Here is a 144,179-nt window from a genome sequence, read left to right as displayed (position 1 = left end):
AAAGAAAAAGAACCTCATACGCTCATAAATGTCACCCAGGAAATCTCTCTGCAGGCAGCTTCACGCCGGAACAACGCCCTCTAACGATGTCCTTCACAGACAAAAGTACACAGAAATGTATTTCCATTCATGACTAGTTGGGGATACCTGGTAAAATTCTTCTCGTCCCCCTCTTCTCCTTTTCTCCTCCATCTTTCCTCGCTGATCATTTTTATTTGTATTTCCACTGCCACAGCTCCCTCCTCTTCCTCTCCCCCTCCACCCTGCATCCTCCCCCATCAACACACACACTGGCTCAAACAGAGCCACAGTTCCCTTACACACACACTCCAATGTATTTCCTTCCACTATACTCAGTAGAGAATAATAGGTGACACTGCAAAAGCTTTTCTCAAACCTACCATGTGTGAAAGTTTATCATAATTACTATCAGGAATGGTCTCACACATTTTGTTAAACTGACTGGAGGGGAAGGAATAAAGGGGGCAGGGAGGATGGTGTTTCTCTATTTGCATCTGAAACTGGATCAGAGTTTCAATGTCATAGTGAAGCTCCATCTACAAGAGACCACGGGGATCTGAAGAGAAACTATGTTAAAATAGCTGGGATGGGCAAGAGTGAGCACATGTGGTTGATGATGACAACATGATTGCCCTGCTGTTACCCTGTGTCCTTTTCAGGCCTCACTCCTCACTTAAGCACCAGCCACCTGGCTGTCAATCACCGCACTCCTCAGTACAAGGAAACTCTCTGTGTGAAGCGTTAGTTATGAACATTACACATAATTAGAAATTTTATAAGTCAGACAAAATAACATCCCAGGGGCTAGCATTATACTAAGCTGTTTCATCTGCCTTCCAATCGACGATGACTTCTAATTCTTCAATATTGTTTGTCTGCTTCCTTATCTCCACTGCTAAATATTTGCTAATATGCATGCAAACCGTTACTAATACTGTAGCAATAATACTAATACAATACTAATACAATACTAATACAATAATACTAATATCTTGACCTGTAGCAAATCCATCAAATATATTATTTTTTATATCTTTCAGCGTCTAACTTGGAAGCACTCATTCGGCCTCGCAACACTTTGCAAAGTAGGCGTTAGTAACCAAAACTCACAAATAACAAAACCAAGTCATGGAGCTACTAGTTCAATGAATTCTTAGTTCATACAACTAGTAAGCACTGGAATGTAAGATTCTCATAAAGCTGTCTATCAATTTGTTTCAATACACCACACTGCCTTCCACAAATAAAAAGAAACCTGGTAATGGGACTAAGCAATTACCATTTTAATGTAAAGGCTCTGAGGTGCACATTTTCATATAACTAATAGTTATAATGCCCTGCAGAGCACTTCCCAATTCCTTAAAACACTCTCATAAATGGTATGTCCATCCTCAAAGCATCGCAGAAGAGAAGCAGCACAGGCATTGATCACATTTTACAGACAAGGAAAGTGGGTTTAAGAGAAAAAGAGGTTTGCCCGAGGCTACGTGGTCATTAAGCAGTGGAAACACAATGAGTCTGCAGGTCTCCCCAGCTTACTTTCCCCACTGTGTTTAAAGCAGCTGTGAGCTGAATTAAGTTTCAAATTCTGTCTGATTTGTCCTGATATGATACAGTATGATATGACGTGATGATATGTAATACAGAAGAACACTTAGAGAGTACTGAAGAGCGTGGGAGAGAAAACTGATGCATACACGCTGATTCTTCTGGTGGGGGTGTGAGCATCCTTAGGGGCTAGCAGGTAGGTGAAGGTGAAAGAGTCAAGGTGCTCTCCAGGGGCCATGTTCTAGTTCATTCTTCCTGCAAGCAGCTGGTGAACCTTAACTCATTAAGGAGGGAAAGAAGGCAAGTTCTAAATCAGTCTGATTGGCATCCTTGCCAGAGTTTGTGACATTTATTAGTTTGATGGAACAAACAAATCCCACGAGGGATAATGTCCCAACACAAAAGGAAGTTATATTTTGCTCAAGTAAATTCCACTTGCGTATTTTTGATGGAGGGACAGCGGTCCCCCAAGCATGATCCAAAGAGACCCACGTACTTGTCATGTATGGTTCTGCCGTACTTTGCAGGTGGCTTTCCAAGGTTCCCGTGCTTGCCTTCAGTTCAAGGGAAGGAAAAAGAATGTGGAGGCTATCTCATGAGTAGGTTTACAGAAGCCATATCCCACTCGTTTTCCATTGGCTGAATTCAATCACGGGAGAGTGGGATGTATTACCTTCCTGTGCACCAAGGAGAGGAGAAACTAGATTTGGTGAATAACTAACACACTTTCCCCGAACTCTACCAAAATTTGCCTGTGTGTGTTTCTTTCGAATTGAATCCACACCTAATGAAATTTTCCTAACAGGCTCATCAGGAAAAGTCATCCTTATTTTTACCCTTGTGACGGAAGTCCTGAAACACTGTTATTAAGGCCCATAAAGAATAGAAACCATCCAATTCCACTTCAGAAATGACAGTTGCTGTGGTTCTTTCATAAATAGCTATATTCACCTGCTAGATCAGACTTTAGTTCCGCATGGAAACAGAAATAAGCATAGCCTTGGGCTCAAGAGGATGGACTTAGGAAACGGAAAGTTCCAGATCTGAATCTTGTCCTTTTTTTTTTTTTTTTTTTTTTTGCGGTACGCCGGCCTCTCACCGCTGCGGCCCCTCCCACTGCGGAGCGCAGGCTCCTGACGCGCAGGCTCAGCGGCCATGGCTCACGTGCCCAGCCGCTCCGCGGCATGTGGGATCTTCCCGGACCGGGGCACGAACGCGTGTCCGTTGCATCGGCAGGCGGACTCTCAACCACTGCGCCACCAGGGAAGCCCCTCACTGTGTCTTTTATGGGTAAGAGCTAATGTTTAATAAGTGCTAAGGACCAAGCCAGTTCTTCGCACTTCACATGTATAATCACAGTAACTTTCACAACAACAATTTCAATATCGATCTTACGGATGCTGAAACAAGTTTAGGGCCTGCTTCTCTTGCCCAAGGACACAATCGAATACAGAACTGGGCTCAGACCAAGAGCCTGAGACTCCAGTCCTCTGCTCCTCTCGCCCTTACTGCACCTCTCTGAACGCTGGCTACTTCACTTGTAAAACAGGACTAAAACCACACCTACTTCACAGGTTTCTTGCAAACAGTAAATGAGCAGGTATGTAACACAATGCCAGGCACATAATGAAAGGCTTGATTTGTTAGTTATTATTAAGCACAGTAAATAACTGCTCTTTCAGCATGAGCTCCAATCTACCGTAGTTTACTTTGTTCACCTTCAAAAAAATATATCTGAGAAGAATCTAATAAAAATATTCTTTATGACACATCCATTCGGCACACAGAGATCTCCAGAAATTTACCAAGGGGCAGCTTTTCTAGTAGTTAATAAGGGTTCACACGGCCTCTGCAGGGACAGGACATGACACAAAACAAATATGATCTTTAAAACGTCTATGGAAGAAAAGAAGATGAAATATATCGGTAAATTCATAATGAAACAGTCAGCATTGCCTGATCCCTCAATCTATAAGCTGGCAGGCCAGACAAGAAAGATAAATACTCTCATTATGATTTCAGCACGCCCCACTTCATTCTGTATGAAACCTACGGTACACATTTTCCCCACCACTTAGATGCTCCCTTGTCAGTTTCGACACAAGAACATTTCCCAGCTTTAGAAGTTCTGCTCTGCTGGCAATATTTTGTAGGCAGCAGTGTGGCAGAGCAGTTAGCATCCCTGGTTGACTGGCAAGGAGCTAAGGGCAGGAAGGATTCATATATTTATTTCTTTAGGATGCTCGGTGCCCACGACAGGGATGGACAGAGAATAGAGGGTCGGAAACTAGTGATGGCGTGATTTCCCACTGACTCTCTGTATCCACAGTCATTCCCCCTCCTAAGCTGACTCCTCTGCTCCCAGAGAGAACAGAAAATGAAACCATCCTGGGAGATGCCAAATTTCCCCATTTTTGGCTCAGCAAGTAAAATGTATGGATGTTTTTGAGCAAAGTCAAGGAGAACAGAGTGTGATGTTCATGGCACTGGGAGGAAACCAGTCTGACTAGGGCAAAGGTCACTTTTTAGAATGTGCGCTACAGAGCTGAATTCATGTGAGTATCAGGTAATGACAGAACTTGAAAGTCAAATACAAAGCCAGACACTCTGCTGTTCATTATCTCACTTAACTTTATTTCATCTTCACAACTTTCCTGTGAAGCAGATGATCTTGTCCGCATTTCATGGATGAGCGCTCAGAGAAGTTAAATGATTTGCCCAAGATCACAGGCTTCACAGGCATCCAAGCACAACTCATTTTTATTCTGAACCCAGTCTCCTGAGGCAGTAGGCACTGGAGTATACTGGAAGGTTTTTGAACTTGCCAACTCAATGCCTTATAATTACACGATCCACGGTACTGAAAGTAGCCCAGAACACCATATACTTCCTCAGAGTTACAGAATGTACCTACATTTTAAATCATACCACCATTTCCTGACCGCACAGTTATCAGATCGTGGGGCTGTAGGTTAAGGGCAGGGGAGGCACACCTGGGCCTTTCATTCTGCGATACCTGTTATACGAATGTTGCCCTTCCGACCCATACACCATGTAGTTGGATCTCCCAGGAACCTCTCGTCTCCTTAGTCCTCTCACATCTTTCCTGAACACTTCACACAATAAATCATTTAACTGCCATCAGCTCAAGGTTCTACCAACAGACCAAATGTAACAGCGAGCCAAGAACAGCTGGCTCTGATAAAAACTGATGGCCAACAATGAGAAAGGTCAATAAACTGAAAACAAAGAAGATAGAAAGGCTTTGGTAAATCATCACTTCCCAGTGAGATCACATCCACGCCATCCATAAACATCTGCCACAAGTAAGGATCGTAACGGAAGAGCTAGAAGGTGGCTACGCTTACAGAGCAGCAGCCTGTAGTCTTTGAACCACTAGAATTAGATACTTCCGTTGATGTGATGGGCTGCTGACTGCGCCCAACCGAGGACATGGAAGAATCAATGGAAAATGAGTGGGATATGGCTTCTGTAAACCTACTCATGAGATAGCCTCCACATTCTTTTTCCTTCCCTTGAACTGAAGGCAAGCACGGGAACCTTGGAAGCCACCTGCAAAGTACCGCAGAGCCATACATGACAAGTACGTAGGTCTCTTTGGATCATGCTTGGGGGACTGCTGTCCCTCCATCAAAAATACGCAAGTGGAATTTACTTGAGCAAAATATAACTTCTTTTGGTGTTAGGACATTATCGCTCTTGGGATTTGTTTGTTCCATCAAACTAATAAATGTCTCACAAACTCTGGCAAGGATGCCAATCAGACTGAGTTCGAACTTGCCTTCTTTCCCTCCTTAATGAGTTAAGGTTCACCAGCTGCTTGCAGGAAGAATGAACTAGCACATAGCCCCAGCAGAGCACCTTGACTCTCTTTCACGCAGGTCTCTGGGTACGAGCTACCTGTGGCGCATTCAGCCAAAGGCATCACTTAAACTCGAGGAAACAGCTTTACTCAGAGCTGACACCCCAGCAGTCTTTAGAAAGCTAAAGGAAAAATCACAAATCATGCATACTTCTGTCTCTAGGAGGCAAAAAAAAAAAAGAGAAATAATTCCTACATTGATTGATGATAATTAACCCTTAATCAATGCAGAGGTTAATCCACGTATAATTTATAGTCTGTCCTCCACATCCACAGTTCCTCCACATCAGAGGATTCAGCCAACCACAGACCAAGTAATACCAGAGTATTTACTACTGAAAAATATCCACAGAGAAGTGGACCCACAGATTTAAACGCCACATTTTGCAAGGACCAACTATATAGACATATACCAACTTGCCACATTTGAATGGAATTAGAAAGTAGAAGGGTCTTAACTTTACCTGAAGGGAATGAACTGAAAGAGCGATTCTCAAAGAGCTGTCCGGGACCAGCAGCATCCACCTCAACCGAAAACTTGTTGAGAAGTCAAGTTCCTGACCCCAGGCCAGATCTCCTTAAATAGAAGCCCTGTGGGCGGAGCCTGGCACTTCGTGGTTCAAGGAGCCCTCCAGGTGCTCCCAATCATGCTCTATTTGATAACTATTGAACTAAGACAACCTACATGCACCTTTCGACCTTAGCTACAGTAAAATCAGAGCCAAAAGTACACACAGAAGAAAGGAAAAGGAGATTTATTACCTAGGGTACAAGAGTAAATGATTAAGTCCTTTCTACCAGTTTTGCACCCTTCCAGAACTTACATATTTTTCATTTCTTTCTTCAGTTTCCTCATCTCTAAAACGGGAAGAATAATGTCATTTAGTCCACCAGGAAACTGTGAGGATTAAACCAAATAATGTTTGGATTCATAAAATGTGCCTGACACAATTGTGAGCATTCAAACATATTAGCTATTATTAAAGTTCAAATTAACGCTAAAACCAAAACATCCAAACCTCAAGAAAATGTCCACAAGGCTAATCAAATTTATGCAAACCAAACATAAATGAGAAAATTTACAAATCAGGAGGAAAAACCCACCAAATACAAATGAGGAAGAATAGTACACCAACTATAAATGAAAAACTGTACAAACTGGGGGAAAAAAAGAGCAAGTTTCCCAATTGTGAAGTGAGTAACAGCTGGAGAGGTAGTTAATGAGATCTGATAAGCACTCCATTAGTCCAGCTTCAATTTGGAGGAGGAAAAAGTGGAGGAGGAAAAAGTTATTCCTTCCTTGGAATAACTCATTCTGGGGGTAACTCAGCTCTCTTAACCTGGAAAATCAAGACTGGGGAGCAGAAGATGAGATAAAATATTCCACAGCAAAAATGGCCACCAAGTCCATTTAAAAAGCAAGAATTTTTGACAAAAGAAAACTTTCCAAACAGCAAGCTTTATTGCCAGTGAAAAACATAAGACCTAAACAGAATTTTAAAAAAAAAACAAAAAAAAACTCTGCCTATCCAAAATCAAGTTTCAGAGGAAACTTTGTAACCTGAAACCCAACTGAGTTTTATTTAAGTTCACGAGGAAATTTCAAGAAATGATTCAAGATTCAAAATTCAAATTATGGCAGAAGTGAGAGTCGATTTCAGTGAAGCAAAACGCTCTTAAAAATACTTGAGCGTTATTTCAAAAATCAATCGTCTAACTGGCTGAAGGCTGGGAAAAGCAGAAAGAAGCCCTTTTCAAGGACTTCCAACTCATTGACTTCATTCATCCAGAACCTGCCCTGATTGATCTGTCATCTTCCGCCCAGGGCAATAGAAATAATTTTCACTTCATCCTTTCGTCCCTGTGGTGTTCTATTCTTTAGTGCATTGTGAGCATGTCAACTGCAGAGGTAGAGATCAACCTGTACAGTTCATGTCTAATTCAACCTTTGCAGGCACATGAAGGCAGAAGTATACGTATATGTGTGGATTGACCTTGGCAGTCACGCAAAGAGAAAAACGGTCATCTTGATCCCACCATTTTCCCCCTTGTGCTGTGTTTTCCAGAGCCCGCTCCTCCCAGACCTTGTCAAAGCATAGAAACAGTTCATGCATTTAAAAGAATAAAGTGGGCTTCCCTGGTGGTGCAGTGGTTGAGAATCTGCCTGCTAATGCAGGGGACACGGGTTCGAGCCCTGGTCTGGGAGGATCCCACATGCCGCGGAGCAACTAGGCCCGTGAGCCACAACTACTGAGCCTGAGCGTCTGGAGCCTGTGCTCCGCAACAAGAGAGGCCGCGATAGTGAGAGGCCCGCGCACCGCGATGAAGAGTGGCCCCCGCTTGCCACAACTAGAGAAAGCCCTCGCACAGAAACGAAGACCCAACACAGCAAAAATAAATAAATAAAATAATAATTACATCTGCAAACATCTTTTAAAAAAAAAAGAATAAAGTGTGTATTAGAGGGCAGAGATAAGCGTGTTACAGAGTTACTCAGAAGAACAGGTGGTACAGGAAGTTAATATCTGTAGCCAACTATGTTGAGTTATCCACAAAGAAAGGTGTTTCCGAAGACGAGCCAGGGTGAGGGACAGGAGAGTTGAGTTCCGGTTTCAGCTCTGCCCATTTGCTTTGCTACCTAAAACAAGTTAATCCTGCCTCAGGGCCTATTTCTGCATCTTTAAGGACAAAAGAGTAAACTATATCAGTGGTTTCCAAATCTGGATACTCACCAGAAGCCTTTAACTGTATTTCTGGGCACCACCCCAGATCTTCTTCATCAGAATCACAAGAAATAAGGCCCAGGATATCTATTTTCCAAAAAATTCAGCTCTGTAATGGTTCGATTAGATGATCACTAAGGACCATTTTTGTTTTATATGTTGTATGCCCGGCATTGATTTGTACTCCAAGTAAAGAACAGAGAAGAAATGCCTTTTACCATCAAAAAACTTTAAATATAAATGGGAAGCAGTACTCCCAAGTTGTTCCGGTTTCCTACTGCTGAGTAGCAAATCACCCAAAACTTAACGGCTTAAGATGATGGCATTAATTTTCCTCGTGAAGCTGGAATTTTGCCAGAGCTTGGTGGAGACAGCTCACCTCTCCTCCACCTGGAACTCTTACACATGGTCTCTTCATGTGATGCTCAGTTTCTTCCCAGCAAGGTGTTCGGGCTCTAAAGGTGAGCATCCTGAGAGGAACATCAGCAGCAGCGGGAGGCCTTGTCGCTTTTACACCCTAAGGTCACAAAGCAGCTGGCACTCCCACCTCATTCTCTTCGTAAGGAAGACATAAAGTCCCACCCAGGTTCAAAGGGATGGAAAATAGACTCCGCTTCTTGGGAGAGTAGCAAGTTTCTGGAAGAGCATGTAGGACCAGAAATATTCTGGGAAAATATAACCTGCCATACCAATGAATGAAGCAGAAGACGTGTGGCAGAGAATAGGGGAGGATGGTAAGAAATTGGACTGGAAAGGCACAGTATACCAGAGTATATATAAAAGAACTTGAAAATCAGGAAGAAGAGTTTAGACATGCTTAGGTAGGAACTTGAGCCACTGAAGGGTTTTGAGCAAAGATTTCTTTGAGCAAAGGATTCTTATGGAATTCCACCCTCAAAAGAGATCCATATAGGAAATAAAGGTGAGCTTTGCAAAGCGCACTAGGGAGTGTGTTATAGGCCTAGAGAACTGAGCTCTGTTTCTTCTCTGTGACCTCTCTCCGTTTCTACAGCTATAAATTAAAAAAAAGGGGAACAGTGGGAACACTTTGGGTATCTACCACATGACAGACAGTTTGAAAGTATTGTCTTGTTTAAACATCACAAGAACAATCAGACTTTAATATTATTATCCCCACTTTCCAGATGAGGAGACTGAAGCTCAGAAATGTTAAATAACTTGCCCAAAGTCAAAGAGCTTAGAATCCACACAGCACGATTAAAACGCAAGTCTGACTACGTACTGTGGACTTTCTCACTATGTCATGCCAGATGGCCTCATCATTTTGAAGGTGGAAATTATAAAACATTGTGTGTGTCATGCAAAAATATAAACGATGTAGTAGTTTCTCTCTATGTATGTTTTACTGTCAGGCAATGGAAACTGAAAGCAACAGAAAGACTCAAATAATAGTTTCTGCTTTGGGCTTGGAATAAGAACTTTTCTGAGAGAAAACTGAAAGGCAGGAGCTAAATTCCAAGTTACCATGATCTGTAAGATGTATATCCTCTCCCTCACCACGCACAGAGATGCACCTCAATGATTCAGAAAGGCATATCCTCTGAAGAATCCAAAGAAAACTTCAATAAAGCGGAGGGAATCTGTAGGGATTGCATGGTCCTTCATTTTTCCCCTTCTACTAAAAACAGTGTTGACGTCTCTTTTTTTTTCCCCTTTTGAAATCGCATTATTTTTCTTATTCTGAGATTCAATCTGGAACCTTGACCACACCATACCCCTGTGACCAGGGACAAATCAGAAGGTTGACAATGCTTGTTTTTAGAACTTTTAGAGCAACTATTCACCCCTAAGCACTTAAAATGTCCTCTATTGATTGAAAAAAAAGTTTGTAATATTATTCTTGCCAGTGGAATTTATATTATAATAAGAGACTCATGGGTACAAAGAACAAATCTCATAGCACAATTGAAGGCTTAGTAAAAGGCTGAGCATTATTTAAGTTTCCAAACAACATGGGGAAGTATGATTAGCATTATCTCACAGATGAGAAAACGGAGACAGCAGGAGCTGTTTAAGATCACGTTCAAGAATGCTACAGCCTTTCTTCAAGGAGGGCTATAGCAGACAGGGGAACCAGAAGATCTTGCCCTCCGTAGCAGCCTAATGTCATATGGGTGTCTCTCCCAGACAGTCTGGGCCCCTGCAAAACTTGCAGAGGGCTATGCTGTTGATTCTCCTCTGCAATGGAGAGCATGAAGAACTTCCCACAGCTAGGCCCCAACAAGAGGAAATGGTGCCCATAGGATCGTGAGGCTGAGAGGAGTTGCAAAGATAGACCCCAACAAACCACTTGCCAACGGTTTCCACTAGGGCATCGGAGAGGATTCCAACCTTCTGTTCCCATAGCAACATGGGGGTCTGGATGAGCACCACCATCTCAGAGGTAAGAGTTAAACTACGAGGTGTGGCGACATTCTGGTGCGTGAACAGATGAACGAGGAGCTGAATGTACCACCAAGGAAGTTACGAGAACTCTAGCATGGTGACCAAAACAAGTGCAGGGATAGATTCTCTACCGTACAGAATGGGCGGTGCCTTACAAAACATACCCCAAAACTCCCTTGGAAGCATATGAATGGTGACCAGCAGAAGCAGAAACGGGCTCTGCTTTATTCCTCAACGCCCAGGGCCTTGGACTCCTAGCCAACTGTTCATGTTGGTTCCCTTTGCTGTGGCCAAATCTGGGTACACTGGCTGTCTTGACATTTCATGGCGCAGTGTGATAAGCGGCTGATTTATGTGGAGGAGAAAAGCCAGGTTTTCTCATTTGCGTCTTTTACCTTATGGAGCTTTCCTTTCGATCTCGTACCTCTCCCTGGGCTGGCATTTGGGTCATTTCCTTCTCCAGTTGGCTTTCTCAAACAGCAGCCAACGGCCTGGGCGTTCAGCCACAGCAGAGGGCCAGGCAATGCTTGACTGAGATAAAGTGCATTGACTTGGCAGGTGTGCCCAAGGCCCCTGAGGGCAGTGGGAGGTGCGCTTTATCTAACTATTCACAGCCGTGCTGCTGGGGGAGAATGGGGCATTGGCCCAAGGATAGAGAGAGGCCTTTCTCATTTTAGCACCGGCCTACCTTGGAGAAGGCAGACTTAGGTTTAGAATGCCTCCGAACCTGGCAACTTGCACACGAGAGAATCTGACTGAACAGTCAGGAAGGTGAAAACAATATACTCAGAAATCTTCCCCAGACACCTGCAGATACCTTGGATCAAGGACTTGCTGCACCTCACTCAGTGACCTTGGAGAAGCCACATGGCCTTGCTCTGCCTCCAATTCAACATGACATGCATGCCTTCCTACAGAGCTGCTCACCAAGAACTTAGCAGACTAAGAAAAACAACCTTTGGAGTGAGAATTTTTTGGATGAAATGTGCTATGTCATTCTGATAGTAAAATGTATACTTACCCATTTTTTTTGACATTCATGGCTAGGAGGAATTTTTTAAAGAGGGGTCATATTGGGCTTCCCTGGTGGCGCAGTGGTTGAGAGTCCGCCTGCCGATGCAGGGGACACGGGTTCATGCCCTGGTCCGGGAAGATCCCACATGCCGCGGAGCGGCTGGGCCCGTGAGCCATGGCCACTGAGCCTGCATGTCCGGAGCCTGTGCTCCACAACAGGAAAGCCCACAGCAGTGAGAGGCCCGCGTACCGCAAAAAAAAAAAAAAAAGAGGGGTCATATTTCCAGAGTTTCTAAATGAAATCTATAGTTTGACAAAAGCACGGGAACTTTTGTGTAAAGCTGAAGATCAAATATCCACCTAGGTGAGCTCACTGAGGACAAAGACAGTGTTTGTCTCCTCCACCTCTGTATCTTGAGTGCCTGGCATGTAAGTGCACTGATTAATATTGGTTGAAATGAATGATGGAGAGGACCAACTTGAACTATAGGGATATGCCTACTCCCATACTTAAAACAAAGTAGGCCCTCAAGTATTTTTATTTTTTTTCTTTTTTCCTTTTTTCCTCCCTTCCTTTTCTTCCAATGTTGCTAAAAATACAAAGCTGTTTCTAGGTAGGCAGCCAACATTAAATATCTTTCAATGATCTTGAGTTCCTGAGAATGTTTTTCTAATGTTTTCTTCATCTGGCTCTCTAACCTTTATTTTAAGACTAATTTGTTTGGGTTCCATCTTTTTTTGAAGGGCATTTTGTATACTTGGGGAAAAAAAAAAAAAATCAAACCAGGCAGTCAATATCAAAACACTGTCCAGTAAAACTATGGGGCATTTTAAAAAGAAAAGGGAGGAGATTCAGGCAAACAGACTAAGTCACTTATAAGGGTAAAAAAAAAAAAAACAACAGATTGACATTACACTTTACAACAGCAATGGTTTACCAGAAGACAATTGAGTAATATATCTAAGTTGCTCGAGGAAAGCAAATGTAAGCTAAATATCTTCTGTCCATTCAAACTGACCTTTAAGTATAAGCGCCACAAAAAAGAAAGAAAACTGTCATGAACATGTAAGACTAGGATAAATATTATTCCATTAGCACTTCCTGAGAACTCTTCTGGAAAATGTGCTTTTCTAGAATCCAGAGAGGCACTGGCAAAAAGAATGTTGTTGCGTGTTGAATATATATTTACCTGTAGAACTGCTTTTTGTTTAATTTTTGTATGATAATTTCATAAATTGCTACTTTACTAAATTCTTTTTGTTTAGAGCAGTTTTTCCATTGATTCTTTTGGGAATCAAGCAAATAGAGATATTTTTACTTCTTCGTTTCAATTCTTGTGCCTCTGTGTTTGAGTTCCATCCTTGGAGGGGGAGGAGGGTGGACAAATGAGAGAATGGCAGGATAGGTCTAACGTAGCCCTACACTGGGACACAAAACCAAAAACGTGACTAGTAGAGGGTCAGCCGTGTACAGAAAAAGATATATTTTTGAATGACTTCCATAGACTTCTATACTGTATATGAGAGGAGAGAGAAGTGTTAAGTAGATAGACCTCTAGAATTCCAGAAATATTTTTCAACCTTGAATTTAGGGTGGAAAACAAAATGTGCAAGTAAGAGAATACTGGAGAGACCATTCAGCTCAACCCTTTGGTTCTATACACTGGAAAACTAAAGCTCAGAGACTCCCCAGGGCCACATAACTCATCAGAGTCCAGCCATGGCCTTCATCACATTTGTTTCACCTTCTAAGCCAAGATGAATCCCTAGCCTGGTGCATGTGCTAAGGCCAGATTTCACAGGGCTTATATCACTTTACTCAAAAGGAATACTGGACAGAGAGCCAGTAGTACTTTTAGTGATTCTTGGGTAAAGCAGACCATTTGGAATCAGCTTCTTTGAATAACAGGGTTGGCAAACATCACACAACTTTGGCCTGACAAAAACTGGAAGGAGACAAGTGTCTCAGACGGGCTTCAGATTCTAGTGTCAACTCTGCATTGATTTTGTAGATCAAGTACAGCAAAGACCACCAACTCATTTCCATGGAGACAACATGCTCAGAGGACCTTTGAAGTCATAAACTGAGCTCTAGTCTTGGCTCTGATTTCAAGTGATTTAATAATGCAGACGAGACCACTCATGGCTTCAGGTCCTCAGAGGAACTGCAAGAGACATTTTGTGAGTCCACTTCCACATGTAAGTGTCCATGATTCCATTACACATCCCACTACCCTGAGAAAAATTTCAGCAGACACCCTTGAGCCATGTGGTAAAAAGTTAGCTGCCAAAAATAATAATAATAATAAAAAATTAAAAAAAAATAAAAGAAAAAGTTAGCTGCCACATCAGCTTAATTAATTTTCACTCCACTCAACAAAACAATGTTTTATCCATAAAATGTGCTCTCCTTTACAGTTTCTAAACCCTCACTAATAGGTCTCAAAACAGAAATGACAATGGACCCTCTAATATCTTAGGGGTCAAAAAGGATTTTAAAGCCATTATTTCAGGAGAAAATTGACAGGGGATTTTTTTTTCTTTTTTCTTTTTCGATCATATTTTCTATGAGCTCATTTTATTTCCTAAAAAGGCTTTTACATGGGCAATCGTGATATTTAATATCTTTCATCTTCTACATAAATCAAAGCCTCTTTCTCCTTATAGGTTCGGTGTGTTCTTGAGCTCCCACTCATTTGTCTACACCTTAGGTACTGAAGAGGTTTAGCCTCAATTACATTCAACAGAGTCCAGGTATAATCTCAGCAGAAGTACACAAACAGATAAATGAAAACCTCAGGCAGACTCTGTTGGAATATCTTGGTACCATCAGCTCTGGTTGCCATGTCTACTCAACCCATTTCCTGCTTCGGCAGCCCACCCTGGCAGACATCCTAAATGGCTCATTCTCTGTGCAGTTTTAAAATATCAACACGGTGAGGGTAACTACCATCGACCGTTTTTATTAATGGTTTCTTCAAGACCATATCGCAGTCCGATGAACATGGAGTTGTTCGCTGTGGTTGTTCTAAAAGCAGCTAATAGGATGTAATTGGAAGCAGCTTCGGCTCACTTACAAAACGCTTGCTCTGTTCATTGTGATTTCACAGCCCACTAAGCAGCGCAGCCCGGAGCTCACGTTTCTGCAAGGAACAGTCAGCATTCTGTTAGCCCGCCCTCTCCCCTGTTGTTTTGCCTGTCACCCTGTGGTTCACTTCACCTTTTTCAAAAGCTCAGTAGACAGAAGTAGTTGCCTTCCTCAAGACAACATCCTTTTTCTTTTTCCCTACCTGGCAGCAGACAGCCTGTGGACACATCTATTATTTTCCTTTTTGCTTTTGTCTTAACCTTTCACTTGTTCACCATTGTTCTCAGAGCAACAGCATGTGGCCAATACACACCTTATGTTTCCTACAGCTAGCTGCCATCCATCCTTGCGGCTTAACAATGGAAGACCTCTTTGTCTGCCTTGGCTTACCCGGCTAGTATCCCTCACTCTTTCTTTAACAAACTGTCCCCTCAGGAAGGCACAGCATTGTCTAATGGGAGGAAAATCTCAGTAGGAATTCCAAATCATTTGTGGGAAAGTAACAGGTCTCTATGTAGAAGAAGAAAATATACCGGAAGAATCCAGCAGTGCGTTACATCCACAGAAATAGGCACCACATGCGGACTAGATTTCATCCAGGGCAAGAGCCCTTAACTAAGTGTTCAGTCAAGATCCTAAAATAGGGATCTCCTTACCCCATGGGATTCAGATTCTTCATATGAAAAATTGAGAAGATGAAGGGTCAATGTGGACTATTTCTAAGGCTTTCCTATTGAAACATCTTATCATCTACAAATACTCACACATATTAAAAACAAGAACACGAATAGTGATGCCAAGGATAGTGGCTATTTGGAGGAAGGGGCAGTGGAGCTAGTACATTAAGAGGGATGAGACTTCCCTGGTGGTCCAGTGGTAAAGTATCCACCATCCAGTGCAGGGCACGCGGGTTCGATCCCCCTCAGGGAACTAAGATCCCACATGCCGCGGGGCAACTAAGCCCACGTGCCACAACTACTGAGCTTGCACGCCTCAACTGGAGAGCCTGTGTGCCACAAACTACAGAGCCCACATGCCCTGGAGCCCACGAGCCACAGCTAGAGAGAGAAAACCCACACGCCACAACTAGAGAGAAGCCTGGCGCCGCAACAAAGAGCCCACGTGCCACAACGAAAGCTCCCGCATGCCTCAATGAAGATCCCACGTGCGGCAACTAAGACCCGACACGGCCAAAAACATAAAGAAAATAAATAAATAAAATATTTTTTAAAAAGAGGTATACGGTGAAATTTTTCATGGAATTAGGCTACTGTCCTGTTCACTGATTGTCACAGAATCCACTCAAAACCCCATAAAGAACCCTTATCTCCTTTTGACTCACCCAGGTCAAAGATACCTTCATTGTTCTTGACTCTCAACTGTCAAGCCTTCACAGCTCAAAAAATGCATCCCAGGGGAGTATTAGAGGGCAACTTTGTTTCGATCAACATGGAAACAGCATTGAACACACTCAGATGCTAAGGTTCTAGTGAGGGATTTCATATAAAGTCCACGCAACATCAGTAATATTTAAGGAAATCCATATGCTCATTCTTTGTGCAGTTTTAACTAAAGGTGCTATCTCTCGTCAATAAACTCAGAGCTCAGTTTCTAATTCTTACTACACTACAAGTTTCCGACCTAATGAAGAAATAAAGTTTTTGAACAAAATCTGCTTTCCCTGGGTATTCAGTTTTCCTCTGGGTGTCATGTGACATACCATCGTTTGGGTAGCATCTGTGTGTCCCACCGCAGGCCTTATAAAGTGGCGGCCCTCCCACTGTGAAATGGGTCACTGGCAAGCTGTGGAGGGGATGCTTGGCTAGTTCAGCATCTACAGCACTGGGATAATTTTGCAGGAATTGCAGACAGGAATTGCAGTTCAGGGCTTTTGAAATTCCCCAAGGTTATTACTCGATGTGTTCGCTAAACAGTAAGGTAGAAATGGCTTGTGCTAAGCCACAAGTTAAAGAAACATCTGGACAGTGGATGGACTAGGCTCCAAAGATGGCCATGGTGAGAAGGCTAGTGGGTGCCAGGTGTAGAAACAAATTCATGTTCAAAGGTCCCCTCCCTAGTTAGGATCATCTCCAAGAGTCACGGCCTAGAGGAAAGGGTCTCCTGAAACTAAACTAGAACCCGTACAGACTTGAGACAAAATATTTTGAGGCAATAATACTTTAGGAATCTAAGTGAAGCAAACACAAATGAATTCAAAGAAAGAGAAGCACAAGAAAGACACTCAAGCCACTTGAAGGTGTCTTACAGTTCACGCTCTTCTTATCTGTTCCCTGGGATATTTGGACACAATTCTCAAAGGCAGGGAGTAATAAAAGGAAGGCCAAAGAACTGGGAATCAGACAGATCTGTTCTACTGCTCAGTGACCGAGGAGCCCTGAACAAGAGGTGCTGAAGTCTGCCCCTAAACCAGCCTTATTCATCTATTTACAACAGAAATCTCGGGAAGAGTAAATGAGCACAACTTACAAATAAGCTCAAAAAAATGTTAACTACATTTTCCATTCAGGAATGAGGATCTAGTGAAAAAGAAAACTGCGATTTACTGTAAAGTGTGAAAGAAACGAGAAAATAGTCATTTATAGCCAACAAATCATTCTGGCGCACCTGCTACGTGTTGCCTGGCAACACATCATCCATCGCTAGAAGAGACCATACTAACCTACACAGATCTGCTAGCTCTCCTAAGTTTAGCTACGATAACTGGTTTATTCAAAGCTTGCCAGGAAGAGTGTCCAACAGTTTACTTTATGACCAATAGCAGGCTTCTGCAATACAGACTATGACCAAACATGTGACACAAGTTCTGTCTAGAATGCAACTGGGACACATCAAACGATGGAAACTTCGCTAAGTGCCATGCGCTAACCAACTGAATTAACTTGTCCAGACTAGAAAATTATGCTGAGCTAAAAATGCCAACAGAAAGCATCACATGTTATGTTGGTGTTTCCTAGGAGCTAAAGAAAATGGTCTGTAAAAGAGAAAAGAAGTGAATGGGTAAAGTGATTGAAACTGGTGATGCTAACACTAAACTTAGACGTCTGACAGGAGATGTCTGAATCTGTTCAGGTGACCACAGGTAAAGAATACAAGTCTAGAGCAATATGTTGAATAGACTGAAGTGGAGAGAAGAGAGGTGTGTGAAGTCCAACTAGAAGGCAGCTGCGGCAGTCAGAAACAAAGATCAATAGAAGGTTGATGTCATCTAACAGTAGCAACAGAGAAAAGAAAGCCAAGTTTGGAGCTAGTGTGATCAAAACAGCAATCAGGATTTGGTGAAGGCTTGAGCATAGAGAAAATAATGGGTACCTAAAAGATGGGATGAGAAGGATAATTAAAATCAACTTTCCATACAATTATTTGTGACCTTTTTAAATATGAAAGCTCATGGTAACCAAAAACATGGAGCATAAGGAAGATAACAGAAGCAAATGCCTGGAGATATATTCTCAGGACTGCTACTTACTCACATTTTGATCTTGGGCCATGAATTGGTCCCTGTGGGCATCAGTTTTGCACTTGTCCAAAATGGCACCAGGCATCACAGAAGGCAGGATGGTCAGACTCAAAGATTAACTGCCTGTGGAAAAGGCAGTGGTACCTGCAGTCCTTGGAACTCCGCCAGGTGATTTGCCCATCGTACCTTGAAATGGTAATCTATCACAACCTGTGTGGGAGAAGCAAACGATTATGGCAATGAGGGCAGGAGTCTTTGGGTCCTCATCAGGTTTGGCACTTTGGAGTGCTCTGCCAAAATCCATTTGGTTTACATTCCAAATTTAGCTTTTGATGGTTATCATGGTCTCAAGAAACCGTATTTTTACTGTACTTAGCCAGGATGCTGTCCCACTCATCCTCGTAGCCTCAGAACCTACCAGAGGGCCTAGCATGTAATACATACAGTAAGTGATTTATTTTAAAATGTTAAACAGAATTTATTGAACACTGGAACATCAGAAAACCAAAGATTAGTTCCCTTTGCTTTTCAGAACTCAAACTATGAAAGCCTCAGTTGCCTCACTTCACAATGCGCCTCAAGTTCAGCTCCTCTCACTGGAGCTCGCTGTTCACCTTTCTGGTTCCGTCCAGCCTGAGCTGTAAAATTGCACGTACCGGGCTTCCCCGGTGGCGCAGTGGTTGAGAGTCCGCCTGCCAATGCTGGGGACACGGGTTCTTGCCCCAGTCTGGGAGGATCCCACATGCCGCGGAGCGGCTGGGCCTGTGAGCCATGGCTGCTGAGCCTGCGCGTCCGGAGCCTGTGCTCCGCAACGGAAGAGGAGGCCACAACAGTGAGAGGCCCGCGTACCGCAAAAAAAAAAAAAAAAATTGCAGGTACCGACTGTCAGATTGCTTATGACTGGTGTATGTGTCAATTACACTCCGATTCCTGGTTTTTGCTTAAATGCAGGAAGGAAAACAAAGTGCCCGGCTTCCTATTATAATGAGAAGGTGGACTCTCTCTGCATCGCCCACACTCACTCTCGATAAAGTAAGTCACCTCATTTTCCACCAGGGCCTCTCACCAGGCATTAAGGGATTCTCTCATCAGGGCTGGTGTTGTCAAAAAGCCCACAGCTGTAAGTTTATGTCAGTACCCCTGTGGCCAATTTATCATAAAATCATTTTAGAAAATGAGCAGCCGCGTTCCCCATTCTTAGTCACTTTAGCCTTGCTTTCTCTTTTTAAATTTTCACTGAAGTGTAATATACATACACGTCATCCGTCCTAATTGTGTATCCATCATAATGCCGCAGCTTGATGAATTTTAACAAGCTGAACACTCCCCGTGAAACAAGAACCCAGATCAATAAACAGAAAGTTACCAGCACTCAAGAAGCACTCTCATGCTTCTTCCAGTCATTAACTTCCCACATCCCCAAGAGTGAAATCCATCCTCATTCCCAAGAGTGAAATCCATCCTCACTTCCAACACCAAGCTAGATGACTTTAGCTTGGTTTTGGCTTTTATATAAGCAGATTCATACAATATGCACTCTTTTGCGTCTGGCCATCCCTTTATTGCCTGGGGAAATGGGTCTTCATGTAACAACAGAGCACCAAAATTTCATGCTGGTAACTTGGGCAGTATACAAGGAAAGCAAAGGAAACCCTGAGGCTGTGTTATAGGAAGACTTTGGGTTAAACTTGGTCTTTTTTTTTTTTTTTTTTTTGCGGTACGCGGCCTCTCACTGTTGTGGCCTCTCCCGTTGCGGAGCACAGGCTCTGGACGCGCAGGCTCAGCGGCCATGGCTCACGGGCCCAGCCGCTCCGCGGCATGTGGGATCTTCCCGGACCGGGGCACGAACCCGTGTCCCCTGCATCGGCAGGCGGACTCCCAACCACTGTGCCACCAGGGAAGCCCTTGGTCTTTTTTTTAAAACAGAGATTAAGGTTGTTAGAACCAGTTTAAAAGTTCAAGCTACCCAAGAGACACGTGAGTCCAGCTAGTTGAAAACCTATGACTCGAGCTACAGCTGTGTGTTAGCAGCTCCCCGTATTTGGATGTAGACTAAGACAGAGGGATCAATTCTCCCTGAAAGCCAGGCAGGGACTGGCTACGGGGGCAGAAGGCAGTGCAGACTTGTTGGCACAGGCAGAGTAGTTGCTGTGGAATTTAAAGACACCGTTAGTACAGCCACAAGGTCCCAAACCCTCTGTAGCTGAGGCCCCTAATGCTTGTGGGATCATGAAAATTAAGACAGTCTTGCTGGCAGAATCTTAGTAACTATCTGCTCTTGGCATATGAGTCAGTTAACGTCCTAGTCCGGATTGACCCAGAGTAAAAGGTTCCCGGCACCTCCCAATAAAACTCAATATGACAGGAGAGAATCAAGGGAGCGGGGATGAAAACAGGTTTTTCGGAAGAAGCAGAATAAACCAATTGGCTGTGAGCACCCTGCGTCTTTTTCTTAGGTGGTCACTTTCCATCTTCTGCAGGCATTTTCTGGTCCTTAGCACACATAAACACTGAACAATCTAGAATTCACTGGACATCTTAGAAGTTAGGGCCCACCTTGCATCACTCAGGCAGCCAGCAATTCCCCAAGGTGACAATTCTCCTTAACATCAGCCAGGAGAAAGACAGGATGCCTGAGGATCAGTACTAGGTGGTCTGTTCACTACAGGAGGAAATAGACTAGGTAGTTAAAGGTATCCAGTCCTGGATCAACCGTAGCTTTGAACTAGAGGTGGTTACGTGGAGAGTCCAGAATACCTCCCAAATTCACTGGAGCCGTTGACAAATTATCCTCACTACTATCATTCTAATAGTAGCTAACAATTATTGAGCTAATGTTACATGTTAATTATTTCATTTAGTCCTAAAAACAGCCCCACGAGATAGGTGCTAATTTTGTCTCCATTTTACACATGTGAAAAACGAGGCAGAGAGTGGGCCATATGCTAAGGCCAGGAAGTAGATTCTGACATTTGCTTGACGACAGAGCCCACATTGTAAAACAGTGGCTTTCAAGCCTTTTCTTTTTTTTTACCATGACCCAGAAAGAAATTATTTTACACTGTAATCCAGAACATACACGCATACACACATAAATACACATGAAAAAAGTTTTAGAAAATCATATTCACCCTTACTCCATGCCTTAGATCATTGTTTTGATATGTACTAATATATTTTAAACTTTTCTATTTCCTTTTAAGATGCTCATTACAACTCACTCACATATTTCATGACACATGAATAGCTTGTAATCTGCAGTTAGAAAAACACTGTCTAAAGCATTATGCGGTACTGCTTTCCCAGGCTCTTCTTATTTAATTCTCTAGGAATGGACTTTACAACCGCATGGTTAAATTTACCACCAGTGGTGTGCTGCTAAATGTTTAACAACTAGATCTTTGGGACTTGTGAAGGGACTGGTTATTAACGTTTGCTGATTTCTGCACCGTAAATACTCCCACCGTGGCCAATTTGAAGCTATCAACATGACATTCCTGAACACGGACTGGGGAAGAAATATAGATGAGTGGCTCGTGAGAGCTCATACCAACCAACTAAAGCACACCAATACACTTCCCCAAAATTTCCAGCAAGAACTGAGAAAATAGGTTTTAAAGTCATGTCAGTGACTGGAAGGGTTGGAGATGATTTGTCAATGATAATTAATCGCCTATTTCATGGCATTTAGTCTAAGCCCACAACCCCACAGTGTCTAATATATATATCCAAGTTGTTTCTATTTGAGCATGGGGTTCTTAGCTGTTATAACTTGAAGAATATTAATCAGGCCCTGATACTTCATTGTCTGTACACTGAGGTATCTAAAATTCCATGATTAAAAATGTTTCTCTTTTTTTAAGCCAATGTTTTGGCCCATTTAAAACTCTGACCATTCCTAAATAGGTAACAAAGTAACTTGCATTAATGTGCTAAAAACTGATGGCTTAATATATCAGATGACTTCATTTGTGATAAGTAAGAGAATTGAGAAAATGGGAATTCTGATAAGATTATGAAGGAATGGATGGCTTTGGAGTAGTTGCATTTCTAGGAAAACCCATCATAAATAGGGTAACACAATGGAAACCATCACAAACCCTGGTACCATCTGAGATGCAGGACAGCATCAGGCATCTGTGGAAGGGCATAACTGAGTAGGAGGAAAGTTACAGGATTAAATAAAATAATCTATTTAGAACATTATAGTTTCTGGCACAGAGTAGCTGCTCAATAAATTTTAGTATCTTTAAGGGAGGTTCTATTCAGGAATCATTTAATGAAAAGTGACATAGAACAGATGCCAAACTGACATAAGCAAAGAGGAATTTATCGCACATAACTGGGAAATCTTAGCTGGATTAAACAGCATGTACAATACTGTCAGGTCTCACTATTTCTCCATCTCTTGGCTCTGCATCTCAGACAGGCTCTTGCCTCATGGTGGTAAGGTGGCTGCCAGCCGCTCCAGGCTTACATCCATTCCTCTACGTCACTCTGACAGAAAGAGGATGCTTTTCTCCTGGTGGTTCTAGAAAATGTTCTCACATTAACCCTGGTTAGCAATGATTTGGTCACAGGCTCATTCTGGAAGGAACTGTTGTGGTCAGGTACCTATCACACTCTGGTTAGTCATGTGTGTCACAAGCCACCTAGCAAGCCAGGAATGGATTCACCTTGCTTTATGAACGTAAGTGTTGGTTCCCAAAGGAAAACCGTGGTATGGTTTCCAGAAAAATTGGAAATGGATGCTGATCCATCAGACTACAAGGACAAATCCAGTTTTGTTCAAGCTGCTAAGAATTCTGTTTAAAACGGAAACAGTCCCCAAATTTCCAACACCTTATTCAGCAAGTCAATTCAGGGGTGATACGCAAAAAGTTTAACAACTGACATCAAGTTAAGAAAATGAACAGCAACCACACCTCTTGGAGCTGGAACCTAAAGACCCGACTCTGCCAGCATTGAACACTTTTCTAGCTGGGCCATGAAGGAATTGAGGGAGGCAGTGGGGGAGTGAAAGTAGTCAGGGAAGCGGAGGAATATTCAAAGGGCTTGGTATCTTGACTATGCACCACCTGGATGAAAGTACTTCAATATTTTAACAACTAGAACAACTATACCAGTGTGTACCACCAGGGCTTCAGCCTTGACTGAATCTATTTGCAGCTATATCATAAAGAAGAACGTGCTGTCAGCTATGACCCATCTTACATTCAGAAGCATCGCCTTTGAATTAAGAGATTGTTCTTTTAGCAGAACTCCAGAAGGGGCAAAAAGGTTTTCCACTAACAAGATCTAGGATGACTACTGGGCATATATCCTGAGAAAACCATACTTCAAAGAGACATGTACCACAATGTTCACTGCAGCTCTATTTACAATAGTCAGGACATAGAAGCAACCTAAGTGTCCATCGGCAGATGAACGGATGAAGAAGATGTGGCACATATATACAGTGGAATATTACTCAGCCATAAAAAGAAACGAAATTGAGTTATTTGTAGTGAGGTGGATGGACCTAGAGTCTGTCCTACAGAGTGAAGTAAGTCAGAAAGAGAAAAACAAATACCATATGCTAACATATATATATGGAATCTAAAATAAAATGGTTCTGAAGACCCTAGGGGCAGGACGGGAATAAAGACACAGACGTAGAGAATGGACTTGAGGACACAGGGAGGGGGAAGGGTAAGCTGGGACAAAGTGAGAGAGTGGCATGGACTTATACACACTACCAAATGTAAAATAGATAGCTAGTGGGAAGCAGCCGCATAGCACAGGAAGATCAGCTCAGTGCTTTGTGACCACCTAGAGGGGTGGGATAGGGAGGGTGGGAGGGAAACACAAGAGGGGGGGAGATATGGGGATATATGTATATATATAGCTGATTCACTTTGTTATAAAGCAGAAACTAACACACCACTGTAAAGCAATTATACTCCAATAAAGATGTTAAAAAAAAAAAGATCGAGGATAAATGCAAACATATACACACAGGGAGAAGTAAAATCAGACTATAAGATAAACCAAATAATATTGGAATTCATCTTTTCTTACCATTTTTTAATTTGTGACAAATATAATTTTCATGAACTCATCGTGACAACACTTCATAGTTAGACTTATTCTACATTAAACCACATATTTACCATTTCTGGTGCTCTTCATTCTTTCCTGTTGATTTGATTTTCCATCTGGTACCATTTCCTCTTCCTTTGAAGTAATCCCTTTAGCATTTCTCTTCTGTAAGTCTGCCGGCAGTGAAATCTCTCAGTTTTAGTTGCCTGGAAAAAAGTTTTTGTTTTACCTTCATTCTTGAAGTATATTTGAACTAGAAGTAGAATTCTGGGATACTTAACCAGCTTTTTCCCAGAACTTTAAAGATTCCATTGCATCATGGCCACCATTGTTTCTGATGAAAGTGATCCCTCATTCATATTGTTACCCACTAATTGGGCTGTTCCACGACGTTTTCAAAGTTTTCGCTTTATTTTTGGTTTTATCAATTTGGCAATGATTTGCCTACGTGGGTTTTATTTGTATTTATCCTGCTTAGGGTTTGCTGAGCTTATTGGTTTTATAATCTTACGTTTGTTACCAAATTGGGGGAATTTTCAGCCATTATCTCCTCAAGTATTTTTTTCTTCTTCTTCCTCCTCTACTTATGAAACTCAGATTATACCTGTGTTAGACCACTTACTATTCAAAAGAACCCTGAAGCTTTAGTTAAATTTTTTTCAGTGTTTTTTCTATTAGGTCAGATTAGATAATTACTTATCATCGATCTTCAAGCTTACTGACTATTTTGCTATCTCCAATCTGTTGTGCTCCCCTACATACACCCAATGAAGTTTTTATTTTAGATATTTACTAGATAATTAAATATTTATTTTGGATATTTACTTTTGTGTTCTAAACTTTCTGCAGCTTTTTTTCATACTTTCAATTCTCTGCTGAGATTCCTCATCTACTCATTCATTTTTTTTTAAGTCTTTGAACAAATTTATCTTTATAATAGATTATTTAAAGTCCTTATCTGCTAAGTTTTGGGACCTTTTTCTAATGAAGGATTTCTCTCTTTACTTCAGGTCCCATTTTCCTGTTTTCTTACATGTCAAGTGATTTTTGGCTGTATACTGTGGAATTATATTGCAGGCAGGCTCAAGTATGTCAACTTCCTTTAAGAGTTTTCAGTTTTGCCTTAGCAGGTACTTAAATAACTGTGGATCATTTTAGCTGTGTTAAGTTTAGTTTTATTCTTTGTTAAGGCAGGTATATTTTGGATGTAGTCCTAGGGCATGCCCCTTATTCCAGAGCTTGATTCTTACTCATGGAAGGTAAACTTTCTGGGAATTTTATTGAAAGTGCAATAATGCCCAGTGTGTTGTCTCTACTCCATCTGGGCTGGAACTCCAATACCTCTCTGTATACATGACCTCTGATATAGATATTTCCCTCTCAACCCTGTTGCAGGAAAATGATCTCTGCCAGGCCTCACTGAGTCTCACTCCGTGTATCACCAGCCTAACCCTTGCACAACAGACCTTAGGCTCACCATTTCCATGTGGCTCTCTGCCCCACAAATTGCAACCACTTCAAAAGCCAAGAACTCTAGTCTCTGCCTCTGGAGGCCGATGAGGCTGCCACTGCACCATGGCAGAAAAGCACTCTCACGCAGCATGTTGGGGAATAGGGTAATCACGGCACTTGCCTTGTGTGATTCTTTTTCTCAAAGATCATAGTTTGCCTTGTATGTTTTGTCCAGCTTTATAGCTATTTTCAGCAGGAGGGCAAATCTAATACCAGATATTATGACACGGCCAGATGCAGAAGCTGGCTACAGATACTCTAAAGAGTTCATTTAGCACCAGGCAAAGATAGTGCTGTTTCAAACATTTTACCATTTACGTACTGAGGACAATTTGATAGATGGGGGTGAGATTTTTGCGGAAACATGTGTGATATGCATTCTCTTTTGTAAGACCTTCTTGGAAAATAATTATTAAAGTCTTCTTAAATCCTAATTCTGTATTTACTTTTCACTACTATCTAGAGTAATTTGCCCTACTTTCTCTCTCTCTCTACTCAGGAAGCAATACGAGCTAATTCATTGTGCAAAACACTTTGACATTATTCAAGAGGAAGGACAGTATACACACAGGACATGACTAATAATGTCCACTTGACGGATCATATTGTTAATAGGTAAAAATGTTCTCCTGTGAATAATATTCCTCCATTTCTTCCCCTTCACTATTTTGTCCAGAGCTAGAAGGAAAGCTTTTGACAAACTCAGTTTCTGCACTCTCTGTTCACACTGACAAACCTGTAACTTCTAGTAGACCTGGCAGCTTCTAAGAGGAAAAGAACAAAGGTGCACTGCAGGGGCTTTGGGGAGGCTCCAATTCCAAGGCTGGTAATGGGGTTAGGAAACTTGAGGATGAAAAAACAACTGAAATAGCAACACACACACACACAGACACACACACACAGACACACACACACACACACACACACACACACATGCACGCACACACACAGGAAGATAATCCACTCTTTGATATTTACAAAAATAAAGATTGACTTTGAAGGGAAATAAATGAATCTTTAATATAATATATATTGAATGACCAACCCAAGTTAATATTATTGTTTAAGTAAATTACCAGCAATTACCCTAAGGACCAAAGTTTAGCATAACTGTCAACGTTTTCCTACCTCATAAAGACACTTCCCTCTAAATTCAGAAGATAAAGGAAACTGGAGACCTGATGTTTTGTGAGGTGGGGAGGGTTGTCCAAGGCCATTTAGTGAAGTGGGCATGTCTCCTTTTGGCAGCATCAGCATCGCTTTCTGGCTCCATCATCCCAGTTGGTAGTGTCCCCCTCTTCACTGTAGTCACATAGGGTTCCTGGGCTTCTTTTATCTTCTCTATGAATAAAACAGGCTCACAGGAAAGGGTCTGATCAATTTGTTCCCAGTTCTCAACTTAAGTTTTTGGTTATTTGAAATCTTTTATTTATGGTGGGATTTCAAGCTTCCTCAAACTAGAGAAACTTGAGAGAAAGCAGAACTATCCTCCCTAACTTCAAATCTTAATACATAGGCCTGGCCTCCACTCTTCCGCCTTGTCATTCATACTTTCATGGAACATAACCTGTTGGTTGGTGTGCTCTTTTCCATTCCTCCTAATCTCTCTCAGAGGGACAATGCATTTCCTAATCTTTCTAATTTCTCCAAGTGCTCTCAACTTTTCCAATTTTACTTTATCTTTTCCTAAAAAATCAGCAATTTAAAGGAAAGACCAGAGCTATTGAGGCCAAATTTCTCTAGTGCCAAAGTTGAATCTTGACCTATGATAGCATCATTTTGAACCAAAATAAAACGGATCTTTTCAGCTATCTTCTTTATTCTCTGAATGGAATTTCCAAATCATTTTGCCAGTCTTCTTATCAATCTCTCAAAAACTTAGACGCTATTTAGAATTTATCATTTGGCAATAATGTACGTTAGTTGCTGTGGAAAATACAACATTGTCTAAGGCATTGACCTTGGTATCCAGTAGCTTACAATCTACTGAGGAAAGAAGAACAAATTCCAATTGTTAGATTTCAATTTTAAATAACTATGTAAATAAATAGAAAATAAAATATGATCAGCATAATAAACATAGCACAAACTATAAGGAAATTAAGCAAATGGAATTAGGCCACCTTACAGCTGAAGTAATACAGAAGGCTTACAAGGAATAGAAATTTTAAGCTAGATCTGCTAAGAATGATTGCATATTAAGTAGTCAGTTTCTCATAATAATTTCTTAAACGAAGTAGAATGGTTCAGCGATACATCCTGCTATTAAAAACACCAGTATGGCTACAGCCTCTGTTTACCCATTTGAAAATGGTAGTCTAAGAACTAAGGCCATGTCTCTTGTTGCCTACAATTCTGGCAGCTGAAAACTCTATAATCAAATGTATAGCCAAATTGTACATGCCAGCACTAACCCTAAATTTTCTCCAGATCAGTTGGGTGTGCAGGCTTTGAGCACACTCAGAAGCCTTTCAGCAACTCAAGGGCTTATTTCTAGGAAAGAGTAAGAGTGGTTCTGGCATTAGATCACCCCTGGATAAACTACTTATTCATTGAGTCAAACTGGAGTGCATTTCCCACACTAAATGTGGGCGAAGTCAAGAGAGGAAGGAAAATATGTATTAGCAAATGCAGAATTCAGAAATGCTTCCTGCCCACATCTTTCAGGGGTTATATTCACAGCAAACCCCTAAGATTCTATTAATGCGCCAATTAATAAAACACTAGTGAGCAGGTTGCCTACAGAGTGGGCTACACATGCTTGTTTATGGTGAACACATCACTCATCGTCCCTGAATGGAGAACTTTCAAGTGCAGAGCTGCCACTCTCTGGCTGCGTATGAAGGTGGCTGCAGTAGGGAGTCTGTTTATCTGGGGAATGTGCTGCTGGCTGATTTATAATGAAAGGAACCTGAAAAGAAGTAGTGGATGCCCTTTCCCACAATCCGATAAACTGTTACACAGAGATAAACAGTTGCCTTGAATTAAGCGTGTTTGTCTATTTTTCAATGTTAAGTTTTAATTTCCTGTTCGTTCAATTTCTTAGGGCTTCATTTTAAATAACACTAAGTAATTTTAAATTATGCATGCCCCTACAGTCTTAATCATTTCAAATTCTGCTTTAAGGAAAAGGTAAATAAGAAAATATTAAGACTGTATTTAAACATTACTGTAACTGATTTTTAATTGGTAATTCTCTAAAACTGCGTTAAGTGCTACTTAAAGACGCCCTGTCAGAGAACTTAAGGAAAACTATTTTACATGACGTTGTTAGTCAACTTGTTTTTAAGTTCTGTATATCTAATTTTTAAACGTACATAATATATGTAATATGTCATGAATTGCTTTTTGAATCAAGCACTTAACAATTACCATGTTAAAGGTAATTGTAAACTTACTGTGAAGATTTTCACACATGGTGGAGATAGTTGGAAGAAACAGAGATGAGTACGTTTCCATCACTCTCTGTATAAAAATATCCAAACGTTTAAATTATTTGACAGCAGGCATAATGTTCATTTGTTTACAATTAAAGTTTCTATCCTAGGTATCCAGCTCATGGCCCAGCACACACAAAGTAGGTGTTCAATAAATATTTGATGAGTGAATGCGTGTCTGAAGCTCTGAAATAGGAAAATAGGCATGTTCCTTATTTAGTGTTCTCCCGACCGAAAACTGAAGTAAATGTAGGTCAACTTGAGGCCACATTTTTCTTCGCTTCTTACAGACCCGCCTCAGCTACAACTTTCAAATTCAAAGGCAGCATTCTCTCCTGCATGTATAAAAAGTACTACCTGCTGGCAGTCCTACCATCAAAGAGCATAATAGGGGAAGATCATTTGTGATGACTGGCGGGTAATAAAATAAAACAACTGATTTCTGTACTTTAATTCCCACTTGCTATGCCACAAATAAAATAGTAAAGAGTCATTTGCAAACAGCATTATCATGGACCTGTGGATTCCTTCAAGAAATATTTATTGAATATCTTCTGGATTGCAGATACTATGCCAGGCCCTGGATACACAAAGATAAATAAAACACAGCCTCTACTTGTGAAACAGATAGACTGACACATACTACTACTTTCAGCATAATGGGATGTTTCATTTGAAGTCTTCTTTGGCTAAGAGCATCCTCTTAAGCGAGAATTAAGCTTTCCATAGACTACACGGTCATCTTCACTCTTTGTGTAGTCAAACTTCCTTCATATTCAAGAGATAGCTACATTTTTTATAGATAGATGGTTAAGACTATGTTGATGACCTTCTTTGAATTAACTATTCTCTTTTATTAGGCACATAAAACAATTATTTTATGAGGCAATTTCAGCTTCTTTGTCATTAGTGATAATGATCGCAGTGTCTTTTACCTTCCATGGCAGTTTTGCTTCAAAGGGAATTGCACATAAAAATCAGAGAGAGACCAGAAACTGATATGAAACAAAAAAATTCTACTACAGTATCAACCTCTTTAAAAATTATTATTATTAGATTTTCTGGTGCCCTGTGGCAGATATCCCAGAGAGGTTCTAGGTTAACACCGAGCATTCCAATCACTGCCTCTCCGAGTGCTGAGGTTCACACCTAAATAAACAAAACCAAACCCGATGACTTGTGTGTGTCAAGAAAACAGCCCTTCACTTGCCCCATGAAAAAGGAACAGAAAGCATGTGGAAAGCCAGGTTTGAAAGGGCACTGCTAACAGAAGGGAGAAATGTCAAAAATGTTGAAGTAAACACTGAACTAGCTCCTGTCTGTATATTTTTGCTGAGTTTTGTTTTTTCCTTCAAACCTTACAAATCCTAAAAGTTGTGCCATTTCATTTATCCCTAATGAGCAGACAAGGAAACAAATAGCAACTGTAATCACAAAACATTTCTTGAATTCGCTACAGCAGGAATATTAAGCAGGAAGTAAACAATTTGACTGGGGAAGGGAGATAGGAAAAAACTCTTGGCCTTTCCCGGTACTGACTGTAAGGTCTTAGATGCTAAGTGGGCGCTTACCAGACAAATGGTGTAGAAGGGCATTCCCAGGAAGTCGATGGGCACGGTGAACAGAAAAACTGGAGAGCTTGCCAGGTTCAAGATCACGGAGCATGCCAAGACCAAGCCCATCCTTCAACCTAGAGGCAAGGGGAAGTCAGTATAGATTTACAGGAGATGAGCACTGTGAACAGCAATTAAGATTATACATCAGATAGAGCACTTCCTCCAATGGAGCACCATTCAGATCGCTAACTAGGCTGCTCCTAGTACACCTGAGAGCACACCAGTGGTGTGCCTTTCAGGCATCCTGATTGAGCCGGGGAGCAGCCAGGAGAGACCCCCCCCCCTCCATAACACCTCACCAATACACAGTCATGCACAGAAGTGGGAGAGCAGACAGGCACACATGACCACACACACGAGAGCATGCAACTGTGCCCTGTCAGGAGACCGCTCCAGGAGTCCCTGCGCTACCGTCTCTCACCTGACTCTGAATGGAATAAGCTTACATCACCTAGGGGCCAAGGGGGTGGTCAAAGAGAGTGACTGTGCTGACCGATGTCTGCTCTACTGCCAGGGAGCCGGGTGTCAAGAGTACAACACTAGGTCCGTTGGTTCCTGTGCGCATGCGACCAGACAGCTCCGCACCAGCATTTTAGAAAGTTCCCTGGAAAGACCCCAGGGGAAAAAACACGATCCCCCCGGAGGGCTTTGCCTGACTCCTAAAAGATGCACATGTTCGAGCCTATCATGTAAAAAGAAGCTTGATTTATGAAACTGTCCTGAGCTCCAACGTCCTGTGCAAACCCCAGAACTCATGCTTACCATGCTCCCTGAAATGTGAGGCCCATGTCAGGAGCTGCCTAACCCCAGCTGGAAGGGACAGCCCCCAGGCACCGCACCTTCTCCATCACTGATGTTACAACTATGTTACAGGTTATGCAGTAACAAATTTTAGAATTTTGCACTCGAGGAAGGTTATCTTTCCCTAACTCACAAAACGGTGCTTTGGGGGCTGGCATCAGCTCCCTAGGAATCTATTGCTATGGTCCTGCTAGAGATAACGAGAGCCTGGCTTCGTGGGTAAAAAAAAAAAACAAAAAAGAAGGTGGTATTGAAAGATGTTCAGCAGGTACACTCTACAGAACTTTGTGGATGATGGGAAGAAAATAGGAAAGGTGGAAATGGGAAGGGCTCTTCTGTGCAGGTTTCTGGCTCGAGAGCCTGGGTACAGAGAAGAACCATTCACAGAGATAAGGGGGAGTTTATAACAGGTAGACCCTGAGGGGTCAGAGGGATGTGTCCCTTGAGCTGTTTAGCAGGCAATTAACCTAGGAATCAGTTAAGTGGTCGTTGAAACTGTGAACGCTAATTAAGGTAGCCCAGGACTGCGGTGGGGCGGGGAATCTGAGATGTAGTCAGACATGCAGCATGAGAACAGAAGCCTAGGAAGTCGGAACACGGAGAGAAGAGTTAAGATTTCAATTAAGGTCAAGTCAAATGAGGATTACAAAGGGTTAAAGGAATTAGAAACTAGGAGATCAGTAGTCGCTTTCTCCAAAACCATTTTGTTAGAACAGTGGGGGCAGAACCTTGGCTGCGGTGACTGAGAGCATCTGGGGTGACAGCAAGTGGGGACAATACTGCGGACAATCCTTGTGAAGACGTCAGCTATGAAGGGAGGACAGGGCTGTGGCAGCAGAGATGCAGACAGAGGGACAGAGTTACCATTGTGTTCTGTTTTATTTCCAAATGGAAAGGGAAGAGTGGGTAAGAAGGAGTTGTTTACAGTTGAAAGACAAGGAATAAAGACTCATAACCAAGTTGCTGCCCTACCAATAGCAAAGTAAATGACTCAGAAGAGGGAGTGAAGTGAACTTAGCATTAGAAAACCCAGGGTCTGAACACTAACTCCCTTCTAAGTACACATTGTCAGGTCACGTTATCTCATTAGTCCTCAGTGCCCATTTCTGGGAGGTGGGACCACTAAGAGCTACATCACAGTGTGTTGTAAGGACTGGGCGAGAACACTTGCTGGGAGCGTGCCTGGTGCAATGGTCCATATGTGTTTAGCAAATGGTAATTTGAGTCATTATCCCACCAAAGGTCTGAATGGAGACCATCAATGTAATCACTGTTGCTTTCTTTACCGTTGTTGTTCATTTAATTTTTATCATCTCTTTAGGAACTTGCTGACAGCCTCTGCTAGCCTGTTCCTCGCTTATATGAAGGACAGAACAGAGATCCAGTTTGGAAATGAGAGAGGAGGACTAACGCGCAGCATTGGTTCCATCCACTGATATCTCCCAGAGGTACAGATACGGGATTCATGAAGATGTTGACAAGACTCCAAGTTCTTACCTTAGCTTTGTTTTCAAAGGGACTTTTCCTTTCTTTAGGGGACCATAACTTTCTGAGGAGGGAGATTAAAATAGAAGGTGACCTCGTTTTAGGGGGCCTATTTCCTATTAAAGAAAAAGGCACTGGAACTGAAGAATGTGGGCGAATCAATGAAGATCGAGGGATCCAACGCCTGGAAGCCATGTTGTTTGCTATTGATGAAATTAACAAAGACAATTACTTGCTCCCAGGAGTGAAGCTGGGGGTTCACATTTTGGATACATGCTCGAGGGATACCTACGCATTAGAGCAATCACTGGAATTTGTCAGGGCTTCTTTGACTAAAGTGGATGAAGCCGAGTATATGTGTCCTGATGGATCCTATGCCATTCAAGAAAATATCCCACTGTTCATTGCAGGGGTCATTGGCGGCTCTTACAGCAGTGTTTCCATACAGGTAAGATTGGCAGTGCTGCTGGTAAAACACTGTACCTCTTCGGCTTTATGTCTTGGGAGAACAAGAGGAGAATATCCTAAGAGCTTCATCAATGGATGATATCAGCCATGCAATTGTTCATTGCTATGGGTCTCTGATAATATAGGTTTGCAGACAGAACAGTACTTTAGCAATGAAAATTGTTTAGAGATATATCAGGTAGCTACTGTAGCATAAAAAGCTACCCCCAAATTCAGGGACTTAAAACAACAATTACTGCTTATTATAGTTTATAAGTCTGAAGACTGGCTGGAGTGAGATGATGAAGGCTAATAGGTTCAGCTGCAGGTGGCTCTGCTCCCAGTTTGTCCCTTATCCTCCACCTGGAATCAGTGAGCTAGCCCGGGCATGTTTTTCTCAGAGTGATGACAGAGATGCAAGAGAATGCAAATTTAACTGTACGGTACAGGCCCCTCCCAAGCTTCTGCATGCCTCACAGCTGTGAACATCTCTCCAGGCAGAGCAACTCACAAGGCTCTGCCCAGAATCAAGGAGCAGGGAAATATGTGCTTACCCACAATACACGTGCCGCTAAGTTACATCACAAAGGTTGTGGATACACGGCAGAGTCATGACTGGAAGTCATCAATACAATCAAACACAGGAAAGTACAAAATCACTGAGCTTTATATTTTTCCACACTAATTTTTCCCCAAGCATTGTTTTAGTCAGAGATAAATTATAAACAATTTCTCATGGTATAAACCGGAAAATGTATGCACAGAAGCCAGATAATTACTACCAAAGGAGAAAAAAACAGGGAACAATTTAGCACATAACTTAAACTAGATAAAAAGTTGCTAACTGGTTCTCATCATTTTGTTAGGGAAAGAAGGAACATCTTAGTCAAACTCTTGCAATGCTCACAGGGTCACAGAATTAGAGGTGGAAAACTTCCCAAGACCCAGCAATATTGGTTTCAGGAAAACTCCCATTGGTAGGTAGCACATGAATTAGAACTCAGATAGATCTTTTGTGCCTTTGGGCTCTTTCAACTGTCCTATGTGATTTCTATATGTCACTTCAATATTTTCCTGGTGAATGTGGCAGTAATAAAAGTCCATAAGATAAGAGTCACATATTGAATACTTTGCCTCCTACCAAATGACTATAATCAAAGCCCCAAGCGCTAAAGGAAGTCATAATACACACACGTTGTCTGTTTCTGTCGTCAACCACTTAAATTGATTCTATCTGCACTGGAGTAACCTTATTTCTATATCAGAGGTTCATGGCATTTAAAATTATACCTGCAATTCTGTGCTGTTCTAAATGACTACTGCAAATTTCTTTCCTTCTACGGTGTACACACTCGTATTATGAGTAATTAGGATAATTGGGTTTTCATAAACACCCTTTGACTTCATTAGATGGATAGAAAATACTGCACATCTCAAAGCATATCACGTTAATTTTGCCACTGTTTCTGTACTTGGATCAGGTAAGATGGAACTTGCTATGTAAGAAGAGAGAACTAAAATAATGCATATCTGTCATACTTCAATAATACTTTCACCAGATGAGGGCCAAACATTTTATAAATATTTATAGTATACTCAATATTACCACTAGTAAAGAATTACAAGTATGTTTGTCTGACCTTAGTTTCTCCCAATGCAGTAAATAGCACTCCACAGCAGATGTGTAAATATCTATTTATCCAAAATAATTAACAAACTATGCTAATATAGTTTTAATCTAATTTTACTTTTTTATTACCTATAAACTCCTCAAAAGAGGTCAGGTTATCTTAAAAAAAAATGTAGGTTGTTAAAACCCTGCACTTGTTCACAAGGGAAAAAGCCACTTCTTAATCATCACAGGACCTGGCTTATTATTTCACTTATCTGGTCCATATCACTATAAAGTCACAAATGCTGATATGGTTTTTGTCTCCACAATATAAATAAAGAAACAAAAACTATCATGCTATACGGAAAAGGTTTTGGCATCAGCAAGACTGGGGTTTGAATTCCAGCCCCGGCACTTACTAGCTTACCTGTAAAATAAGGAAAAACCATCCACTTTAAGAAGTTGTCGAAAGGATACACTGAGAGAATCCGTGGGAAATGCCTTACCAAAAAACTAACAGATTCGATAAACAGTAACTATTATGGCCCTAAAATCACAGGAAAAAGCAGCGGAAGAGCCACATCTAACAACAGCTCCGTGGCCAAGCAGCCCCATGAAATCGTTGCTGGTTCCCCATGGGCTTCATCCATCAGTTAATCTGTATAAAGCTCCTTGTGTATGTATGTCCTGCCCTGTTGCAGAGGTTAGAGAGACCCCTGAAGTCATAGAGAACACAGCCTTGACCTCGAGGAATGTGAATTCTGGCTGTGGGTACAGTACTATCATGAAATAACAGTGACTACTATTCACAATACATTCATGGGGTTCACAAAGTAAGAAACGACCTTTAGGAAGGTTTTGAGGATGACTGAGAGAATGAAAGTTGCACTAGAGGAAAGCTAATTGAACCACAGTGTGAATGAAAGGCTGGATCTGAGGAAACCCATCAGAAAGATATGGCAGATGTCTGTGTGCAAGGGGACAAAGACCTTGACAGGAGTAAGGGGATGAGCTAGAGAAGAAAGGAGAGAGAGGGCTTCACTCCCCGCTCCATTGTCCTCAGGCGCTCAGGCTCTGATTAGACCTCACGCTGGTCCCCTCGGCCAAAGTAAGCAGGGAGGTGGAGCCATCTGTCTACACACTGATCTCCAGGCAGCCTTCCAAGGAACCCTTCGCCACAGGGCCTTGCTTCCAGCTAAGCACCATGAACGAAGGGGTCTTAGGGGCTCTTATATAGCTGAGAATTTGAGTGTTATCCTTGTGAAACACATGTCTTTTAAAAAGAATCCTAAAAAAAAAAGAATAGTCAACCACAATCCAAAGCAATAGATTCCTAACGGTGATTTTAAGACACTCTTGTACACAAGTGAGAGATATTTTCAAAGAGAGGATTTTTCTGGGGGCCCCTCACACTCACGTACTTTTGTTCCTGGACTGATTCTGATCCTCTGCCCTGGTGTCTGGTAACCGTGGTGACAGTGTACAGCTGGTAGCCGCAAAGATCCACGCCCATCGGTCACCTCTGCCATCCATTTTCAACTGCTCTGGACTTCCTAAATATTTACTGGAAAACGCCTGTGCTTGAACTAAACTGGGGGAAGAAAAGAGGGTTAAACTGTAGAAAAAATCTACTAGTACGAAATCCACCACACAATTTCAAAGATTCCGCTCATCTAATTGTCGCATCAAGTCCCAAAGCACAGCACAGAGTTTTCAGTCACAAAATTGTCTCTTGAGAGACAGAATGATCAAGAATGATCAAATCTGTGCATCTTCTCTTTTGTGGTTGGCTCAGTTTAGACGTTATCATCTCCCCATTGGGCCCGAATAGCTTTATTGGTGGGAATGCTTCAGCAGGCACTTTTCTCTCCCGTTTCTGCTTCTCTCATTGTCTTCCTACTAAAGAAGAATGCTCCTAGAAGTCAGCAGAGGAGATATCCTCTGCTGTATTAGTTCATACAACAGGCAGTTTGCAGAAAGCGAAAACTGCGTGAAAGGAGAAATGCTTAATGATTCGCTGAGTTAACCTCTATCACCATCGATGAAAACCGGGACATTTTCCCAACACTCTTATTAAGTAAGACAAACCACTCTGTGGTGGTCCCTTGTCTAAAGCAACGGGACTGATTTTTAAATTTGGTAATCAATAAAAACTAGCAACAAAATCCTTCTTTATTAGCAAATATACGTGGGGTCTATTCATCCCCTCTGGTGAATAAGCTTCTTTTCAAAGCATTTTTAAGACTGTATTCTGCTCTCTTCTATAAGCCTGCAATCCACCCACTTGGGGGAAAGTAGTATTTATTCAGGAAGAGAATCAGGCTGGTTGCCTTTAGTGACGCAGTTGTCTACATGGTACTATTTTGAAGCAGTGTTTATGCTTGTGTTCTTGCAAATAGACTGCAGTTAGAGCTCCTAAGCTGTTCAGTCAAAACAAAAAAAAAATGTCTCTTGAGAGGTTCCCCCAAATGTTCCTCACTCCTTTCAGAGGATGTATATTTCCTCAGTCTTTCTTGCCTTACCAAAGCAAAGTTCAGCTGCAACAAGAGGACAGGCATTAATTGACCCAGTTATTGTTGCGTCCCTGAGCGTTAAAGTGACCTCGGCGACAAAAGGGCATTTGGGTTAGATAGCTCATAAAAAGGGCAGAAGAGAGCCTGGAAAGGATCTTACTACCTCTTTCGCATGCTTGGGAAACAGACCCTTTTTCAGAATTTTTAGCGATAGCCACATCCCAGGAACTCCTGACCCTGGGAGGTGGCCATTATGTCATTTATCATGACATGGATTTGGACATGCCACGCATGGCTCACATCACGTCTCTGAGAAGAATAACTCAAACTAAATCCCTTGCAGTAAGTTTCCCAGATTTTATCTACATGGGGTACAAAGAACGGCCCCAAAAGACACTCACCACTCTATTATTCCTCCTCCACCTAATTCCACAGTGTGAAAGTGGACCTGTACTGGTCAATTTGTATTAAACGTCACCCTCCCTCAATGATTCATTCCTCCTTTACATTCAAAGGCTGTGGGGAAGAGTCACACGTGAATTGTTGTTCTTATTATAGGAGCGTCAGAAAAAGAGTTGAAGGATTTGGGGTTACAAAAGGCTTCATACGGTTAGCTGTGTCCGCGTATCAGAGAGACTACAGAGGGCAAAAAAATGGTTCCTCTGTGGATACATAAATTTAACCTAGAGCAGAGTGTCTCAACTTTATCACTACTGGGCTGGACACTCCTGTTGCGTGGAGCTGCCCTGTGCATCGCAGGACGTTTAGCAGCCTTGCTGGTCCCTCCCCACTGGACTACATGCCAACAGCACCCTGAATTGTGACATCCCATCATGTTCCTACACACTGCCAAATTACAAAGTTATCCCCCTTTCCCTCTGACAATCACTGATTTAGAGCAGGGCATATTCAGGGCCAACATAAGGAAGAGTTATAAGAAACGATAGTCCTGAAGGACGAGGATGTAAGGAAATGAGTCCTCGGTCACTGGAGTTTATTCAAACAAAAGCTGGCCTGTGACTGAGGAGACCGAAGCAACATATTAGTACCTGAACTATGTTGCATTTAAGGGCATTTCTTAATTTTATAATTATACGTCGCTCGAGCAAAAGACTCTACTAGGATGAGTGATTATAAAGGCAGTGTCCAAAACACGAAGCAAAATAAATTACAGACTCTCTTCCAGCAGGATTAATTTGAAGAAGTCCAATCAATTGTTACTTCAGTTGATTATGGTAGCATTTGTGTGAATTTGGTGAATCAAGCATCTCGATTGTGTACTAATTACAACTAGGGCACTCATAAAATCATTTTTCATCAGAAAATAAGCATTTATTAAGCTTATATATTTTAGGTTCAGCAAGAACACTATACGTAGACACTAGGTAATGTGAAGCAGAGAGCATGCAAAATAAAATGTATAAATATTATTACAAAACAGGAAACAAGCTTAGGATTACAAAGGGGAAAGGGGGGCAGGGATACATTAGGAGTTTGGGATTAACAGAGACACACTACTATACATAAAATAGATAAACAGCAAGGATCTACTGTATAGCACAGGGAACTATATTAATATCTTGTAATAGCCTACAAGGGACAAGAATCTGAAAAAGAATATCACTTTGCTGTACACCTGAAACATTGTAAATCAACTATACTCCAATAAAAAAAATTTATAAATAGTAGACATCTTATAAGCCCCTGAGGCATCTATAAGCAAATGAGGAAATATCAAATCCATACATAAAACAGGTACAAGTGTAAGACCGGAGAATCAGCTGACGACGTAAGTCCTAGGAGACCAGAGAGAATGATAGAATGAGCAGAAAGGAACGGAGGTGAAGAGGAAAAAGTCTCTTAGATCCGTGCGAACAGAAAGCCTGCCTTTGAAGTGTCCCTGGAAAGCTGCTTTCTCGTCTACCGATGTATACTACCTGCTCATTCTTTCCTAAAAAGGAGACCAGTGTTTCTTCCACCTGGAATGCACTGTCCCTCAGCTGTCCGTAGGCCTTGCCAAACCCTCCTCTCCTTCAGTTCTCAGCTCAAACCCTATCCCTTTTGAGAAACGTTGCCCAAGCGCCCACGACCTAAGCACACACTTCCATTACTAGCTTATTACTAACCAGAATTATTCCTTTGCACATCTATTTTCCCACCTAACTAGAAGCTACTTGAGTTTGGGAACCACATCTTTTGTCTTTGTGTTGAGGGCACCGAAGACAGTGCCTCTACCACGTTGAGAGTAAACGCTTTTTGAACAAATTGAAAGAACTAACAGAATGATATCCTGCTGCATGACCAGAAGGCATCCCTAAATGAATCTTTAGGGATGGGTGTTGCAGATCACACGTGTTGCAGATCACACGTGGGTTGCAGATCACAACCACGACCTACCTATTCTAGATCAGTCTGGAAGACCGTAAATGAAAAATCAGCATTTTCCTACAACAGAAAACTGTGTTTGATACAAAAGCCAGACGATGTAGCAAAGTGAGCTTGTGGGACAAAAGTCCCCCCACCCTCCCCACCTCCACTGCCTACGCGCGTGCCACAAAAGGTGCTTTGATCTGAGAGTAGCAAGCGTTCCACTCCACTTGTCCTTAGACTGACAATTCCCAGAGACAACTACCCGAGACTCAGCATAGCTGGGCAGCCAGGGCCATTCCAGATTAGGTTAGAGCCCCATCCTTACTCTAATCAAGCTCTCTGCAGTCTCTCCACATAAAGAATGTGCAGAGTGTCGACTAGGCCAGATAACACGCTTGGAGCTAACACAAAAGAGAAGGAAACATGATCCTGTACTTAAGAAAAGCAGAGTGACAGCATTAGAAATCCATTTACCAATCTATCTTTAGTGTCTCTATCACTAGAAAAGTAAAACTGAGAGCTGCCTTTAATGAGTTTAATATTGCAAATACAACAATCACAGCACGGATACAACTACACGTTTTTACCGTGCCTTTTTAGAAAAGTTCAGCTCAGTGATTACAACTCCGGATGCAGACTACCTCAGATTTATTTTATCCTTCATTACCTCTCTCCTCATGTCTAAGACTGAGATATGAATAGTACCTCTTTCACTGGGCTATTGCATGAATTAAATGAGAAAATACACGAAAAACAGTAAAAAAATAAATAAATAAATAGTGGTCCACACATAATGAGAATTAAACATTTTAGTAGATAGTATCTATTAGCTTTTTTAACTTTTAACATCTGCAGTGCAAGAGGAGTAGTTCCAAGAGGAATTGAGGTTCATGAAGGTCAAACACCAAGTTCAAGCTTCTACCACTTTACAACATTAAAATCCGGATAGCTTGCCTCCGACACTGCCTCACCCCCTCACGTAGTCTAAGCTTCAGAAAAACCCGAATCAACAGTTATCTCTGATAGAATCTTTTATTTTCTTCCCAGACTTTTCACGCAAAAGCAATCTCACCAAGCTGATGTTTTGAAAACTCTTTCCATTGCTCCTGCTCTCCTCCTCCAAAAAAGGGCAATGCTGTTCAAGGACTTTATCACAGAGAGAGAGGCAACAGCAAGAGCAATTCAAAAATGCTTTTGTTCAGCTGCATAGCACAGGGAGATCAGCTCTGTGCTTTGCGACCACCTACGGTGGTGGGATAGGGAGGGTGGGAGGGAGATGCAAGAGGGAGGGGATATGGGGATGCATGTATACGTGTAGCTGTTCACTTTGTTATACAGCAGAAACTGACACAACACTGTAGAGCAATTACACTCCAATAAAGACGTTAAAAAAAAATTAAATTCAAAAATTAAAAATACAATAGCTAAGGGGAAAAAAATGTTTCTGTTAACACTTTCATTGTAGAAATTTCTCGCCAGATGTAATTATCTAAGATGCACTATTTCTTCTCCTTTGCTTTGGAGTTAATTTATTCCTTAATTAATTCTCCTTCTGTCATGTGTTTATTTGGAAACTACTCGTGAAAAACAAGAGGTTATTCTCAGGACTACTGTCCACAGGGCAATAGAATGGCCCATGGCTGAGAACCAGCTTCTGTGGTGGTCACACATCTGTGATGGAGGTCATGAGATAAAAACCAAGGGACACAGGCATTCCTGAAAGATCAGCAAGTGTTTTATCATATGATTACAGATTAATCAGTAAGCTCATCAATGTAGGACTGCTGACACGTTCAGTTAAAACAAAGTCGTGATTTTGCTTTAACAATACAAAGTTCTCTTTCCGAATCACCATTAAATATGTGTCTTTTTAATGGAGCAATATGTACCAGGCTCAGTATTTCAATATGCAAAGAGTCAACGCTTAGCAGTTTATAATAATTAAAGTCCATTGATTTAATGTAATAGAAGTGCTTTTACTGGTCTGAGAAAAATGCAGTTGAAAACTTACAGAGTATTTTTCCAATGAGTGGACTTGGAAAATCTAAGAATATGTCCCAAAAACACCTGCAGTAAACTCTTAAACGTTGCTACCCCAGGCGGGATAGTAGTGGGACTTTGAACACTAAAATTGTGCTGTCGCTATTTTTGACATCACCACCTGGTATATTATGGAAATCCCTCTGTTACTAGTGACAAAGTCTTGATTCACGCCAGCTCCTTGACTTTACATTCCCGCAGAGGGAACTGTAACACAGGGGAAAATACAATAGGCAGAACACCTTCAAAAATTACCTTCCAAACACCGACCAGATTTCCTTCCAAGCGGTCAGAATGGCAAAGCGTCTTGAGACACTCGCCATCACTTCATAGGGTCGAATTTGCAGGGCACACATCCCAGGGGCTAGCCGGCCCCTCCCAAGCACTGTGCGTCCAATTTGGGTAGCTGCCATTAGGTTCACAATGAGCCCTCAGAGAATACAAACCATGCAGTGAAGCTTTCCCAGTGTGGAAAACAGATGTGATGGAACACGTAATCTACAATTTGTTCAGAATTTTTCTACAAAAAAGTAACTTTCCATCGAAATAAAACCACCATGTGCATTAAGCACATATTACCTATGTTGACACGGTCGTTTTAAGGAATATTGTTTATACAAGATTTAAAGAAATATGACAATAAAGACAGGTTGGTACCATGCAGTGAATTTCAACTGTTATCAAAGTTTACTTATCTGGCTCTCACTTTTTGTTTCCACCTTGAAGAAAGGCTTCAAGCTCTTTTTTCTGAGATGCTTCCAGGAATTTAAAAGTTCCTTAGCCTTTTTATAGTCTCCAAGGATGAAAATTATTTATGACCTTCTTCTTTCCAAGAAGAATTCAAGGTGACCTGTAATGACACAAACAGGAGAACAAATTAAGACATGAGTACTTGAGTAATTACCACCAACCAAATAAATGGTTTTGAGTGGACTCAAATTTTATTTAAACCTCTGCTCTTGTCCTTTCTATTATTAACTGACTCACTGTTATTGGGATTACAAGGTCCCTGGCCTTCAAGAACTCCCAGCCTGAGTCAGAATGAATATGTCGTCCATCTGATTACCCTGCCCTGACTCTTTCTTTTCAAGTTGGATGTCATCCACTGTGGCCTTTTTAGAACATAATTGTGGTCATGTCATTCCCTTAATTAAAACTTTTAATGTCTTTTTTATCTCTTAAAGAAGAAAAATTCAAACTCTTTAGCATAGCATATAAAAAACTTAGCAGTGCAGCCACAGTCCTTCTATTTTTCCTCACCCTGCTAATCCCTACAGGGCACTGGGTACCCTGATAATATTGAACCATTTGCTGCTCTTAAAGCAAAAGTGCATTTGCCCATCTCTGTCTTTGTGCTCTTTTCTCTGCCTGAAAACTTCCTCTCCCTTCCTCTGCCTGATAACTGTTCACTTTCTCTTCAAGATCAAGTCTAAACGTTACTTCTACATGGGAGCCTGCCATGACTCACCTGAATGTGCTCCTTCACCTGTGTTTTAGTATAAGTACGTGTACACTTATCTCAAAATTTTATCCTTGTTATGTTTCTTTGTCCCCAAGAGACTACAACTTCCTAGGAGAGAGTGGGGATACATTACTCAGCTTAGGACAACCTAAATTTGAGAATAGCACCTTGTATAACGAGCACTGATTGAAGTTTGCTGAATGAATGATTGCTGGCTTAGCCATTCTCATGACCTCCAACACTTTTTGAACATTAACTATGTGCTAGCCAGTGAGTTAAGTGCTTCACATATGTTATCACTTAATCCTTAAATAAATTCATAAACCAGAGACTACTTAATCCCTTTTTACAGATGAGAAAACTGAAGCTTAAGGAATTAAAATAACTTGCCTAAATTCATGCCGCTAGTGAGAGAAGGGGCCAGTTTGATTCCAGTCCTATGTACTGAATGCTTATACCACTTGCTTTTGTACCTGCCAGTTCTGTTGAAGTAATGAACAGTTAACAGGAAAACCATGAATGACATAGTTCTATTTGCTACAAATAATATGGTATATAGCCCTCTGCCCTAAATTATCGCAAAGGACCACAGAAATAAATACTAATCATTTTTTTTTAAATTAAGCTACAGCCCTTAGCTCTTCCCACGCTTACCCAACAGCTTTTGGACCTTGGTTAACAGTCAAAAAGGATAGGAGTGCTTTTTTATTGATAGGACTAAATTTATCATATTATGTTATACAAGGGGCTTCAGGGCCACAGAAAAATAGGGATTAGTTAACTGTGGCTCTGTTAAATCCTCAAGAGGCATTGTCAAAAATCAATATCCAAGGCACTAAAGGATGCGTTTTTAACAGGTCTGTTGGTGTCAAGTTATCCCTGGAGTCATTGTTTCTCAGGTGTCACTGGCAACCACTAATGCACACTGGACCAGGTATGCCACAGACCTGATCTTACTGTCAGAGACTGCAATTCAAGCCAGTTCAGTTCCATGATTTCTCTTGAAAGTTAATTCATGGGGGGAAAAGGAGTGAAGAGCAGATACAGGCTGATTCAGTGGGCAAAATACCATCTCGTTCCTATTCTAAGTACCTGCTAAGTCTAGCTGGAAGCAAAGTCATTCCTGAGATGGAAGACAGACCCTTGTCGAACGTGCGTTTCTTACGATGAGAAACCTGACATGTCTGATGATGCCAGTCTCCCGGAAAAACGTGATCCAAGGGCTCCTACGTGGTCTGCATAGCAGTTCAGCCTCAGTGATAAGCGATGAGAACACCAAAATGGCTAACCTTGCTATTCATAAAGTCCTTTGTCACAAAGGAAGAAAATGAAAGTGTCTGCCTATCTGAGTTGCAGACCACAGGTGTTGAGTGCAAATATTTCAGGAAAGGGAGGGATAGAAATCAGGGTTACTGAAAGCCATTTATGAAGGTTTCTGCCATGACTAAGGAGTCCTTTGTCTGGAATGTCCCTGCAAAATCATCAGGACTGAGTCATACCATTAATGGGAATGGCAGTATAAATCTTTGACCAGAGCATTTTTTGTGCTCATGGCATGTAAGAATCAGTGGCTTCTGCAGATTAAACTGAGAAAACTGGCGTTTGCTACCCTCCATTACATGATTTCCTAAATCCAGATTAATCTCTGACCTTCAAACATGGGCTCCAGTCAACTCTTTTCATGTAAAATATTCCCAGATGTGCTGTAGGCAGTGTGGTCCAAAAAATAAGTGACTAATCCTTTCTGCAATAACAATACGATTGGCATCCTTTATGGGCAGATAACTCATGTGATGGGAACAGCTTGAATTCCTCAGGCAGTTTCTCAACAACACATCACCTCCAGTTTCAGTTTAAAATCCAAGCCAATCTGGGATTTGGTACAGCTAACAGTGCCGCTTGATCAATCTGAACAGGAGGGTCACTGAGGTCTCTTCCCATCACAACTTTTAGAACTGGCTTTAGGTAATAATGTGGGTTCTAAGGTAGCAGATGGTTTAAAGTACAGTCGAATTTGTACAGCACTCTTCCGGGCTTATAAATAATCACTTAATTAAAAGAATGAAACAAAGCAATCAGCACTGCATGTGTGATAAAACTATTAAAGGCGTAGGCTTATTCTTAGAAAACAGCCCCAAAGCGATATGGGAATAGCGTCGAATGCAAAGGCAAACCCATGGAGCTTATTATCAAGTCTCCTAATTCCCAAGACAGCAGCAACGGCTTATTTTTCAAATGTATACAGTTCAGCTTTGCAGATAGCATGTTTCTTGGACGATCACCTTAGTGGGAAACTTGTTTCTACTGGACACTAGACGTACATACGCCTTTTTGTCTTCTGCTGAAAAAAAAAATGTTTGGCACTGTGTCACCACAGAAGGCATGACGTTTAAAATGGATACATCATGGATAACCTGAACGGGAAGAGTGACCCCAGGATGTGGGAGTTCACAGGTGACTCTGAATTTTCCAATTCACATTCCCTTTTTCCACAACCTCAAAGAATAGACTACCCGAGCTCTTTCCCATAGTTTACATTCTTTTTTTTCCCCATGATCAAAGCATCACTGAAATGAAGCATGACACCTGGAATTCTAAAGAGTCCCTGTGACTTGCTAAAAAATGTCGGGAGAAGTAAATCTCCCCAATAAAGTGGTCTTTAACTCAAAATTCCCAACGATGAATAAGGATGGTTTGGATGCCTACAGTAGCATCACTTCACAGCTGACTACTGATTACGGGAAAGACATTCCCAAGAAAGAATAAGAACTGAGCAACTGATGTGAGCGCTGAGTGAGTCTGGTTGCTTATGTATCTTGTACATAACGCATTTGTCTCCAGAAAAACCTTACCTTATCAGCAGGGCTAGTAAGCGTTCATCTGATGAAGCCTTCCCTTAGGTTTATATGATTCCTACTTTAGGTTTATGTGGTTTGAGGACTAAGGCTCCATGGTAAGACCTTAGTTTGTCTTCCTTAAGACAAAAAGGCACCTTTGTAGCTCAAAGGAAATTGGTGCAATGGCCAGATCCCGTTGGGGTGATATTGACTTCCTTTTGTATATTCCTAGTTAGTTACGCAGAGATAATTTGGAGAAATTGGTTTTAATGGTATGAAAACCTTTGCTTCAGCTACCTCAAGATCTAAGCCAATTGTCTATGTGTCCTCTCATTTTGGTAACTTGACAAGGATTAATGAAGAATCCACACTGCACAGAATATTGTTTATAGGTAGTGTTTGAGAGGAGCTTTACACTGCTTGCTGGTGGGTAGCTAGTTTGGGGGCGGGGGATTTCCCACAGAAGTTATCCTTGCAATTAGGAAAGGTCACATGAAAGAGCAGGAAGCTATCAACTCATTTATTTAACAAACAATATGGAGCCTCTCTCTGCAAGGCATCTAGGAAACAGAGACTAACAATGTTCATTCCCTGTTTTTCAGAGTTTTCACTCCAGTAGAGCAATTAGTGAATGATCTAGAAGTAACCACACACTTTGATTAGTGCCATGAGGGAAATACATAAAGGAGTGACAGAGTCTCAGAAGATGGGCACACAACTTGTCCTGAAATGACAAATCAAGGCAGGTTTCTCAGAGAAGGGGCCCTTGAATGGATTCACTGAACAGACAAGTGGTAAAGGTCATTCTAAGCACAAGGAACAACACATGCAAAGGCGCATAGATTTGAGGACATAACTATATAGAGAAACTATATAGAGTTGAGTTCATTTGGAGGGGAAAATAATGGGAAAATGGTAGCAGAAGTTCAACAGCGTGTACCATGGGTTTGGTGGACAACTCTTGCTGGTGAAAGCCATCTTAAATAACTCCAGCTTAAAACCGTGAAAATGGGACAAAGACAAATACACTCATTTCAGACCATAGCATCTACTGGAAAATGGAATAGTAGCCGGCCAAGCCTAGCACCTTAAGCATTTCTCCTCGAGTCAAAAAAAAAGTAATACATTTGTGACTTGAGAGGTTACAGTGAAAACATCGCACAACATAGTCTGGAATAAATTCAAACCACCCAGAAAGTGGATACCCCAAGGTGTTTGAACATAAAACTATAGTACACGCTACATGCAGAAAGGGTGTCTGCAAAGCTTGTGTGTGGCCTCTCAGGCCGTAGGAAACAACAGGCTCTGCCATAAGGTCTTGGTGTTTCTCACATAAATCATAAAGCCAAACCTGATCATGATATTTATAGCTCGAAGCTTTCAAACTCCCAGCTGAAATGTCCCCTGGTTTCTTAGATAACTGTTCTTACCTCTCTAGATGGTCAGTCAGTAAACAAACGTCTATGGAACCATCTCAAAGTATAGACTGACAAATGAAAAAGTATACTTTTTTTTTTTTTCTGTACGCGGGCCTCTCACTGTTGTGGCCTCTCCCATTGCGGAGCACAGGCTCCGGACGCGCAGGCTCAGCGGCCATGGCTCACGGGCCCAGCCGCTCCGCAGCACGTGGGATCCTCCCGGACCGGGGCACGAACCCGTGTCCCCTGCATCGGCAGGCGGACTCTCAACCACTGTGCCACAAACGAAGCCCGAAAAAGTATAATTTTGATAACAAGGAATGATTGCTCATGGTCCTCCAATCAAGGAGTTAGTGCCTTGAGAAGTGAGAAAAGACAGACATACTATAACTTGAAATATATCGTTGCTATATTGTAATGAGAGGAATCCCATACAGCAGAGGCTAAGAGCTTGAATTACGGAATGGATCGAATAAGTGTGGGAAGTGGAGCATACTGTCAGATGCCTGGGATCAGATCCTGTCTCTATCACCTAGGGGCTCTTCAGCAGGATCCCTAGGTGCTCTGTGCCTCAGTCCCTCAATCTGTAAAATGGGATAATGGTAGTATCAGCCTCATAAGATTGTTATGAGGATTAAAAAAGATATATCTACAACAGTAGATCTAAATTTTTTTGGTGGACTTTTGCAACATTCAACTTTGCATGTGTATCCTCATTTTTTCCCCTAGTTTTCTTAGCCTTTCTTCACTTGTGTAATTTTAACTTAAATCCACAAATATACATCTCTCCCTATGTAATACCACCTTATTGCCAGAGAAGGAGACTAGACTTTTGGAAAAATCAAGAGACTGGGCTCTAATCTTAACTTTTTGCTTATTGGTTGTGTAAATTTTGGAAATTCACTTCACTCTGTGAGCTTCAGTTTCCTCACCTATAAAGCAAAAGGCTTAGATTATCTTCATGGCTTCTTCTAACTCTAAAACGTAATGATCTTATAGCTTATTTATATCTTTTTCCAAAGTCATTGATAAAAATTTAATCTCACTTGACCACCTCATACAGACTTTCTTCCAAGCTGTTCTCTTTTAGTATATTTAACTTTTTCATCCAATTCCTATCATTTTCCCTTTTTCACAAGAGTCCAAGTAATGTCACCAATACCTGTTGAAGTCACAGGCCATGGCTACAACTCCTCCCTAAATGGTTCAACTAATGTTGAAAAGACTCTAGTGAAGGGCTTCCCTGGTGGCGCAGTGGTTGAGACTCCACCTGCCGATGCAGGGTTCACAAGTTCGTACCCCGGTCCGGGAAGATCCCACATGCCGCGGAGCGGCTGGGCCCGTGAGCCACGGCCGCTGAGCCCGCGCATCCAGAGCCTGTGCTCTGCAACGGGAGAGGCCACAACAGTGAGAGGCCCGCATACGGCAAAAAAAAAAAAAAAAAAAAGACTCTAGTGAAACTGATTCTTAGTGAATCCATGCTGATTCCTTGTAACTGTCTTGTTCATTTCTAGTGAAACTGATTCTTAGTGAATCCATGCTGATTCCCTGTAACTGTCTTGTTCATTTCTAAGTGCCTGCTTGCTCTCTACTGGAAAGTCTATTTTAGAAAATTACCAAACTGTATCATGGTTATTGATTTATATTTATTCCTGATTTATACTTGCTGAATTTGCCCTTACTCCTCCATTTTTATCCTCTGACAGTCCTCCCGTTATTGGTTTCTCAGAAATTGTTAATAATGATTATCTAATTTAATCTGCAGTATCTTCCAGAACTCAGGACTGGAGGCAAACTTAATTGATTATGGGCTTCTCTTTTGGTCTTCTCTCCTACTTGGGTGTGAGAGAACTTTTTCATATATTTGCTTCACCATTTCCAGGTTAGGAAACATTCTCACTTAAGAGCAAGAAAGACACTGGGCAGTGTCTTTCTTTCACTCTTGTGGAACCAGCTCTCTCATCCAGCGATTCTATCTCTTCTCACCACACCTTCTCCTAAAATGTAATTAAAAAAAAATAACAACAAAAATCACTCCATTTTCACATTCTGTGCTTTAGTCTTCCAAATCCTCACAGGTTCCTGCCAATCTTTTACGTAGTCCACAAGGCTGCCCAAGGACCTAACACACCTACAGGTTTCATCCTCTCACTAGTCCTTTCAACATTCAAATGCCCCATTGGAACCTAGCAACCCAGTGACTTCTTTGGAGGTCTTGTCTCTTCTGTCTTATTGAGACTATTATGTCTTGTCTGAATTATTTTCTAAGTCTTCATATTGCTCTTAAGCTAGATACCTTTTTATTAGAGTTTCTAACCATGAGAAGTATATCTCAACTTTTCAAGTGGTTTTTTCCTAAAGGATATAACTAGATCTTTTTTCCTTCCTCCACTCCTAGTAAAACTATAATTGGGTAACTTTCTGCCAAACGTCCACATTATTTCCCCATCCTAAAACAATCTTTTATTTTTAAAATGATGTCCAATGTAGGAGTCCCCTTATTTCTTCATGGTTTCACAGAAGAAACCATATGGCCAGTAAAGTAAGTCAGGAACATTTCAGACACCCAGTTTTTAGGCAAATGACACAGGAAACACCCAGCTGACAATTATCTGGCTATCCCCCAACCCTAGTTTTAAGTTTTATGTTAAAAACGAAGCTCCTAATAGAATTAGGTGATCCATGGAGTAAACCCCAACACTGCTTCGGTTCCTGCCTCCTGTCTTTCTGTGTTTCAGACCTCAGATTCGAAGTCACACAGAAGGCAGCAGACAGGAGGTTATGAGAGGACAATCAGGGTCCTTAAGGTCAAAAGACCTGCTTCTGAATCTTGATTTTGCCCTCACTTTCTAATCCTATCGTTATGAACAAGCTTCTTCATCTAGCAGAACTCAGTTTGTGCATCTCTAAAATGGAGAAAACAATATTCATCATAAAAGGCAGTTGTGAATATCAAAGGAGAAAATATACACATAAATACCCAGTACATTAGCAACTGGTTTTACAACAGTATAAACATTTTGAAAATGCACAAACCAAACAAAGAACTTTATTCTTCTCTAGAAATCAGGTTGGGGTGGGTGAGGGAGGGAAAGGAAGGGAGATTTATAATCTGCTGATTTCTGTAGTATTTACTTTTTACATTAAGCATTTTTACTCTTGTAATCTAAGGAAACTAGTTTTAAAATGAACAGTTCACCATGACAAAAGGACTTCAACACTTTGTTCTATCATTCATTTGCAGCACATGTATTTCTAATGTAACTCTGAACATCATAATTTTGACTATACGGTTGCTCCATGCTATTTAATATAGGTAATACAATTGAGATTATACTTACTTATGAGTGTTCCATTCTCATGTTTAGCTCACTAAATATGCCTCCTTTTTCTAAAGTAGGCTGTAGTTTCCTCATTAAACACACACACATATAACTATTCTTTTAATTATTGAAGTAGAGTTGATTTATAAAGTTGTGTTAGTTTCAGATGTGTAGCAAAGTGATTCAGATATATATGTGTATATATATTCTTCTTCAGATTCTTTCCCATGATAGGTTATTACAAGATATTGAATATAGTTCCCTGCGCTATACAGTAGGTCCGTATTATCTATTTTATATACAGTAGTGTGTATATCAGATAACTACTCTTAAAATGATGGCAATAGTTGCAGTTTTACTCTAACCCACCATCTTCCCGCCCATGCTGCAGCTCACTGTGCTCCTTCGCAGCCCAGAGAATTTTCTCCACATTTCCATCATTCTACGGTTACTTCACTGTCTTGTACAGTCTGCCTTGTTTGTAAATTGTTCTCAGATATCCTGGAGGGGTAGAATGACGCCACAGGACCCTATCCGTCAAAAGACAAGAACTTTTTTCTTCAGCAGCTTTTCATTACTCATATCCCTCCGGGAGAAAAAAGTTTCAGCAGTTTAGGACCCTTTCACTGTGTTTCCTAGATGCCAGAAAATGATGTCTCTGGGCATTTTTCAGGGGCTTTCATTCTCTGCCTCCCTGAGGGGTTCAGGTCCTGATGAATAGAACCTGAAGATTAGAAAACTGTAGCATCCAGAAGAGATGGCCTCTCCAGTGTCACCCAAAAACTGCAGAATCAAGCCAAGAGCATGCACAGACAGGGCTCTTATCACCCGTCTGCCACAGTGGCACTTGCATCCGAAAGAAGCCAGGTACTCAGTACAGAAGTGCTGACAGTGCTGGCTCAGCACCATCTCAATCAGGCTAAGTAAACAAGCAACACCCCCCTGTTCAAATGAACCAATAGAGGTCATTTTGTTCAGGGTGTCTAGGCGTGAGAAGAGAAAAAGTAAATGGCATACTAGCCTTCATCCATCCACTCACCTCCATTCCCCCAAATTCACTCACATCCTAGGATATATATTAAAAAAGAGTCTTTACCAAATGCAAAAAGTATCTGGATCCTAAATTTGCATTATATTGTGTGCTAGGGCGCCAGATTTTCTTGCTGTTCTCTTTGTAGTTACGTGAGAGGTACCAGGATTTGAAAAGATATGGAAAACATTTCTGATAGCTCTAGGCTACATTAAGGGTTGGTTTTAATAGCAGGCCCGATCTCTAAGAACATGCCACGTGGCTGTGTATGAATTTGGCTGCTGGTTTCTGTTGCCAGATGAAATGATGATTAATCAGGACTCAGCTGTGAGTTGTTTGATAGTACTTGTGCTCTTTGCTAACAGCTGCTTATTTCAAGCTGTGCTTCCTACACGTCAAATATAAACCTGAAACCACAATTTCCAGAAGGGGAATTTCAAAGTACGCATAGAGTATATTGGAACATTCAACGTTGTTTCCAATTAAAGTCCACTTAGTATATTATGTAACTAAAGTCAGTGAAAAGATAGAAATGTTCAGAATACATGAGGTAGGTAGCCAGGAAAAACAAAAACAAACTTGTTATTAGATTTACATATAATCTGTGTATATATTTTAAAATGTATACCTTTCACAAATACTCTAAGTATAAAATGCTCCTTGATACGCTAGTGCCACTATCCTTTTTTATTCTGTAATAAATAAAAACAGTGAAATATTATTGACAGGTAAATAACAATTTTACATTCTTTATTCGAAATAAGTAAACATTTTAAAGTAAATGGTTCTTTTTTTGACCAGGTCCTCGACACTTCCTTATTTGCCTTTTAATCAAAAATATCATAAGAATAGCATTTGTATCCTTGGACTACGTATACTCCAAACAGAAACAAAATGTTGAAAAGGCAAAGAAAATGTTGGTCAAGCCCGTCAGAAGTTTAGAAAGGTATATGCCTAAAATTTGGCATGCACCAAAAAAAACGGATATTTTTTTTGTTTTGTCTTAACCTAGATAATAAATGTCTAATGTGGACTGTCCATGTGGCATACAGTTCCCAAATTAAACTCTTTCAGAGACTGCTGTTTTTAGCAAAAGAGGGGGAAGTGAGAATTAGACAACACCCAGCCTCTTTCTATACAACCGCAGCCAAGTTGTCTCAAAACCTAATTGGGCCAATTCACTGTAGTTCATTGTTAGACTGAGTTATAAGAGGACCCCAGAAACTTAAAACAACCTCACTGGGATACCTGAACAGGATTGATCCTGGTCCAGCGTCTATTATAAAGTCTAGGAGAGAAAGAGGAGTGCCCTTCCCATTTCTCTGTCTTTTCCCCACCCTTGAATTACCTGTTTGGGACCTACTCCCTAATACTCCAAATACAGAATCCAGGGAAGTATCTGGCAAAGCGTCCAGAAAAGCTTAGCGATCTAGAGGTGAAAAGGGAGCTGGGTAAAGGCCTGCTATCCTTTATCTTTCATGTGCAGTCAGTTCCCTCCGGGTTTCTAAAAATGGTACTTCCCCTGTCTCCCTCCCCCAGGTGGCCAACCTGCTGAGGCTGTTCCAGATCCCGCAGATAAGCTACGCGTCCACCAGCGCCAAGCTCAGCGACAAGTCGCGCTATGATTATTTTGCCAGGACCGTGCCCCCCGACTTCTACCAGGCCAAAGCCATGGCCGAGATCTTGCGTTTCTTCAACTGGACCTACGTGTCCACTGTGGCCTCCGAGGGCGATTACGGGGAGACAGGGATCGAGGCGTTCGAGCAGGAAGCCCGCCTGCGCAACATCTGCATCGCCACGGCGGAGAAGGTGGGGCGCTCCAACATCCGCAAGTCCTACGACAGCGTGATCCGCGAGCTCCTGCAGAAGCCCAACGCGCGCGTCGTGGTCCTCTTCATGCGCAGCGACGACTCGCGCGAGCTCATCGCCGCCGCCAGCCGCGCCAACGCCTCCTTCACCTGGGTGGCGAGCGACGGCTGGGGCGCGCAGGAGAGCATCGTCAAGGGCAGCGAGCACGTGGCCGACGGCGCCATCACCCTGGAGCTAGCCTCCCAGCGCATCCGCCAGTTCGACCGCTACTTCCAGAGCCTCAGCCCCTACAGCAACCACCGCAACCCCTGGTTCCGGGACTTCTGGGAGCAGAAGTTCCAGTGTAGCCTCCAGAACAAGCACAACCACCGGCGCCCTTGCGACAAGCACCTGGCCATCGACAGCAGCAACTACGAACAAGAATCCAAGATCATGTTCGTGGTGAACGCGGTGTACGCCATGGCCCACGCCCTGCACAAAATGCAGCGCACCCTCTGTCCCAACACCACCAAGCTCTGCGACGCCATGAGGATCCTGGACGGGAAGAAGTTGTACAAGGATTACTTGCTGAAAATCAACTTCACAGGTAAGCGAGGAGCCTTTAATCATCTTCTGTGGTGCGAACAGTGAATCAAAGAGGAATCAAATACCTCTAACCCCCGACTCAGAAATCTTTTTTTTCAGACCTACACAAGGGGCTCAAACTGTGAAATATTCCAAGATGATATACAATGGCTTTTTGATGTTCTTACTTATTTTTGAGTGAATATCTTGGCTGGTACACCACATGAAATTGAAAGGCCCCCTAGGCTGCACTGATATGTGGTAGCTGCCTAGACGCGGGCCATGCTACATTTTATTCTCTTTCTTGTGATTAGCTGTAGGATATGACACGTGTGATATAGGCATTTAATCTTCTTTAGCAGAATTGACAACTCTCTAAGGAACATGAACTTCCAAGCTTTCCTTCTGGGTGATTTGACCAAAATAGTCTAATAACTTTCTCAGTGGGGGAGAGAAAAAAGTCACTCTTTTCCCAGAGCCTAATTAGGGAGGGAGAGGGAAAGATACTCAGAGCATGGTGATTCCAGGCATTTGAGCTTATGTCTTCTGCTGTACAGCAACATTTCCATGTCAGTATTAAGGGCTGTGGATTTTCTCAAATGACGTTATGAAATGAAACTGTTTTCCTGGGAGCTTGACTTTAAGCAAACTGAAGACTGATGGAAGTCATTCTGATACAGACGTGAAATTCCAAAGGTGTATTCAAAGTGGCTATTGCTGCAACTTCATTTCTTTATAAATATGGTCTAAACATTTCTCAATATAGCACTGTGTTTTGATGCACTACTAATATATAAAAAGCAAGAAATCTTTAGAACTGCATTCTCTTCTAAGGTACATGTGATATCAGTGCATTAAGGTACTAGTTTGGGGGATTTTAGCTTAATCCTAAATCCTAAAATGGTAAATAATATTATTGGGCACAAAAGATTTTGATGCCAAAAATATTACAATGATAAAATGCTTTCATTCTAGTCTGCAGAGTCTGTTTCAATTGATTTATCATCCAAGACATGAAAGTTTGTATGCTCAAATCATACTATCATTGGAGCAAGTGGCAGTTCTCACATCTCCCTTACAGATTTGACTCAGAAGTCAAATGGCCTGAAAAATCACTGGTAGTACTGAGAAAAGACCTCATGACAATTGGCTCCTATTCTAGAACTCTAACCCCTAAACTAGCCTTGAAAATAAGCACAAAAATTACCAGACTGCATTTTTGCACATCCTTTCTTCATTCCACCCAGAGGGAGCCAAAAGTAGCGGAGATCAATTATGTCAGTGTTCCCTGCTATTCATCTGATGGATACCATCTTTATCATTAGAATGACCACTGTAAATGTTAAGATTAACACTTTCCTGTGCCCTGTACTCCCACAGGTATATTCCATATAGGAGTGTGTGTGTGTGTGTGTGTGTGTGTGTGTGTGTTCCATATATTTATTTATTTATTCAGGATTTATCTCAAAATCCCAGATCATTTCACACTGACATCTCCAGAATATAAGATTGCACCACAGTGTCAGTAAAAAAGAATATCTTTACTCTAAATATAAATGAACTCTCAGGTATCTATAAATAGCATCTACAATGCACTTAATTCTTAAAGATGAATAAGATTAGCACCGTTCTCCCCTTTCAGACTAACCTTGGGGTAACCATTTATCTTCATGCACCACAAGTATTAATTAACTCTGTTATTGTAGTTCATTACTCCTTAGGATGCAAATATACAAATACATCCACTCATCAACAGCTAATAAAAAGAAACCTCTTGGATTTCAGAGAGCCTTTACAAGGTGTTTTCTGTAAGCAAAATATTCTCCTTCATTTCACTGACTGAGTCTTAAATGGCAAAGAAAAGTGAAGAAATAAGGCCATTATTTGGATAAATAAAACAACAGGATCTTCTTTCTTTTTTTATTTTTGAATTTTATTATATTTATTTTTTTATACAGCAGGTTCTTATTAGACATCAGTTTTATACACATCAGCATATACATGTCAATCCCAATCGCCCAATTCATCACACCACCACCACCACCCCCACCACCACTTTCCCAGCTTGGTGTCAATACGTTTGTTCTCTACATCTGTCTCTCAAATTCTGCCCTGCAAACCGGTGCATCTGTACCATTTTTCTAGGTTCCACATACAAGCATTAATATACGATATTTGTTTTTCCCTTTCTGACTTACTTCACTCTGTATGACAGTCTCTAGATCCATCCACGTCTCAACAAATGACACAATTTCATTCCTTTTTATGGCTGAGTAATATTCAGCCATTGTATATATGTACCACATCTTCTTTATCCATTCATCTGTCAATGGGCATTTAGGTTGCTTCCATGACCTGGCTATTGTAAATAGTGCTGCAATGAACATTGGGGTGCGTGTGTCTTTTTGAATTATGGTTTTCTCAGGGTATATGGTACACTATATGTCTGGTAGTGGGATTGCTGGATCATATGGTAATTCTATTTTTAGTTTTTTAAGGAACCTCTATACTGTTCTCCATACTGGCTGTATCAATTTACATTCCCACCAACAGTGCAAGAGGGTTCCCTTTTCTCCACACCCTCTCCAGCATTTGTTATTTGTAGATTTTTTGATGATGCCCATTCTAACTGGTGTGAGGTGGTACCTCATTGTACTTTTGATTTGCATTTCTCTAATAATTAGTGATGTTGAGCAGCTTTTCATGTGCTTCTTGGTCATCTGTATGTCTTCTTTGGAGAAATGTCTATTTAGGTCTTCTGCCCATTTTTGGATGGGGTTGTTCGTTTTTTTAATTTTAAGCTGCATGAGCTGTTTATATATTTGGGAGATTAATTCTTTGTCCGTTGATTCGTTTGCAAATATTTTCTCCCATTCTGAGGGTTGTCTTTTTCTCTTGCTTATGGTTTCCTTTGCTGTGCAAAAGCTTTGAAGTTTCATTAGGTCCCACTTGTTTATTTTTGTTTTTATTTCCATTTCTCTAGGAGGTGGGTCAAAAAGGATCTTGCAGTGATTTATGTCATAGAGTGTTCTGCCTATGTTTTCCTCTAAGAGTTTTATAATGTCTGGTCTTACATTTAGGTCTCTAATCCATTTTGAGTTTATTTTTGTGTATGGTGTTAGGGAGTGGCCTAATTTCATTCTTTCACATGTAACTGTCCAGTTTTCCCAGCACCACTTATTGAAGAAACTATCTTTTCTCCATTGTATATCCTTGCCTCCTTTGTCATAGATTAGTTGACCATAGGTGCATGGGTTTATCTCTGGGATTTCTATCTTGTTCCATTGATCTATGTTTTTGTTTTTGTGCCAGTACCATATTGTCTTGATTACTGTAGCTTTGTAGTATAGGCTGAAGTCAGGGAGTCTGATTCCTCCAGCTCTGCTTTTTTCCTACAAGACTGCTTTGGCTATTCAGGGTCTTTTAGGTCTCCTTACAAATTTTAGGATTTTTTGTTCTAGTTCCGTAAAATATGCCATTGGTAATTTGATAGAGATTGCATTGAATCTGTAGATTGCTTTGGGTAGTATAGTCATTTTCACAATATTGATTCTTCCAATCCAAGAACATGGTATATCTCTCCATCTGTTGGTATCATCTTTAATTTCTTTCATCAGTGTCTTATAGTATTCTGCATACAAGTCTTTTGTCTCCCTAGGTAGGTTTATTCCTAGGTATTTTATTCTTTTTGTTGCAATAGTAAATGGGAGTGTTTCCTTAATTTCTCTTTCAGATTTTTCATCATTAGTGTATAGGAATGCAAGAGATTTCTGTGCATCAATTTTGTATCCTGCTACTTCACTGAATTCATTGATTAGCTCTAGTAGTTTTCTGCTGGCATCTTTAGGATTCTCTATGTATAGTATCATGTCACCTGCAAACAGTGACACTTTTACTTCTTCTTTTCAAATTTGTGTTCCTTTTATTTCTTTTTCTCCTCTGATTGCTGTGGCTAGGTCTTCCAAAACTATGTTGAATAACAGTGGTGAGAGTGGACATCCTTGTCTTGTTCCTGATCTTAGAGGAAATGCTTTCAGTTTTTCACCATTGAGAATGATGTTTGCTGTGGGTTTGTCGTATATGGCCTTTATTATGTTGAGGTAGGTTCCCTCTATGCCCACTTTCTGGAGAGTTTTTGATCATAAATTGGTGTTGAATTTTGTCAAAAGCTTTTTCTGCATCTATTGAGAGGATCATATGGTTTTTATTCTTCAGTTTGTTAATATGGTGTATCACATTGATTGATTTGCGTATATTGAAGAATCCTTGCATTGCTGGGATAAATCCAACTTAATCATGGAGTGTGATCCTTTTAATGTGTTGTTGGATTCTGTTTGCTAGCATTTTGTTGAGGATTTTTGCATCTATATTTATCAGTGATATTAGTGTGTAATTTTCTTTTCTTGTAGTATCTTTGTCTGGTTTTGGTATCAGGGTGATGGTGGCCTCATAGAATGTGTTTGGGAGTGTTCCTTCCTCTGCAATTTTTTGGAAGAGTTTAAGAAGGATGGGTGTTAGGTCTTCTCTAAATGTTTGATAGAATTCACCTGTGAAGACATCTGGTCCTGGACTTTTGTTTGTTGGAAGATTTTTTTTTTTTTTTTTTTTTTTTTGCCTATGCGGGCCTCTCACAGTTGTGGCCTCTCCAGTTGCGGAGCACAGGCTCCGGACGTGCAGGCTCAGCGGCCATGGCTTATGGGCCCAGCTGCTTCACGGTATGTGGGATCCTCCTGGACCGGGGCACGAACCTGTGTCCCCTGCATCGGCAGGTGGACTCTCAACCACTGCACCACCAGGGAAGCCCTCTTGGAAGATTTTTCATCACAGTTTCAATTTCACTACTTGTGATTGGTCTGTTCATATTTTCTATTTCTTCCTGGTTCAGTCTTGGAAGATTATACCTTTCTAAGAATTTGTCCATTTCATCCAGGTTGCCCATTTTATTGGCATAGAGTTGCTTGTAGTAGTCTCTTAAGATGCTTTGTATTTCTGCGGTGTCTGCTGTAACATCTCCTTATCCATTTCTAATTTTATTGATTTGAGTCCTCTCCCTCTTTTTCTTGATGAGTCTGACTAATGATTTATCAATTTTGTTTATCTTCTCAAAGAACCAACTTTTAGTTTTATTGACCTTTGCTATTGTTTTCTTTGTTTCTATTTCATTTATTTCTGCTCTGATCTTTATGATTTCTCTCCTGCTAACTTTGGGTTTTGTTTGTCCTTCTTTCTCTAGTTCCTTTAGATGTAAACGTAGATTGTTTATTTGAGATTTTTCTTCTTTCTTGAGGTAGGCTTGTATAGCTATGAACTTCCCTCTTAGAACTGCTTTTGCTGCCTCCCATAGGTTTTGGATCGTCATGTTTTCATTGTCATTTGTCTCTAGGTACTTTTTGATTTCCTCTTTGATTTCTTCAGTGATCTCTTGGTTATTTAGTAACGTATTGTTTACTCTCCATGTGTTTGTGTTTTTTACGGTTTTTTCCCCTGTAATTGATTTCTAATCTCATAGCGTTGTGGTCAGAAAAGATGCTTGACATGATTTCAAATTTCTTAAATTTACTGAAGCTTGATTTGTGACCCAAGATGGGATCTATCCTGGAGAATGTTCCGTGCGCACTGGAGAAGAAAGTGTATTCTGCAGTTTTTGGATGGAATGTTCTATAAATATCAATTAAATCTATCTGGTTTATTGTGTCATTTATAGCTTGTGTTTCCTTATTAATTTTCTGTTTGGATGATCTGTCCATTGGTGTAAGTGAGGTGTTAAAGTCCCCCACTATTATTGTGCTACTGTCAGTTTCCTCTTTTATAGCTGTTAGCAGTTGCCTTATGTATTGAGGTGCTCCTATGTTGGGTGAATATATATTTATAATTGTTATATCTTCTTCTTGGATTGATCCCTTGATCATTATGTAGTGTCCTTCCTTGTCTCTTGTAACATTCTTTATTTTAAAGTCTATTTGATCTGATATGAGTATTGCTATTCCAGCTTTTTGTTTTGTTTTGTTTTTTGTGGTACGTGGGCCTCTCACTATTGTGGCCTCTCCCGTTGTGAAGCACAGGCTCCGGACGCACAGGCTCAGTGGCCATGGCTCACAGGCCCAGCCGCTCTGCAGCATGTGGGATCTTCCCAGACCGGGGCACAAACCTGTGTCCCCTGCATCGGCAGGCAGACTCTCAACCACTGTGCCACCAGGGAAGCCCAACTCCAGCCTTCTTTTGATTTCCATTTGCATGGAATATCTTTTTCCATCCCCTCACTTTCAGTCTGTAAGTGTCCCTAGGTCTGAAGTGGGTCTCCTGTAGACAGCATATAGATGGGTCTTGCTTTTGTATCCATTCAGCAAGCCTGTGTCCTTTGGTTGGAACATTTAATCCATTCACATTTAAAGTAATTATCGATATGTATGTTCCTATGACCATTTTCTTAATTGTTTTGGGTTTGTTTTTGTGGGTCCTTTTCTCCTCTTGTGTTTCCCACTTAGAGAAGTTCCTTTAGCATTTGTTGTAGAGCTGGTTTGGTAGTGCTGAATTCTTTTCGCTTTTGCTTGTCTGTAAAGCTTTTGATTTCTGCATCGAATCTGAATGAGATCCTTGCTGGGTAGAGTAATCTTGGTTGTAGGTTCTTCCTTTTCATCACTTTAAATATATCATTCCACTCCCTTCTGGCTTGTAGAGTTTCTGCTGAGATATCAGCTGTTAACCTTTGGGAGTTCCCTTGTATGGTATTTGTCATTTTTCCCTTGATGCTTTCAATAATTTTTCTTTGTCTTTAATTTTTGCCCATTTGATTACTATGTGTCTCGGCGTGTTTCTCCTTGGGTTTATCCTGTATGGGACTCTCTGTGCTTCCTGGACTTGGGTGGCTATTTCCTTTCCCATGTTAGGGAAGTTTTCGACTATAATCTCTTCAGATATTTTCTTGGGTCCTTTCTCTCTCTCTTCTCCTTCTGGGATCCCTATAATGTGAATGTTGTTGCATTTAATGTTGTCCCAGAGGTCTCTTAGGCTGTCTTCATTTCTTTTCATTCTTTTTTCTTTATTCTGTTCCAAAGCAGTGAATTCCACCATTCTGTCTTCCAGATCACTTATCCGTTCTTCTGCCTCAGTTATTCTGCTACTGATTCCTTCTAGTGTAGTTTTCATTTCAGTTATTGTATTGTTCATCTCTGTTTGTTTGTTCTTTAGTTCTTCTAGGTCTTTGTTAAACATTTCTTGCATCTTCTCGAACTTTGCCTCCATTCTTTTTCCGAGGTCCTGGATCATCTTCACTATCATTATTCTGAATTCTTTTTCTGGAAGGTTGCCTATCTCCACTTCATTGAATAGTTGTTTTTCTGGGGTTTTATCTTGTTCCTTCATCTGGTACATAGCCCTCTACCTTTTCATCTTGTCTATCTTTCTGTGAATGTGGTTTTTGTTCCACAGGCTGCAGGATTGCAGTTTTTCTTGCTTCTGCTGTCTTCCCTCTGGTGGATGAGGCTATCTAAGAGGCTTGTGCAAGTTTCCTGATGGGAGGGACTGGTCGTGGGTAGAGCTGACTGTTGCTCTGGTGGGCAGAGCTTAGTAAAACTTTAAACCACCTGACTGCTGATGGGTGGTGCTGGGTACCCTCCCTGTTGGTTGTTTGGCCTGAGGCAACCCAACACTGGAGCCTACCTGGGCTCTTTGGTGGGGCTAATGGCAGACTCTGGGAGGGCTCACGCCAAGGAGTATTTCCCAGAACTTCTGTTGCCAGTGTCCTTGTCCCCATGGTGAGGCACAGCCACCCCTCGCCTCTGTAGCAGGCCCTCCAACACTAGCAGGTAGGTCTGGTTCAGTCTCCTATGGGGTCACTGCTCCTTCCCCTGGGTCCTGATGCGCACACTACTTTGCGTGTGCCCTCCAAGAGTGTAGTCTCTGTTTCCCCCAGTCCTGTTGAAGTCCTGCAATCAAATCCCACTAGTCTTCAAAGTCTGATTCTCTAGGAATTCCTCCTCCTGTTGCCAGACCCCCAGGTTGGGAAGCCTGATGTGGTGCTCAGAACCTTCACTCCACTGGGTGGACTTCTGTGGTATAAGTGTTCTCCAGTCTGTGAGTCACCAACCCAGCAGTTATGGGATTTGATTTTACTGTGATTGCACCCCTCCTACCATCTCATTGTGGCTTCTCCTTTGTCTTTGGATGTGGGGTATCTTTTTTGGTGAGTTCTAGTGTCTTCCTGTCATTGACTGTCCAGCAGCTAGTTGTGATTCTGGTGTTCTTGCAGAGGGAGTGAGAGTATGTCCTTCTACTCTGTCATCTTGTTTCAGGCCGAGAGCATCACCCAACAGGATCTTCTTTTTGTCTCCTTGTTCAGTTACTGACTTTGATTCTACAATTTAGTTTGGCTGTGCAGACCTGACCACAAAGTGCTATTTTCACCTTCTCAATTTGCTCAAAATTGCCAATCATTCTCCATCTCTGAAGAGAATAGAAGGGTGAAAAAACAGACTCCAACTACAGAAAAGAGGGAATTTAGACCAGCCACCAGGTACATATGCATAGCAGTGAGACTTGGACTAGAAAATGCCTTACTACTGGAGGATACTGGGATGATGAATTAGCTGAATATGTATATTAAATAATGAGGCTAACCTAGTCAGCTATTGAAAAGCATGTCTGTTTTACATTTTTTTTCTGAAGTAGTATCTCTGATTTTCTAACTTGAATATTGAGGTAGTGAACTAGGCACAATAGTGAACGCTTAGCAAACACTACACAATCTTTGCTCAGATCAGAAAAGTCCTCTTCCAGCCAGCTGCCTGTAGTCCATGCATTTACTCCAGGATTCTTCGGACAGACAGTTGTAGCCAATGCCCTTAGAGCTCTAGCCCTCTCAGGATGGAAGAGCTAAGCCTCCTGAGAATACTCCTCTGTCCCTTGGTATATCCCTACTAGCAAGTTCCAGCAATGGCCACCACGAGTATTCCTTGAAGTTAACCCAATATGAATATTCCTTTTGCAAAAGAGATTTGGCAGAAGTATGCTTTGCTAAAGATTCTTCTGAACAGTAAATTCTCCTGGCGTAAGATCTAACGACCTCTCTAGCCTCATCTCCTGCCACACACCCAGCATTCACCATTCCTTCCATTAAGGAACTACTTGTAGTTCGCCAAGCACGCGCCCTTATTTTTGCCTTTGTGCCCTCTGTCTATGCTGTTTCCTCCACCTAGAACACTCTCACCCCAGCCCCTTCTGCCCTATCTAGCACCTTCACTTATTCCATCTCAACTGCTACTACCCTGGTCCAAGCCAGCAACACCTCAACACTGCATCCCTAGAATAGTCTCCAAATTGATTTACTCTTAGCCACCTCCAACACAGCCACAACACAACAGCCAGGATGCCCTTTTATAGTGTAAGCCAGAGCGAGTCACTCCTCTGCTCAAAACCTCTTAGGGAGTTCCCCCATGTCACTCACAGTCAAAGTCAAAGTCCTTACAGTGTTCTACAAGGTCCTGCCTGATCTGCCCTCCCCCCACAATCCCTTGCTGCTCCTCTTTCATCACCTTTTACTCTCCCTCTTGCTCACTTCACTCCAGCCACCTTTGTTTCCAAACTTAGGGCTTTCCCACCCCCAGTTCCCTCTGATTGTAATGCCCTTTCCCCAGACATCTTACTTCCGTCAAGCTTTACTTAAACCCCAGCCTCTTATTGAGATCCACCTGGCAATCCTTCTTAAGACTGCAACTCACTGCCTCCAACCCCACCACATGTGCCCTATTTCCCTTTAACCTGCTCTACTTTTATTTACTCCATGATTTTTTCACCTTCTCTCATACCACATGAACATTTTCATGTTTATTCTTTATTGTTTGATCTTCACACTTGAATATAAACTCCATGAAAACAGAAATTATTGTCGGTTTTATTCACTGATGTAGCCCAAGCATAACAGATATTCAGGAAATATTTGTTGATTATAAATAGCTCTTAACACCCAAATTCGTATTTCCTTCTCTATCTCCATTACTAGATTGTGAGCTTTTTTCAAGGCAGAGAACATATGTTTCATCTTTGATCTCAAATACCCAACACATTTTCGGGTACAGAGTTGCACATTATATCAGTGTTTACTGAAGGAATACAGAATGAGAAAAACAGTCGATAGATTTATAATGTGATTCTTTTTGTGAAAATTAAATGTGTATTTTTTTCATTAACAAATTAATTTCAAGAAAGAAAAGTATATGCCTTCTAGAATGGCTGGCTTTTTTTTTAACCTAAGCACCGTCCATTAGTTATGTTCTGTCTTCGTATTTGAGGCAAAATTAAAACCAAAGAGCATTAGCAGTGGATCTCTTGTATGTCCCTGTTTTATAGATGAAGCCCCAAAAGTGAAGGTGATTTGCCCAAGATCATCATCTGGTTAGTGGCAGGGAACAAGGTTGAAATCCAAGTCACCAGATCCAGTGCTGCTTTTATACGTAACCCAAGAACTCTGGGAAGTTGAGGACTTTGATCCCAAACACCTAACACAGTTTCTGACATACTCTCACTATTAATGGAATGTTTATTAAAGGAATGAAAGACGATCAGTAAATAAGTTCAAAATGGGTTTCTTCTGTGCTCCTTTTCATTATCCCTTTAATGCTCCTGGGACACTTTCTCAATTATTTGGAACTAAGGTGATTCATAAAACACCCAAACTTTGGAAGGTGAGCCTCAGACCCTACACCTTAGGATATTAAAAAAAAAAAAGCTTCAAAGCATTTTTTATTAGTAAAATTTCTCCATCTGAAAGAGCCACGTCATCTTGAATTCTAAAATAAATATTTAAATGAGAATTATGTTTCGTGGCACGAGACTTTTCCAAATTATTTTGAATAAAATTCCATGCACTTATCATGTAAAAGGAAAGCTTAAACTACCCAAGGCAGTTCCAGACAGAGGAAACAGAGAGGGCTATTAAACTTTTAAAGAAATGCAATGTCACTGTCATTTTATGTGTTCACAGTACAATATAACCTCTCTCACTTTTTATTCTGAGACGAGTTCCAGAAAATGGAATAGACTAAAATCATAGAGTTACAAAAGGCCTTCCTGAAAGATGAACGTGCTTCTACTCCTCACTTGACAGAGGTGGAAATTCAGGATGTCAGCATTAAGATCTTCACTTACTGAAGCACATAAAAGTGAACTCAACTGTCAGGTGACGTGGTAACCAGAGTGCACCCAAATGAAAAGAAATAAGAAAGCACTCCCACTTACTGTGCATACTGCCAGAGGTGCTCCAAGACACAGCCGGCGTCGAGGATGCATTATCTTAGGAATAACACTCATAACGTTCCTTTGCGTGATTTGCAGGCCTGGGTTAAAATGTTTGAGAATGGAAAAACTGAGAATTTTACACAACAGGAAATTTATCCAAGATCACATAGTAAATAGGTGACAGAGCAAACCATAAGGTCCTGAATGTAGCCAGTGATTCCAAAGATAAGTTTAGACTTTATGCTGGGACCTGGGGACCCAACAGTTAACAAGACAGACGGGGTCCCAGCTTCATGGAGCTTATACCAGCAGCCAGTCCACAGAACAGTCTCAAAGTATAGAAGCAGAATTAGTGGGGCTGCATGAAAAAGAATGAAATAATGCCATTTGCAGCAAGGTGGATGGACCTAGAGATTTTCATACTAAGTGAAGCAAGTCAGACAAAGAAAGACAAATATCATATGATATCACTTACATGTGGAATCTAAAAAAATGATAGAAATGTACTTATTTACAAAACAGAAACAGACTTACAGACTTAGGAAACAAACTTACGGTTACCAGAGAGGAAAAGTGGGGGGGGGGTGCGGATAAATTAGGAGGTTGGAATTAACATATACACACTACTATATACAAAATAGATAATCAACAGGACCTACTGTATAACACAGGGAACTATACTCAATATTCTGTATAACCGATATGGTGAAAGAATCTGAAAAAGAATGGATATATGTATAGGTGTGACTTTGCTGTACACCTGAAACTAACACAACATTGTAAATCCATGATACTCCAATATAAAATAAAAATTTAAAAAAGAATTAGTGGGGCTGCAATAGTAGGGTCTTGCCTTAAATTTTGTGTTCTATTTTGGTTTTGAGTTTTGCTTTGGATTGGAAAATCATTGTGTATCTTATTTCCAGAATAAATCTAAATTCACTGAACAAATCTTAATTCAAGCCTTATTCCCAAGGCTTGAATTGTAAGTGAAGAGGGCATCTCCTTGTTACTGCTGGACCTGGTAGTCATAATGGGCTGGATAGTAGGACACAGCTGTGACAGGATTTTTGCTCATTCGTTTGTTAGTTGCTTTTCTTTCTCTATTTCTTTCTTTCTTTCTTTTTTTTTTTTTTGTGTGTGTGGCACACTTATCTCCTGGTACCAGCAAAGAGACAGACTACTGAGATCAGAGGCCCAGAGCCTCACGGAGATTGTCTAGTTTTGTTCTTATGTTTACAATTGTCCGTATCTGAAAGAGGGGCAGAGGCAGAAAATGAGTAGTCCAGCCTTGCTGCCCCATTCACCTCTGCGACTGACTCATTCCCGTCGGTAGAAAATTCACTCCTGGTTGGAGGGGTAATCACAGAGCACAGGCTGGGAAGGGCAGATTTTCTGGGACACTGCACTCTAAGGAATATGTGTGAGCTGGCCCCAACCCAGCAAGGCTCTCCTCTTGAAAAGTCCGGGGCCATCCAAGGCACAGCGAGGAAGCCAAAATGGTAATGGCCACATCTTCAGATGAATGGGCTTTGAAGTTCCTGAAAGAGCAAACTGCTCTTGATCTCGCTTCCTCCCCTGGAACATTTGTAGTTCCCACAAAAGCACAGAAACTTGTTCCAGCTCTGCTGATCAAAAGCATTTTCAAAAACGTAAAGATAAATATCCTGTACTTTTTTTTTTTGCCCCTTTCTCTCTGGTCAGCTTCCCGGGGTCACCAGAATAAGATCTAAACCCCCAGAGGACACCACTCATGTGATTACTTATTTGTTTATGCATCACGCATCTGTGCTTTGGTAGCCTAGAGGCTTGAGAAATGATTCTCATTGTAAGGTCACACAATGGAGAACAGGAGCCTCTGGAAAGCCTAATTTTCCACTTCGGCCTGAGCTTTCTGCTACTGCTGCTTGTTATTATGATCATATGGTTCTTACTGTTATTACTATGATTATTATTTCATAATCCTTAATTTTCCTTGATCCATTTGAAAAGCCATCCTGTCTGTGAAGAAGAAAAACATAACCATCCTCAATAAAGTATGAAAGAAACAGATTCTACCCCCTTGCTAATTGGAAAAAAAAAGTACAGTGAATATGCTGTTTCCTCTGTGTGTCCAGACTTAGGGACACAGTAGTATATTTACAAGGACATCACCAGTAAAGGTGTCTGGAGGCTGAAGAAAATATTCAGAGCATTTTTTTTTTTAATATAACTAACCATCTTCAAAAACAAGTTTAGCCTACATTTGTGACCTTTGGGACACACAGTATTATCCCACAATAACCTAGTCTTCTAAATGCTTCTAATCACTAGAAATATTATCACTTGAGTTGAAAATACATGTTTTTCCACTTTCATATATTTTTCTGCTAATATTCATCCTCAACACAACACTGGAACGCCAACACAGAGAAAGGAAGTATTTTCAGTGGGTTCAGAAAAAAATTCCTGACTAGGGTGGCAATCATATACTGAAATAGAAGGCTGTTCTCTAAGGAATTTTAAAAGATTAGACTGTCATCTAATGGAGCAACTGATTATGGGAAGTCTCCCAGAGTTGGGTTTAGTAAACGGTCCTAGGAACCTAGCAAAAGTCTCATAATGCCTGAGCAGGGAGCAGAGGTTCCAAAGGTTAAGGAAACCGATGTTATATGCTGAGGTAGGCACTGAGGAGATGGCTAAGCAACTCAAGGACAGGTCACTCTTCTGACCTCCCTCTATTTTCTTTTAACTCTTTATTTTATATTGGAATATAGTTGATTAACAATGTTGTGATAGTTTCAGGCGTACAGCAAAGTGATTCAGTTATACATATACATGTATCTATTCTTTCTCAAATTCTTTTCCCACATCGGTTGTTACATAATATTGAGCAGAGCTCCCTGTGCTATACAGTAGGTCCTTGTTGGTTATCCATTTTAAATACAGCGGTGTGTACATGTCAATCCCTAACTCCCTAACCATCCCTTCCCCTCACCCTTCCCCCCTGGTATCCATAAGTTCATTCTCTAAGTCTGTGAGTCTGTTTCTCTTTTGTAAATAAGTTCATTTGTATTATTTCGTTTTAGATTCCACATATAAGCGATATCATACGATATTTCTCTTTCACTGTCTGACTTACTTCACTTAGTATGACAATCTCTAGGTCCATCCATGTTGCTGCAAATGGCATTATTTCATTCTGTTAAATGACTGAGTAATATTCCATTGCATATATGTACCACATCTTTCTCTCTTCCTCTGTCGATGGACATTTAGGTTGCTTCCTTGTCTTGGCTATTGTAAACAGCACTGCAATGAACACTGGGGTGCCTGTATCCTTTTAGACCATGTTTTTCTCCGGATATATGCCCAGTAGTGGGATTACTGGGTCATATGGTCGCTCTATTTTTAGTTTTTTAAGGAACCTCCATACTGTTCTCCATAGTGGCTATACCAATCTACATTCCCACCAACAGTGTAGGAGGGTGACCTCCCTCTTACTTTAAACATTTAACAAATGTCCGCAGTATCTTTAGTCACTATACGTGACATCACCAGGCAAGAGTCATCCTTCATCCTTGGCATTTTTTCCCCAAACACCTAGCATTGTTCCTGAGGTAACAAAGACACTCGACTTAGGTGTGTTTCATTCCAAAACTATGATAGTTAAAGGATTCTTTTCACTGTCTAAGATAAATTAGAATTTGATAAGGTGGCAGAGTCCCCAGAAGTTATAGTACTAAATAACATTTCAGAATATTCAAATATTTAATTCCATCCAAAAACTATAAACAATTTTACTAGCACAGAGTTCACCCTATATTAAATTTGCAAAATAACATCTCAAATACAAATTTATGTTCATCCACAAACTAAGCCACTGACCCAAGTATGATTAGATGTTCTAAGACTGGCCATTAATATTTTTCTTTATTATTTAAAAAAACATTTTCAGCTTATTGCGATATAATTGACATACAACATTTTGTAAGTGTAAAGTGTGCAACATGTTGATTTGACATACATATATATTACAAAGTGATTACCATCATAGCCTTAGCTAACACCTCCAGCCCATCACAGAATTACCATTACTTTTTCTGTGGTGAGAACATTTAAGAACTATTCTCTTTGCAACTTTCAAGTATACAATACAGTATTATTGGCTATAATCACCCTGCTGTATGGATACATTAGATTCCCCCCAAACTTATTCATCTTATAACTGGAAGTTTGTGCTCTTTGACAAACATAATTGCTGCATTAAAAATAGTATAATTTTGAAACTTTTCAGAGAACCTTTGGTTTTCAGGGTGAATTAGTGTCAGGTACAGCAAAGGATGCAAAAAATGAGTAAGTCCTTTCTGCACTCAAGCAGCTTCATGACTAGTAAAGGCAGTAAGAGAATATGACTTACACCATACAGCATTTTATCTTTGGCATTTTAAGAGAGGAACAACTAGAATAGTGTGTAGGTACAAAGGAGAAATCAGCAGTGAGCAGGGGTTTAGAAAAGGCTTCCTAAAAGACATAACACTGGATGTGACTAAGATTTCATTAGAAGTGGAGAGGGACAAGAAGATTTTCCAGGTGAAGCAATCGTTCCACACCAGCATCTCAATAACTTTTTAAATGTGTCATTTCTGTTTAACTTGCATTAAATTCAGACCTCTTTTGGAAACTAAAATTAAATAGTCAAGTATTGATCTGATTTTTTAGATTAAATCTGAAATGTGCCTTTTCAATCTCTTTCTATAAAAATGCATAAAATGTTCCCAAATCACATTGTTTGTGATCACCATCCTATTATCTTAACCCTGAACTTCAGCTAAAACCAGTAAAGTGTTAATCTGAAGAAGGGATGAAAAGAAAAAGAAACCAGAAATTATCGATTGCTACCTGCCTGACAATAGCCATTTTATATTTCATTCATTAATTCTCACCGAAATCCTGTCAGCTAAGTAGATATTATTTCCCCAGGTTTAAAGATTTAAATGAGAACCAAAGGAATTAAATCACTTTCTCAAATTTGCAAAGCTAAGTAGCCTCCAAAGCGAACCTAAGACTGTTTCCTAATCTCACACAATTTTCCACTGTTGCTTACGAAGGAGAAAAAAGTAAGTTTGTACCGAGAAAAAGGAGGCAGCCCCATTGTCACTCGGCTCAGCTTACTGTGTGCAGCTGCAGTTATAATAAAAAATTGCTCCAAAATGTTCATTATCCCCAAATGAATTTGTTAACTCTTTCATTAATTGCCATAATGGTGTCATCAATAAAGAATGACTCTTAGCTGAAGCCTCCGATTATATACTTCGCTCCTTCCTCTGAGCACATCAGATTGCACTAGATCAATATTCATGATATCACACTGTTATTTCCGAGGATCAATAGTAAATTGCCAAAAAAGAGTAATCAGCCTATAGATCACTGTGTCTTAAATGCTCTTTAAGACTGCATTTTTCTTTCCTGTCACCCCATTGTCTCATTCTCATTATAAACCTTAATACTTAATTAAAAGTAAATTGATAAAAGAAACTGGGAGAATACTGGGTCTGAAACCCTTCCAGAATTTCCATCCCAGACCATAATAATTTTGTGGGTTGATTTGTTTCATGTATTTGCATGTTTTTCCTGTTGTGTTCTTATTGTTGGGTAGTGGTGGTGGTTTTGTAGCACACACCACAAGTCAGGTTTTCTTTCTAAAAAGTTTTAATATACCTTTGGTACTTTCAGAAATTACAACTTTTTATTTTTAAGAATTTTTCTGTCACAAAATTTGTTTATAGGTTATCTGATCACTGATGATCACATGGTAGCACTATACCAGCTTCTTGGGGTACTTAAAAAATCTTCTCTGTCCCTAAAATATTATAGTCTAATAAAACCTTAATCTTTGATGATCTCAATTTTAATAAAAATAGAAAACAAAGAAAATTTATCATGTCTCAATCATCAATAAACAAGCTTTTGGATAATGAGGTTGTTTATATCCTCTTCATTTTTATTCATTAAGAACTCTGTGTCAACTCCAGAAATATTTTAAACAAAACAAAACAAAAAAGCCATATATATATACACACACACACACACACACACACACACACACACACGTATATACACACACATATATAAAATGTTTCTAAAAGGAAAGCAAGAGTGCCAACTTCCAGAGATGAGTTCCTTCACTGCTTTTGCCTACCTAAATTCTCCTCTAAGTATATCCTATGGATAATCCCTCCTCCATTCAATTCCTCCCTTTTCAGTGCAGAAATTTATTAAGTTCTTTTTCTGTCCTTTTTCTTGCAAGGGTCTTTTACTGTTGAATTAATCCAGTAGCTAAACAGTGTAAAAAAAAATGTAATGGAAAGTCTACTTTGTTTTATTTTTCTTTAGAACATTATATCATAATTTTATTTAAAATGCTGCAGCAATTTTTAGGATTCTGACAGACACTTTTAGAAGTGCAGTAAGATCAATTCATTTGAAAACAGAAGTAAGAAAACAAGAGGTGGATATCCCAGGAGTAGATATCCACTCCTTTTTGCTGGTCTCTTCAGTTTAAATTTAGTCATCCAAGCTATTAGACCAGGGATTGAATGAATTAATACAATTCCAGGAGTGCACAGGCTCATCCCTTTTTACCATGTCTCAAGCCACAGTGTGGCAAGGAGTTTAGTTTCTTGTCCCTCATGTTTGATGGCCCATCACAAGAGCTCACTCAGTCAAGAAGCTAAAAATGAAGACTTTGCCAAAAATTCAGAACCCTAAAATCCTAATAATAGTTGTGAAGATGTATGTCATTTAACACTATTATTTTTAAAACACTTTTAAACACACTATAACTAGATCCTATGAACTAGGTTGAGTAGATGTTATTATTTATCATTTTATAGGTGGGGAGAGGTGAAGTCTCTCACCCAAGGTCAAAGAAAAAGAACCCCTCCTGGATTAGAATTCATGTCCTTTGATCATTGTTCAGTGGTATGTCCCCTCCACTTCCAAGGTAAAGGCAATATAACAAAGCGGAAAAAAAATGTGACTGGAGGCAAAACCAGCCTGTTTATGTTCGTTGTTGGAGAATCTCTAGAGATTATGAGCACTAACCCGAGCAAGAGACTCTAAATCCACCGAGTTCATATTCATTCTGGATGTACCACTGCATGGCTCTGTGACTCGAGGCAAATCCCATAGCCACTCCAGGACTCATCTGTTAATATTTTAGAAACACTACAGATGTGTTAAATGCCAAACAGAACTAGCAGATATATGGCATTTTTATCCTTGACCTTTCATATGAGTAAGGTGTTCCTGCATCTGGGAGGATTAAAAGTTGGGGTTGTAGTTAAAGAGGATGGCAATCCACATTCCACTCACACTGGGAAGACTTCCTGAAGGAAGTGGACTTCAAAACACCAGGTCAGTTTCATGTAGTCATTCAATATTAATTGCTGACCTTCTGTACATCAGTCCCAGCTCTAGATGCTAGGAGTCAAGCAATGAAACCTAACAAAAGCCCTACCCTTGTAGAGCTGATGTTCCATAAATAAGCTAGCAAATAGACAGCATGTCACACGGAGGAAAATCAAGCAAGGCTAGGGGACTGTGGAATCCCAGTTGTGTGAGGGGGTAGTTGCTGTTTTATATAAGGTGGTCAGGGGAAACTTCATGTAGGACCTGGAAGCAAGGGAGCAAGCCATGTGGACACACGGGGGAGAGCATTCCCAGGAAGCAAATAAAGCCTGAGGCGAGAGTCTGCTTGAAGTATTCAAAGAAGGCAAGGAAGCCGGGGTGGCTATGGGTGGAGTTAGCACAGAAGAGGTAGAGGAGGTGAGGTCAGAGAGGCAGTGGGGTCCAGATTCTGGAGGACCTTTTAAGGATTTTGGCTTTTACTCTGAGTTAGATTAGAAGCCATCAGGAGGCTCTCAGAGAGGTGACAGGAGCCACAGAGAAGATTTAGAAGAGAGCACATTTTAAAAGTATGATTACCCATCCGAAAAGCTAATAAAGAAACTTAAAGAGGCCTGTCAAGGTTGGCATCCTAATACCTATCTTCTATAAATTCGGAAGATTCTAAGACATTTTAATTTCACAAGAGTAAACCTCTTGTTAAAATCTTCAAAGTACTCAACTAGAACCAGAATCCATTCTATTGTACACTACCAACAAAGCACAGATGAATTTACTTTTCATATTAAGTTGTGATTTTTATACTCCAGACTCAAAACTGGACAAAAGTACTTACCCAAATAACAATGTGGTTCTACAGAAATTTGTGCTGTCTCCAACCAGACTTCCTACCATGCAACTGTTGATCATATCTACAAAAAGAAAAAGATCACAGAGCAATGCTTGCTTAGCCTTGAATGTCATGGTGATAAGAGGATATTCTCTTCTTCGCAAACCTGTCTTCCCCACAGCACAAGGCCCCCACTCCAATTGTGTGACTTGAGTCAATCCTCAAATTGTTCTGGCCTCTTGCACTTCCTGTGCATAATAGTGATAGTAAGGTGGCCTACTTCTGTCCCCATAATATTTATTATTAATGATAGGACCATCATAAAATGTTATGGGCTTCATTGATCAAAGTATTAAGTCATTTCTACTACAATTATTGAAGCATCTTTCTTATGTCAGACACTGGAAAGGGGACAAATAAAAAGATGTGATTACTACCCTTGAACAACCACTAATCAGCTGCAAGAGGCAAGCATATATCTTGAAACATAACGTGAAGGCAGGATGCAGTAAAGGCTATAAGTATTAAGGCAATAAATACTTTGGTACTTTACATTTAAAAAACATACTTGTACATATAGTATCTCATTTGAGTTTTATACCATTTGCAAATGAACTGTGCTTATTAAACACAGTGGAAGGTAATGCAAATTTCAACTGGGGATTGAGAAAAGAGGATTAGCTCAAGAAAGCCCTCTCAGGAGGAACTTGAAGAGTAAGACATTTTAAAATTGGGTAAATATTTGCACAAGTGTAATATGTAAGACACCTTAAAAATCCCCAAGCTAAAGCCATTGCCTTCTCACCCAAGGATGGAATCTCTTGCTCTTTGGTTTGTGATGACCTTGGATTTTCTATTCTGGGGAAAACTGCATGGATTATGGCCTGTGATGGTTTATTCAGTCTCACTCCTTGTCAAAAGGTCAAGATACTAGAAACTTCTGCTCAATGTTTCTTAAGAAAAAAAACCTGAAACTCATTATATGACTGTGGTCATCATCAACATTCAGGGACCTAGCAAGCACACACTTTGCTTTCAAGAGCAACATTGGTATAAAGTGAAATTTCAAAAATGACATTCTGCTAGAAATTGATAAATACTGCTTTTATCATGAAGAAAAACATTGTTGATGTATCTTGTGTCATCAAGAGTTTCATATTCTGGTTCTGCTTCACTGATAATGACAAGGTAATCTTGCTTGGTTCCTCCAAATTGGAAACCACTTCACATAATGTGTTGACTGAAAATATTCCCTCTGTAAGTTTGGAAATGTCTTCTTTCCCGAAGCCAATTTTTTCTTAATAACTTTGTCTAGAAGGTAACCCTAATTGAAGGTTAACTGCACATAATCAAGTGTTGTGATATAAATGAAATACACTGAACAGAGAATCAGGAGATGTGAGGTCTGCCCCAAGTTGTGACATTAACCAGCCCTGAGGTCTTGAAGCAAGTTATCCAAGCTCTCTGGTCCTCAGTTATGTCATATATCAAATAAAAGAATCTTTCTTGAAAAGAACCTTCTTTTTTCAAAAGAAAATTTTAATTAAAACCCTCATTTCTCTCTCTCTCTCTCTCTCTCTCTCTCTCTCTCTCTCTCTCACACACACACACACACACACACACACACACATACATCACACACACATACATCCATTGGAATAAGTTCTCATCTTTTTTTCACAAAATCACCACAGAATAGTTCTACTTTATCTTTTAGTACCACTGAAACAATGGATCATTTTCCCCACTTCATCAAAATTTCATCGAGTCAATACTGTTTCTCATCCTGTGGGAGCATCTTTAATCGACCCTGGCCAGTACGTCATTTTTCCTGTTTGTTTGGAGTTCAAAATAAAATTGCCCAGAATATCCATTTTCGTGTGAATTTCACCATAAGGGAAACAGCAGGTAAGAAGTAGAGAAGGCAGACCAGGAATTGACAGCAACTCATTTCAACCATAAATTTTTGTTTATAGCACGTGAGGTGCCATCTGATTGCTTTATAAGCCATCATTAGAGTAAACGTTCATGGTCAGGGGCAACAGTGAATTTACTGAAAAGCTGGAAAAAAAAAACATGTAGCTTTATGTCTTCAATTTTTTTTCAGATTGCTAAAATAAAGAATCAACTTTTGAACTTTAAGACATTTTTAGCTTGTCCTAAAAGAACAAATAAAAGCAACTAAATCATTCTATGAACCATTTTTTGTTTCTCTAGCCTAGGTATTTGATTTTCCCTTCCTGCATGGTCCCCACTTTCCAGGAAGTGTCATCTCCAGGGACTGCTGAAGGTAGATTAGTGAGAGAGATTCAGTGGTTTAGATGATACTCTCCTACCTACCTGATGCCCCCATGGCAAATAGGAGGCAAAATAGGCAAAAACTCTGAAGGATGTTCTTGATGCTAGCTCACATCCATCTGATCCCACATGCTGAGAGGCTTCCAGAGAACTCGCATTGAGCAGATTCTTTTAGCAAAATGGGATGGAACCTTCGAGATTACTCAAAGTTTTCAAGGTCTTTTAAAAAATTCACCTATTTCTTAAACAGTATTATACTAAGAAATACAATATTGAAGACAGATAAAAGTGGAGTCACTTTGATTGAATTCAGAAAGCACTAGGAACCCTGACACCCATCTGATAGCCTGCTTCCTGTCTCTTCCTTCTCCTCAGTTCATTGTACTCATTTGCTAGACGAGGAAATCAGAGACATATTTCAATCAATAATAGAAAGTTTGTATAATAAATATATATTCCATTGATACATTATATAATATAGGACATATATAATAGAAGCTTCCCTACTTACAGATTTTAAACGTCTTAATTTTTACTCAGATTAGCAAAGTTATGATCTGGAATAAAAATTCTACCCACTCTACCACCATCAAATGAGGGCATGAGCAATTGCATGTGGCCATCATGTCCACAACCACTGTACTTTGTTACTTTGAAGTGTTTTTATGAAAAGCGTTTACCCCATTTTGAAAGGTTAAAAGTAGCAAGAATGTTAACAGCTAGTAAGGAGATACGTTTGTAAGAGAAAAGAGATGTGAGATCGTTTTTTTAAGTGTTGAGAAAAGTGACCAATTTTGCAACGCACATACGAGATCAAGCATCGCTGATCAAGTTCTGCTGATCCTCACAGACAGCATGACTCAGAACGTGGGGAAGCCCACGTCCTTGTGCTGATGCAGTTGTGCATCGAGAGACAAGGAGAAGCAACCGACCAAAGAGGGGAAACTTTGGAGTGCGGGGCTACAGAATTGGTAATTTATCTCTGATGCCTATTAACCTTGTGACGATTCGTAAAAAAGATGTTAAGATTCCGATCAAGAACTGAAAACTGACTCTTCATAAAAGCATTGCTGTTGAAACTTCTGTCCCAAGCCACAGGTGGTTCATTGGTTTCAAAGCCCATGTGAATCTAAACAGAATCAAAGTGAGCATTCAAGTTGTGAGGGAGAATATAGCTGCTGAGAAGATCCCCAGAGCATTCGCAGGGAACATCAAGGGTAATCCCATCCCAGCAGATTTCTGGTGCAGAAAAATCGGTCGATTTGGGAAGACAATAATATGCCCCTGTTACCACTTCATATGTTTAGTAAAAATGATAGGACTGTAGGTATAAACTCCCCTCAGTCACATTGGACTTAGGAACAAAGGATTTATGGACAGCTTTGGGGAGTCTAGTTATATTACAGAGAATATAATATTCATATATTTTCATATTATAGAGAACTAGTTTGCTCTATACAGTGAAAAAATAAATTTCTGAGTAACACTAAAACCCCCTTATCTTGAATGATTTGGTCTATCTGAAGGGCACTAAAATTTTTATTTTCCTTTGGAGAGACAATTTGGTTGACAGAATGAAGTCTAATCACAGTGGCCCTCATTATTATCAGAACTTCTTGAGTTATTTCCAAGTTCTGAGATTATTTTCATTTTTTCCCCTAATTTAAAAATACAACATAAAAATAAATTGTATTGTGTTTCAAGTCATAAAAATTTCTACTCATCTGCTAAATGTGCAAAATTCTCCCCATAAAGCTAATTAACTAGATAAAAGGTCCATATCAGGCTTGAAGCAGTTCCTGTCTCTAAGGGCCTAACTCAGTAATTAATTATGTTTCTGAGAGTCTCTGAAAACACTTTTCCAGCTTCCTGGGTCTTTAGAAATGAAACATCTTGGGATTCATCCAAAATATCTTAATCTCTCAATCTGCTTAGAGTCCGGCAAGTTCCTACAAGGAAACAGAGCTAAATGTGAGTCCTTTATATCCTCATCATTTAACCAGTTATTTACCTCAGGGTTCAGATAACACCAACTGAATTTTTAGTCAACCTCATTTTTCAAGCCTTGTTAACATTCAAGTGGCCATTCATTTGGGGTCAGCTTAGCACATGGGCTTGGTTGAAATCAAAGACATTAATAAAGCGTGAGTTAAGCACTGAAAGTGCAGAACAAATAAACAGATGTGCTGTTATTTAGTAGGCCACACCTTGGTCCCTACTAAAGTTCCAAATGTTAGGTAGGATGTGGATGGACATGTCCTACTGGCCAAGACTGGCAGCACCGCCTGCCATACCATCATGTTAACTTCATTCCTCTATTGAGGAAAATACTTTGGCAACTGAAGACCTCCCAAGAGATACGGCATTTTATCAGCTAGAACCCTATTTGTGTGTGAGCTGCTGAGGGCAAGATCCTGAAGGAATGTACATGGAGAGGGGATCTAAAGGAATTGGTACCCAGGAGGGAGGAGAAAGGCGAGGATTACCTTCCCCACTGAATCATTTTGCCTAGCCCTCTACTTTGGGCTTCCCCTCAAATCCAGACCAGATGGCTTTTTAAAGCTCCTCAGGGGAAAGTAGACTATAAACCATCTAAGCATAATCAAAAGATGCGCACAAATGACAGTGATTTTTTATAAAGCCCATGCATGCCTAGGTGTTAGCACCTCAAATTACATGGCTGCGTCACTGTCACAGTCTGAATGTACTCGTCCCCTCTATATTGTCTCCAGATTTGAAAAGCTTTCAAGTTATTCTTAAAGAAACGAGAGTAATAGAAACTTCAAAAAACAACTAGTAGAGGATGGGGTAGATAATATCAAGATATACACCTTCTTGAAGATATAAAGCTACCCTCCAAGGACTACTTGAAATGAAATGTTCTTCCCTTTCCCTTGGAATTTCATAGTGTCACCCTAACAAAGCTGAAGAGAGTTGGAATTTTTAATTACAGGCTCCCCTGCTATGTTTACCAAACAGCAAGTAGCCCTGAGGGTGGAGTTAGGCTGTTTAAAGTCATGTTTTAATCTCCTTTGTAATTGCAATTCGATCGCTGGTGTAAATTACCTAGTAGGCTTGCCACCTTCGGTGCCAGCCATTTCCCAGAGTGCATAATTTTGAATTGAAAGGCTGATATCCATCCAAAAGCTTCCCAGAATGTTTCATGGGCTCAGTGAATTATGCATTAAACAGAATTCTTTAAAAAGAAGGCAAGAGGTTCCTTTGATGTCAGCTAGGCTTTTTCATCATATTATGGACTATTAATTTCTAGAGTCTCTTAGAGGTCGTTTCTTGAAATCTATGTTCAATTTAGGACTTATTACTGATCTTTCTCTAACCTTTATATTTTATTTTAACAGCATCATACATCACCCTGAATATGGCAGGTTCTGGCAGAAACCTGGTGGTTCATTTCCTTGCGGGGGGCGGGTGGGGAGGAGGGAGAAAATGACAATTTGCTGCAAACACACCATCTGCTGGACAAAACGTGTATATCCTTTTAGGAACTTGCCTGCAGTTAGGAAAATGCTTCAAAAGCCTTATATAGGATAAGACCAATTAGGGAGATGACATGTATATGGGGGATCATCTGTGGGGCATCTCTCAGTTGTATTCAAGTGCCAACGGCCTCCTTTGAGGATTGTTTTAACACCCCGTAAGAGACAACCATTGGTTGGTATGTTTGAATTTGAGCTATATTCCCTATTCAAATGTAACATTACAGGTTGTAATAAGCAAAATTGACCCTAAGAAAATAAACAGGACCTCCCTTATGCAAAAGGATATAAGGACAGTCAAGTTTCCACCATCACGTGCAAATGCAGATTCTGGGGAAATTATTTATGTTTTACAGAATTCCATATTACTATTCTCCTTTTTTTCCGTACACGAAGCACTTTGAAATTTGTCAAGAGCTGTGCTTTTCTACACCCTTATAAGTTGGGTGAATATACACTTTATCGTTCAACACAGACACTTCTGAGAGTGAAAGAGAGCACTGTGAATAATTACAGCAGAGCAACGTGCATAAACTGGGACTGTCCTGGGCTAATTCAGAATAAAATGTCTCTCTAGTCAGAGGTGACCCGATCTCCTCACAAACAGAAACCAACTCTCAGTCTCTATCTACTGCCAACTTATGTTAGAGAAGAACAAAAATTAAAAGTTGAAATGATCCAGCACAGTGAAAAGGTTCCAGACTGAGGCAGTGAGGAGAAAAACTTGCGTTTTCATCACAAGTAGGTTCAGCATTGAAATTTTTCGATTCTGTTTTTCATGCATTAATTCATCCATGGCTAAATACCATGGGAAAGGCCAGATAAAGTTTCATGAGAACCTAGAAGGGATTTAAGTCCCTTCTAGCTGAATAGATACACTACCTCATGGAGGATGCAGAATTTTGAAGTGAGCTTTGAAAGACAAGCAGGATGTGGGGAGTGGGCACTCCAGGAAAGACAGCAGCTTTCAGTAAGTAATGGGGCAAATCAAGAAAAGTACAGTGCTTCCCCATCACATCATTAATACTGCTTTTTCACAAACATTCCTTGAAGCTTACTAAGTATCAAACACTCTTGGACACACTGATGGATAAAACAGACATCGATTCTTACCTTCAAGAATACACAGGCTAGGGCTTCCCTGGTGGCGCAGTGGTTGAGAGTCCGCCTGCCGATGCAGGGGATGCGGGTTCGTGCCCCGGTCCGGGAGGATCCCACATGCCGCGGAGCGGCTGGGCCCATGAGCCATGGCCGCTGAGCCTGCGCATCCGGAGCCTGTACTCCCCAACGGGAGAGGCCACAACAGTGAGAGGCCCACTTACCGCAAAAAAAAAAAAAAAAAAAAAAAAAAATACACAGGCTGGTAAGCAGTAGGATTTGAACGTATCTATTTCAGAGGTCATTTCTGAATTAGAGACAAATTTGGGAATCATCGGCATATTTAAACTGACAGGAAACAGATAAGACGGCTTAGGGAAAATAATGTAGAGGAAAGAGGAAAAGGCACAGAAGCAGACCTGACTTACTCTAATACTGAGAAATAGGATGAAGAAATTCTTGAAGGAAAAACAAAAACAAAAAGTTAGCTGGTATGGTAACAATTTTTAAAAAATTGAGTAAAAGGATCATACACCATGATCAAGTGGGGTTTATCCAGGGATTCTGCAAGGATTCTTCAATATACATAAATCAATCAATGTGATAAACCATATTAACAAACTGAAGGAGAAAAACCATATGATCATCTCAATACATAAGCTTTTGACAAAATTCAACACCCATTCATGATAAAAACCCTCCAGAACGTAGGCACAGAGAGAACTTACCTCAACATAATAAAGGCCATATATGACAAACCCACAGCCAACATTGTTCTCAATGGTGAAAAACTGAAACCATTTCCTCTAAGATCAGGAAAAAGACAAGGTTGCCCACTCTCACCACTATTATTCAACATAGTTTTGGAAGTTTTAGCCACAGCAATCAGAGAAGAAAAAGAAATAAAAGGAATCCAAATCAGCAAAGAAGAAGTAAAGCTGTCACTGTTTGCAGATGACATGGTACTATACATAGAGAATCCTAAAGATGCTACCAGAAAACTACTAGAGCTGATCAATGAATTTGGTAAAGTAGCAGGATACAAAATTAATGCACAGAAATCTCTTGCATTCCTATACACTAATGATGAAAAATCTGAAAAAGAAATTAAGGAAACACTCCCATTTACCATTGCAACAAAAAGAATAAAATACCTAGGAATAAACCTACCTAAGGAGACAAAAGACCTGTATGCAGGAAACTATAAGACACTGATGAAAGAAATTAAAGATGATACCAACAGATGGAGAGATATACCATGTTCTTGGATTGGAAGAGTCAACATTGTGAAAACGACTCTACTACCCAAAGCAATCTACAGATTCAACGCAATCCCTATCAAACTACCAATGGCATTTTTCACAGAACTAGAACAAAAAATTTCACAATTTGTATGGAAACACAAAAGACCCCGAATAGCCAAATCAATCTTGAGAAAGAAAAATGGAGCTAGAGGAATCAGGCTCCCTGACTTCAGACTATACTACAAAGCTACAGTAATCAAGACAGTATGGTACTCGCACAAAAACAGAAAGATAGATCAGTGGAACAGGATAGAAAGCCCAGAGATAAACCCACACACATATGATCACCTTATTTTTGATAAAGGAGGCAAGAATACACAATGGAGAAAAGACAGCCTCTTCAATAAGTGGTGCTGGGAAGACTGGACAGCTACATGTAAAAGAATGAAATTAGAACACTCCCTAACACCATACACAATGATAAACTGAAAATGGAATAAAGACCTAAATGTAAAGCCAGACACTATAAAACTCTTAGAGGAAAACACAGGCAGAACACTCTATGACATAAATCAGAGCAATATCCTTTTTGACCCACCTCCTAGAGAAATGGAAATAAAAACAAATATAAAGAAATGGGACCTAATGAAACTTCAAAGCTTTTGCACAGCAAAGGAAACCATAAACAAGATGAAAAAATAACCCTCAGAATGGGAGAAAATATTTGCAAACGAAGCAACTGACAAAGGATTAATCTCCAAAATATACAGTCAGCTCATGCAGCTCAATATCAAAAAAACAAACAACCCAATCCAAAAATGGGCAGAAAATCTAAATAGACATTTCTCCAAAGAAGATATACAGATTGCCAACAAACACATGAAAGGATGCTCAACATCACCAATCATTAGAGAAATGCAAATCAAAACTTCAATGAGGTATCACCTCACACCAGTCAGAATGGGCATCATCAGAAAATCTACAAACAACAAATGCTGGAGAGGGTGTGGAGAAAAGGGAACCCTCTTGCACTGTTGGTGGGAATGTAAATTGATACAGCCACTATGGAGAACAATATGGAGGTTCCTTAAAAAACTAAAAACAGAAGTACCATATGACCCAGCAATCCCACTACTGGGCATAACCCTGAGAAAACCATAATTCAAAAAGACTCATGTGCCACAATGTTCATTGCAGCTCTATTTACAATAGCCAGGATATGGAAGCAACCTAAGTGTCCATCGACAGATGAATGGATGAAGAAGATGTGGCACATATATACAATGGAATATTACTCAGCCATAAAAAGAAACGAAATTGAGTTATTTGTAGTGAGGTGGATGGACCTAGAGTCTGTCATACAGAGTGAAGTAAGTCAGAAAGAGAAAAACAAATACTGTATGCTAACACATATATATGGAATCTAAAAAAAAAAAAAAAAAAGGTTATGAAGAACCTAGGGGCAGGACAGGAATAAAGACGCAGATGTAGAGAATGGACTTGAGCACACAGGGAGGTGGAAGGGTAAGCGGGAACGAAGTGAGAGAGTGGCATGGACTTACATATACTACCAAATGTAAAACAGCTAGTAGGAAGCAACCGCATAGCACAGGGAGATCAGCTCGGTGCTTTGTATCCACCTAGAGGGGTGGGATAGGGAGGGTGGGAAGGAGATGCAAGAAGGAGGGGATATGGGGATATATGTATATGTAGAGCTGATTCACTTTGTTATAAAGCAGAAACTAACACACCATTGCAAAGCAATTATACTCCAATAAAGATGTTAAAAAACAAACAAACAAAAAACAAAAAGAAAAAATATCTCATTCTTCTCTCCAATTTGGAAACGTAGGTAGAGCTCAGAAGAAATGAAGCTTGTCAAGGTGTACATCAGATGTAGCTTTAAGTTTTCTCCTTACCCAATAATTATCACAATAATTTTAAACTTACGAATACCTTTCTCCAAGGAACCCTAAGTGCTCTGTGTGTCCCCTCTAATGTATTTCCCTAGGACTGTTATTAAATTATAAAATGATACGTTATTGAAAATTAAGCAAAAACACTATTACCATCTATGCTATATTCAGTTTTAGATTTCCCGTGGGGAAATACTCAGTTCCACCTTTTCACTTTCAGTGAGGCAAATCAAAGCAGAGCTACAATTCCAATCTTATTTATGAATATAAAATTACCTCGAAATATAGCTCAGTCATTCTCCCCAACTCCCTCCTGTATGGTATAACCTGTCATGCTGTCCATCATTTTTTAATGAATCTTATTCAATGAGCTGTTTGCGGCCTGCTTCTGATTTCTCTTTATGTTAACCTTTACAGAAAATTTAAAGTATAACTTGGGCTGGAGGTCAGTGCAAGGAATAGCAGATATTTCTCAGATTTCCTGAGCCTAGTCAGAGTTCAGCTGTTGTCTTGTTAGGCTTTGGTTCATTTGTCCACTCAGTAAATATTTAATAAGCATCCAGTTAGGCCCGGTACCTACACATTGCGGCTAGAAAGGTGTCAGTGTCTACCCTCAAGAAAGAATCTTTTGGAGAACACACACGAGTAAAGAGGTGACTACAGTACAGTGTGATGAATCTACCCTACTTTGGACACAATTAACCTTTCACTTCCTTATTCAGTCCTCTTGAGGCTTCTATGGCTTCTGTTTCTTTTCACAACACTATGCTTCGATGACTTCCATGATTCCATCCCTGCTTTGTCTTCTCCTTCCTCTTTGGCCCTTCTCTCTCAGTCTCCTTGGCAGGCTTCCTTTCCTCATCCTGTGTCCAGACTCTAATTGGGACGCCCAGAAGCCCCATCCTACCAATCCTCTCTGTAGAGTTATCTCATCAAATCCCTAACATTGAACACCATCCATGTAATGATGATTCACAAATGAATTTTCTCCATCCGTGACCTTCCTGCTGGCATATGGAATTGCATATTTAATGACTTCTTTGACATCTCATCTTGGATAGCCAAAAAATATCTCAAGTTTGGCATATACAACTCAAAGGTCTTTATTTTCACCTCTCCTGCCTGCACCAACACACACACACACACACACGCACAACCACTCCTTTACCAATTTCAGTTAATGGTACCATCATCTGTTTATTTAAATAAAATTTTATAGCCAATCCAAGATTGACTCTCTTTTCCTCATTCCCAGTGTTCAGTTCATGATGCCACTTCAAAAGATATTTCCTAAATCTGACCACTTCTTACTGTCTGTACTCCTCTTCCAAGCCATCCATCTTCATCTCTTGCTTTGATCCCTGAAACTGGAGCTTAATGGTTTTCTTTGTCTCCGTTCTTATGCTCTTAGAGTTCATTCTCCACGTAGTAGCCAGAGTGAGCTGTTAAAAATGTAACTCTAATCAGAATATCCTCTGAACACTTTTCATTGATGATAGAATAAAATCTAAATACATTACCGGGGTCCATAAGCCCCTATAGGATCCAGTCCCATGCCTGCCATGCCAACTTCATATCTTGCACCACTTTCTTTTTATTCTCTATGCATGAACCACACTGGCTTTCTTTTGTCCATCAAACACTCCAAGTGTGTTCCAACCTTAGAAACTGTATTTTCGGCTCCTTCAATCTACAATATTCTTCCTCCAGAGCCTCGAAGGTCTAACTCCTTCCTGTCTTCAAGCTCAACTCAGATATTACTTCCCTGAAGAATCCTCCCAACCATCATGACCCGTCATTCTCTACTCCATTACCTTGCTTGACTTTTTGTCATAACACTTACTGATCACAATTTGAAGTTAGAGTGTGTGTTTGGTTGTTTGTTTGTAACCCACTAGGATAATCTCCATGGAGGCAAGGATCGTAGGCATGTTGTTCATACATTTAGCCTTAGCATCTGCTGGGTGCTAGACAAATACATGAATCAATTCAAGTTAGAATCACATACTACGAGGATATAAAGGAGTGTCACATATCCTAATTTGGGGGGGGGTCGCAAAAAATAATACATGTCTTGAGACATAAATAAGGATTAGTAAGAGGGAGTCAGGTTAAGGAAATTACATGTGCAAAGGAAAAAAGGCAAGAATGTGGAACTTTCAGGGAGTGGAAAATGATTCGGTACTCACAGAGCACAGAGCTTGAGAAGGATGGTCTGGGACAGAAGTAGTGGGGACACACGGGGAAGAGGAAAGAGGGGGAGGGAACCGTTAAGCATCTGTTAGAGAAGTAAAAGGATTGCATTGTCAAAGGCATCGAGTCTCTTGTTGAGGAGTTCGAACTATTTTTCATGAAGGCAAAATCCCACTGAAAGGTTTTGATCAAGAGGGGACCTAGCAAATATGGTTTTAGGAAGATTGTTCTTGCCACAGTGTGGAGAATGGATTGGGGTGGTGAAGGGATGGAGGTGGTCTCAACTAAAGTGTGGAAAGTCACTTACTAGGCTGAAAAGGCTCCTTCCCTGGAAGTCCATAAATGTAGTCTTTCTGAGCTGCTTTAGTAAATGGAATAGTAATGGAACCCGCCTCACGGGTTGCTCCTAGTAGTCAAAGAATTAATGCATGTGAATCAGGGAAGATGGAGAGAATTCAGGGTCTTTTTTTTTTTTTTTTTTTTTTTGCGGTACACGGGCCTCTCACTGTTGTGGCCTGTCCCGTTGCGGAGCACAGGCTCCAGACACGCAGGCTTAGCGGCCATGGCTCACGGGCCCAGCCGCTCTGCGGCATGTGGGATCTTCCCGGACCGGGGCACGAACCCGTGTCCCCTGCATCGGCAGGCGGACTCTCAACCACTGCACCACCAGGGAAGCCCGAATTCAGGGCCTTTTAAAGTTTCTCAACCTCTCCCTTCACCCTAATTAAAAAGATGCAATTTTTAATTGCTCACAATTAAAACTCACAAATATGGTCTCAGAAGTTATTAATCAATGAGAAGCTCAAAGCAGTAACACTAAATCTATCCAGAGACATTTATACCACAAAAGCAACTATCTGGTATGCAGCCTTCAGCCAGAAAGGGAATTTGGATCTACTGACGTAGACCATGCACCACACACACACACACACACACACACACACACACACACACACACACACACAACACACAGCTGTCTCCTTAGACATTCTCTCATATTGCAGACCGCGGTATTTCTAGTCTGGATCACTGCTTTCCATGGTGACAGGAGAAAAATGAATTCCTTCTCAAATGTCCCATTTATAGAAATTTTCAAATCACACTCTGAAGGTGTTTGCTTATTTTGCCTAAAAGCCCTGGTTGCCATTCCTAATCATTCATTTAACAATTATCGAAATGCTCACTCTGTGTCTCTTACTGTGCTAAATAGTAAGGATGAATGAGACATGGGTTCTGCCTTCAAGACAACTAAATCAGCATGTGAAAATCACGGCAGATGAACTCAATGTTTATGGAAGCACCGTGAACAAATATGTAAGCTGGACTGCGGAGCCAAGATAGCATAGACCATAGTCACAACACAGGTGCTGGAGTCATACAGACCAGGGTTTGGTTCTCAGTCATTCACATACTAGTCTCATGACTCAACCTCTTTCATGCTCACTTCCCTCATCTGTAAATATCAATAAGGACCCGCTTTATTGGGTTAAATTAAATGAGATGATGTATGGAAAGCACAAGAGTGGATACCTAGCACAACTCCCATAGATGCATACGCAGCAGTAATCATAAATATAATGTATGATTCCTTCCTTACGTGAGTATAAGAAGGAACTGCTGAGAAGGTACTAGAACAAGGGCATTTATCATTCAGTAAAAGAAGATGCATGTCTGCCAAATGCCTCAATGTCCAGAAGAAGCCTGCAGCCGTAGTCACTTCCCAGCAGCACCTACAATCCAGAAACTAGACACAACAATTAGCAATAAAAGAGGAAGGTCTGACCCAGCAATGCCGCACGATGTGGTCAGCTTCCTGGACATGCAGATGTATGTTTTTGACCGTGAGCTTCTCTTCCTGGCACCAAATTGCTATCTCGTTGACCAGACCTCTGATGGGTACTGGGCAAAGACGCCATAGGGGATCCCCCAGCCATCACACAGTGACCCCAAAACATCTGTCTCCAACTTCATTGCTGTAAGATGTATCTGCCTGCAAAATGTATCCCGGCTGCCGAGCCTGCTCCAGTAACTCCAACTACTCCACTAGAAAGAAGACTTCACTTTCTGTGGCAATCATCACAGCCAGAGACGCTTGATGAATTCATAGGATGAAAATGAAAAAGAGAGTAATAGCTGTCAGTGTTTGTATGTCTTTATGCATGTGTGGGAAGCAGTAAATCTCAGGAAAAAAATAGTCTTCCATCTTTCCCCTTTATTCCTGCAACAAAGTTTTTGCAAATTTCTTCTCTCTCAAATCATACATTATCAAGGGAAGCTTTGGGGGGGAAAAAAAGGACTTTACATTCATTCCAATTGCTACCTTGAAAATGCTATTGCTTATTGCTTGCGCTTCAAATGAGTTACCATATAGTACATTTAAGGACAATCATACACCCGAAAGCCAGCAAAAGAAATACTCCAAGGACAATTTTGAACCTGTTTGAAGAAAAGTATTGAAAACTGACCACTGTAGCAGCAGCAATCAGAGATGGAGGGGCTGAGGTGAAGCTGATACCAGGCTGCCCAGCAGGCCCAGGGCTACAAACACATCACAATGGCTATAAGCAACCGAACAATGAACTCGCCTCCAAACTGCAATTTCTGCCGTGCAATTACTCAGAGGCCTTTGATCAAAGGTGTATAGTGTTCTAGCCCGTGAATGCCAAAATCACAAGTCATCGCCACCTCCTTCCAAAGCTGTCTGCCATTAACTCTGCAGTGGAAAGCACTCACTATAGTGAAAATAGTCAAAACCGAAAGAGAGTAAAAGACAACGCAAACAAAAAACAAAGCAAACCCACATACACACACACACAAATCCCTTTCCACTCCACGCTCCGCAGAAGGTACTCTGAAATCAAAGTAAAGTGGGATCTGCCAAACTCTAGGTAAACCTGGAGATAAGAAAGAGTCCCCACTGCCCGTGAATTTATTCTTCCCACGCTTCCAAAAATTATGTTCCCAGATGACCATATTCAATCCCATTAACTAGAACAAAGCCTTCATCTTCTACAATATGATTGCAGACTTTTACAAAATGAACATATGATCGAACTCTTACAGTGATTTCCATTTATACTCCAGTCTCTATAACCAATAATCACACCCTTTCTGGGGGGAAGTTTTGATGTGGAGAAGGTTTCTGGCTCATAACACATGGAAAGGGTATAAATGTTGTGGGAAAGAAAACTAGGTAGTCACAATTCAATGGACATTCAATGCCAATGCCTGATATAGCTATGAGTGTGGCTAGTCCTGGTGGGAATAGACCAGACCTGCATTTAGGGCGTGGCCAAGGGCTCTCCGATTTCCATCTGGATCTCAGCCTTGGTCTTGTATGGAGAGGCGAGGAGGTGTTACCGTATCTCTAAGTCATTATCTTAAAATAGATAACGGAAATGAATGAAAACCTTAAATTGGGTTTTTGCAAATAAATTCATTAGGTAATACATATTAAGTACCTTATTCAAGCAGATAATCTACTTCATTTCCAAACATTTTTCAGTATTCAGAGGAAAGCTTTGAAGCGTTAACCCTAATGTACAAAGTTTCTTCAGAGTGTTGCGACCATATTTGTAGCACGATAATAATATACTGTAATAATATATACTATTGCCATATATGTTTATAAGAATTTTATCAACTTATCCGCTGATGTTTGGGGAGGTCCCTTGCTTTCTGCCTCATATTATTCATTCTTTCTTTCTTTTTCTGGTTCCTTTATCCATTCCTCTGGAACAGATTTTTAAGTGCTAGGTACAAAGGTTTTAACAATTAATAAGACAAAAATCCCTGCTATCAAAAATTTTATAGGTTCTCTGAAAGAAAAGGACAGGTAGGAAGCGGAACCAGAACAAACTCTCCAAAGCAAATGCTTCAAGCCTCCCAGGCTCTTTCTTCTTCAACATCCCCAAGGCCCACCTTCTAGCAAAAAGTCTACAGAGGTGCAGAGGGACAAAGTCACGGGTTCTTTCTTCCTCATTTCCACAGCGAAAATTATGTCCTGCAGATGAGGTCCAACATCTCTTCACTACTTCTAGCTTTGTGGGGGGCGGGGGGGCGTGTGTGAGTGTGTGTGTGTGTGTGTGTGTGTGTGTGTGTGGGTGTATGTGGGTGTGTGTGGGGGGGGGGTGTGTGTGTTGACACCCAGTTCTAACAGAGATAGGTAAGGTTTCGGGGGGTAGGGTGGGATTCAGCTAATTCATAAGCAATCTGCAAAGTTGGAAAGGAGGACGATATCACAGATATTCAGATATATTCAGCCTGGTATCAGGCTGAATAAAGAGCAAAGGGTTTTTTAACTAGAAAGAAACAGATTATGCTATAAACACGTAGGTGGTTTTAGTCTCATTTAGGTCAATGCAGTCTGCAATCTAAAGAAGTATGGTTCTTAGATTAGCTATGGTTCCTATCATAATTACTGGAACAGACCTAAGCCATCCACCACGGCTCAGAGAACCAGCTGGCTGACAACAGTGGCTATACGATGGCGGACACTGATTCACTCACTCATTCATTCATTCATTCGTTCATTTAACAAACATTTGTTGACTACCTACCAGAGGGCAGACACTCTAATAAACAAGCCTAGAGTTATGGAGCCTGTCTATACACTAGACACTGTCCTAAGTACTATCAATAATGCTCCCAGGAATCCCGTGGGTCACTGAAACACGAGTAAGTGAAGTAACCAGTAAGTGATGAAACCAAGATTCCAATGTAGGCAGGCAGGCTCCAGGGGAAAATGGTGCATGACACAGCCCCAGTTCACGTGGGGCTCTCAGTATAGACGGGGGCCCCAGAGCAAATAAACAGCTTATTGACTGTGAATCATTCTCTGCTAGAGGTGTACCCATGGGCTCTGGAATCCCAGAAGAGAGTTCACATATGGTCAAGCATCACCTGTTTACTTGCATTCTCCACCCACATAGTTCCTTCATTTACTCCCTCTCTCCTCACTTTGAAAAGAAAATCAAATTTGAAAATCTAAAATTTTCTTTCTAACTTAATAGGACTTTCTCCCTTTCCCTTGATAGGTGTTGAGGTAATTACACCTGGCTTAAAACAACTGTTTTTCAAGAACCTATTCTGTATTAGGCATTGTTTGAGGGGTGGAAGTTCAAATACTTCAAGTATGTATTTGAACTGCAACTCCCGCCAACCATAGCTGTTTTCTCATTAAGGCCCAGGGTTGCCTGGTCTTTCTCTGTTTCAAGAGATGAAAAAAATCTAAACTTTTCTCTCAATATTTTAATAAAGGATGCTAATTCAGGTGTTTTGAAAATACAGTGAAAGAAATACAATGTATTTCTCAGGCTGATCTTAGCCTATACATCTCAGGTTACAATTCCTGTTTGAAAGTTACTAAAGTTTGGTTTCTGCCCTTGAGGAGCTCAGAACTTAGTGATAAGATAGTAATGGAAGAGAGAGACAGAAAAAAAATTTATATGTGAGAGAAAGATGATAAGTTCCAAAGAAAAGGAACATTATACGTCACAGAGAGGAATTACACTTTCGGCTACGATCCAGCAAAGGGCAGCTGATGCAATATTTGTGCTGGCCTTGAAGGGTGTGAGCAATTTTACAGGCACTTACGGGTAACAAAGGGCATATGAAGCACAGGGACGGGTGAGTTAAGCTGCACAGGTGGAAAAATGCAGGCTGCATCATGGCAAAGAGGAAGAGGGCTGTTAGGATTTCTTCCGGGTTGTGAAGGGACAAAGTGAAAGATACAAACGGTGAGGCAGACTGGATTCTGCAGGACTGTGCAATTCATTGTGATACTTTATTCTGTAGGGTACAGTTCCAAGATACACCAATACACAAGATGTTAGGCATCCTTCAATAAAGTAAATAAAATAGAGTTTGGAAGTCCAAAACTTGGGGAAAGGCTATATACCATATCAATCTCTGGATGATTCTTGAAACAGATTCACAAGTTAGATGCTCTAAGAACTGACCCCTGCATCTAGTAATGAAATCTCTTTAGCTATGTTAACCTGGCTTATTATTTGATCACAGAACTTTTTTTTTCTTAGAACATTCGTTTTTACCCCAAAAGGAACAAAATAAAATTCCATCAATGTTGCTGGATGCAACAGGAAAGCCATTTAGGCCTTCATGCCATGGAGTGATGGGTTACTGGTGGTTGTGATGCCTTAAAGACCTTGTAAGAGGAGTGTGAACCAGGAAAAAGGGGAGAGACCAGTATGGAAAATCAACTAGGAGGCGATTACAATAGTCCATAGTAACAATAACGGTTTTCTATCATGTAGCGCTCCCTGTGTGCGCCAGCTATCACACGAGGTGCTGTTCATCTTGTACATATTGTAATGAGAGCCAGAATTAAGGTAAAAACAGTGGTCACTATCCAGTTTCAGGGAAAAAATAGATCAACCAGTATTCATCACCTCCCTTCCCATTGTCTCAGCTTCCTCTATAATGTTTCCCTGTCTTTTTTCCCCTAGCACAGGTGCATGTGCCCTGTAACTTCATTTGAAAGAAAACAAACATTTAACATTTGAACGCCGCCATTAAACCATTTTTCCAATAATTGAGATTCATTCCCCTCTCTTCATTGCTCTCTGCCCTTTCTTTAAGATACGTCATAAGCTAAATACTAACAGGGAAAATGGGTCATTAACTGTGCCAAATCCTATTTTCTCCTTTTCTTCTCCTGGGTTCTAACACATAAGGATCAAGAGGAAACAAACTTCCATTTTTGTTAATAAGTGAGCAAGTGCTTGATCTCCTTCCCACACCCCTCTCCCTACAAGACTGCTCTGATATTATAGCTAGAATACTAGGCAGAGGCCAGAAGCAGAAAAAAGGCTTTGGTTTCCCACAACCCCTCTCTAAATAGCCGGATCTTTAGAGCAGATTCCAAGCCTACTTATCCAAACATCCATTTGCATGAGGAGTAACTATCAGGACTTCCTCCGCCCTCCCCCACCCCACCCCCCCACCCCACCCCTCCCTGCCCCATACAGGGGGAACAGAGAGTTTGGAGAAGGGTCAGAGCTGCTAGGAAAGGCCACCGTGTCTGCATAGCCTGGAGACCAGAAGTACAAACATGGGCATGAAGATGGCCCAGGCCTGCCATGAGAGGTTGGTCCCTCCATCATTTGGCCATGGGAGGGAGAAGAGTACCTTCCTGTCTCTCTTCATCACTGCGATTCTGCCAATTAGGGAAAGACAATCCATGAATGTCGGACTTTGCCAATCACATCCGCAGATTCTCTCTTGTGGAGGAGAAAGATAAGATGGAAAAGGTTGTAAACTAAGGAGCAGAAATTCCCCTTTCTTAGGGCTGAGGGTAAAACATGATCTGGGAACAAAAGCATTCCTTTTTCCCCAAAGGATATTATTTTAGGAAAGACGGACAAAGCTTCTGCACAAAATTCTTTATCCACTGAGATATCCAATTCCATCATCAATAATGTATCCATGATGGCCTTTCATTGTCCTCTGACTATGATCTCTTTCAATATGAATAGCCCTGAAAGGCGTAACCTAAACAGAATCTAGTACAATACTTTGATGGGAATTGGTTTTGCCTAGGGCTACATGGGAAGCTGGGGTACTGGGAAAAAGTAGGCATGCTCAGAAAAAAAAGAGGAAGAAAAAAAAGGAAATGGAAGAGCCCCAAGGACACTTGTGTCTCCTTCATAATTACACACCTGCCTGGATACTGATATGCAAATACTATCATGTTCTCCATCGATTTCAAGGATGACTTTGGGTAAAGTCCTGGATGGTAACAATGCTCCAACCCCTGGTTTTTCAGTAAAAATACCATCTGGGAAATGTGGGAATTTATGCAAGAAAATTTTATATATATATATATATATATATATATATATATATATATATATATATATATATATATATATGATTCTGTAATAGATAAAATTAACTTGGTGATAGAATCCTAACATATCACTTAAGCATAACAATTATACATTATATATAAGTATATATTAATATGTTATATAATAAATGCTATTGATACTGTATGTCTATATTGTCTAATTATATCATTGATAATTACATCTCAATATATTATATAATTATAATATAAGGGATATGTTAGAGTTCTATTAGCAAGTTACTTTAATCTACCTTATTACTTTTAACACAACTGGAGGAAGAGTGGAAGACATCTGAATTCAAATGATTTCTGAGGTTGATTAATTTCTAGGAATATTTTCTAAAAAGGAACAAAATAACAGATTTATGATACCCTTTGCAGCCTTATTTTTAGAATAATTCAGAATAGAAATTACGGCACAAATTGGGGTGAAAACGTAAAGCAATTACTTTCCATTTTGTCACCTTAATTATTTCCAGCGGAACAGAAACCCTTTCAGGGAGATGTGGGTTTGGAATTTTTAACAGTGTGTGAAAGTGCTTGATGCCCTGACAAGGTCACTTAAAATATGGGAGTTCAATGATGCAGCCCTCTCAGTGAAGACGAAGACCCGGCTACCCTACGGTGGCTGAGGAAAAACATGACAACGTAACAATAGACCCACCTGCTGGGAGGAGAAGTAATTGATTTTCCCTGTATTCTCTTTGCAGGATACCACACAAAGAGTCAAATGCATGTCCAGACATGCATAAGGCAAGAGACTAGAAATTAATTTGCTGCCCCCATAGAACTTGCAGCTCCTGCATGCTAAGCTGCTGTGCTTATCTTTGGAAGTTCATCCTCGAAGGCTGAATAAAATTTCTGCTGTTCAGCTTTTTATATGAAGTAGTGTACTGTTTGCTTAAAAATGGAAAGCTCGTTTTATCAAGTATTCTTGTGACCGCGATCATGTTCTTCAGAATATTAGCTCTGCAACTATTTTTCAAATGAGTTTTTTTTTTATAGTTTGCACTGCTGACTTACTATCACCTCTCTGGAAGGGATTTTCTCAGCCGTTTTCACCTTCCGTCCATATCACGTTTCACTCTCCTGCAGGATTTAGAACTAGAGTCCAGCAGGCGAAGTGATTTAAGGGCAGGACAATGGGAAATGGGTGCCTTCTTTTTTTACAAAGTCATGGTCCTATACTTGCATCCAACTTTGTTTTGGAGGAAGCATATTTTTAATCTATGTTCTACTATGTGACGTAGTCACCTTTAAAAACATGAGGACAGATTAAATTTGTCCTCAGAATTCAGAATTTCTTTTCACAAAATTGAAAACCTTTGGTAAGTGTTGCAAAGTCACAGTGTTCTCGGGTGCTTAGGTTTGTGCCAGAGACATGACGTTAAAGGGGGAGAAAATTCCCGCAGGGACCCCCCTTCCCGCTTTCCCCACCAACAGCTCTCCTTGCTGTGAGTCTGCTCTAAAAGGGTCTACGACACCTACCCCTGCGACACACAAGAGAGTGCTGCTTTCCTACAAGGTGATTGACGGCAAGGAGACACCCAGCCAGGTTGACTGGTTTTTCAAAAGGGATAAAAGGAAAATCACGGAGATCTGTATGAAATGGGGTCTGTGGTAGAGGTGAGAGGAAGATGAGGATGGGGGGTCAATAAAGCTGTTGATGAACATGAAAAGGAGAGGACTTCGAAGAAGGCTGAAAGGACTTTGTAAGCTGGTAATGACTGTAGGAAGAAAAAAAAAAGACTAGACACTCATAACGTCAACATTAAAACACCGATAAAGAATTTCTCTGGCATGGGTGTTTTCAATTTTTAAAGAGGTTTGAGATTATGAAAATATTTCTAAAACTCCAAACAGGTATTACCCTAGACCAGGGTTTCTCAGTCTTGGCACTGTTGACATCTGGGGCCGGATAACTGTTTGTTGTGAGGGTGTGTTCTGTGCCTGTGGACTGGTTAGCAGTGCCCCAGGCCTCTACCCACTAGATGCTACCCTGAGCCATAACAACCAGAATGTCTCCAGACATTGCCAAATATTTTTTAGGCGTGCAAAATCACCCCTGGCTGAGAACCACAGGTTTTTAACCTTGGCTGCATAATAATACAGTAAACCATCAAAACACAAGTGCAAGCCCATTTCCTAAGATTGACGTTGAATCGGGCTCTGGTATGGCTCAGTCACCAGCATGTGTTTGAAGTTCCCCAAATGATGCTATTCAGTCTAATAGGTCTAATCATGAGTTTAGGAAACAATCAGTGAATGCCTACTCCGTGCCCAGCATTGCCTTAGATCATGAGAGTACAAAGATGAATGAGACATTGCCCTTAGCCTCGAGAGGCTTAGGATCTAGTGAAGAGATGGACACACAGTAGATACCTTCCCAAGAGGTACTCAATTTCCTTAAAGTTAAATGTTCAGGACACTCTGTCAGCACAGAGGAGGAACTGGTAGCCTAATGGCACAATGTTTGAGATATCACTACATTTCCACCAGAACTGCTAAAGTTCAAAAGCAGCACCATTCAGGGAGTGAAGCAACTGGGGCTCACATACATAGCAGTTTCACGCCTGCATACATGTACATATATTTTTACACTTGTACACCTACACACCTACACACACACACACACCAGAAATGCACACATGGATTGGAACGGTCACAGCATGTAAGAGATGCTCTCTGTGCCTCTCCCAAATCCCCTTAGCACTCTGTTCTCATACATGTCAAGGGCTTCCTAATGTGACTCTCTGCCAGGGAGCTTCCTCTGGCCACAGGGCCGTGCTGTGCCTTACCTAGAGCAGCTGAAAGGCCTGAAGTTACCATCCCTGGAGCAGCCATCAACCAATGACAAACAAGAGCTGCTCCATCCAAGCTAGTGAGTGCCTGTGGTATTCTGTCCCAACCCCCATTCTATGCTGTCTCCCAAAGGACCACAGGAAGGAGGAGGCCCACTGGCGCTCATCCACATACTCTGTATTGGATTCATTCCTGTCTATATCTTATTTCTCCATTTCCCTATAAACTCCTGAATCAACTACTTGAACCCAAATCTAGTCTTAAGGTTTACTTCTGGGATAACCCAGCTAAAGATGCAGCATTATTCATATAAGCTAAAGACGTAAAAAAGAAAATACGCGTCCATCAACAGAAGCATGGCTAAATAAATTGTGGCACATCTATATACTAAAGTGCTATACAGCGATAAAAGTAGACCAAATACACCTCAACACTACCTGAATGAATCTCACCCAACTTAATTTAGAGCAAAAGATATTAGAAATAACATAATCCATACTTTATGATTACTACATTAATCTAAAGTTTAATATCAGGTGACTCTTGTTCATGGTCCTAAAAGGTAAGATGGTGGTTACCTTTGGGAAGAAGGAAGGGTAGAACAGGAACAAGGGGACTGGTAATGTTCCCTTTCCTAACATCCATAATGTTACGTAGGAGTTTTCACTTTGTGATAATTCTCTTATTTCTACCCTTTTTCTGTATACGTATTTCCATTAAAAGTTTTTAAATATCTCATCATAGGGCAACGTGAGAAAAGCAGTAGATGATGTAATGGAGATCGGGACTTGGGAAAGAAAGAGTAGAAAAAGATGTGATAGTTACATTAGCTCACATTAAAGAGGGTCCCTAACCAAAGATTCAGAGGCCACCGTGAACCTTCCAGCTAAAATGAAAAAAATAAGCAAGGACAGGCCCTAAGCCTGCTCCCTGAACTGGGGTTGAGGGAGATGGGAATCTCACTAATTTCTACTCACTGCTATTTTCTCTGTGCCTTGCCTCCACACTCTTCATTCTTAGTCTAAGAGTAGATTGTTCCTTTCTGAGCTGCCTTGAGTGCTGAACGTTTCAGCCATAATATGTAGATTCTAGGTAGGGAAGCCAGTAAAATACATAATGAAGCATCGGAAGTGTTACCTGTGCTAACTTTTCAGGAGAACTGAAGAGAGGTCTTGATCAAAGTCTTAACACCCTAAAACATGCTTGTTCTTTCGATAGCTTTTCTAGAACACTCACTCTCGCTAGCACCTTAGGTACTTATCGAGCATTTTTCATGTGTGAGACAGCACCTCAACATCTAGATGGTGCTCTGCCCCAGAAGCTACTCTCAGTTGATAAATAACCATGGAAACGCTTCAGCAATTGTGTTCCTAATCGGTAGGTAAATTAATTACAGATAGCTGAGGGTTCGTTTTTATTCTTTCCTGTCTTCCTGCCGCATGATGTTTGTGAAAGATTCTGTTGGCTCTAGCCAAAGGATTTTGATTTCTTCACCCCTTGACCCCTAACAAGGTCTTTCAAAGGAAAAGCCATATTCTGTTTTCTCATCTATGTATTTATTCCAATCCATCAAAATAGTTCACGGAAATTTCACTGATGGCCTGGTTGTAAAATTGGAGCCATATTGCTGCTGGTAGCTTTTGCAATCTTCATTAGTATTTATGGATGTGAACCCAAGCAGCGGCAGTTATATTCCCATTACTGAGAGCCTATTAAGAGCCACATTATTGTCCTACCTTAATTGGACTTCTGTCTGAGAGGAAAAGATAACTGATTTAATTTTCTCCTGCTATTGACCTATGATATTTGTAAGGCATAGACTTGCCTTGTCTCTATGAAATGAGCCCTAGGAGGGCTGGTCACCTTGGTACAAAACTTCTCAAATAAATCCATTTGAAACTGGGGTCAGAACTAATTGGTTGATGAGCTAAACCGAGAAGTCATTCTCCTGACTCAAGGCCAGATCAGGTTCCTTCTGTAAAATGAGGACCTGATTTTGAGGCATTAGGGGCAGTGAAGCAGATTTTGGAGAAGGTTCTAAGTCTTTGTGGAAAAAAAAAAAAAAAAACCTCCGCCATCTTTCCAGTTCTTCCCCCCACCCCTTTAGTTTGGGTTTTTTCGTGCTGTTACAACAACAACGAAGGTGAAGTGATTTACTTTTCCATGTTGAGTGATGCTTGCTCCCTTGGGGAGATTCAACTGGAGAAATAGGAAACTCCAGAGCTTCCTGTACAGCTCAGCTCCAGAGAACCATGCTTCCGGTTCACTGGACTTGAACTATTTCCCAGATAAGCCATCTGACTCAGAGGCAATGCTAAGCGCATCAGGAAGGCGACAGGATCAACACTTTCACGCTGCTCTGTCACTTCAAGTCACCCCAGCAGCACCTGAGAAAGTGCTTGGTTTTCCTACCTGCCTCTCAGGCCGGTCGTGTTTCGATCAACATTCCGGTACAGAATGACTATTCTCCATTGTGAAATATTTGACCAACGTGGTTTACCTTTTTCTTCTAGGTTCTCCTTTCATTCTTTTTCCTTCTAAGTATAGACATAGCAGCCCTTTATTCCAAACTACAGATCAGGACACTTCTGCTGACAATGGATTTTTGTTCAAAATTTGTAATGTGTTCATTTGAAATACTTTAATATGCTTTCTTGATTTAAACGATTTAGACACTAGACCACATTTTGTTAGATATTTAACGAGACAAATTTAGTAAGGGGAAAATTTATATTAAAAAACAAAACTCCACCAAAGGACTATTTGCTTGTTCACCACCCACTTGTCAAGCACTTGTGATAATATTTGCAGCAGTATCATTTTCCTAATTTATTTACTTTGCAAGCTGACCTAGCTCAATTATTCTTTGTACTTTTTTCAACTTTATAATTTATTTTTATCAAAAGTACATAATTTTTTTACGTGACTTTGACAAGCTTATAAGAAAGAGCAATAGTCTCTTGTCACCCTTTCCCAGGCCAAGTTCATTCAATTATTTACTTTGACTCTTTTGATAATGTCCTCCATTTTCTCTTTCTGTCTTTCTCAAAGGTCTGTTGATTGACTGTTGAAATTCTACAGAATGTTCTCAATTTTTTGTTTTATTTTCTACTTTCCTTCTTAGCATTTTGGTCAAAATTTAAGAGTTTTCTCAAATTTAACTTTCAATTCTTATACTGAATTTCTATTTCTGCTTTCATTTCCAAAAGTTCATTCTTGTTCTCTGAATGTTCCTTTTTAAGGATAGACTGTACCTATCTCATACACGCAGCATCTTTTCTTATTTCTCTGAGCTCATTATTGTTTTAAAGCTTTTGTCTTTTGCTCCCTTCACTGCCTCTATTCTATCCAAGTTTCCTTTTCTGATGGTTTCAGTCTTTCTCTTTCAGGTTAGAAGTTTACTCAAATATTGGTGATCCTTGACTGTAAATGTATGTTTTCCTTTTTTATTATTATATTTTGAATAGGTAATAAAATCATATGCTTCAAAACACAAAAAATATATAAAAGAATTTGGTAAAAATTTCCCTCCCATCTTTGCCATGCATCTGCTCGCTTCGCATCTCTTGCCATTGATGACTGCTATCCCTGGGCATCCTTCCAGAGTTCCTTTACGCATAGAAGAGAAAAAAAGAATAGATTCTTCTGTTTTCTCCATTTACATAAAAGATAGCATATTAAATGTTAAACTAACTGTATTATACTTTGTTTTACAGATAATCATGTGACTTTTAGATTTTTTTATAGCTTCAAAATATGTGCAACATAGAACACTTCCTCATTTCTCTTCAGAGCTGTATAGTATTCCTTGTCTTCAGGTAAACTGGGTCTATTTATGGATATCTCATACAACTCCACTGGTTCTTTTCCATGCTTTCATGAGTCAGGACGACACTGTTTTAATGATCGAGGCATTATAATATGTATTAATATCTGGTAGTGCTAATGCTCCCTCACTGCTCTTCTTTTTCCTGGCTATTATTAATGAATTATTTTTCCATATGAACTTTGAGGTCGACTTTTTTTGTTTTTATAAAAAGTTGGAATTTTTATTGAAATTTATTATTTATATATTATTACTATCATCATTATTATTATTAAAATGAACTAAGAGAGAATCAAATACTATCCAAGAACGTGGTATGTCTTTTCACTGATTCCAGAATTAGTGTTCACAAAGGTCTTTCACTTATTTTGTTAAATTTATCCTGAGGTTTTTTTAAAATTATTTTTGATGCCATTTAAGTGGAATGTTTTCTTTCTGATTATAATTTGTATATATAAACTAGTTTTTCCAATATATCTTAGCAAATCTCTTAGGAATTCATTGTATCAACAGAAGCAATTGATCATTACTACATTCCCAGTCCCCACATGGGAGAGTCAGGAGAAATAAATCTTGCAGCATTAGTCCCCTAGAATGACAAGATTAATTAATATATTTTATTTGTGTTTGGAATAGTATGTCTTCAAATTTTAATTTTTATATACTCTTATTATGAAATATTAAACCATACAAATAATATACTTAACTCAGTGCAATTTATGAAGCACAACAATAAAATACTCATCCATGAAAAACACCCCATCCAAACAAGAAACAGATTATAATAAATTGGCATCCACTTTGTGCTCTTCCCTATCCCATCCTTTGCATACCACCACTCCATCCCATAGGCACTACCCTGAATTTTGTCATTATCATTCATTTACTTTATTCATTACCATTCATTTTTCACTTCTGTATGTATTCCCAAATGATACGTTTAGATGTGTTTATCTTACAACTTAGTGTTCTTTATCTTAGAACTTTATGAAAGTGGAGTTACATTGTCTTTTCACACACTATAGCTTTTAAAATACATTTACCTGTTGTCACTTTAATTTCACAACAATATAATATTGTTAATAATCCACAAAATAATTTGTGATTGCTGTTGGAAACTGGTGTTGATTCCAGTTTTTTTTTTTCACTTATATACAGTACTACCAACATTCATTTACATGTTCCTGGTGCATATGTGCAAGAATAGTATAATGCAACAAAACGTTCACAATTTGTTAATTCTAGGTGATTGCAATCAAGGTGATTGCAATTCTAGGTGATGCAATCATGTCCATCATAATTTTCTTTCATCATTACTGTAGCTTTGAAAATTTTCAAAATAAAAAGGTCAGAAAGTAGTTGACCTAGCAATCCCATTCCTGGGTATATATCCAACAAAACCTAAAACACTAATTTGAACCCCAATGTTCATAGCAGCATTATTTACAATAGCCAAGACATAAACAACCTAAGTGTCCATCAACAGAGGAATGGATAAAGAAGCTGTGGTGTATATATATATATATATATATATATATATATACACACACACACAATGGAATACAACTCAGACATTAAAAAAATGAAATTTTGCCATTTGCAGCAACATGGATGCAATTGGAGGGCATTACACCTAATGAAATAAGTCAGACAGAGAAAGACAAATACTATATGTTATCACTTATATGTGAAATATTAAAAAAAATACAGCAAACTAGTGAATATAATATAAAAGAAGCAGACTCACAGAAAGAAAAAACTAGTGGTTACCAGCGGGGGGAGGGGCAAAATAGGGGAGGGGTGTGGGAGGTACATACTATTAGGTATAAGACAGACTTAAGGATGTGTTGTACAACACAAGGAATATAGCCAATATTTGTAATAACTGTAACTGTAAAGTAACATGTAAAAATTGTATAAAAACAAAAAATTAAAACCTAAAAATAAAAAATAAAATAAAATAAAATTGCCACTAACAACAACAAAAAAAAAGGTAGGAAGGAAAAAAAACTGATGAAAGTCTACCTATATTCTGCACCCACCGATTTAAAATAGCCTACAGAGCAACAGCCAGCTCTACCCACCACCAGTCCCTCCCATCAGGAAACTTGCACAAGCCTCTTAGATAGCCTCATCCACCAGACGGCAGACAGCAGAAGCAAGAAGAACTACAATCCTGCAGCCTGTGGAACAAAACCACATTCACAGAAAGACAGACAAGATGAGAAGGCAGAGGGCTATGTATCAGTTGAAGGAACAAGATAAAACCCCAGAAAAACAACTAAATGAAGTGGAGATAGGCAACCTTCCAGAAAAAGAATTCAAAAATAATGATAGTGAAGATGATCCAGGAACTCGGAAAAAGAATGGAGGCAAAGACTGAGAAGATGCAAGGAATGATTAACAAAGACCTAAAAGAATTAAAGAACAAACAAACAGATGAACAATACAATAACTGAAATGAAAACTACACTAGAAGGAATCAATAGCAGAATAACTGAGGCAGAAGAATGGACAAGTGACCTGGAAGACAGAATGGTGGCATTCACTGCCATGGAACAGAATAAAGAAAAAAGAATGAAAACAAATGAAGACACCTTAAGAGATCTCTGGGACAACATTAAACACAACAACCTTCACATTATAGGGGTCCCAGAAGGAGGAGAGAGAAAGGACCCGAGAAAATATCTGAAGGGATTATAGTCGAAAACTTCCCTAACATGGGAAAGGAAATAGCCACCCAAGTCCAGGAAGTGCAAAGAATCCCATACAAGATAAACCCAAGGAGAAACACGCTGAGACACATAGTAATCAAATGGGCAAAAATTAAAGACAAAGAAAAATTATTGAAAGCAGCAAAGGAAAACTGACAAATAACATACGAGGGAACTCCCATAAGGGTAATGGCTGATTTCTCAGCAGAAACTCTACAAGCCAGAAGGGAGTGGCATGGCATGTTTAAAGTGATGAAAAGGAAGAACCTACAAGTAAGATTACTCTACCCAGCAAGGATCTCATTCAGATGCGATGGAGAAATCAAAAGCTTTACAGAGAAGCAAAAGCTAAGAGAATGCAGCACCACCAAACCAGCTCTACAACAAATGCTAAAGGAACTTCTCTAAGTGGGAAACACAAGAGGAGAAAAGGACCTACAAAAACAAACCCAAAACAATTAAGAAAATGGTAACAGAAACATACATATTGATAATTACCTTAAACGTGAATGGATTAAATGCTCCAACAAAAAGACACAGGTTCGCTGAATGGATACAAAAACAAGACCCATATATATGCTGTCTACAAGAGACCCACTTCAGACCCAGCAACACATACAGACTGAAAGTGAGGGGATGGAAAAAGATATTCCATGCAAATGGAAATCAAAAGAAAGCTGGAGTAGCAATACTCATAGATCAAATAGACTTTAAAATAAAGAATGCTACAAGAGACAAGGAAGGACACTACATAATGATCAAGGGATCAATCCAAGAAGAAGATATAACAATTAAAAATATATATGCACCCAACAAAGGAGCACCTCAATACATAAGGCAACTGCTAACAGCTATAAAAGAGGAAATTGACAGTAGCACAATAATAGTGGGGGACTTTAACACCTCACTTACACCAATGGACAGATCATCCAAACAGAAAATTAATAAGGAAACACAAGCTATAAATGACACAATAAACCAGATAGATTTAATTGATATTTATAGAACATTCCATCCAAAAACTGCAGATTACACTTTCTTCTCAAGTGCACACGGAACATTCTCCAGGATAGATCACACCTTGGGTCACAAATCCAGCCTCAGTAAATTTAAGAAAAATGAAATCATTTCATGCATCTTTTCTGACCACAACGCTACGAGATTAGAAATCAATTACAGGGAAAAAAACCGTAAAAAACACAAACACATGGAGGCTAAACAATACGTTACTAAATAACCAAGAGATCACTGAAGAAATCAAAGAGGAAATCAAAAAATACCTAGAGACAAATGACAATGAAAACACGATGATCCAAAACCTATGGGATGCAGCAAAAGCAGTTCTAAGAGAGAGGTTTATAGCGATACAAGCTGACCTCAAGAAACAAGAAAAATCTCAAATTAACAATCTAACCTTACACCTAAAGGAACGAGAGAAAGAAGAACAAACAAAACCCAAAGTTAGCAGAAGGAAAGAAATCATAAAGATCAGAGCAGAAATAAATGAAATAGAAACAAAGAAAATAATAGCAAAGATCAATAAAACTAAAAGCAGGTTCTTTGAGAAGATAAACAAAATTGATAAACCATTAGCCAGACTCATCAAGAAAAAGAGGAAGAGGACTCAAATCAATAAAATTAGAAATGAAAAAGGAGAAGTTACAACAGACACCGCAGAAATACAAAGCATCCTAAGAGACTACTACAAGCAACTCTATGCCAATAAAATGGACAACCTGTAAGAAATGGACAAATTCTTAAAAAGGTATACCTTCTTAAACTGAACCAGGAAGAAATAGAAAATATGAACAGACCAATCACAAGTAATGAAATTGAAACTGTGATTAAAAATCTTCCAACAAACAAAAGTCCAGGACCAGATGGCTTCACAGGTGAACTCTATCAAACATTAAGAGAACAGCTAACACCCATCCTTTCCAAACTCTTCCAAAAAATTGCAGAGGAAGGAACACTCCCAAACTCATTCTATGAGGCAACCATCACCCTGATACCAAAACCAGACAAAGATACTACAATAAAAGAAAATTACAGACCAATATCACTGATGAAAACAGATGCCAAAATCCTCAACAAAATACTAGCAAACAGGATCCAACAACACATTATAAGGATCATACACCATGATCAAGTGGGATTTATCCCAGGGATGCAAGGATTCTTCAATACACGCAAATCAATCAATGTGATACACCATATTAACAAATTGAAGAAGAAAAACCATATGATCATCTCAATAGATGCAGAAAAAGCTTTTGACAAAATTCAACACTCACTTATGATAAAAACTCTCCAGAAAGTGGGCACAGAGTGAAACCACCTCAACATAATAAAGGCCATATATGACAAACCCACAGCAAACATCATTCTCAATAGTGTAAAACTGAAAGCATTTCCTCTAAGATCAGGAACAAGACAAGGATGTCCACTCTCGCCACTATTATTCAACATAGTTTTGGAAGTCCTAGCTACGGCAATCAGAGGAGAAAAAGAAATAAAAGGAATACAAATTGGAAAAGAAGAAGTAAAAGTGTCACTGTCTGCAGATGACACGATACTATATAGAGAGAATCCTAAAAATGCCACCAGAAAACTACTAGAGCTAATCTATGAATTTGGTAAAGGTACAGGATACAAAATTAATGCACAGAAATCTCTTGCATTCCTATACACTAATGATGAAAACTCTGAAAGAGAAATTAAGGAAACACTCCCATTTACCATTGCAACAAAAAGAATAAAATACCTAGGAATAAACCTACCTAGGGAGACAAAAGACCTGTATGCAGGAAACTATAAGACACTGATGAAAGAAATTAAAGATGATACCAACAGATGGAGAGATATACCATGTTCTTGGATGGAAGAATCAATATTGTGAAAATGTCTATACTACCCAAAGCAATCTACAGATTCAATGCAATCCCTATCAAATTACCAATGGCATTTTTTGCAGAACTAGAACAAAAAAATCTTAAAATTTGTATGGAGACAAAAAAGATCCCAGAGAGCCAAAGCAATCTTGAGAAATAAAAACGGAGCTGGAGGAATCAGACTCCCTGACTTCAGACTATACCACAAAGCTACAGTAATCAAGACAATATGGTACTGGCACAAAAACAGAAATATAGACCAATGGAACAGGATAGAAAGCCCAGAGATAAATCCATGCACCTATGGTCAACTAATCTATGACAAAGGAGGCAAGGATATACAATGGAGAAAAGATAGTCTCTTCAATAAGTGGTGCTGGGAAAACTGGACAGCTACATGTAAAAGAATGAAATTAGGCCACTCCCTAACACCATACACAAAAATAAACTCAAAATAGATTAGAGACCTAAATGTAAGACCAGACACTATAAAACTCTTAGAGGAAAACATAGGAAGAACACTCTTTGACATAAATCACAGCAAATTCTTTTTTGATCCACCTCCTAGAGTAATGGAAATAAAACCAAAAATACACAGATGGGACCTAATGAAAGTTAAAAGCTTTTGTACAGCAAAGGACACCATAAACAAGAGGAAAAGACAACCCTCAGAATGGGAGAAAATATTTGCAAATGAATCAACGGACAAAGGATTATCATCTCCAAAATATATAAACAGCTCATGCTGCTCAATATTAAAAAAACAAACAACCCCATTCAAAAATGGGCAGAAGACCTAGATAGACATTTCTCCAAAGAAGAACTACACATAGCCAAGAAGCACATGAAAAGCTGCCCAACATCACTAATTATGAGAGAAATGCGGATCAAAACTACAGTGAGGTATCACCTCACACCAGTCAGAATGGGCATCATCAGAAAATCTACAAACAACAAATGCTGATGAGGGTGTGGAGAAAAGGGAACCCTCTTGCACTGTTGGTGGGAATGTAAATTGATACAGCCAGTATGGAGAACAGTATGGAGGTTCCTTAAAAATCTAAAAATAGAATTACCATATGATCTAGGAATCCCACTACTGGACATATACCCAGAGAAAAACATAATTCAAAAAGATACATGCACCCCAATGTTCACTGCAGCACTATTTACAATAATAGCCAGGTCATGGAAACAACCTAAATGCCCATCGACAGATGAATAGATAAAGAAGATGTGGTACATATATACAATGGAATATTAGCCATAAAAAGGAACGAAACTGGGTCATTTGTAGAGACGTGGATGGATCTAGAGACTGTCATACAGAGTGAAGTAAGTCAGAAAGAGAAAAACAAATATCCTATATTAACGCATATATGTGGAACATAGAAAAATGGTACAGATGACCCGGTCTGCAGGGCAGAAATTGAGACACAGATGTAGAGGACAAACGTATAGACACCAAGGGGTAAAATTGGTGGTGGATGTGGGGTGGTGGTGTGATGAATTGGGCGACTGGGATTGACATGTATACACTAATATGTATAAAATGGATAACTAGTAAGAACCTGCTGTATGAAAAATAAATAAAATTCAAAAAAATTAAAAAATAAAATAGCCTAATGAAAAATAGTGGCTATAAATGACCCAATTTCATTCCTTTCTATGGCTGAGTAATATTCATTGTATATATGTACCACATCTTCTTTATCCATTCATCTGTCAATGGGCATTAGGTTGCTTCCACGTCCTGGCTACTGTGAATAGTGCTGCAATGAACATTGGGGTACATGTGTCTTTTTGAAATATGGTTTTCTCAGGGTATTGGGTCATTTGTAGAGATGTGGATGGACCTAGAGTCTGTTATACAGAGTGAAGTCAGAAAGAGAAAAACAAACGTATATTGACGCATATATGTGGAATCTAGAAAAATGGCACACATGAACCTATTTGCAGGGCAGGAACAGAGACGCAGACGTAGAGAACGGAAGAGTGGACACAGGAGGGGAAGGGGAGAGTGGGATGAATTGGGAGATTAGGATTGACATATATACACTGCCATGTGTACAATAGATAGTTAACGGGAACCTGCTATATAGCACAGGGAGCTCAGCTCTGTGCTCTGTGATGACGTAGATGGGTGGGAAGGAGGTGGGGGGAGGGAGGTCCAAGAGGAGGGGATATATGTATACATATAGCTGATTCACTTCTTTGTACAGCAGAAACTAACACAACATTGTAAAGCAATTGTACTCCAATTAAAAAAAAGTGCCTATATTTTGTAAAAGCCAGAGATAAAGTCCTCATTTAGGCTCTTTAAAAAACCTATCAATGCTCTGTATATTCAAACGATTAAGAAAAAAATGGGAATTGAAATATTATTACCAGATTTTCATGAGTAGGAATCAATATCAGAATTCTTATGTTACATCAAGCTAAGTTTGTTTATTCTATGCTTAGAAAAGAGGCATTAAAAATTTCAGGTATTCTGGGCTTCCCTGGTGGCGCAGTGGTTGAGAGTCTGCCTGCCGATGCAGGGGACACGGGTTCGTGCCCCGGTCCGGGAAGATCCCACATGCCGCGGAGCGGCTGGGCCCGTGAGCCATGGCCCCTGAGCCTGCATGTCCGGAACCTGTGCTCCGCAATGGGAGAGGCCACAACAGTGAGAGGCCCGTGTACCGCAAAAAAAAAAAAAAAAAAAAAAAAAAAAATTCAGGTATTCCTTTTACATGTTACAAATAAGTAAAATGTTGACTATTTGAAAACATTTTATATCAAGTGTTAAGACCCTAGATGTGTTATTAGTTTTGTTATTCTCAACTAAGCCACCGGTCTGTTCCAGTATTCAGTTAATGATATCAGATGATTTCCATAAAAGATTTATAAAAGGAATGTTTTACATCTTTAGTGTTTATATTATTAGCTCACATGCCAACAATCTTATCAATAACCCTCTCCGGCTCAGGTTACGCAAAACAACCAGTTTTGTCACCTTTCAAATACGTTATTTTTAAGAAACTTTATATTTAAGAATAGCTGTGAAAATAGTGAAATATTTAAAGCTATAAAACATTTATTTTACAAATCTTTTCCAGAATGACCTAATAACATCCACTGAACACTGGTGGAGATTGACTGTGTAGTTGAGAATAAAAAAAATTAATAACACATCTGAGGTTCTTATACTTGATGTAAACTATGTTAAAATATTCAATATTTTATTTATTTGTAACGTGTGAAAGGAGTCTCTAAAATTTTTAATGAAATTTTTCTAAGCATGGACAAAATAAATTTAGTTTTCTGTGATCTAAGAATTGTGATATTGATTCCTACTCCTGAAAATATAGCAATAATGTTTCAACTCCTATGTTCATTTGTTCTACCATATTAAAACATAGTCTAAAGCTGTAGTAGTTGCAAAAAAGATCATACTGCTGTGGAGAGAGATCAAGAGAAACAACAAATAACAGAGAGAAATGAATTATCCCACAATTTAGTATCTGGCAAATGTTATAAACCAGTAGAAAATGATCAATTTATTTAGCATTTTTACATTTATTTATAATTTGTTATTATAATTTGTTGATTAGGAAACAGAGTTAGAAAGGTTAACTTTCCTAAGGACATACAACTGTTCAAAGGCAGAGATGACAATCACACATGGTCCATCTAAATCCAAAATCATGCACTCATCTACGACTACAGCGTGTCTCGCTATGAACTTGAAGCCAATCCCCAACTGCAGTACAGACACACACAGACATAGGCGATGGGTTTGAAGAATGTGGCAGAAAGCTAGGTGAAGTTTAGGAAAGTCAAATGTGAGATAACAAGATCACTAAAGGAAAATAAATCATAATAAGTGAGGAATAAATGTGGCATATTGAATTACATTTGCTAACAGACTTTATATATGGTACAACACGTTACTGGAAACACCAAGCCTGATACTCTAGGGGCATCTAAGCATCCTATGTAGGCAAGAGCTATTAGGTGAAATATGAGGTTTTCTTTTACCAAGGACCCAAGCAACTCATTGAGGGACCCTTTCCTCCATAAAATAACTAGACCCAAGAAGAGTAAGCTGTTTCCCGCTGGCTGGAACAACATGAGCCCCAGAGAAGACAGGACGGAGCTCAGGGAGGCGGTAGTAAAGACAGCAAAGACCTGCAGAGTAAGAGACTGCAGTGTCCTGCAAATTCCCCTTCCTCATCCATAGCTGTAGTTGGGCACATCAGCTAAGCCACATTTCCCAGCTGCTCTCGAAGTTGGGTGTGACCCTGTAACTAATTTCTAGTCAATAAATGTGAATAAAAGCACGTGCCACTTCCAGGTTTATACTTTGAGGAAGCAGGTGTACCTAATTCATACTCTTTTTCTCCTTCCACCGCATGGATGCCAATGAGAAGGAGGCCCTAGGAATTGGTACAGCTTCAAGATGGAAGGAACGTGGGTTCCTGAATCCCTGTGTGGAGGAGAGATACCCGCCCACCAAGACCTTAGCCTACTGCACAAGGGAGAAATAAACTTCCATTGTGTTTGAGCCCTTAAACAATTTGGGGTCTATTTACCAACACAGGCAAGCCTACCCTGACTAATAAAGATTGTCTGTGCATCAGAGACACCAGCTTCATTCTTCTACATTTAAGGAAAGAGTAAAGGTCGGCAGTGTGAAATAGTAGGCACAGAGTAGACCAGAGAAGGTGGCATAAAAATGGTGAACAGCATGGCAGCTCATGTTGGCAAGAGAGACGTGATGAGCAGCAGCTGGAAGAGACGAGAGAGGAACCAGAGATGCTTAGAGAGGCGCTGCTCTTAGGCACTGGCTATAAGAAAGGGACAGGGTTGAGGGCTACCGATCCCGTACAGTTAGGAACTGTAAAGCAATTACCTAGCTTCTACTGTAGGTGCCTTCAGAATATTCAGGTTGTATATATGTGGATAGGAGTATGCTATACACAGACACATGCAAATATGTAGTCAGAATGAACAGCCTCCAAAACATGAAAATACTACAGTTGAAGGATTATGGATGCGTGTTCTTTTTTTCTTTCCTTCTGAATTATCTAAACTGTTTAAAAGAAACATACCATCCATTTATAATGAAAATTTTTTTCTTGATTTGAAGGAGAAAAATTCCTCTTTTTAATTATATCTTCATGAAAATATTTAGTTTCTATACATCAATATATAAATACGTAATAGAGATGAGATTCGAAGTTTTGTCCAATTCCTATTGTGGAATCTTTCAAGAAATGAATATTTATATACCACATAAAATATGACTACATGTTCACCGGTTTCCCTGTTAAATAATCAGCTCCTTTGAAGGCAGACACTGTATTGTACTCATGATTATCACTGGCACTTGGCACACAGGAGGCACTCAGGAATGTTAAGTGAATGAATTTATGAATGCTTGAAGACTCCAGTAGTTTTTAATATGTAAATTCAATGGTAATTGATAAATTATCTCAGCCTTGGAATCCCTGTTCCCTGTTATTTCAGTTTTGCTAAGTGTATGATATAAAGTCATTGACCGATCACACTTAAGACACCTAAACAGTGATCTTTTTTTTCTTTTCTTTTACTTTACATGTCACAGCTCCATTCAACCCAAATAAAGGTGCAGATAGCATTGTCAAGTTTGACACTTTTGGAGACGGAATGGGACGTTACAACGTGTTCAACTTCCAGTACATGGGCGGCAAGTATTCCTACTTGAAGGTTGGTCATTGGGCAGAAACCTTATCAGTAGATGTCGACTCTATCCACTGGTCCCGGAACTCAATCCCCACGTCCCAGTGCAGCGACCCCTGTGCACCCAATGAAATGAAGAATATGCAACCAGGGGACGTCTGCTGCTGGATCTGCATCCCCTGCGAGCCCTACGAATACCTGGCTGACGAGTTTACCTGTATGGATTGCGGCCTTGGGCAGTGGCCCACTGCAGACCTATCTGGCTGCTTTGACCTTCCTGAGGACTACATCAGGTGGCAAGATGCCTGGGCCATTGGTCCAGTCACCATTGCCTGCCTGGGTTTTATGTGTACATGCGTGGTTGTGACTGTCTTTATCAAGCACAACAACACACCGTTAGTCAAAGCATCAGGCCGGGAGCTCTGCTACATCTTGTTGTTTGGGGTTGGCCTGTCCTATTGCATGACATTCTTCTTCATTTCCAAGCCGTCACCAGTCATCTGTGCATTGCGCCGACTAGGGCTGGGGACCTCCTTCGCTGTCTGTTACTCAGCCCTGCTGACCAAGACAAACTGCATTGCCCGTGTCTTCGATGGGGTAAAGAATGGCGCTCAGAGGCCAAAATTCATCAGCCCAAGTTCTCAGGTTTTCATCTGCCTGGGTCTGATACTGGTGCAAATTGTGGTAGTGTCTGTGTGGCTCATCCTGGAGGTTCCAGGCACCAGGCGGTACACCCTTCCAGAGAAGCGGGAAACAGTCATCTTAAAATGCAATGTCAAAGATTCCAGCATGTTGATCTCACTTACCTACGATGTGGTCCTGGTCATCTTATGCACTGTGTATGCCTTCAAAACGCGGAAGTGCCCAGAGAATTTCAACGAAGCCAAGTTCATTGGTTTTACCATGTACACCACATGCATCATCTGGTTGGCCTTCCTCCCTATATTTTATGTGACTTCAAGTGACTACAGAGTAAGTCTCGGAATGGTTTCTCCTTTTCCTTCTTCTTGTATCCTGCCGCTGTTTTGTTATGTATAATTTAAAAGAGACTCCTTTTATTTCATCTCAGCAATTAGGTAGCTAAATTATAAATGCCATGATGAACCACCATATTGTATATGGAAATTAATTCAATATGTTTTAAAACATTTAATTAGTGCTTGCTATGTGGAAAGCATTGTGCTGGGCACAGAGAGGAACATAAATGTAAATGGCATGGTCATTCAAGCAATTTACAATCCAGTGGGAGAAAAGTATAATACACACACACACATACACATGCACGCACACGCCCCTTAAAACTTTTCATTTAATTTAGAAAGTGAATGACAAGATAATAAGACTTTAAATTAGACACGAGAGGACCTGGCTACCACAGATCGATCTGTAAATTAAAGCAGAGTTGCAACATTAAGCCAGGATCAGTTGAAAGATCTAAAAACTTTTCACTCAAGCTTCAAATAAGCATCATTATTTCTCTAAAACAAGTTAAAATACAATATTTGTTATACTTTTTCTACAACTTTACTTCCTGTAGATGTGGTATATGTATGTAATCCCTGAATCGGTTAAAACTTTTACTGTCTATATCCATGTAACCTAATTAAGTCATTACTCATATAGTCTCCAGTAATATTTAGTTCAGATTTCTGGGCTTCAATATAATGACCATCTCTCCTGAAAGAAACAGTTCATGATTCTATCAAAATTTCTCAAATTGTTGAAACCATCAATCCGTTGCTCCCACATTTATACTTCTCATTTTCGTATCGCCCAATGAGTGAGTATAAGAATATTTCCCTCTTAAGGCAATTGGTTTTTATTCTCTATATTTCTTAATTCGTCATTAAGTTTTCCAGAGGCCTTATGGTTTCCTTGTTACAACATGATTTCACAAAGTAAAGTGCCTCTGTAGGTTGGAATAGTCCTCAAATGTTTCTGTTTATCAGCAATTCCTACGTTACCAAGCTCTTGAATATTGCTGCTCAAAAATAAGACAAAGCTACTTAAAGCAAGAGATCAAGAGACTGGCGAAGCTTGATGTGTCTAGTCTAGTAAATTATCCACAACGTTGTGACTCAAACCTATGGACCACATTAAAGGAGCAGCCAGAAAAATAAAGAATATACAATCAATGTTGGGATAACGGTCAGGCTTTCTATAAGACTAGCTATAAAAATTTTTGAAAATCTGTCAAAAGAGAAGACATCAGAACTAAATCAACAAAATCAAAGGTCAGATTATATGCACACAGGAGTTCGTACCTTTCTAGGGTGGGGATTAAATGGAGAACTACAGTTAATGCATTTTAATGCCCCCAATTCTATCTTTTGTCTTTCTATACACATCCTCCTCCTATAGATCTGTAAGGATTTTTTTTTTCACTTCTTAGGAAGCCATCCTTAGTAGACAGGACTTGGGGTATTGGAAATGCAAAATAGTTACAATGCTATTTGTTCTATCCTCACATATGATTTGAAACTATTCATTCTCGAAAAAGCTAATGAAAAAATAAAACAAAAATAATACCGAGAATAAAATTTAATTTTATTGAATGAACTAGCATTTATTCCTAAAACATAAAAAAATGACTTCTTCCTTTAACATGATAGCAATATCATGATTAAAAGAAATTAGCTGAAGATACCAGAAGTTTTGCCACATGGCAGAAGTTACAAGGAAAATGGGGCAGAGGTTGTACAGTTGAGAGTTTTAAGGGCTATGCTAATTAAGGCAATGAATCCTACAGAGATCATCTGAGGTCTCACTTATCCTTGCAAATAATCCCAATCCTAAATTTACAAAAGAAATGAGACAGTAGACCAGAGCCTCCAACACAGAGGTTTTCATATTCAATCACACATTGAATCAACTGGGTAGCTTTGAAAAAAAATATTGATACCTGGGGCACAGCCCCAGATATTCTGATTTAATTGGCCTGATCTGTGGCTTAGACGTCAGGATTTTTCAAAGCCCCCCACGTGACTCTCATTTGCAGCCAGGATTGAAAATCGCTGCCCTAATGAATCACATGCTCTTCTTGTCCCACAGATATCTCTAGTTTGGCCGGCACTGTTTTGAAATTCTTTGAAATGTTTGCCAAAGTAAGAACATTGAGAAATTGTACATAACTGTCTAGATTCTTGGCTTCTCTTAACAAACTAAAACATGTGGACCCACAATTAGCTGGCTGAGTAGTGCTTATGCCTCTAGACAGAGCACTCTCACTCCTGTTGCCCACAGCTCCCACCAGCCCCTGAATTCTTACACCTGGCTACCCTCACGTATGAATCTGCATAGCCCTATAGGTATTTGAACCCAGGACCCTTGTTTTAGACTGCGATTTAAAATTTCCTGGAGGGAAACCATGTGGCTCGGAGAGAATCAGCAGCATTAGAAAAGTACCCAATAATAATCTAAGTACCAGCATTAGGAATTTGGCCATCGGTCAACAAGGTTTATGACTCAGTACTTTGCCACCCACTGGGAGTTATAAAACAATATAAAGCACTATTCTAGTCTTCAAAAAGCTTACATCTCAGTTGGGAAAACAATAACAAGCATGAACGGATTCAAGATTAACACAGAATAGTTTATAATTAAATTGCTGATAGAAACTCTTAAATGCCTATTAGTTTCAAAAACGAGTTGGATCAGTAAGAGCTTGGTCTTTCCAGGAATCTCCTTAAAGAGGTGGGATTTCATCCTGTACCTTGGTAGGAAAGTGCAAGTAAGGTAGTTAGAGTATATAGGGCCTACGGGGAATATTCTTGAGGGAAAATAGAAATGAACCAAGAAGAATGCAATAATGTCAATCGTGCTCAAATGGAAGACAGGGGGAGTCTAGTGAGAAATTAATGGGAACTGGCAGCTTGGTCAGATTATACCAGGTAGAGGAATTCATTTAAATAATGTGTAAGGGCTTTGAGGTCTTGTGATTTTTAAATTTTTCTTGTTTTCTTTTGGTTGGTTGTTCACTTGGGCAAAAAGTGACATGATTAAGGCAAGAGGGAAAGAAAGGAACTAAGTCTTCCTGACCAAATCCCAAAACCTTATTCTACCAAGTGCTTTGCATACATGAGCTTACGTTATTCTCATTAGCACCCTGGAAAGCGAATTTCATTATCCATTAGGAAGATGAGTAAACAGACTCAGAGGGCAATTAACTTTTCAGGTGGCACAGTTAAAAAATAGTAGGACTAGTTTTTTGGATCCAAATCCATGCCTTTCCTACTATATCACACACTTATCTATCCTTAATATGAAGAATGGACTTGTAGGCGTAAAACCTAGAACAAACAAGACTAGTCAACGCTGTAAGAGACATCAAGACGGAGCGAGCAAAAACTTGGGTAAGAATCCAAAACTTCAAAGGATCTTTGAGAAATATCCAGGCTGCCTCCTTCTGTATCACAACAAAACCATCCCAGAGAGCATAAGAATCAAACACCGAGTCATCAGGGATCCAATACATAGTTCCAATGGTGTAAAGAAAAACTAGGTCACGTTTGGGTGGAAAGTTTACCACAAAAAGTTTAAATGGTAATTACTGAGTATTTTGTTCATTCATGTCTTCCAAAAGTATCTGAGCATTTACTATGGGCCTTGGGGATACAGCTATCAACACAGACAAGCCCCTCCTCTTTGATAACTTACAATCTGGTGGGGAATGAGAGGAGCATAGAGATGGTGAGTAAATAATTAATAAGTGAACATTCAGGATAACTCATGCAGTGGTGAGTACTATGACGGAAGGGAGTGGGGTTATGCCACTACAGTGCTTCCCAAACTTTAGGGCGCATCCACCTGGGAATCTTGCTAAAGATTCTGATTCAGGAAGAAGGGATGAGGCCCCAGGTTCTGGATTTCTAGCAAGCTCCCAGATGATGGAGATGCTGCGAGGCAAAGGACCGTACTCTAGGTATCAAGATGCTGGATTCTTACTGGGGTTGGTGCAGGCAAAGCATTCTGCCTAGGCAGACTTGGAGGTGACTTCAGAATTTTTACAAGGTTTAAGTACTTGCAGAGAAATTCCAATTTTCCCATGTTGACTATTTTGAAGATTTAAAGAAATGTATCACATCTCATTCTTTCAAAAAGTGTTTGCCACCCCTACTAGTGCCTATTTCATAATACCCTACCGAAAGATGGGAAGGAGCAAACCAGGGGAATTCTACCCGCTAGACAGGAGAAACAGCAAGTGCAAACACCCCCAGGCAAAAATGTCTTAGAAAAGAAAGGTGTATCTGGCTACTGTTTAATGAGTAGATGGGAGAGTGCGTTTATGTGAGAGGTAGGCGGTTGGGAGGGTGGGCAGCTAGACCACATAGGACTTTATAGGCCATAGCAAAAAGTTTAGATTTTTGTTCTCTATGGAAAAAGAAACCACTGAAATACTTTTAAATGGAGCAGTTTAATGATCTCATATTTTGTGATCTCACATTTTAGGAAAAAAAAAAAATCAAGCTGCTAAAGACAACATACGACAGAAAGGAAAAAGCCGGGGTGGGGAGAGCAGTTAAGTGACTGCGATAGGTCAGAGATGATGGTGGCCCGAGCCAAGGGTAGGATGTCAGATGGAGACAGAACCTGTGAAGGACCGAGAAGGGTTTTTAACCCACCCTGCAATCTAACAGGTTAGCCCGCCACAGATTCGGGGATGCTGACAGAAGACCTGAGACTCCTAACTCAGAGCCAAAGGACTTTTATTACCCGCAGCCACCACTGTGGCCAGAAATTCAGCATTTGTGTAGGTTGCGCAAGTCCCAATTTCCAGTAGGCAGTGCAGAGTGGGCCCGGTAACACGTGCATGAGCAGTCATCACGATAGGATCAGTATTGCTGACTTTTTGCCTTCACCTTGAATACATCACAGCCCAGCACTGTTACCGATCCTAACCTTATTTAAAAGGTTGGTATTGTGTTCATCGTAGGCTTTTAGCATGAATTTTTATTTTTAAAAAATACTGCAGTAAAATATTATTTGCCTTGGGGCTTCCCTGGTGGCGCAGTGGTTGAGGGTCCGCCTGCTGATGCAGGGGACGCGGGTTCGTGCCCCGGTCCAGGAAGATCCCACATGCCGCGGAGCGGCTGGACCCGTGAGCCATGGCCGCTAAGCCTGCGTGTCTGGAGCCTCTGCTCTGCAGCGGGAGAGGCCACGACAGTGAGAGGCCCGTGTACCGCAAAAAAAAAATTACTTGTCTTGATTACTGAGTTTTGGGTGCCTCCTTAAATGTGCATCTCAAGCAAGTTCCTCATTTGCCTCTTTCTGGTCCCAGCCCAGCCTTCTCCCTAACGGGCCTGGGTAGGATGGTGACTTGGCTGTCTGTAACCAACAGAGCATAAAAATTCGAGTTCTTCCCTCCCCAGAGTTTCCCAGCATACTGGGTCTGGTGCATATGGATGGCAGCCACCCTTGGGGATGGGGAGACATTGTTCCTACCCTTCCTTTCTTCTTAAGGCAGCTGCGATCAGGATGGAGAGAGTAAGGGAGGAATCAGGCAGCACGGACATCTCCATGCCAGGAAGGAAGACACATTTGCTCTGTGTTTCAAGCAGGCAGCAGCTACGCATGGCTCAACCAAACGAAGGTCCAATGTTTCTGAGCACCCAAAACCCTGAATTGAATGGCAACGTCGTCATTAATGTCACTGTTCATTTCAGTTTGGGGGACCCCTTGACTCAGAGGCCAGAGCCAGATATCGGTAGCTATCTGCCTGGGCCACGTGGTTTGCGGATTTCAGCTCACTCGCCACTGACTTGCACAGACAGCAGCAACTTTTTTCAAGGAGTTCGTCTTAATCCAGGGCATTTGCTGTCTCATCATGATAACATCTCTTAGCATCTTGCCTGGTTTTAGCCTAAGGGCTAAGCAAGCTTTCCAGGGCTGCAGCTGACTGCAGGAATTCATCCAGATTTCCTTGCGTCCGTCTCTCATTCTTTGGTGCAGCACTTCTGTCAGCATTTTCAACCCAATCCAGGTCAGGAAGAGCCCAGATACCGGTCAGTGCGTCATCTCTGGCTTCCCAGAGCATTATCCTGTTTCAGGGCAATCTGACAGAGAGGGCCAAAGCTCCTTTTCTGCAGCCAGGTTCCACTGTAAAAAACTGAGACTTCTGTCATCGCAGAATAGATCTAAGTTTGGCGTGAGAGACTATACCAAGGGATGAGCCCTCAGAGGGCCTAGCTGTTGCCATTCTTCCTTCACAAGCACTGGTCGCCCTCTTCCCTCATTTCCCAAGGGAGCCAGCCAAAGTTTAAATGACTCACCTGGTCTCTGCTTCTCTGAAGGCTTCTCTTGTCAGTGTAGGGTCAGTGTAGGTGCTTGTCTCTGCAACTTTTATGTGAAAAAAGAGTACAACTTTCTGCCCACCAAGGACCTGAATCAGAATAGGGAGGAAATCGACGGCACCCCCAGAGGTGAGTCAGCAACAATTTCAGTACAGGTCTAGCAGCTCTATCCGAATCTACTTCCTGTTACTCAGCCTGCGAACCACCCCCCAAATCCTCTTCTTTAATGGCCATAAAGTGGAACACTATTTATTGCCTGGTTGGCCGTACAGTTTGGTCAGCCTGTTTGCTACGGATCCCCATGGACTGCTCTCAAGGCCTGTTCATCAGCCCACGAGACCCTCATCCTTCCTCTTTGAGAAAGCCTTTCCGATCTCACTGTCACAACTGTCAAAGACCGAAGAGTCTGAGATTTTACTTGACTGATTCCAACTTAACATGTTAGCTTGCCACAGTTTTGTGGACGCTGACAAAAAGGACTCTGACTCAAAGCAATGGCAGTAGCCGGAGTTCCGCACTGGCTCTGGTTACCTGAGCCCCACTTCCCACAGGCTATGCAAAGGGCACCATGACCACGGCACAGTCAGCGGTGGCATTACAGGGAAGAACAGCTAGATTGGGGAATCTGAATCTTCTCTAATGAGTGATATGCTGGTCCTCTGTTCCACAGGCACTACCTCTATCTCCTAGGGCTCTTTGCTATAAAAAATACCATTGAAAAGAAAGTCCAGAACAAAGGTAGTCGGAGCCGCTGCTGGAAAGACATACAGAAGCCCAAGAGACCATACAGGATTATCTTCCGAAAGAACCAACAGAACTTGCTATTGGATTGGATGTGCGGGTGTGAGGGAAATGGCAAAATGAAGGATGACTCTCAGGTTTTTGGCTTGCACAAGGGGGTGGCATTTGGTGTCACTTAAATGGAGGTACCTGGAGGAAAGGATCAAGTTCTGCTTACATATTCATTCTGATTTGCCCACTACACATCCACAACAATATGCCAAGATGGCATTTGAATGTATAGGTCTGGAAGCCCAGAAGATAAGTTGGAACTAGTACTCCATGGATGAATACCATCCACGTAGGAGGTACTTAAGCCACGGAACTCAATGAGATGGTAAAGAGAAGAGTGTCCAAAACTGAGTTCTGAAACACGCCAGCACTTAGAATTCAGGTAGAAGAGAAAAAGTCAGCAACTCAGACAAGGAACTGTCCAGTGAGGGGAGGAGGGATCCAGGAAGTGATTAACCATGTCAAGTGTTTCTAGGAGCTTGAGGAAGATGAAAACAAAGCAGCATGGGCTGGGAGTGTTCAAAGACGCAGAACAAATAAGTATAGATAAACACAGACTCTTTATAGTGTGAGTTATAGAGGGAATTGGGCAACTGAGACTATGAGGCTGATACTTGGGCTTTGAAAAAAATTAAAAGGTATCAAATTTAAAGCGGGTATACTGAAAACCATGCAGCATAAACTATGACCAAAATGCACCTTTAGTTATGCTTCCCTGTGTCCCTTTAGTAGTTAGTGAGATTAGTCACCCCTCCACCCCTGGATGGAAATTCCAGTGGATACATCCAAACACTGACTGTTCACCTTATGTGAGACACCATCCTAGTGCTGGGGATACATCAGTGAATGAAAACTCTCATGACCTTGGCAGGCCCATGAATTTGTGTGCCCTTAGGTGACATAAGGTCCTACAATCATTTTCAAAGGAAAAATGTCTCTAGTAGGAAACTGAAATGCCTTGTCCTATGTAGTTATCAAATCATATCATGACATAACATTCACTATCATTTTCTCCTGAGGTCTGGCCTGCCTTGGAGCTGCAGTGGTTGGCTTCCCCTTTCTCCCAGCTCACACTCCCCAGTCCACCAGTTGCTATGTCCCTCTCAGGCCCGGTTAGAGAGTAATAAGGACTTTATGATCTCTAAGTCCGCAGTGGCTAAAGACACATCCTTGGGATAACCTGGAAGATGATTAAAGGGTGTTTTCACCTGATCATCAGAAAGGTCCTGCTGGCCTTTTTCTCCTGCAAGTCCTTGAGGGAGTTGGCTGGCAATTCGCTACTCTGAGTCGTCACAATCCAGCTACTCCCCTCTAGCCTCCTTCTGAGAAGGACTCCAGGCCCCTCCATATGGGCCCTAGATGACCCACAATGGCTCACCTTTCCTGCATACCACTCCCGTAGCGTTTGTTTTCATAAATTTTTAGAGTAAAGGACTATCTCAGTACATCAGCCAGTCTCCTTGCTCTGCTACAAAAGTGACTAGCCATTTCTTACCTTCTAGATTTTCAAGACAGGAATCAGGCTCCCGGCCAGAGCATCCTCCCAACCACAGAAAAACCTCAAACCTTCTGTGAAGGGCCACAGTGACGCCCTCCTCTGTAAGCTTTAAGTGAAGAGATGGACACAATCCCCCTAAGGGGTGGAGGGCATGGAATTCACAGCACAGCTTTGGGCCGAGATCTCCTCACAGAAGCCTCCCTTCTCCTCTCCTTGTAATGTCTTAAAGTATGTGAGGAGTTTCAAAGTTATAGAAGGTTTTCTTGAAAAGTACACATTTGAACTTGTCTCACCCTCGCTGGGATATCTGATAGCTTTCACACTGGCACCACGGTCAAAACCGAGGCAGGAACAGCACAGTTCTAATATCATATTCTACATATATGTAAGAAGAAAAATTACGTCAGTAATGGACTTGCTATAAATAACATAGTTATGATTTATCAAGGCTTTTCCATCATGGAATTAGATAGTAAACTTTTCTGAGAAGCTGACAAAAGAGAGAAGAGCCTGAAACTGAGGACCAAGTTGGAAAGCACTGGAGTGGTTAGGGGAGCAAGAGCTTTAAGATAATGAGGAGAGGGCCTCCCTGGGGGCGCAGTGGTTAGGAATCCGCCTGCCAATGCAGGGGACACGGGTTCAATCCCTGGTCCAGGAAGATCCCACATGCCACGGAGCAACTAAGCCCGTGCGCCACAACTACTGAGCTTGCGCTCTAGAGCCCGCGAGCCACAACTACTGAGCCCACGCACCTAGAGCCTGTGCTCCGCAACAAGAGAAGCCACCACAATGAGAAACCCGCACACCGCAACAAAGAGTAGCCTCCATTTGCCGCAACTAGAGAAAGCCTGCACGCAGCAACAAAGACTCAACACATCCAAAAATAAAATTAAATTAAAAAAAAAAAGATAGTGAGGAGAGATTTACTTTCAGCAATCAAAGTAAAACCAGAGTCTGAAGAATTATGATACAAGCGTAACCTGATTTTTTAAAAATCAAAAACAGAAAGAGGTCTTCTAAAGTTATGTGGCTCTTCCGGTTAACTGTTCAGTCTCAGCTTCCTTTGATTACAGAAGAAGGTCAGACACTTCAGGGCATGAGAAATTACTGCTATCTGGTAATAGCATCGGCTGGGGAAAAAGGAAAAAGAACTCTAAAATGACTCTAGGATTTACCATAGTTACTCTGAGTAGAAACTGATAGAAGAAATAATTAATTTCCATTTTTCATACTGAAAGTGATTAAATATGTAGAATCTAATTTGGGATTTTCCAGAAAATCTATGGGAGCTGAAGCCAGGATAAATGAGGAGAGCAGAGAAGATGAAGAGTGCGGGCAAGGGAATGAAAAGAAGAGATGATAAAACCTAGTTCTGAGGTTTGCTTTCAGGGGAAGCAAAGAGGGCGCAAGGGAAAATTCTCTGTCAAGGGTGGGTGCATAGAAGCCTGGAGAACAGAAAGATGAAACAGCGAGTACCTGGTGTATCAAAATTCCAGAGAGATGCTAATGAAATAATTAAAAGAGTAGGTACCCCAGAAGAAAGTTGATAATGCCCCCCAGTGTTGAATAGGGAAACCAAGAGCTGATAGAGCTCCCAGCAAGAAAGAGAAATGGAAATATGAAACAGGACCAGATTTGTTCATAATATAGTAAACCTTAAACAAGCCAAGTTGATTGACTCAAATTATCAGTTATCTGGTCACTTCATCATTGAATATTGATATTTTACTCTTTAAGATTCTGACTTCCAGTGGCTCTGCAGAAATATCTTTATACAAAGTAAAGAGGAAAACAAACAAAACAAGAAAATCTGTGTGAAGTCTTGGCAAGCCTTCAGGACACCAAACACAGAGAGTGTTTGCTTACAAATCCTAAGCAATGTTTCCATGTGCATCCCAAACTCAGAAGATCCAATATAATTGCTGTATTGGTTTGGCTAGAATAATAACAGAACTGTGGATGATTTGGGTTTTTTCAGTTTGCTCTTTTTTCAGTGCTCTCTTGAGTTGGCCACTGTATTGAATTTATAGTCAAGACACTTAACTAGGCAATCTTTTCTTATAGGTGCAGACAACGACCATGTGCATCTCGGTTAGCCTGAGTGGATTCGTGGTCCTGGGCTGTTTGTTTGCACCCAAGGTGCACATCATCCTGTTTCAACCCCAGAAGAATGTGGTCACACACAGACTGCACCTGAACAGGTTCAGTGTCAGTGGAACTGGGACCACGTATTCTCAGTGTAAGTACGGAACTTGACACTGACCCCTTCATATATAGTAGGGAGCAGGCTAGAAGGAGAAGCAACAGACATAGACAGAAACAGGCAACACACGTCCATCCCCATAATCAATCTCAACTCAATTTAGTAAGTGCTGGTTTGATCACTGTGTGCCAGGTACTGTGCTGGGTGCTAAGGATACAGTGATAAGCAGAAGAGGTCAAGGTTCGGTTTTGGCAGTATGCGGTCTAGCAGGGATGACAGACATTAAATCCATAACCACAAATGGGATTTTTGACCAAGTTGTAGAGCCAGAGAACCAAGTTTCTAGTCCTAACTTTGCAACTAGGTCAACAGGTAACCTTGAGCACATCACTTTACTGTTTCCTTCCTTAGTTGGCCTAGAGGGTTGGACTAGACTGGTGCTCTGTAAAGTATGTTCTGTATCACACAGATGCTGAAGGTGCTTCATGAAAATTAGAAGAGGAAGATAATCAAATAAGGTGGAAAATGCTACATCCTAAATACCCACTTGGAAGTTCAAAGCACCTCCTTTGACATGAGCATGAAAAAGGTTTTTCAGAATCTCTACAGCAGGGAAACCTGTTTCACTTTGTTATTTACAGTTTCTTAAAAGTAATTGATCACAGTAAAATCAACTGCACAGCCCATGGAATACACTTTGGAAAACGCTAGAATAGATCTTCCTCCTATTTCAAAGACAAAGACACAATTTTTTTTTTTTTAGCTGAGGAGGCAGTGCTCACTGAAAGATACCAGGGTAACTCCCAGCCAGAATTCTCTCACCTCCTGGCCTGCAAATACCTGCAACAGTAGCCTTGGAGAATCATTTAATTCTTCAGAGGCATCTAAAACACAAAGGTAGCTAAAGGGGACAACCTTTTAAGCCATTTTCAGCTAATCTATGGTATAAAGTAGGAGAAATGCACTGACAGAAGGATGAGGGGGAAGGAGGGGAGAGGAAGGGGAAGGGGGGTGGGGGGAAGGAGGGCTGGAAGTGACAGAGACAAATGACTACTTCACAATTTTGCCCTGAGCCGATTAGAAAGGAAACTTTGAAATAGCTCAGCGTCACAAAGTGAGCAATCGCATTAGTGCCCCAGTTTCTCCAACAAAGTGCACAATTTTATAGGGCTGCCCTTTTCCTGGCAAACAAAGGGAAGACTGACGGCTGACAGCACGTGTTCCGTGATGCGCTGTGTATACCACTCCTGCGTCTCAGCTGCTATAGAGATGGAGACCTTATTGCATTTTCAGCTAAATTTCCAGGTGTCACGAGGGCTGAGCCCCAGGACCTGGTAAAACTTGTGAAATAATTTTCCTTGCACCTTAAAGAAACCTGCTTATTTCTTGAGCAAACAAATCTCTTTTCCAACAGTTGAACTATGAAAGCTAGCCAGTCCAGACCAGAAAGAACTGGCATATAACTAATAATAATAACTAACAAAAACAACAATAATACAGCTAAGAGGAACTATCATTTATTGTTTCCTTTGTGCTGGGCACTGTGCTAAGTACTTCATACATGTGTGCACGTGGGATATAGCTTATTTAACGCTCACAACTCTTGGGGATCTACCCAAGGTCACACGTATTGAAAGTGGCAGAACCAGAACTTTAGAGCCAGTTTCTCTGATTTCAAAGCCAGGGCACCAAACCACCTTATCGTGCTACTCCATCCAGAAAACAAGCCGGGAAATTTCCCATGAACTACTTACTTGGTAGACTTTCCAGGGAGAACAAAAGGAAAATTACCCTAGGCTAGGCAGCATGATTTACCTCTGGGCAGGAAGAGTCTTGTTGATAGCTTAGAGCTCTTCTTGCCTGTTATTAAAACAATTTAGCAGAGTCCCTAAGTCTTCCACAGACACTTTTCAGATCTCATACATCCGAACCTCGGTAATTTAGATATGGTGGCGTTTTCTAATGTATGTACTAGGAATTAATAAATTCCTGAAGAGTTAACAAGGACACTTTACCCAATCGAGTCTCCCCTCAGAATTTCAGAAATGTTCATTTACACAAAAACAATGGACTGCAACTGCCATGGACCTGCTTAAGCGGTCACTCGGTATCTAATCTGCTAGTGGCCCAACTAATACTTCAAGGAAGGAGTCTATCCAGCCCAACATTTTAGGACTACTTTGTTACTCAGTGAAATTTAATTATTTTCCTTAAAAAGGTCTAAATTTAGATCTCATTTTTCCCACAATTTTCCTCTAATTAATCCAAATCAAAGAAATGGCAGTAAAGTAACAAAGTGAAGTATTTGAGTGGTATCTCTCGGCATTTCAAAGTGCGTAAGTAACGAATCCATTGATCTTTTATTTGTATTTGTAATTCTTTATCTTTTACTCACGATAGTTTAATATTTGTGGGCTCATTTTATCCCATGTGTACAAGATATCACAAGTTCTATTTTATAGGTGAGAAGATAAGAGAAGTTACTTCTCAAGGACATACAATGATTCAAGAGTTGACACTGGATTTCCTGACTTGTGATTAGTATCCTTCCTATTTTAACAAATTGGAACCACTGTCATGAAGTTCATTAAAGTCATTAAATGCCTGAATGCTTTCTATACACCAGATATTTCTAAGCACAGTGGTGAATAGGACAGAATCCCTGGTCCCAGGAAGGTTAGTGTCCGGGGCAGTGTTTTTCATACTGTAGAATGTAATCCATTAATGGGTCATGAAATTTATTTAGCATGTTTGACCAGCATTTTTTAAAAACGGAAATAGAGGGACTTCCCTGGTGGTCCAGTGGTTAAGACTCTGCACTCCCAATGCAGGGGGCACGGGTTCGACCCCTGGTCAGGGAACTAAGATCCCGCATACCGCACGGCATGGCCAAATTAATTAATTAATTAAATAAAATAAAACTGACCTGGACATTTAAAAATAATAATAATAAAAAATATAAAAATAAAAGAGAAGAGAATAAAGTATCTTAGAGTGCATCATATGTAACAGGGTAAATAGTATTTCACCAAGTTTGCTCAAGTTTATGTATGGGTACCAGGTTCAGGTAAAATATTTCTTTCTATGAACTGCAATCAAAGATATTTGAAAGCCACTTGCCTATGGGATCTAGTTCTATGTATAAACGTGTTACTGACCCACTATGATGAAAATTTAAGCAACTGGTTTAATATTTCAGTGCCTGTTTCCTCCATTATAGATTCAGCTCAATTAATATCCATCTCCCTCCTAAATACTGGGAAGTACGCTGTTTAAAGAATCAAGAAAAATCCTTAAACTGCTCTGCATTCATTAAGTACAGCGTATGCTTTTCCTAGGTTGTACATAATTTATGTTCTTCTGGTTAAGTATTTGCAGGCATTTTATTCCAATGGATTATTGTTCCCAGTATTGCTGCTGTTTTTCTGACCTAGTGCCTCCAGAGGTAAAAACAAAAACCCCATGTATGGACGAGAATAAGCTGGCATAGCAACGGAGTTACCCCCCGCACAGACACATTTAGTTATCTATTCCCTCATAACGAACTTCCCCCAAATTTAGTGGCTTAAAAGAAATCCCTTTTGTTCTCTCTCCTGATTTAGTGGGTCAGGAATTCAGGCAAGGCTTGACTGAGCAGTCCACCTGCTCTGCAAGGCCCTGACTGGGGTCCTCCTGTGGTGTCAGCTGAGACTGAACTGATCTGGAGGGTCTGCAGTGATTCACTCTCGTACATGGTGCCTAGGTGGGATGCCTCTCTCCACATGGGACCCAGACAGCATGATAGAGCCCACCCAGATTCAAGGGGAGGGAGGCAGACTCCACCGCTCAAAGAATTTGTGGCCATTTTTATTATGCTGCGCTCTCCAAATCCCAAATCCAACCGGTACTGCACTCTTAGCAGGGATTAAGTGACATGACACACTTAAGCTTATGCAATACCAAGAAGTCACCTTGACTGGAAGCTGCGGCCGTATTAATTCAGGGTTAATTCTCTGGCGAGAGAGTAGCAGAGATACCACATCACTTTGGAGTCTAAGTGAGCTCCCTGACAGCAGCTAAGGTGGCTGACAGCAGAAAGAAGTTCAGTTAGCGGGTTTTAAAATCTGAGCAGTTGCTCCCAAAAGATAGAAAAGCACGGCCAAACTCAGAAGCAGGCATGGAAGAAAGAACATCGTTAAGGACATCTTGGAAAACTCACCATTTGAGAAATGTTTACATATTGCTGTATGCAAAAGAGACCAATTTTAGTTGTATCTGATTAACTACATACAGTGGGAGTCAGAATAATAAAAATGAAACAGTAATTTTTCTCCACTAAGTGTACCCATAGGCCAGTTGTCCCCAATATTTGTGTATTAAAAAAAAAAAACTCTTTGAAATGAAGATTCCCAGGCCCCACCCTTTGTATCATGGGGTCTTGGTAAAGGCCAGAAGTGTGGTCGGTAACAGATACTCCAGCTGGTTCAACAGAGATGGTCCAAGGAAAACGGTTTGAGAACCTTGGCCCAAACCATCCTGTCTGCTTCATCCACTGCTATCAGTGCAGAGCAGGGAGCTCCACTTAGATGCCCTCAGAGAGAAAGGAGGCCTTGGGTTCAGAGAAGGAAAGGCCCTTGAAGTCCCATCCTTTGCTTCATGATGCCAAGAGTCACATCTCGGCACAGTCATTTCCCCCATTGTTGTCCGAACCCTCCACAGAAGGCATTTCTCCCATAGACGCACCTGGCCACTCAAGAAACATTTACTGAAGGTGGGAATGCACCTTCCAATAGCAGTAGGACTCAGAGACCCTGAAATCCTAAGTTCATATTTATAATGCTGCTCCCACACCCACACACATAAGTAAACATCCTTTGTATTTGGAAGAGGAAAAAAAAAAAAAAAAGAGGTCATTCTTTGTTTGGTTCAGCTTTAGAAGCAAAGGAGCTTCCCACAGCTGATTCCCAAAGACAGGCAATCAAAAACGTATGCTGAGAATCTTAGCATCTGCAAAGGCAATGATTTTTTCTTTTTTTAATTAAAAGCCTTCCCTTCAGCACTACACCTGACAGCATCTTGTTCTACCAGCATGGGTGCAGAATGTAAGCGAATGGTGTCATTGTGAGGGAGACAAACTGGATGCACACGTGAGGTTTGGCAGCATAAGATCCTATAGGCCCTGCGCAGGTCAGAATACTGCTGACGCTAATATGGGTTTGCATCAGCGTAGGCTGCGGGGAGAAGAAAAAAATGGAGTGTGTCCAACAGTCTTCAGAGCTATTACGTCCCCAGACGTGGTCCTACAGGGATGTGTATTTCCCTTGCTCACGGTGATCATTCAGATGTATGTATGTCATTATCATTAAATCAGCCAAGGGGCTTCTGCTAATTAATGATGCCCAGAGTTGGGTCCCGGAGGAGCCATGGGCACATGGAGATTGATTTTCTCTGCCACCACCTTATTCAGAAAGTCACTTGTCTAGGTGGTAATGTGCGAACTGCTCAATTAATAGAATTATTCTTTATCACTAAGCATTGGCACATTATAAAAAGAAAGCAGCAGTCTAAAAAGATGGAGGGAACCGTCTTCTAGTTTCACAGTATAATTTGCCACAGAGCTTCAGCAACAGAAAGCAAGTACCTGAGGACAAGCCTTTGCATTTATCAATGGCCAAGCTTTGAAGATACCCCAGTTGGCCAGGGCAAGCCATTGTTCAACTCTGAACAGGACTTTATTTTAAAAAAAAAGCACATAATGCCAAGTTTCTTCTCTACTGTGCTAGTCCAGAAAAACAGCATAATATACCTGCACTTTACAGTTCAGGGAGTCCCATGATGACTGGCCAGCAAATTAGGAAGTTATTTGGCAACCCAGACTGAAATGAACGTCTTCTTCGCCACAGGCGTAAGTATATTATAAACATAAATCCTCTCTGACCAACGTAGGAAGAGCCTAGAGTTGTCAGTAAGTTGAGCCATTTGCTTCCAGGCAGAATACACCTAGTACATCCAAATCAGATATACGTCAATCCATTTTCCCTTAAGAGAGCAAAGTCCACAGCACTCCTGAGAACCTCATTCTTTCTATTCCCCTTCATTCCCTCATTGAGGATGGGGGGATAGTCTCCAGCTATGATAGGTAACCCTATTATACGTTAGGAAATTGATGTTTAATACCTCTCCTTCTTTTATTTGACATTTCCATTTACTTCTCTCACAACCACTCTAAAGCAACCCTTAAATCATTTTCTCTTTACCTCTACTATTTTGCTAGGTTTTCCCCAGGCAGCTACAGCCCACCTTCTTTATTACACAGCCTGGAGCTGGAAGGGATGCTAAGGATCATTTATTCTAACAAACACATTTATAGATGAGAAAACCACGGTCCCATCTATTAGGTACTTTAAGGAATTTGATAACTGAAGTCATAGATAAAACTCTCAAAAGCTGCTCTATGGCTCCTGTGGCCTCTGGATTTTCTGCCCCAGCTCAGTTACAAAATTCATCTCAGAGACTATCCTTTTTTTTTTTTTTCTTTTGCGGTACGCGGGCCTCTCACTGTTGTGGCCTCTCCCGTTGCGGAGCACAGGCTCCGGACGCGCAGGCTCAGCGGCCATGGCTCACGGGCCCAGCGGCTCCGCGGCATGTGGGATCTTCCCGGACCGGGGCATGAACCCGCGTCCCCTGCATCGGCAGGCGGACTCTCAACCACTGCACCACCAGGGAAGCCCTCAGAGACTATTCTGACAGTAAGAATCTTAGCATCTGCACATGCAATGATTTTTTTCAAGTTAAAAGCTTTCTCTTAAGCACCACACATGACAGCATCTTGTTCTACCAGCATGAGTACAGACTTGTGTTCCTCTCAAAAGCCCATAACAGGGAGTTCAACAGCATAAATCATGTCTCTTTGAGCCCCCGGTGATCCCCACGCCCAGGCTGCACACAGACAAGGTGTGGCATTGATTTTCCAAAGAGGCTACACACTAAGTTTCTTAGAAAATGTGATTTGATGAAGACAAATGAATGTAGTTAATGTTTATGTCAGATATAATTTCTCTCATTTCCATAGTTTTTTAAAAGCATCACTTGAATTACATTACATTGTACAGTTTCTCTTCTGTATTGTACATTAGAACAGAATGTAAACACACTAGCTCAAAGAGAGTCCCTAAACCAGCGGGTCAGGTATTGTATGAGAGATACCTATAGTCATCTGCATTTCCACATAACCCCAAATTTATTAACGCCTTTGGGAACAGGGTACCGTGCTGAGAACTATGTATATATGTCAATAAAAAAGAAAATATGTATTTAATCAAATACTGCCCATACATGGATCTCAGATGATCAAAACCTTAAAAGAAAGCAAAGGGTCTAACCTCAATTTATTATATGCTATTTCTATGACTTCATTTTTAGTGAAATTCTCTGGAGGACATCTATAAACGGAAATATCTCTGCGCCTATAGCAGGAAAATGCCTACTCATATGGAAAAAAAAATTTAACATTTCTGCCTTACCTGGAATAATTTCAGAGCGTTTGGGAGAGAAACCACTAACCAAGTAAATGTGACCAATTTGATGGATAATTCACTCCTTCATTGAAGAAATTTTTGTGCCCAGGCTCAGCTCTAGGCACTGGAGATGTGGTAATGAACAAACCAGACCAACTCTACACTCACGGTGCTTGCATTCTAATCAGGCAAGAGGGGGCACAGAGAGACGAACCAACAATGCTTAATAACTCAGGTGCTGACAAGTGATGTGAAGAAAATAATATGGGACATAGGCAAATAAGGTGGACTGAGGATACAGAGAGTTCCTGTTTTTATAGAGTGGAAGGAAGTGATAAGGTGACACTGAGCAGAGACATGATGGAAACGAAAGAAGGGAGCCAGGCCGATATCTGGGGGAAAGACATTCCACGCAGAGGGAACAGCAAATGCGAAGGTCCAAAGTTAGAAGAACATCTAAGAGGCCAATGAGGCTCTAGGGAAATGAATAAAGGTGAAAGTGACAGGAGATTAGGACAAAGATGGAGCAGATCTTGTAGGATCCTGCAAGTCACTGTAAGGGCTTTTACTTTTCTGTTGCAAGAGCTGAGAAAACACTTGAAGGGTTTCATCGGAGCTGTGGCAGGACCTGACTTTAAAAGCATGGTTTTGGCTGTGTGGGCAGAATACAAGACAGCGAGTAGGCAGAGACCTCATTTAGGAGGCTACTGCCTAACCCAGGTGATGGTGGCTTCCATCAGGTTGGTAGCAGTGGAAGCTAAAACAGCGTGCAGTTGCTGTGGATAACTGGAAGGTGAGGCTGACAGGATCAGCTCCACTAGAAAGAAGGAGTAATTAATGCCTGACATTATTTGATTAGAGTTTAACCCTTTCGGCTTCCGATTTGGATCCCCTAGATGTCGTAGCACGTATAGCTCCTATTAGTTGTTTGAGCCTTGGGGTGAATGAGTTTCTGCTCCTCTCCTGAAAACACATTTGGATAGAAAAGAGGGGAAACAGGAGATGTGAAGCAACTAAGAGGATGTGGGAAGAATGAAAAATAGGTAGAAGAGTACAAAAAAATGTTGAGTCTTCTTATTTAGAAATTATTGTGCATCCAACTTTGGTACTTCTTGGGGGAGGGAAGAGAGAATAAAAGAACACGACTGGAAAGGACCGCATGATGTGGCAACGGTGGACTGAGGTATTAAGTTGAAGATCAAGTGGCATTTCTGTTCATGAGGTAATTAAGTTGCATCACGGTCTATAAAAAGGTACATGCCGTATTTTCTCTTCCCATGAATCCTGTCTCCTAAGAAATGAATCACTGAATGAAGAAGTCTTTGCTTTCATAAGTTCTAACTTCACACTTGGAAACTAAATCTTATGTTTACAGATTTCTATCCAACATCATAATGAATATGATTTCCTCTTAAGACTACTAGTAACAGTTTAAGACGATTACTTTGGTCATAAAGGGGGAAACATCCCCTGAGAATCTAGCCCACTTTTATTACTAATGGATTCTCAGTCTCCCACTGAGAAATCTCTGACATAGCAAGGCTACCAAACAAGTGGCTAGCAGTGTCGCATCTGCCCAGACAACATTATCAACACATATGCTTCTTTTGAAATGGGACCAAGGGGCCCTAGCACAGGTAAATTAAGGTGATGAGTAAAAAACCAGGTTCAATGACAAAGCAGGAGGACAAGGCAACAAATAACGGACGGAAATTGTATTCCATGACCACAGAATTAAAATATCTAAACAAGCAGACATGCTGGGAGAAATTATTTGGGGTCACCAGGAGCGAGGAAATGGAACAGATGGAAACAGACTGGAATGTCTTTTCTGTTTAAATGTTTGTTTTATTTTTTTCCAAGTCTGATCTATTACACAGAGTAACATGCTGATTCTCAGGAACCAAGTCTCCGTCACTAAATTGACTAACAGACTTGGCATCCCTAAGAATCTATTAAATAAATATGTTGAGCACTGATCGAGGGCCCAGTTAGAAAAAATCGGGTCATTTTCTCCAAAGTCTGGCCAGTCTCTGCTTCACTGGTACAAAAGTGGATTTCACGGCGCTAGACAAAGCTGCCACTTGGCTGCATTGATCTCTAAAGCTTCACCAAGTTTGTGAAGCAAAACGTGCCTTTTGATGGGTGTGAATGGTCCTTCTGTGGTCAGCTGTGGAACTGATTAGGTCTTTTACAGCTATCTTCACTTTTCACTTTAAGTAGCAAGAAGTACCACGTAAGCCTAGAGCAACAGCGGCTACTCACCCCCACTCCCAGAAGAGCCAAAAATAAGCCTGCACACCTCTTATTTCTGACAGAAAGGATGATTATAGAAATCTGCCTAAGCTCACTTAAGAAAATAGGTTAAACTTACGCCATTAAAAATCTCGCGAGAATTTCATTAAAATCATAGAAAAGCTCATCACAAAGACACACACGAAAATGACGGCACTTTCCTCTTCCACGTATTTTACTACCTTGGGGAATAACAGATGGGCTAATCCAGGAGCATCTGTAAAATATTTATGAAAGGCAAAGTAATTGAGATGGTAAACTCATAAAACAGTAATTTCCTCTGCTATATTCAGCAGTATGTACTAAAACGAGAATTTTTTTTACATAATAAAAAATGCACTGGCAAAAGCTACAGATGAAACAGAAAAAGAGAAGCAGAAAAATAGAGGTTACAATCCCCTTCAATACACTAAAAAGTGTTTAGGGGGAAAAAATAACTGCAGGGTCTTGCGGGGCTTTTTGCCGTTGTTATTCTTTGCAAGAAGACCTTGAATTTGCATTGTCTTCCCCTCAAGAGTTTAGACATTCTAACATAGGGTGTTCCCTTTAATGTCCCTACAAAGCAGGTAGGTTATTCCAGGTTATTCTGTAACCTTCCATAATGATGTCCACAGGGCGTTTAGGAGAAGATTATGTGACACTAATAAGCTTGTGGCTATCTGGGCAGCCCGTGTACCTTACCTACATGGTCAAAATATACCCAATTTTTAAGAACTTAGAATGCAGTCAGCAAGCAAATCACAAGTGCACACTTAAGAAGAGAATTACACTAAATTCCAGAATAGTGTGGGGAACATCGCAGTAGGTTTCTGACACCATCTTCAAAAGTGCAGGTAGAGAGGGGATTAGACTAGTTCAAGGTCGACAGCAAGGAGCATTAACACACTAATCCCTGGTTCTCCTAGACGTACCCCCATGACACATCTTTCCTCTTCAACCTCTGAAAATGAAAAACCTGCACAGAAATAATAAAATTTGATCTTGGAAAAGATGAAGAGCTTAGTCCAAATGTCAAAGGCAGCATGCCTGCTATGGGATGCTCACAGCCCCAGCCAGTTCTTTGCAGACGTGGGTGATGGTCGAAGCCACCATGTGGCTTGAGAAGCAGAAAGGCCAACCTGCTCCAAAATGAGGCTGCCGAAAGGCCTCACATTTGCTGGTCATTTCTTCAGGATAATAGATTATTTCTTTCTTTAAACTTTCTCGGTTCCCCCATTCTTTGAAAGGCAACCATTCATACAATCATTCAGAAAATATTTATACAGTGTCTATTCCATGACCAGCAATAGGGATAAAATAATGAAAAAGACAAGCAGAGCCCCAGCATACTTTCTAGTCAAGAGTATAAGATGTTAAGACACTAAGGAAAAAAAAAAAGGCAAGGAAAAAAACTCAGCTTTAAAATGGGATAACGTGACAAGAGAGAAACTGGCTGGTTACCTCAGACTAGGTGGCCTGATGACAGCCTTTTTCAGAGGGTGACATTTCACACGTGGATGACAGGAAGGAGCCAGATATGTGATTAAGAGAGGGAAGAACATTCCTGGCAGAGGCAACAGCTATTACAAAAGGCCAGAAACTGAGAAATAGGTATTCTGTGTTTGAGAACAAAAGCAAAAAAAGCGTAGGGGCGGGAGCACAGAATTAGGTGAATTCAGAAAGATAGGCATGGTCTGAATCGTGCTGGGATTTATAAACCACAGTAAGGAGAGCACAAAGAGAAGCCACAGGAGGTGTGTAGGTAGGTGACTTCCATTTAAAACTACTCTGGCTACTGTATAGAGGAAGCATTGCCGGGAAGCAAGGGTGGACACGGAGACCCCAGTAGTGCAGCTATTCCAGTGGCCAAGAGAGAGGGAATGCTGGCCTGGACCGGGGCGCTGGATGCAGAGACAGAAGTAGTTGGAGATGGAGCCTGAGTTGATTGGACTTGAGCATGGGTTTGACACGCAAGGAGAGACAAGAAAGGAAAGAGGCTTAAATGTTAGACTTTCGGTTTGGATAACCAGGCAGATGGTGAGACCATTCACTGAGGAAAGGAAGACTAAATGGGGACAGGTCAGGGAATCAAAAGTCATGTGTTGGCCACTTGATTTAGAAATGCCTATTAAACAGCCACATGGAGATGCCAAGTAGACAGGTGGTTACAAGGAAGCTGCAGAGAACGCACATATTGAATGGCCAGAAGCACTCTCGTTTGGACTCCGTTTCACCTTGTTCTTTCTCTTGCCTTACCTAGCTTTGATGAAGCGAGAATTAAAGTATACTAAGAAGCTTTGCGAAGAATAAATTAATGCCCTCGCATTTGGAATTATTATCACTATCACCTTCCATCCAGCATTTATCTGCCACACGCTATGTTTTCATTGTAGAAGTTTCAGGAAATGTGGATTATGCCATCCCTGTCCCCCAAGATATTGCAGCTTTTAGAGGGCTCATACTGTAAAAGAAACTGAACCTCATTCTAAAAATGATAAAAGGAAAAAAATCTCCAAAAGCGTTACCATGTCACATGACTCCACTGTAACCTTAGGCAGCCACGCAGACTTGCCTTCTCACAAACCTAGACAAGTAATCAGTGCAAAACTGAAAGGCTGGAGTTTCCCTAGTTGGAGCGGTGTCTGTTGAAAGACTTCAGTGTCCCAAAGATGGTGAATGTTCCCCCACTTACTGCCACGTAGTATCAAATTTCATACTTAGTTTTTCCTTCGTGTTTAAAGAAATTCCTATGAAAAATGCAATTTCATTGAGCAAGGATATTTCCACTAGGATAGTGAACATGAACACTTTAGCATGACATGAAATTAGTTTATCTGATTATTAACCAAGAGCTATGCCCTTAAAGAATGGGACAGCTGACTGGGCAGCTTGACCTGAGCTGTGGTCAGGTAGCCAAGAGGGTCAGCTCCTCCCAGGCAGAGTGTGTCCAGATGGACAGGTCAAGCGATGGGACGTCATCAGCTCCAAAAGGTAATGTGAGGCCATCGCTAACTGATTCTCTTGGCCATACAGTTTCATCCTATGCAGGATGGGGCTCCTTGCTTTTGTTCTCATTCAGTAAAAGGAAAGAGCTTTGAGGGCAAAACAGGTATCACTTAACTGTCCCTAGATTTCTCACAAAAACAAAACTTTTGTTTAAAACAAGTTCGGAGCTAGGAATTTTATCTAGGAACACGACAAGCCCTAAAAAGAATGAATATACATATCCGTATTATACTCACACCCTGACACTGTCGTCACTATTGTCATTAACAAGAGCATCATAACTTTGGAATGTCTTCCTGTCTCCAAACTATTATGAAATTGAAGTTCTTAGCACCACAGCCCTCACTAGAATTTTCACTGAGGTTATCCACTGAACAATGAAAGTATAGCAAAGCATTCTCTCAGGCAGTAGAGTTCACGGATGACTTATGGCACTATGTAGAGACATGCCTGCCCAGAGAGAACAAAATTAATTAAGGTATTGAAAATAGTAATTAATTTAACAGTCTAAGGAAACTGCAGTGAGCTTTCAATTTTGCACACTGTATTTTAACCAGTTTAAAGATTACCAAAGCTAATTTTAAATCCACAAGTGGCTTCTTTCAACAGTGATTATGCTTATCAACTCTCCAAGAGGTATGACAGTAATGGAGGTAAGTTCCAGGATACAAACTAATTTTGAGCAGAGCGCGTTTAGAAAGTTGACCTACTACAGCACTAAATCATCTAGCATTTTCCAAGGCCAAGTTAAAGTGAGTTTTTTTACTTTTAACTAGTGTCTAGGATTATCCATGCCAGTAGCTCTGTGGCCCCCTTGATTAATCCAGAATTTTCTGTCCTGCTCTGTTTTCCAGCCTCTGCAAGCACGTATGTGCCGACGGTGTGCAACGGGCGGGAAGTCCTAGACTCCACCACGTCATCTCTGTGATTGTGAATTGCAGTTCAGTTCTCGTGATTTTAGGCTGTTAGATGAAAGTGCTCACATGCAGCTCCGGAATGCGGAAACAGAGCAAAAGAACACCCCTAGTACCTTTTTTTAGAAACAGTACAATAAATTATTTTTAAGGACTGTACAGTATATAGTGACGTGCTAGAACTTTTTAGACTGATTTTAGTGTCCCTATTATTAACAAGTCCCCAGAACATGGAAATAACCATTGTTTACAGAGCTGAGCATTGGTGACAGGGTCTAACAGGGTCAGTCTATTAGAAAATACAGTGGCGATATTAGGTAACTTTTTTTCCTATGAAGTTTTTTGTAGGTCCTTGTTGTAACTAACTTAGGATGAGTTTCTATGTTGTATATTAAAGTTACATGATGTGTAACAGGTTGTTTTTCTCAGCACAAAGTAAAAAGCATCTGTATTAATGCAAAGATATGGAGAATAAAACCTTCAAGGTTTTCCAGCATGGTGGATAATGGCTTGTACTTTTTTTTAATCATCCCAGGTAATTTGAGTATGTTGACTTTAGACCATTTCTACTTTTTTAATGTCGGAAGAAATGATCTAACCGTGCTTCTCTTCACATCTAGATACACTGAACACAAGTTGTTACCCTACGAGGGAGCTGTGAGCAGATGTAGCCTTCTTTGCAGATCGCATGATCAGAATTTGACTGATGACAGCATAAATATCAGGGGATTACAGTGGCCAGATGATAATACCCTTGTTGGTTTCTTTAAGCCACATCTGTACGGCAGCCCAGATTTTGCCCAAATATGGCTCTGAGGCAAAGAGAGGGTTCCTCCATCCCTGCATTCCTCTGATTGCAGAGGCTGACCTGCCAGGGGAGGTTTCATGGCTCTCATTTCCCAAAACAACCTTAATTACTAGCAAGGAGCCTGGGGAAGCATCTTGTTATTCCATTGGAAAATCACTCTCATGGTTCACAGCTGAACGTAGCAACAAAAATGTAGCACATCTTCTTTTCCAATGCTTTTCCAAAGTCCCAAGAACCATGCTCAGGCATATAGACTCATCTCTAAACGTGAATGTTTTACTAACCTAAATAAAGGAGCAAACAGGGAAAGCACGGATAAGCTACAACTGCCTCATTCTTACCAGCACTGTCCTTTTTCTCCCGGTAAACCCTTGAGTCACGAACCATTGATTCATGCAGAAAACTTCGCTGAGTACCTATCTGCTAGGTCCTGCACCAGATACCATGGACAGAGAAGGTATTCGTCTCCTGCAACTCATCTGACAACTTAACACGAACTGGGTGGCTTAGAACAACAGAAACTGGCTCTCAGTGTCATCAGGGTTGCACCCTCTTAGCTGCAGGGGAGAATCCATTCCATCCCTCTTCTAGTTTCTGGTGGCTGGCAGCTTCCTGACATCAAATCAATCTAATCTCTACGTCTACCTTCATGTCACCTTCTCCTCTGTGTGTCCCTTATGAGGACACTTGTCATTGGATTTAGAGCCCACCGGGACAATGCAGGGTGATCTCATGTCAAGATCCTTAATGACATCTACAAAGGCCCTTTTTGGAAATGAAGTACCATTAGGATGTGTACATATCTTTTAAGGGGTCACTCTTCAACCCACGACAGAGAAAAAGATGATTAACACATACTTCTTGCCTTTAAGAAGCAACAAGACTGGAGAATATGCTAATGAGGGAACTGCAACTGAGGAAGGAAGAGGAGGCTATGAGGGACCCACAGGCTAAATAACCAGGGCCTGGTTAACCAAGACTGGTACTACTTTAAAGATATTCAGAAATAATGAGCAGGTGCATAAAAGCCAACAGGACTGGCCTTGAAGGAAATAAAGTGAGGAGTCCTATGTTAGAAATTCCCTTCTTCCTTCTGCATGCATTTGAATCAGCATCCTCATCAACGTGTTCAAAACTCACCAGATGCTCAAAGACCACAGTGCAAACAGTCTCTAAACTCTCATATTCAAAGAAGAACCTGGACTGGGGGGGAGTGGGTGGGGCAGACTGAGTCACAGATTCAACAGCACTAGATGGCAAAAAAGAAGTCTGTTGGCCTTCCCTGGTGGCGCAGTGGTTGGGAGTCCGCCTGCCGATGCAGGGGACACGGGTTCATGCCCCGGTCCGGGAAGATCCCACATGCTGCAGAGCGGCTGGGCCCGTGAGCCACGGCCGCTGAGCCTGCGCGTCCGGAGCCTGTGCTCTGCAACGAGAGGGGCCGCAACAGTGAGAGGCCCGCGTACTGCAAAAAAAAAAAAAAAGTCTGTTGTGACAGAAACTGGCAGGACTGCTAGATAAGTGTACTCAGAATGAGCATCTGCTCAATATCAAGGCAACGGCAAGGCTGATGGGAGAGAAAATAAACTCAATCCACTGATGGGATGTGACAGGCTAAGGAAGGCAGTATCAGTTGGGTTGTTCAGAGACACAGCTAACGCCTAAAGTAATCAAATGGATCATGGATCTTTGTAAACAAGACAATGGGGCTGTGGGTGAATCCTGAGTGGGTGTTTCTGAGAGCTGGGTTTCGATCTATGGCCGCTCTATTTCACTCACTGCCTTTGCACTGAAAGTGCATTGACCGACAGCTCTCATCACCTTTTTCTCCCCTGCCTCGTACCGTGTTTCCTATTCAAAAGTGCATCCTCTAACGTGTGATCCCTAGAAGTAATTTTTTAAGGAACTTTCAGCATCTGTATGGAAAATAGCAGCTATAAAATCTTTTTCACATGAGGCATTTCAAACAAATAGGTTTTGGATGGATTCTTTTTTAACTCCAGTAATGACATTTCATTCTCTCAGAATATAAAACTCACTGAGCCGATCCATCTTTGCAAAAACATCCTGAATTTAAGGAACTCAAGCAGAATGCTCTATCCCACTCATAAAAAACATATCAGAACCTAATGTTATGGTTGATTATTGTCAGATTCCTGAGAGTTGACCGTGTCTGGAATGCTCCGTGTCCTCTCTAGTTCAAGTATTAAGATTCTCTTGCGCACTCAGGCTTCTCATGGTAAAATAAAAAGGTCCCATTTGCAAAGTGTGAGGCAAGCTGGTTTGCAGTCCACACAGAGGACAGATTAGGAGAGTGCCTGAAAGGAGTTAATTCAGCCAGTGTCCCTTTACAGTATGCACCCCACACTGCCCCTCAGCTCACCCCCTCTTTATCCACGCAACCACCACGAGAGTTCTGGGTGCCAGAGCTCTTCAGCAAAGGGCTAGAAACATGGAGAAGCCAAGAAAAGTGAGGTGCCAGGAAGATGGACCATCCGTATGGATTCTAACCTTCACAGCCCTAATAAGGCCCAAACCCATGAATAAGGCAGCTATCACTCCTGTCCTGTGACAGAAAGCTTAGATGTGCACAGTTGTCACCGGTTGGACTCGTTCATTTAAGCCAAGCAATGGTAATCTGAAATCAGCCATCTGAGACAGAGGAAATATTTACTCCCCTCCAAACCAAATTTACCAATATCCACAAGCTATTTTAGACAGGGCTCTTCATCGAAGAGTCACTGTTCATAAGATGAGGAAAATTCCAGCAAATGCAAAGCCAAACTGGGACATTTCGTTCAAGGCGACTGGAGGTCTGTTTCTTGAACCATCAATCACTGAAGGAATCCTACGTGTCTTTTGCAGCTCAGTCAGTCTTAAAATAGGATTTGGTAAATGCGTGTGGACTGAGGTGTGTGCAGCCTGAACACATGCAATGGACCCTCCAGGGCTGGCAGGGGACCCTCTCCAGCGCCAGAGCTCAGGAATCTAGGCTGACACTATATGCATCAATATACACTACTTCCACATAGTTACTTGAAATAAATCTGTACGTAAGATTGAATATTATCTCCAAATCCAGTTACCTTAGCAACAAATGTCATAGAAACCACAATGAGAAAGGCTTTTAAATCAATTGTGCTGGTTGACTTTGAACCAATTCACTTGTTTTAGGTTTATCATTTCCTAATCAATATCCACAATCAAGTCCCAGAACTATAAAAGGAACTCAGGAGAGAACCTAGCTTGGTCACCTGGTGAGTGATTAAATCATCAAGGGAGGGGGGTGGGTTATTTTTTTCTTGATCCTCTCTAGAGACTTGAGAAACTTTGAAGGTGTAAACTCCTAAAGGGCAAAAAAATGTGTGCCAACAGCTTCTTCCAAATAGTTTTGTTTGTGGGTTGTAGTGACTAAAACCAGTGGTCAACAAACCACGGCTCGCAGGTCAAATCCTAGCCTAGCGTCTGTTTTTATAAAACCTGTGAGCTAAGAATGCTTCTACATTTTTAAATAGTTGGAGGAAAAAATCAAAAGAAATGTAACATTTCATGACAGGTTTCCACGCACATAAAGTACATTTATTTGAATGCAGCCACACCCATTTGTATATTGCCTGTGGCTGCTTTCGTGCTACAATGGCAGAATTGAAGAGTTGCAAGAGACCACATGACCTGCAGAGCTGAAAATACTTACTATCTGACTCCTTCCAGAAAAAGTTTGCTGGCCTCTGATCTAGACAATTGCAATAGTAACATCAATTAATATCAATTGCAATAGTAGTATCAATTAATTTTCAATTATTGGCCCCTATCTTTTACTTCCTTCATTTATGACCCTAAAATGAACTCATCTGAAAATGTTAAACCAAAATAATATCCAGCAAGTGTGTAATCTCTGGCCACTTACTGTGAAGGTGAACTCCATTTTAGCATCCAAGGAATAAGTGAGGTGTTGGGATTTTTTTCAGTTTACTCCCCTTGAGTCCTTTTCTTTAGGGTGACCTTAATTTAGGACTTGGGCATGTAAACCTGAGATAATGTTCATGGTCAGTAGAAAATAGATGTGAGGATATGTAAGTCCTCTGAAGAAGTTCTACTCTATACATCTTCACTGTCAAAAGGTAAATGTCAGCAATACACTGACTTTAAACATGCCAATACAATGAAAAAAAGTAATGGAGAGTGTCTTGACTGTGTTGAGACCTGAGTTCAAGGATGAGGACCTCTGAGACAGAATCAGATCAAGGAATGGGCCAGATGAGGCAATTTATACTTTTCACCTACTAAAACATCTGATTCTTCTGTATTGAAGAAATGTAAACTGGTCCTGTCTGCACTGAAGTAGACAGCACTCTTAAGTGATAATAAAAACTCTAATGCAACTGGAAACACCCATGAACAGATAAACAAAGTGTAATTCCACCATTCAATGGACTATTACTCGGCAATAAAAAATAACTACTGCTACCCACACCAACATGGATGAAACTCAGAATCATTATGCTGAAGAAGCCAGACATAAAAGACTACATTCCTGCCTGACTTCATTTATAAAAAGTCCAAACTAAGCTGTAATGGTTAAAAATCAAATCAGGGGTTGCCTGGAGGCTGGAGGTGAAAGGAGAAAGGAAGGCTATAAGAAATCTTTGGGTGTGGTGAAAATGTTCTGTATGTTGATTATGGTAGTGATGTAACAGGTATATAAAACTTTCAAAACTCGTATTGCACATGTTTAATGGATGGAGTTTATTGTTTGTATATCATTCCTCAGTAAAGCTGATTAAATACCACTCATGCAGACCTAAAAATAAATCAATCGATAAAATAAACTTGCCAATAAAATCATCTTCCCACCATGACTCCCAGGAAATTTACTTTCGTTAGGAAGAGAGAAATGATCTGCATATTAGCCTCCCATTAGGAATGACCACGAGTCACAGGAAGTAGCTCTACTGACACATGTCAGATGACAGTTGACCAGGTCTGTCTTGAAGAACTAGAGTCAATCGATGACCCACCACCTGGGAACCTGGAGACCCCAAATGGTAAATGACTAGACCCAAGCAATTGTTCAACATAACCATTTAAACCACCTTTTCTCTCCTGGGGAAGAAAATAATGACAAAAATCTACACAAAAATACTATGAAACATTTTTAATCCTGGAAAGGACTTGATCACTGGTAACCAAAGAGGGGAAAAGTCAACAAGAATAGAATCCAATCTTTTAAATCAAGTGAACACATATCAAATTGCTCAACATTGTTAAATGGCATGATATAATTTATCCATAGAAGACATAATCTTATTCAGTGGAAAGCTGATTTAAATGTTTTGACAGAGCGCTAAGAGATATTATAGGTAACAGCTGACTTAATGGAGTATTTAAGCCTTCAAAACTGCCTTTTAGAAAAATAACAAATAACTTCTACCACTTAGAGGGGAAAGGAAATAACAACTGTCAGCTAAAAATCATAGAAACGTGATTAATTTGTTTATGCCTTTCAACATTCCACTGAGATCTGCAAAGGCAAGACATAAAATTAAAGTGAGTTCTATAGCCAGGATTGATCTGAATATTTTCCTCACAATATTCCTTCTGTCATACTTCTTCAGTGCTTGGAATAAAATGACAACCCACTGGGATCCAAAGGAAAAAGTCAGCTCTTTCCAAAGATGGGACTGAGCTGCCAAAATCTATTTTATATCTAAAATTAGAAATAAAATAAATATATCCTTGAATACCGACTATATTTTCAGAGAGTTCATTAAAATTTAAGGCATTTTTGACACGTCAGAGATTTTAGTCCAGTGACAGGAGAATAAAGAAGCTACCTGGGAGCAAATCCCAATTATCTCTATGGCTTGGAACGTACATGTTGA

At 40.6% G+C, this 144,179-nt stretch overlaps 1 protein-coding gene across 1 annotated transcript; it reads left to right on the top strand.

Moving 5' to 3' along the window:
* Nucleotides 1-33,073: 33,073 nt before the first annotated feature.
* Nucleotides 33,074-137,506, top strand: GRM3 (glutamate metabotropic receptor 3; the record flags this gene model as incomplete). The annotated part of the gene is made up of 5 exons (XM_082661549.1): nucleotides 33,074-33,541; nucleotides 53,685-54,540; nucleotides 111,926-112,992; nucleotides 123,664-123,838; nucleotides 137,433-137,506. The coding sequence occupies 5 exons, from the start codon at nucleotides 33,074-33,076 to the stop codon at nucleotides 137,504-137,506; spliced, it is 2,640 nt and encodes an 879-aa protein (XP_082517675.1).
* Between the last annotated feature and the right edge of the window lie 6,673 nt (nucleotides 137,507-144,179).

The sequence above is a fragment of the Grampus griseus genome (assembly GCF_964374135.1).
Source record: "Grampus griseus genome assembly, chromosome: 9".
NCBI lineage: Eukaryota > Metazoa > Chordata > Mammalia > Artiodactyla > Delphinidae > Grampus > Grampus griseus.
Note: the sequence above shows the minus strand (reverse complement) of the source record. Positions and strands in the feature narration are given on the sequence as shown.